At 31.4% G+C, this 131,222-nt stretch overlaps 11 protein-coding genes across 13 annotated transcripts; 6 read left to right on the forward strand and 5 right to left on the reverse strand.

The window, feature by feature from the left end:
* The first annotated feature begins 8,911 nt into the window (after window positions 1-8,911).
* On the forward strand, window positions 8,912-12,866 carry LOC137811868 (ABC transporter G family member 1-like). Its single transcript, XM_068613725.1, has 8 exons — window positions 8,912-9,338; window positions 10,433-10,512; window positions 10,618-11,088; window positions 11,181-11,267; window positions 11,376-11,507; window positions 11,588-11,782; window positions 11,882-11,968; window positions 12,054-12,866. The coding sequence occupies exons 1-8, from the start codon at window positions 9,065-9,067 to the stop codon at window positions 12,720-12,722; spliced, it is 1,995 nt and encodes a 664-aa protein (XP_068469826.1). The 5' UTR covers window positions 8,912-9,064; the 3' UTR covers window positions 12,723-12,866.
* An 8,448-nt stretch (window positions 12,867-21,314) lies between these two features.
* LOC137811869 (uncharacterized) lies at window positions 21,315-23,793 on the reverse strand. Its single transcript, XM_068613726.1, has 4 exons — window positions 23,502-23,793; window positions 22,332-22,758; window positions 22,141-22,242; window positions 21,315-22,062 (listed from the first exon to the last, which is right to left on the reverse strand). Exons 2-4 carry the CDS (start codon window positions 22,743-22,745, stop codon window positions 21,649-21,651), a joined length of 930 nt encoding a protein of 309 aa, XP_068469827.1. The 5' UTR covers window positions 22,746-22,758; window positions 23,502-23,793; the 3' UTR covers window positions 21,315-21,648.
* A 3,159-nt stretch (window positions 23,794-26,952) lies between these two features.
* On the forward strand, window positions 26,953-27,615 carry LOC137809449 (uncharacterized). The gene has a single exon (XM_068610558.1). The coding sequence runs from the start codon at window positions 26,953-26,955 to the stop codon at window positions 27,613-27,615; it is 663 nt and encodes a 220-aa protein (XP_068466659.1).
* A 4,570-nt stretch (window positions 27,616-32,185) lies between these two features.
* On the reverse strand, window positions 32,186-44,634 carry LOC137809451 (uncharacterized). The gene is made up of 17 exons (XM_068610559.1): window positions 44,415-44,634; window positions 42,170-42,391; window positions 41,897-41,976; window positions 41,329-41,799; window positions 41,150-41,236; window positions 40,742-40,867; window positions 40,440-40,631; window positions 40,270-40,359; window positions 39,434-40,052; window positions 34,945-35,160; window positions 34,759-34,838; window positions 34,172-34,642; window positions 34,014-34,100; window positions 33,783-33,896; window positions 33,385-33,579; window positions 33,114-33,203; window positions 32,186-33,021 (listed from the first exon to the last, which is right to left on the reverse strand). Exons 1-17 carry the CDS (start codon window positions 44,512-44,514, stop codon window positions 32,347-32,349), a joined length of 3,915 nt encoding a protein of 1,304 aa, XP_068466660.1. The 5' UTR covers window positions 44,515-44,634; the 3' UTR covers window positions 32,186-32,346.
* A 23,176-nt stretch (window positions 44,635-67,810) lies between these two features.
* On the forward strand, window positions 67,811-71,181 carry LOC137811871 (2-carboxy-1,4-naphthoquinone phytyltransferase, chloroplastic). Of its 2 annotated transcripts, none has more exons than XM_068613727.1 (11): window positions 67,811-68,127; window positions 68,203-68,440; window positions 68,920-69,023; window positions 69,399-69,470; window positions 69,579-69,717; window positions 69,810-69,916; window positions 69,994-70,093; window positions 70,178-70,216; window positions 70,312-70,422; window positions 70,554-70,619; window positions 70,701-71,181. In XM_068613727.1, the coding sequence occupies exons 1-11, from the start codon at window positions 68,039-68,041 to the stop codon at window positions 70,827-70,829; spliced, it is 1,194 nt and encodes a 397-aa protein (XP_068469828.1). In that variant the 5' UTR covers window positions 67,811-68,038; the 3' UTR covers window positions 70,830-71,181. The 2 variants fall into 2 exon arrangements, with proteins under 2 accessions (XP_068469828.1, XP_068469829.1); XM_068613728.1 differs by having other exon boundaries at window positions 67,841-68,127; window positions 70,178-70,195.
* Window positions 71,182-72,289: 1,108 nt separating this feature from the next.
* On the forward strand, window positions 72,290-78,697 carry LOC137811872 (uncharacterized). Its single transcript, XM_068613729.1, has 14 exons — window positions 72,290-72,457; window positions 72,745-72,821; window positions 73,200-73,361; window positions 73,547-73,760; window positions 74,139-74,225; window positions 74,304-74,443; window positions 74,905-74,985; window positions 75,259-75,323; window positions 75,649-75,824; window positions 76,274-76,404; window positions 76,507-76,594; window positions 77,434-77,647; window positions 77,733-77,836; window positions 78,081-78,697. The coding sequence occupies exons 1-14, from the start codon at window positions 72,290-72,292 to the stop codon at window positions 78,474-78,476; spliced, it is 2,103 nt and encodes a 700-aa protein (XP_068469830.1). The 3' UTR covers window positions 78,477-78,697.
* A 456-nt stretch (window positions 78,698-79,153) lies between these two features.
* On the forward strand, window positions 79,154-83,682 carry LOC137811873 (bifunctional riboflavin biosynthesis protein RIBA 1, chloroplastic-like). Its single transcript, XM_068613730.1, has 7 exons — window positions 79,154-79,673; window positions 80,060-80,396; window positions 80,507-80,728; window positions 80,850-81,172; window positions 81,608-81,737; window positions 82,470-82,766; window positions 83,145-83,682. Exons 1-7 carry the CDS (start codon window positions 79,630-79,632, stop codon window positions 83,388-83,390), a joined length of 1,599 nt encoding a protein of 532 aa, XP_068469831.1. The 5' UTR covers window positions 79,154-79,629; the 3' UTR covers window positions 83,391-83,682.
* A 9,474-nt stretch (window positions 83,683-93,156) lies between these two features.
* On the reverse strand, window positions 93,157-94,837 carry LOC137809746 (uncharacterized). Its single transcript, XM_068610832.1, has 5 exons — window positions 94,532-94,837; window positions 94,368-94,442; window positions 93,862-93,944; window positions 93,561-93,763; window positions 93,157-93,433 (listed from the first exon to the last, which is right to left on the reverse strand). The coding sequence occupies exons 1-5, from the start codon at window positions 94,738-94,740 to the stop codon at window positions 93,356-93,358; spliced, it is 648 nt and encodes a 215-aa protein (XP_068466933.1). The 5' UTR covers window positions 94,741-94,837; the 3' UTR covers window positions 93,157-93,355.
* A 10,432-nt stretch (window positions 94,838-105,269) lies between these two features.
* LOC137811874 (transcription factor bHLH143-like) lies at window positions 105,270-109,068 on the forward strand. The gene is made up of 4 exons (XM_068613731.1): window positions 105,270-105,500; window positions 106,146-106,699; window positions 106,914-107,071; window positions 107,158-109,068. The coding sequence occupies exon 4, from the start codon at window positions 107,175-107,177 to the stop codon at window positions 108,171-108,173; it is 999 nt and encodes a 332-aa protein (XP_068469832.1). The 5' UTR covers window positions 105,270-105,500; window positions 106,146-106,699; window positions 106,914-107,071; window positions 107,158-107,174; the 3' UTR covers window positions 108,174-109,068.
* Window positions 109,069-111,169: 2,101 nt separating this feature from the next.
* LOC137811875 (root phototropism protein 3) lies at window positions 111,170-114,620 on the reverse strand. 2 transcript variants are annotated; one of them, XM_068613733.1, is made up of 5 exons: window positions 114,231-114,618; window positions 113,933-114,075; window positions 113,734-113,803; window positions 112,283-113,563; window positions 111,170-111,960 (listed from the first exon to the last, which is right to left on the reverse strand). In XM_068613733.1, the coding sequence occupies exons 2-5, from the start codon at window positions 114,046-114,048 to the stop codon at window positions 111,409-111,411; spliced, it is 2,019 nt and encodes a 672-aa protein (XP_068469834.1). In that variant the 5' UTR covers window positions 114,049-114,075; window positions 114,231-114,618; the 3' UTR covers window positions 111,170-111,408. The 2 variants fall into 2 exon arrangements, with proteins under 2 accessions (XP_068469834.1, XP_068469833.1); XM_068613732.1 differs by having other exon boundaries at window positions 113,933-114,620.
* A 10,956-nt stretch (window positions 114,621-125,576) lies between these two features.
* On the reverse strand, window positions 125,577-127,728 carry LOC137811877 (2-oxoglutarate-dependent dioxygenase 19-like). The gene is made up of 3 exons (XM_068613734.1): window positions 126,982-127,728; window positions 126,225-126,552; window positions 125,577-125,959 (listed from the first exon to the last, which is right to left on the reverse strand). Exons 1-3 carry the CDS (start codon window positions 127,491-127,493, stop codon window positions 125,714-125,716), a joined length of 1,086 nt encoding a protein of 361 aa, XP_068469835.1. The 5' UTR covers window positions 127,494-127,728; the 3' UTR covers window positions 125,577-125,713.
* Window positions 127,729-131,222: the final 3,494 nt, after the last annotated feature.

Here is a 131,222-nt window from a genome sequence, read left to right on the forward strand (position 1 = left end):
ATGCTGCTATAATGTCTTTGAAGGAAAGTGATCAACTTCCATACTTAAAAATTTATTTTGATATATCAATTTTTCTAAATGGTTTTTTCAATACCTTTTTCTTCCACTGTTCCGACAGTGTATTCATGAATCTATGCAGATCTGATATAAATGATCTTTTCCAACCATACACTTCAGATCAGACTAGATATTCTTAATGTATGGCTTAAATTTTAACTCACCCTAATCACATTTATTGTTTATTGGATAATTCTTTCAAATTTGTTCTTATTTTTTTTCCTTGTATGCTTCAACCTCCTTGTCTAAACATTATCCTCATGTTATCCATTAGCTTCTTTTTTTTTATAATTTAAGTTTTTTTTTATCAGCTTATAATTTAAGTTATTGTTTAAGTTGTTTATATTTATACACACACAAAAAGTTATATATAAATTTATTGATTAACAAATCTAATTGCAAAATAATTTGTAAGTTTTGAATACTTATTCACAACTTCTAACCAAACACATTGAAAATGGAATGGTTTGGTCCGAATTTGTTTATAAGATATAGGAAGGTATAGTTATATTGTTCATATTGGTAGTAGAAGGCTTGGCAGGTCTTGTGAGACAAGCTACTAAGGCGAATCTTCTATCAGGCCTTAAGATTGGGAGGAAGAAGGTTGAGGTGAGTATCTTGCAGTTCGCAGATGACACCATGTTCTTCTGTGAGGATTCCTACTCTAATGTGGTGACGTTGAAGGCAATACTCAGGGGTTTTGAGTTAGCTTCAGGTCTGAAGATAAATTTTCACAAGTCAAAACTAGCAGGCATCAATGTCCAAAGAAACATCTTAGATTGCTATGCTAAGACCCTCAACTGTGCTCAAATGGGGATACCTTTCAAGTATTTGGGCCTTGAAGTAGGAGGGAATCCCAGGACAAGAAAGTTTTGGGAGCCTATGCTAAACAAGTTAAAAGACCGACTCAATGTGTGGAAGGGCAGATTCCTATCCATGGCAGGGAGGGTGTGCTTAATCAAATCGGTTCTCTCCTCTGTCCCGCTCTACTACTTATCTATGTATAAAGCACCGGCGTCGATCTGCAAGAGTATCACCAGAATCCAAAGGAGGTTTCTTTGGGGTTGGGGGAAGGAGAAGACGTCTATCTCTTGGGTAAGGTGGGAAGTTGTGTGCAAAAATAGAGAGGAGGGTGGTCTGGGTGTGAGAGAGATTCGAAAGTTTAATGCAGCTCTTCTGGCTAAATGGAGGTGGAGATACATTTCGGAAGAGAAAGGGAGATGGAAGGAATTACTAGATTCGAAGTATGGCTCGGAAGTGCAGACTCCGGTCAAACTTCAATCATGGTGGTGGAGAGACTTAAACAAAGTATGTAGGGAGGGTGAAGGTGAAGGGTGGTTTCATAAAGAAATTGGATGGAAGTTAGGATGTGGAGATAAAATTAGGTTCTGGGAGGATGTGTGGATTGGTAACGGTAATCTCAAAACTTTGTTCCCCAGATTATTCTCGTTGTCTTTAAATCAGGGGCACAAGGTGGGAGAGGTAGGGGTGTGGGAAGAGTCGGGGTGGTGTTGGCAGTTAAGGTGGAGACGGGAAAGATTTGAGTGGGAATCCGCCCTAGTACAAGAATTGGAAGTGCTCATAACTACGACAACCATTCTCAAAGAAGAGAAGGACGTCCAGGTATGGGGGAACGAGGAGAAAGGGCGCTTCTCAGTCAATAATGCTTACGTGTGTCTATCTAAACAAGGAAGAGGGCCTCAACTTAATGTCTTTAAGTCGCTGTGGGAAGCTAAGGCGTTCCCAAGTGCGGTGACTGTAGCGTGGAGAATTATGTTGGATAGACTTCCTACCAGAATATGTTTGAGAAGGAGAGGGGTGTTGATGGAAACAACCTTATGTGCTCTTTGCCAGACGAAAGATGAATCGTGTCAGCACCTATTTCTGGATTGTAAATATGCTAATCAAGTGTGGTCTATGTGCTTCAATTGGATTGGTATGTTGTTCGTTCAACACAATGATTTAATGACGCACTTCGAGAGTTTCAACCTGTTTCAGGTTAGTCATAGTCAAAACCTGGTTTGGAAAGGGGTGTGGGTAGTGGTAGTCAGGTGTATTTGGGATCAGAGGAACTTGGTAGTGTTCAAACAAGGCGTTGTAGATGCAGAAGAAATTTTCCAGCAAGCACAAATTAAATCTTGGCAATGGCTGAAACATAGGTCAATTTCCTTTAACTATTCCTTAGTGGATTGGATCTTAAATCCAATGTGCTGCATAAAAAGCTGCAAATAACCAGATCTTGGTGATATGCTCAGTGGAGGAAAGGTGGAGATGCTGCTAGAGTGGGAATAAGGCATTGGTAGTGTGATGGTTGCAGGGTTTAGAGGCTGCTGATTAAAGGTTTAGTTTCCATTGGTCTTGTTTTGTTCTGCAGGTACCGACTGAACTGGCCACCTCAGACAGATCAGTGGTGAACTGCCCCTGCCAAGCTCATTGGTTGGAAGCTGTTGTCACAGCCATTCTTGCGGGATGGTGCACTTAATTAACCTATGGAAGGTTGCAATGCAACTAGCTACAGTGGGCGGACCTGAGCAAGGAGTTCCTCAGTTGTTGGTGTAAGTGGTTGAAGGCAAAGGCTCTGGCTCTGGAGCACCTGAAGGTCTGTTATGTGGAAGGAGTTAAGGAGGTGTAAGCAGTACCCTAAGAAGATATGGTCAACTGCAAGAATCAAATTGCCTAAAGTGTAAAGTGGTATGGTGAAATCAATATGGTTGCGTGGTAGACATGTTTTGGCACGGCCTAAGGGAGCCCTATTCAACTGGTTTTTACTGGTTTGGGGTTCTAGGCCAACCGTCCATTGGGACGACCTCCCATCAACTGCAGTACCAAAGGACTTGGTCCTAGAGCAATTTATTATAAAGGGTGTAGGAAGGACGGTGGTATGGAGGTGCTGATGGTGGATTCGCAAGAGTAGAGAGCAGGTAGAATTAGAGCTAAGCCCCCTAAGGTACAAGGTAGTAAGGAGCTGCTGGAGTACGGTGGCTGTAGTATCTGAGGTGTGCTGATGGACTGGAGAAGGGGTTTCGGTCTTTTAACCACGTAGTTTACTGCCTTTGTAGTACGGGCCTATATTACCTCTGTGGGATAATTTTGTCTGTCAGTCAAGAGAACTTGCTACACTGCGAGGAAGAATGCTCATATAGTGGGGATGGAAGGGCTGTGTGATATGCTACATGCTAGATGAACTCAAGTTTTTGGGAACTGATTCATTTGAGGAACAGGAGCAGGTTGTGGGTTGAAATGGTTGGGTCACCTTAAAAGTCAGTTCAGGCTGCATGTTGAAATTGGTTTGACCACAAAGAGTAAAAGGCTAGCAGCGTAGGACTTGAAAGAAGAGAAGTTGGTTCTGGTTTTGCTGATTGGGGTTGTTGGGGTATGAAGAGGTCTCTTTAAGGGTTCTAAAGTTGTTGAGGAGCCTTGATTTGATAATGGTGGAGTGCTGGTTGACGTGAGGAAATTGTGAGGCAGGGTTATATTACAGCTGGGATGCTATGATGCTTCATAGGGAGGTGCATCTCCTATGAAGATTGAATTGGAGAAAAGCTCCACTGGAAAATCATGTAGATTAAGAGCAGGATGTTATCTCTTCGTGTATGTTTGTTATGTTTTTTGTTAGGAACAAAGCTCATGGCTTTGGTTGAGCAATAGAAACCTTCTCTATGTTTTTATTCCTTTGGTTGTAATTGTGCAATTGAGTTTTGTATAAGGATTGGGACACCCCTTAAGTGCCCCCTTTTATTCATTCATTCATTGCTGATAAAAAATAAATAAATAAAAAATGTAAGATTTACTTAATGAAAACTTTAGAGTCGGTTGAATTGCAAGAATGTTTTTTTAATTTATTAATAAAAATTATATTAAAGGAGAATGTTTGGAATACTCTAATATTTTTTATAAAATAAAACTATATACATATAAATTTAAAATCAATACGTATTAGTGAATTTAAAATTAAAAAATGTAAACTCTTAAAATGTATTTTCTTCACATATTTTTTGAGGTCGAGAGAGAGTAGAGCAGCTTTTATTGAGTCTTCGTTTAAATGAAATCTGTGATATATAATAGTCAATAGAAACTAGTTTTCGTTGACAACTGAATGTTTGGGAAACAAACAAAGCAACGTTTGTTGTGCAACTGCTTCTGCTTTCTCTGCGTGGTTGAACTCAAGCCACACATATCACAATAATGACACATATATGGTACTCGTGTCCATTAATTGTCGATCTTCACGGTTTAAAACCGGATCATGTATGGCATCATATGGTGGTAGGACCTGTAGTACCTTCTCTAATTTATGGTGAGTTTCATATGCAAAAAAATCTTTCTAAGGTGGGGACAGGTAAATGATTAGATATTGACACATACGTATAACACTCGTATGATATGTATTGGTGAAATGTCTAATTCAAAAATATTTTTTGGATTTCTGACCATTCTAACACGATTCCAACATAATTTTAAAAAGAACAAATACATTAATTTTCCAAAAACTCAAACTTATTGTATAATTTTTTATTATAATTATGAAAATAAGAAATAAATCCTTTAGAAGCATCTTTTTATCACACAAAAATAACTTTAACATACTTGTGCACATAAATCTTTATTATCAATTTATATAATTTATAATTATATAATATATAGATTCGTGTTCCTGTATCCTACATTTTTGACAAAGTGTTTGTGTCCATTTGATACCAGTATTCGTGTTAGTGTCTGTGTGTGCATAGCTGAAAACTTAACAAATGGAGTAAGAGGTTCGGGTTTGTAAGGATTTACGACATTTGAAATGCTACAAGAATAGAGAAGTAGCTTGACAACATTAGAATTGAGAATCTGAAGTTGCATGTCAATATTCCAAGGTATAGAAGGTACGAAAATCAAAATTGCCAAAGATCTCAGAATTGGGTTACCCACAGTTATAAACAACAAAAAACTAAGGAAAGTTTGATATCGGCAAATTCAAAACAAAATATGCATTTCGTCTCGAAGGAAAAAAAAGAAGAAAGGAAGAAACACACATATGCTGAAGCATCAAAGAGGGTGACATTATCTTCTTCCACGTTGAACTCTTGTATTGGAGATCCAACATCGACCATCGATTAGAGACAAAGATTTTTTTATAGTACATAAGTGAATACAAACCTCATCTTATAAGTTCATTTTATAAGGTTGAGTTAGACTTAAAGTTCACTACCTAATTTGGTATCAGATTCATTTAGTGTCTATCCTAGCAAGAGTTTGTTGGACTTATCAGACCCTATCAGATCACTCGTAAATATATAATCTCACACACGAGTTGGAGGATCTCGACGTGAGGCAGGCGCGGTAGACCCTACATCGAGTAAAGATAATTTTTTTTATTGTATATAAGTGAGGTGCAAACCTCACCTTATAAACTGGTTTTGTAAAGTTGAGTTAGGCTTAAAGTTCACCTCTTAATATCTTAAAAAATATCAACTATACAAGCTAAGAAGGAAGTTCTACCGTGGTTGGAAAGTAACTATGTGAGACGCATGGAAAGAGTTCTTCAAAGGGGGAAAGAGTATAATCAAAAGGAGATAATATGTGATCATTGTGTGGAGGAAGTGGTTGAACTTAATAGAGGATGGTTTGAGAATTTTCTTTTAATCTATTGTGCCATGGTCAGAGCAGGAGATGGCAAAACATCATCAAGTATGGGTAAGATGCACTCGGGTGCCTCTATCTGTATGGAATAAAGTTTGCTTCAACAAGGTTGTCGATCACATTGCGACACTTATAGGTGTTGATGAAGCAACGCTTGCCTGGGAAAATATTGAATATGCGAGACTCAAGATTAGGATACCATTGGGTGATAGTGCCTTGTTAAATCATAATATGTTGATCAGTGGCCAAATCTATGCAATGGGTGTGGAAGAGGACATGTTATTTAATGCCAATAACGAGTGCCAGAAGGTGGGAACGTGTCAGATCAACCTTTCTAACATGTAAACCTACTTAAATTTGGCTAATAATAACAGCCACACAAACAAAATTAAATCCAACTACACACTTACATGGTTATAAAATGGAATAAATACAATCACCTTGTCCACACATTATTTAAATAAAAAAAATACAACATGTGAAACATCTAAACTCTGCTTGATTCCCAATATCATGGTAGAGAAATAAGGGCATGGAAACGAAAAGAGTGATAGACGGGTATGTTCACACTTTAAAGCTTTACTAATAGATTTTCGGACTACAATAATGAATAAATCCACAATTTTAATTAAGATTCATCTAATTGAGTTTATTTTGGCCTTAACTACTATTTATGCTAATCTTGTATTTTAGTCGTAGTAGATGATCTAATATTAATATGAATGAAGTGTCTACCACTACAAGTGGATCAAATCACATGAAAGTTCAAGTTGCTTCTTTGAATAATTATGGAAAACGAAATCCATGAAGTCAGGACCAATTGGGTTGGGCTAACTAAACACCATGGTGGTGTGCAACATGACATAAATGAAAATGTAATAGTTGGCCACCGAACCAAACGTTAAATCTTGTGTTGTTTATTTTCTGCAATTGATTCGTGATTATGTGTGTTGCTTCCGCGTGCGTTTTTTTTCCATCAAGTGACATCAGAGCTTGGTTCGTTTAATCAACGAGACGTGAAAATTGCGGCTCCAGCGACGTCCCAAAGCTAGGGTTTCGCAGGAGCGGCAGCGGCGTCCCAAATCTAGGGTTTTGCAGGGGCGGCAACAACATCCAAAAGCTAGGGTCTCGTAGGGACGACAACAGCGTCCCGAAGCTAGGGTTATGTGTGCGTTCGGTAGGTGTACTGGTCTGAGACGGCACAGAGTGCAATGCGACGGTGGTGACCAGCAACGGTGGTGGTGCGGAGCGCGCCAGTGCGGTGCGAAGCACGAATAGCGGCGGTGCGCGTCGCGTGTCCTGGCAGCTGCGGTCCAGTGCGGCTGAGCGCCAGTGCAGTGGGGAATGTGACTAGGTCTGTTGGTGAGTGATTTTGGGTGGTGCAATATTTGTGTTCTTGATTTAAACAAAAAAAAAAGATTGCCAAGATCTAAAATTAGTTATACCGAGTATCTCGACTAGTCGTTTGAGATGGCAAAAGATGAGAGGTTTCGAATTGAAAAATTCGATGGTACAGATTTCCGTTGTTGCTGAAAAATGCAAATTGAGGATTTCCTAGTTCAAAAAGATTTGAACGTGGTTTTGGGTGACAAGCCAGAAAAGATGTCTAATTAGCACAACTTGCTATGTGATGAATATGGTTCTAATTAGACCTATTTTGAAGAAAACTACTTATGAATTGTTTAATGGAAGAAAACCCAACATTGGTCACTTGAAAGTGTTTGGCGGCAAGTGTTACATTTTGAACAATGGAAAAGAAAACCTTGACAAGTTTGATGAAAAAGCAGACGAGGGAATCTTTCTTGGTTATTCATGCATATAGTGTGGATAATAAGAGACTTATGACTGTAGAAGAATCTGTTCATATTGTATTTGATCAGACTAACCATGCAGAACAGAAATCTGTGAAGAATCGTACAAAGGAAGATGATCAGAACATAACTCTGCCGAAACTGGAGTTATGCATTATAGCTTGTGATCAAGAAGGTTTCATTTTCAGGATCCTCGTAGTAGTTTGGAAAGGATGCGGGTGGGGGGTTTTTATCCTGTGATTCAGACCTATCAGATCTAGAACCCAATCTGTTGGTTTTGGTTTGGTCCATGGAACCCAAATCTGGTTTTGGCTTTGCCATACTCTGGAATCCAAGTTTGATTAAATCAGGGCAGTTGTGATGATATTGCAGGATCACTAGGTTTTATGGAGATTTTTTCTGGTTTTTAGCAGTTTTATCTGCTGTAAATGGTGAGGGTTTTGCTGGTTCTGAGGCATGTTACCATGCCACATCCAAAGTGTTTCAAAACAGTAGGGAGCAGTCTATTCCTTGGTTTTATGCAAGATTGTGAGTGCATGGAAAGACACTTGTGGAACATAAAGGAAACCAAACCCTTTACCAACTAAGCTTCTGGAATTGCTTGCGGAACAAGCCAGGGAGTAAGCATGGCAGCAAGGGCTTTTGATTCAGAAAATGCCGACACATGATGTGGAAACTTCAGAGCTTCATAATGATGTTGCATAATTGTAGTACAATTGATGCATAGTATTGAGGTACTAGGTGGTTCATAAGCAATGGTATACGATAATGGTTATGTAAGCCAAGAAAAGGGGGTCAAGGTTGATGCAGGTGTAGGGCTAGTCTGACCAGAGCCTATGCAGATTTTTAAAGCTGCAGGTTCATTATGTTCTGTTTTTGCTAGTGCTTTTTTTGCAGTCAATTATGCAACATTCATCTAGTTATGCAGCTGATGTAAATGTTGTAGAGGGTTAGTTTTAGCTTTTTGTGTGTGGCAGGAAGTTTAAAAAAATTATTTCTATAGAGGTCAGACCCTCTTATTACGTGTATATCCTATATTTATTATATTCTTCGTCGATAAAATAAATAAATAAAAGATATAAAAGAAATGAGTGTTTATTGTTAAAAATAATAGAAGTTCCTTAATATAAAGTGAAATATTAATTCAACCAACAAAAAAAAGACTCATTTAAGTAAGCTATATATATATATATATATATATTATAAACGCTCGAAGGCCACAAAAAAAACCATGTACTAGACTTTTTGGTTCACATTTGTGTCCAGGTGTCTATCAATCATGAAAAATCAACAAGATACATCATATGTTCGGTGCGACATCATATCAAAGGGCTCCACCGTAGAAGTATATTTTGTGGTTCAAAAATAGCCTCTCTTCCCCCTCATTTATTATTTGACCTAATCTCCAAAATCTTGGAGGAAAAATATCAATATGAAGCAGTGTTTAAATGTGAAACTCGTATTTAAATATGAAACATGTGTTAAATTAGCACACAGTAAATCCATGCATCTTTATTATGTCTATATATGAGTTCACAGACCCTCCATTGCAGCTGTGACATTTTAAAATGGATAGCATTGGTGATGAATCTGTTTCACCTGCTGCTAGACGTGTGATGAACATTGAAGCCTCCACTCTAGAAGTGGAAGCAACAAAGATGAATGGTGGAAGTGAGGGTGTCTGCTTGACATGGAAGGATGTGTGGGTGACTGCTTCCAACAGAAACAATGGAAGCAAATCAATTCTTGAGGGTCTCACTGGTTATGCTAAACCAGGGCAACTCTTGGCAATAATGGGTCCCTCTGGCTGTGGTAAATCTACTCTGCTTGATACTTTAGCAGGTAAACTTCTAATTAATCTCCATCACTTTTCATCCCTTATATATTTTACTAAATACTTTGTCTAAAGTTTTTTGGAAGTTTTCTATATGTCCTAGATTCTTTTACCAAATACATAAGTAATATACCAATAACAACCTTTTTATATGACAAGTTTATTAACTTATATTAATATAACTACTTTAAAATTTATACCAAGAATAATTCTTTTGTTAAATGCTCTAAAGTAAAACTTTTTTTTACTCACCACGTTTATTGAATTAAAAACAAATTCAATGTCTGGATAGTCACCAATTACTACTTTTTCTATTTTTAAAACATAGCTCCATGTTATGATTCTCTTAAACCTTAACGTAAAAATATTGATAGTCGCTTAAAACTTAAGAGTAAAATCATAATTATATACTATTTTGCCTCCTTTAACGTGTTTTTTTCACTTTAAAGAGAAAATTAAAGAATTTTAACTATTGAAGAAAAAATATTTAATAATACATACATAAAAGAAATAAATTTATTAAGTTTTAACTGGTGGAATTCCATACTTTATAATATATATATATATATATATATATATATATATGTGTGTGTGTGTGTGTGTGTGTGAAGTATTATGCACTTTTCAAACGTTAGATTTGAAAATAGACTAGTAAGGACTAAAATACAAGTACTAGAAATTTCTATATTCCAACAAATGGTTCTGTGGAGGAAAATAATCAAGGGTCTTCGGCCATCCCTTTTTCCAAAATAGACTACATTAATAATATTAGTACAATATTAGTGATAATAATAATGATGATAATAATAATAATTAATATACAAAAATTTACATACAAAATGTGTGTATTATGTAATAACTAAGATTATTATTTATAGTTACAATCAGTATATAATGACTAGATATATTATTATTATTTTTTATTATTTCAAAATCATACATGATAAAAAAAATAGTTTTAATTCTCCTGTTTACAAAATTAAACCAATATTAATTGGGAGATCAGAGGGAGAATTAAAGGAATATAAAACACTTTTCCTACTCTTCTTTGTCACTATAGAGGTTTGAACAAATTAAATGATGGTATAAATTCTTATTTCAGGGAGATTAGGTTCAAAGATGAGGCAAACCGGGGAGATTCTGATCAATGGACACAAACAAATATTGACTTATGGAACCTCAGTATGTACAAAATCTTACTTTCATCATCAAGATCACTAATAACTACTTAATTTCAAGATACACATGATGAATTAAACATTCTTTGAATCCATGTTGTGAACACAGGCATATGTGACACAAGATGATACCTTGTTGACAACCTTAACGGTTGGAGAAGCAGTGCACTATTCTGCTCAACTCCAGTTACCTGACACCATGTCAAAACAAGAGAAGAAAGAGAGAGCAGACTTTACAATAAGAGAAATGGGTCTTCAAGATGCCATTAACACAAGAATTGGAGGATGGGGTTGTAAAGGGATCAGTGGGGGTCAGAAAAGGAGAGTTAGCATCTGCATTGAGATCCTAACACGCCCTAAACTTCTCTTTCTTGATGAACCAACTAGTGGACTTGATAGTGCAGCTTCCTATTATGTTATGAAAAGAATCGCTTCCCTTGCTCAAAATGACCACATTAAGAGGACTGTTATTGCTTCAATCCATCAACCCAGTAGTGAAGTTTTTCAACTCTTCAATAACCTTTGTCTTTTGTCTTCGGGTAAAACAGTTTACTTTGGACCTGCTTCTGCTGCAACTGAGGTAATAAAAAAAACTACCGTTTTTTATACTCCATTATTCTCAAATTACTGTTCTCTTTCTTTCTTTCTCATCATGCTTTTATTTCAATGTAGTTCTTTGCTTCATATGGCTTTCCTAGTCCTTCTCTCATGAATCCGTCTGATCATTTACTGAAAACTATAAACAAGGATTTCGATCAGGTAACTAAAATGACCATGTTTCCATGATTCAATTCTTCTTTAGTGCAAGATAAACAACAAGTGTAGTCAACAAAAATCCAATTAAAATGGGTGTTTCGATTTCATTAGGACATTGAAGTGGGTATATCTGGATCTAGAAACTTACCCACAGAAGAAGTAATTGACATCCTTGTGAGCTCATACAAAAACTCTGAAAGGAATCAAGAAGTTCAAAGTGAAGTAGCCCTACTGTCTAAGAAGGTAACCACCTCAATGCTTCTACTCTAGTAGATGCTCATATTGCAAATACCTAAGTTAACACGAACAATAATTGGTTTCAGGTTACAAGTTCATTGGATGTGAAGAGAAGGCATGCTGGCTTCCTTAATCAGTGCTTTTCTCTTACCCAAAGATCGTCCATTAACATGTATCGTGATCTCGGCTATTATTGGTTACGCATGGCCATATATGTTGTATTGGCTATAAGTTTAGCAACTGTTTTCTATAATTTGGGCACAAGTTATGACTCTATTAAGGTACAGAATGTGCTATAACTCACATACAAAAACTAAATCACAGTGGCTTTGAATTTTTCTATCGTCCTCTAATCGTGCAGCTACTTTTGATTATTTCAGGATCGAGGTTCGCTTATTGCATTCATCAATGGATTCCTCACTTTCATGACCATTGGTGGATTCCCTTCCTTCGTGGAAGTCATGAAGGTAAAAAATCTTAGTTGGGGTTAAGAATTGTATGAGTAGTCTAAAAAGAATTTAACATTTACTATTTACTATTACTTGGTTGCAGGTATTTCAGCGAGAAAGAGAAAACGGACATTATGGTGTGAGTGCATTTGTGATTGGGAACACGTTATCATCTATCCCGTTCTTGGTATTGGTTACATTAATTCCTGGAGTTATAGCTTACTTCCTTCCGGGTCTTCAGAATGGATGCGAGCACATAGTGTATTTCATTTGTGTTTTATTTTCTAGTCTGATGTTAGTGGAGAGCCTTATGATGATAGTTGCAAGCATTGTTCCCAACTATCTAATGGGAATCATAACTGGTGCTGGAATTCAAGGAATCATGCTTTTACTCAGTGGCTTCTTTAAATTGCCAAACGATATTCCCAAACCAGTTTGGAAATACCCTTTGCACTACATTGCTTTTCATACCTTTGCCAACCAAGGAATGTTCAAGAACGAGTATGAAGGACTGAGATTTGCTACCAACCATGGAGGAGCCTCACACACTTACACCACTGGTGAAGAGGTTTTGAGAAATATATGGCAAGTTGACATGAGTTACTCAAAGTGGGTTGATCTTGCAATCTTGTTGGGGATGATTGTTCTATATCGACTTTTATTTTTGGTTATCATCAAGATTCAAGAGAAGTTGAAGACCTTTGTTTTATCACTATCTTCCAAGAGATCATCACAAATCATGGCAAACCCCAACGCCACTCCTTCACGTTGACACAATGCTTACTTTTAAATTCTACTCTTCATCCTTCTACCGTTATTACTATTCCCACAACTTTTGATTCTAATGAACTAATTAGATAAACATGTGTGTGTGGTGTAACATGTCGTAATTATAATTAGTTATCATTTTTAAATATGTTTTGGATTTGGCTTTCATCACCTACATCTAGTTGTATGGGTACATGCAACCCTTTAAATTCATACACCTTGATTTTATGATTAGAGTTTTACATCACGTTTCGGAGGTAAAAGAATAATCTTGTTTCGAAATTATCTAGTCCGTGGTATCTTTGATGATATTACCAGATTCTGACTACAGAAAGTGCAAAAGATTTCACTTTTGAATAAAGATAACTAATTTAATTATAGAAGTACATGTAACTTTTTGTATGTGAAAAAGTAAACCATCATATATAAACTACAACGACCAAAATCTTTAGATAAATCTATATTATTCACTTCGGTAATTTACCTACGAAGAGTGTTCTTGATAATGGAAACCGTACTTACCAACCAACTTTACTCCGTGGATAAATATTTTATTTATAAATTTTTAATAATTATTTGAAATTTTTATTATTTATAATTATTCACTACAAGAAAATCATGAAATAAAAACCAAATTTTAGAGACCAAAATAATTAGTTACAATAGAAACTAAAATAGAGACCAATTTAGAAACTAAAAAAAAAATTGGTTTTTAAATTAGTTTCTATTATTTTTTATTATTGTTAAATAGTTTCTAAATTGGTATCTAATTAGCAACTAAGGTTTTAGATACCAATTATTTAGTTTCTAAATTTGGTCTCTAAAATCTTGGTTGCTAATTAGATACCAATTTAGATAGAAAATAATAGAAACTAATTTAGAAACAAAATTTCTTTTTAGTTTCTAAAATGGTCTCTAATTTAATTACTATTGCAACTAATTATTTTAGTTTCTAGAAATTGGTTTCTATTTCATGACTTTCTTGTAGTGATTGTTTACCAATATTACTAATGTGTATCTTTAAGATTATTATTAACAATTATTACATATTCTATTACACATATTATGTACTAGCGGGAATTGGTGCAAGAGTCAGGTCAATTCAAGTAAGTCCAAACCTAGATCGAGTTGAGTCAGCCTGAGTGATCGAACTAAGTTGACCCAGACTTAGGTTGAGCCAAGTTGATTCGAGTTCAAAGTCTAGTTGGAACCAATGAAATTGAGACAAATCAAATCAGGTTTCTCAATTATGAACTTCTTTTGATTTTACTCTATGAGTTCTAAATAAATAAACGTAAGGAATAGTTTTAAAATAAAACTATGGTAAAATTATTTATGAAGTTGATGCAGAAAATAATACTTAACTTACTTCTTGTTGTGATTTAAAATATATATATATATATATATATATATATATATATATATATATAACTATTCAACAACAAGTCAATTTCTTCTTGCAACTTATGCTTTCTTTTTCACTTTCATAGGATAATTAAATTACAATTTTACTCTCTTTTTTTTTGTCATCTTTTTTTATTGAGCACTCTACCCTCAACTTCCACCGTTATAGTAGCTCCCCACCTCCAATGCCACTGCTACAGTAGCCCCGTCTCCAACATCAACTTAGCACCTCCCATGTCCAGCGTCACTACCATAACAGTCCCATTACATTCATAGTCTAAAAAAATTGTAGTATGAATTCCAAAATTTTAAATCAAGAATACATGTATTCTGTATTCTATATTGTATAATTCATAATATAAAATTATATTCTAAAATTTTGAACCTAAAATGCAAAATTTGTATTAATTCAAAATAATGTATTTTAAATTCTACAATGTAGAATACATTATATTTTAAATTGTATAATTTGAAATACAAATTTGTATTCCAATTATAGAATTCGAAAAACAAAATTTATATTTGAAATAGTATTTCAGAGATTGTACAATTTAAAATTAAAATTTTTCATTTCGAAATATAAAATTCAAAAACACAAAATTTGTATTCCAAAATGTAAAACTCAGAAGGATAATTTTGGCTTTTTTGAAAATATAGGAGTGCGAGAAGAATCTATTGAGGTGCATGAAGAATTTGAGACCTGACAATTGATTTCCAATATCCAATCTTCAAACAAAAATTGAGCCTATTTCAATTGACTGTTTCTTCCTGCACCTCCATATCTTCTTCTGGCACCTCCATACACAACATGAAAATACATTTTTATCCTTCTTGTGCCACCCCCATAGAATAACTTTCGGATTATGTAATCCAGAAATGCATTTGAAAAAAGACTTCCGGATTACATAATCTGGAAGTTAAAAAAGACTTTCGGATTATATAATCCGGAAGCTAATTACAAATTTGAAAAATAACTTCCGAATTATGTAATCCAGAATATTACAGAGGGACATTTTTGGAAATATGAAAATTTGGAGGTGAGAGAAGAAGGTATGGAGGTGCAGGAAGAAGCAGCCATTTCAATTCTTGGCTGAATTTGACCCAAATTACACTGGGCTAATTTCATTTATCTAAAGGCTGCTTCTTCCTGCACCTCCATACCTTCTTCTCTCACCTCCATAGATTTTCGAATTTCCAAAAATGTCCCTCTGTAATATTCCGGATTATATAATCCGGAAGTCATTTTTCAAATTTGTAATTAGCTTCCGGATTATATAATCCAGAAGTCTTTTTTCAGATGCATGATTATTTTCCGGATTACCAAATCTAGAAGTCTTTTTTAACTTCCGGATTATGTAATCTGGAAGTCTTTTTTCAAATGCATTTTCGAATTACATAATCCGGAAGTTATTCTATGGGGTGGCATAAGAAGGATAAAAATGTATTTTCATGTTGTGTATGGAGGTGCCAGAAGAAGATACGGAGGTGCAGGAAGAAACAGTCTTATCTAAAATAACACATAATATTAGGGTTTTTACTTGCCGAAATCCCATAATTACTATATACATCCCGTAGTTAAAGTCAAAAGACAAGAGTAGCCTTGAATTACAATTTAACTTCAAACGAATTCTGTACTTTTTGGCTTTCTATGGTGCACAATGAGTCTGCTTTGACATCGTTATGGCTGTTGGATCAATACTTTCATTATTGTTATTGGAAAGAATAGGTTAATGATCATTTTTCTTTATGTTTTGAAATAGTTTTTCTCGAATTTTTCGATTAGTTATTCTATTACTTAGATGAGTGTATTGCTTCTATTTATTTATTTTCCCCATTATTGCATTTCTTTCTTGCTCTTCACATGTTAAATTATAATGTGCATAAACTATTTTCTATTTATGTTAAATTACTTTTATATAGTTAATTAACCAGTAGTTACATCAATTTAAATTTAATATTTCATGTAATACAATTATATCATAACGAATTAAATATAAAATTAATTAACTTAGATTCTGTACTAAGAAAACAACTTATTTTAATTTCTTCTTCTGTGCTATAACTTTTACTTCCACTGACATTCTAATGTTTTCTTCTATGCTATAATTTTTACTTCTACTGACATTTCATGATGATTTTTTTTTTTTCATTTTAGTTAGTTGTAATTTTATTTCAAATTTAAATTACATTCTTTTAAATTATTTTCTATATTATTATATATACATATAAAATAATTGACGATTATTTAATAAATGAATATTTCTAAATAATAAAGAGAAACAATTTGACCCAACACAAATAGTAGATGTTAAAACATTTTTAAATATTCAATCCAATTTCGTTTTTAACACAAGATAATTTAATTATTTTATAAATATATGGATTAATTTTTTTATTGTATTAATAAAATAATTTCTAAATTTTCACTTATTTTCCTTTAATTTTTTTAATTCAAATAATTCCGTTTTTCATTATTTTTTCTTTATTTCCTCTTAATCCAAACTAAACAAAACAATTATTTCAGGTGAATTTTCTAGTTAGCCAAATATTTTTTTTCTTTTAAGTAGATTATACTGCACCTGTACATTTCAACTGGTTCCCAACAAATTGGTTGTAAAACACAAATTTCCACATATTGTCGAACTTTTTAAACATCCATTTTTTTATAAAAAAATAAACTAGCAGGATGAAAAATTTAAACTTCAAACTACAAAAAAACTCCATCTTTTCTGATCTCTAAGTGAAAAGTTTTGGTAAAAATAGAGTGGTTCTATTGAAAAACGGTAAAAAATATAATGTGTGAACAAACCAGAAGGCGCAAAAACAGAGGTGCTTTCAATGTGTTGATGTTGTGAGAGTAATGTGTTTGTGAAGACCGTCTAGTAATATATGGAGAACGTTTAGTGATCTACAATTGTTTAGTGGTGTTTAGTCATTCGTAAACATAGTTTAGTGGTTTGTGGAGACCGTCTACAAGTTTCTACTGATCGTCTAAAGTAACCGTGTAGTAGATCTTGGTGATTGTAGCAATTTCTGGTGACGGTTTAAGAGTTTCATTTTGTTCTATCTTAAAAACTCTCAGATTCTTTATATATATGATCAATGATGTTTCCTGCATTTTTTTTACCTTATTTTCTCAGAAACGACATTCTAATTTTTATGCATGTACATGAAATGATTTTTTTTTAACTATGTGGATTTCAACTACGTCGATTGATTTTATTTTTAAGATGAAAAACTATATTTAATGTAGGCAAATTCTTCCTGCACCTTACTTCCCAGAAAAATAAATCTAGAATAGATTTTTATGTTTTGAAAATAATTTTTTTTAATAGAATTATGAAATAAAAAATGAATTAAAAAATAATAATTTCAGAATATAAAAAATTATATTCTGAAAAAAAAATTAAAAACAAAATCTAAAAATGTTTATTCTACTTTTGATTCGGGTAAGGTAGGTGGGAAGAGCAAACAAGCTTCTTCCTACAGTAACATATATGCACGGCGCAAGCTTCTTCATACAATAATATATTATAATATCTTCTCAAAAGTGAAAAATAAAAATACTATTTTCTGGGAAAAAAAAATAGAGAGACTGCCTTTGATAATTATACTGAAATAAAAATTCTCTACTTTACATAAATCTTAATGAAAAAAAAAAATCATTTTTTAAAATTCTTAAAGTCATTCTTATAAAAGGCATAAAGAGAAAACACCTTTTACCTAATATGAATACTTATATAATTAAGAAAGATAACAAAAATATATAAATGACATTGAAATTAAAATAATAGTTTTAGGTGAATGAAAAATGTTTAATAAACTACTTACTTTTAGAGTATATTTACTTTCAACTATAGAAAGTACAAGAGTAAAAACAACAAGGCCTAAGAATATTAAAAACTATAAAAAAATACGTATATGTTATACTTGTCGCACAAACACTTAGAAATTTGAATGAAAAAATTATATATAATCAATCATGGTACTAAAATATAATCAATTATATTATTAATATTTATATACTTTATTATAATAAACTAATAATTAGAAAATAATAAATAAATGTATTTAACTTTTTCATTAATTTCTATTTATATAACTTCTTTTATTTTTATTTTTTACTTTCCATCTTTCTATCATAATAAAATATTGAAAAAGTCTATTAAGTATAAAAAATATTTTTTAATAAAATAAGACAAAAGGTATAAATTAAATACACCAAAAGTACCATGATAAGTAATGAATGATACCTAAGATCATAACGAAGTATAAATGATCTTGAATACTGCAACTTAGTAGTAGATGAAGTAATAAATATCTTTATAAACATTAGATTCAAATTGCATCATATCAACTCCTCGTGAGTGTGTGCCCAACAATTAGGTTGAGTTTGGCAAGATCGAGTCTACACTAGGTTTAGATCCAATATTAAATCTATATTAGATTTTAATCCATAATAAAAAAAATTATCTTAACTTCTAGGTGTTTGTTGGAGTTGCATTATTATTTTTTGCGAAAAAAAGTATTGTTCTTGCTAGGGAGATGGGACCTAGAGAACTATTGAAGTCTTCTTCTCCTTCCTTTGGTCGGTCAGGTGACTGGGTGATGAGCTGGGACTCTTCTCGTCCTCCTGCTCCTCCTTCGTCACTCGGTCTCGGGTGAACACCGGATGGTGGGGGTACCTGCAAAGACACTCCGACGCTCAAGTCAGTAAAGCGGGTGGTCAGCTCTCAGGTAGGTGAACAGTAATAAATGACATACCTTACTCCTTGGGATACGTGCTATTTATATTATTCTAATGGGCCTACTTTGTTGGATCCGTTTATCGAGGTGGATACCGCTTAGGGTTGCATTACCTAATTCTTAATGATGGATTAGCTTTACTGATCTTGGTTTGAGCGTTAACGGTGTCAGGGGTCGACCCTCGGCCAAGCTAACCTGATGTGTGTCGGCCCTCGGCCAAGTTCTCATGGTCTTGGCCATCTTGACTAGGCTTTCTAAGGTTTCGACCATGTAGGTGGTTGGCCTCGTCATCTCGGTCAAGCCTCTCAGGTCTCGGCCGGCTTTCTTTTGATTTCGGTCAGGTTGACCAGGTCTCGGACAAGGAGGCCAAGGGTCGACCTCGTCCATACCGGTACAAGTACATTGTTTTAAAAACATTGTTTCAAGAGCAAGAGGAAAACAAAAAATAGTGAGAAAATGTCTTTTTAAAATTAATTATGATTTTTAATATTTCATGACAAGATTCCAAATTAAAGTATTAATCTTTCTAAATGGTATGTAATTATGGTGTATGATTGAATTTTATTAGTATTTTTTTCTTGAAATTTAATAGGGTAGGATTAATTAAAATTTAGAATGAAAAAAACCATTTTTTATAGACTTCTTATGACATTTAGAAAATCACATGTTATTTTTAATATATTGACATAGACATATTTACGGTATCAACGTTGTTGAATTGTCTTAAATTATTTATGAATAATTGATTTGTTTAATATTTTTTCATTAAAGATGGACATTTTATCATTTGGAAATTTTCATAAACGATTTGCAGTTGTGCGAGCGAATTGGCATATGAATATCTTGAATTATTTATTTTTAATTAATCATAAGATGATAGAATTATTATTTTTATTAATATTAAATTGTATTAGGAGTCATTAGTCATTGAAATTTCATGGGATGATTTTCGATGAATTGGTTATAAACTTTTGATTTTTGAGTAAAAACTATATGAAGTGGTATTACTTAATGATAATGAATTATTGTACTATTTATGAATGTAAGTATGATTGTTTGATTAGAATTGAGTAAGAATATGATGAGAACGTGAACAAGTTGATTAGTGAACTATGATGATGAAGTGTTCAATTGAAATTAAGTAGAACATATATAATTAGTGGATTTTACGGCCTATTCTCTATGCTATGTTTGTGCATCTTTTAAAGCACATGACATAATTTGAGAGAAAAAGAAAAGATAGAAAATAAAAACTTTTATAATTGGTTAATGTGAGACAATGTCATTTGAGGCGATATGAGTGTGTAATGATAGAGGGATTAATATTTAATATGATTATCCAATGTTGAGCCTAAATACTTGTTAAATTAAGTATTAGTTTGAATGTTTGTGGATTAAGAGATGATAAAATTGATTAGTCATTTATAATAATGAATAAGTGATATTAAGTGATGGAGGAATTTGGTTGTGAGATGACAAACTTTAAACAAATCATGCAATATAATGTGAAATATACTTGATTAGTGGTTAATAAGCAAAACAAAACAGATATATAGTCATTTTTTTTCTTAAAAAAAAGCTATCACATTAGATATCAATATGAAACTTGACATCTCTACTAGGATAACACCTTAGATTTCAACAATCATCTGTCGTCACATGCAAAATAGTATTATTAAAAAAATAAAAAGGAAAGGAAATACAAACAAATATAGGAGACTAAGCAAAAACCCATAAAAAACAACCTAAGAAAAACAATACTTAGTTAATTAACCCCAATAAAAAATTCAAGGCATTTATTCTCATCCTTTAAGAAAGAACCCCAAAGAAAGAAAGGACTCTCATTTCTTCTTAGCAGACATCTTATAACTTTTCCTAGGACGTCCAAGCCTCCTAGTAGTTTGAACAACATCATATTCATTCTCACTAAGAAATAGTCTCGTATCACCCTCACCCTTCAAATACTTAGCAACAAATTTACATTCTTTCAAGAACAAAACAACAACTGAAGAGGGGACAACATTAAGCTTCAGAGCAACATCTACATCAAACACAATAGAAGAGGAACAACATTTGCATCAGACACAACAAGAACAACAAAATCAAAAGACACCTATGTTTTGGGACTAGTAGCAACAACTAGTGTAATTGATCACTGCCACTACATTTTCCAAACCTGAAAGTGATTCAAAACAATTTTGTAATGTCAACATTAGAGTCAATTTTAGAAGGAACTCATTTGTCAGCAATAGGCAAAGGGTCATTTTCTTGTAGCAAATCTTCTGATTCATGAACACTCTCCAATGAAGGCATATCAACAAAAATATCATCTTAAGATCTGGATCCAGTCCATATATCATTAATCACTAGTGCAAACAATACAGTTTACACTTATTTTAGAAAATTTATTACATTGATTTCATCACCAATATAGATGCCAACAGTGTAGAAAGTCCATTACATTTTACATTAGTATTATAACCGATGAAATAAGGGACATATTACATTGATTACAGACAAGAATCAATGGAACCGATGTAATAACTAGTGTAATAAGGGATATATTACATCAGTTCTATGGAAAAGTAGTATAAAAAGTAAATGTAAACTATATTACGTAAGTCAAAGTATTGTAAATAAATGAAAACACTCAAATCTATTACAAAATACAACATTGAACTTATCTTCTTATGTCCTATCATCTGTAATGTTGTATCTTTTATGTTGTCCACTAGCACAGTAGGATCTGAAAGACCTGTTATCAAAATATTCATTTGAATCTATTGTAAGATGAGTTTCATCTTCTCACCTTGTTGGCGGATGTTTTCACCTTGTTGGCGAATGCGTTCACTATGTTTTTGTTGATCTTTCATTAATTGCTCCATCTTTTCTTCCAGTATCCGCTCCTTAGCATTCTTTTCCATAAGGTTGTCATTTAACTTTTGAATAGCCTCACGCATTTCTTCTATTTGATGAACTATTGTAGCTTGACTTGGAGTAGAGTGAACACTTGTGGAAGTATTACACCTTTTGCTCAATACATTAAGGTCATATACATTTCTTTTTTTATTTCCACATTCAACAACATTAAAGTATGTTTCGTTGTCATCAATGGAAGTAACAGGAGAGTTTTGCGAAGATGATCCTTCAAGCATTAGATGTTGTTCAACTTCTTGACATTTCTTATATTTCTCCTAAAAATGAAGTCAAATTAACTATTGTAAAGAAAACATATAATAAATAGTAAAGTATAACTTCAAGTTTAAACATACCGCAAGCTCAGAAGTCTTATCATTAACCCATTGTTCAGTTCTTAATTTCTTTGTTCTCTCTACAACTTTCCAAGTAGTTGGTTGTCGTTCAAACTCCTTACTCTACATAAATTTAATGGAAATATATAATAGAATATCTAAGTCTAATATATTGTATTTAAATTAAATATATAAAAACATAAAAATATTACCATTTTCTCACAGTGAGATGCAGTAGATATGGAACCTACACAGTAGACTGATTCTCCCTTATCAATAACTCGATTTGCCTTGGCAATGACACTTTTGTTTTGAAATTCTATAGAACTCCAATATTGGTCCAAGGTTGATTGAACAGGTTGATCTTCACCATGATTTGTCCACAAGTAATAATTAGGCATGAATCCCTTTTGATAGAGATCCCACACAACTTGATCCACGTACTTAAAAACTTTACAATTACATTTAACACAAGGACATCTTAATACTTCACCTTGTTCTTGAAACTTTTCTTGACCAATAACATATTGTAAAAACTCATACAATCCTTCTCTAAATTCTTCTGTCAAATGTTTATTAGCATCCAATCTTTGATACATCCATTCTCTACCTTTGGGAATTTCCATTAATGCAAACTTACTACAAGAAATTCCATATAATAAGGTTCCATATCTTTTAAATTATGTAGAAAAGCATTCCACCAAATATAACAGTTACATTAGGTAAGTACCAAAATAAAGCTAACAATTTTTTAAAAAAAAGAGATGGAAGGAATCATGGATCACACAATTACATGGTTTGGAGCATAATCAGAGTTTCAATTTAGAGAGAGGATTGAAGATGAAGTGGTTGGATTTTAATTTTTGTTTCTCTTCTCATTTGATTCACAGAATTTTGTTACTTCAATAAGGCTTGAAAATTAGAAATAAAAAAACAGAACTAGAAAGTAATATATTAGATAGAAACATTAAAATAACACAAATTGTAGGGAAGATGGTAAAGAACTCCGACCTAAGTGATTTGAATATATGTGAAATCAGAAGAAGCTTTATCAAATTCTTAGTAAGAACAATAAACCAATAGAAGTGTAAAATAATTTCCTAAAGGTAAATTAAACGGGGGGAAAATACTACAAGAAAAATAATCGATGATTTATCCATATAGTTAAGTCAATGCAGTAAACCAATTTATCCAGTATTAAGGGAATTTTGAGTGATGCGCTGAAGAAAAGATTACTCCAGTTTCAGATTTGCAGTCTAGAACAAGTATGAGCTTGAGAAACATTCATTTATGAGAAGAGATATATTTATGAACGAATACAGTGTTGCAGAAAGATTTTTTGGTTTGTTGAAAAGAAAATGCAACAAGAAATCAAAGCTTACCGAGTTTTAACTTCTAAAGCTCGAAATCTCCCTCTCCGCGGAAACAGATATGAACGCTGATATTCACTTCCCCATTGAAAGCCGCTTCCTATATCACAAAGACCAGGGCTCAAATTGGGACAGGTTCCGGCGGTATAACTTCTTCAGACCTAATTTAGGTTAAAGGATTTGGAAGAGGCAAAGTGAAAATATCTCATTTTGGGGAAAATCGAAAACCCATCAGCGACCGAAACATACTGGTTCGCCAAAAATCCATTAAACTCGGTGGCTAATCGAAAACCCATCAGCGACCGAAACATACTGGTTAGCCAAATATCCATTAAAATCGGTGGCTGAAATTTTAATTTACCATTTCATCTAGTGAAAATCAGTTGCTGAAAAATGGAAAATAATCATATTTATTGTATTCAATAGAATGATCCAACATTTTGTTACTTCCATTTTCACTGACTAAATCTGTTTGTTGATTAACACTTAGATAACGACTATTTCGATGACAAATTTTATGAATAAATGATTATTACTTAGTCTCTTTTAAGTCTTGTGTGATTTTTTATTTGACACTAATTTTATGTAAGGGTTAAAATATTTTATTTTATTTATTTATTTGAATAAAAAAAATAGGTTTTAAGTTATAGGGAAACCTCTCAACTATCTTCTTTGGTTTTTTAGTCTTTTTCTAAATAAATTTGTTATGCATTATTGATAATTGACGTATAGAGGAAAATTTACTAGACAAACTATTAAGAAAATAGAATAAAGTTTTTTCAACATTGCATTCCATAGTTAGGCAATTCACTAATGCTTTGTGTAGTTTGGAGCTTTGTGTAGATTGGAGAGTGAAAAATTGAAGGTGTGAGAGAATGAAAGTGTGAACATTTGAGAAGAAAATTAAAGACGTTTAAATTAGAATATGTTAGATTAGATGTGTAAAAAAAGTTTATTGATATTTGTGAGTAATGTGATAGGTGTAAAATTTTTGTTTTAGATGTGTAAAATGTAAGTTTACAAATATATCTTTATCTTTAAAATATTTAAATAATAAAATATAAAATATTTTGTAAAATTTAATTTAACTAAAATTTTATATAAAAAATACAAGTCTCTTATATTTTAGAACATAATTTTTTTTTATAAAAAAATTATAAATAATATGATGATTGTGATTGAATTTTTTTTACAAATTTATTTAATATATAAAAAAATTAATTGAATATTTTATATAATTAATATTATTTATTAACATATAAATTAATTTTTATATAAATAATTATATTTATATTTATTATTAATAACATTATTAATATTCAATATTAAATTCAATTAAAATAATTAACAATAATATTATTATTTATTAAAATTATTTTATTTACATTTATTATCATTATTTTAAAATTTTATTTTAATTCATATTATTCTTTATAATTTTTATTATTTTATAAATTAATTTTAAATATTATTATTATTTTAATATATATATTATTAGTATTAATAATAATTTATATTATTATTATTATTTATTTTATTATTATGTTATAAAATAATATTATATACATTAGGTCAAAATATATATATATATATATATATATAAAATAATGATGATATAAAATTTATATACATAATCGATTATATATGAAATGTAATGGATTATATATATAAATTTATAATATAATTAATTATGTTTATACTATTTTTATTAATGAATATAGGCTTTTTTATTATAAATATATTTATAGGCATTTTTATTTTATTAGAAATATATTTAATATTTATTTATCTATTTTTATTATAAATATATTAAACTTTTTTTTATGTACAGTTTATTTGAAATAAAATTTAAAAAGTTTGAATGATTTTACTTATTTTTTATTATATATTAAGGATAAAAATGTAAGTGTTTAGGAGTTTATGTGGTTTTTTCTTCTCTCATTGAACTTTATTTTTACTAATGAGAGACACAAAAAATCACTCTAATGCAACTTGGCAAGTAAGACTGGAATGGGTGGTGAACTCAATTTTTTTCTTTATCCATATCAAGACACTACAACTGGTTTTGTTATATTTGGGTGAACTCTGTCAATCCTCTCTCTGTTCTGTCTTTGTTTCTCTCAATTCCAATTTCTGATCTCTCTTTCCGTCCTTGCCTCCCCAAGAGACTATGTCAGTTCTCTCTTTGTTCTGTCTTTGCTTCTCTCAATTTTGATCTCTCTCCGTCCTTGCCTTCCCAAGACACTCTGTCAGTCCTCTCTCTATTTGTGCGATGGTTGTGGTGGTCGCGGGTTGCAGGTGATATGAAGTTATTTATTATTTTTTTTTAATATAAAAATAAACTCTTACTAGTTTACGAGCTGTTTTTATGTATCTCCTTTGTTTTCATATGATTTTGTATTGATCAACCTGTCATGCTTCAGATTGTGTAACATTTTACACTCCTTTCAACACTCACAATACTCAAATAGATAACTCAGACCCAACTGACATTGTAAGTCGCGATACAGTGAGTACGTTCAAGACAATCATAACAAACAATTCAATAAATTTTTATTTTATTTTGCACTTCCTTTATATTATGCATAGTTTTTAATATTTTATTCAATCCTAATAGTTTTAACCTTTTAATCATTCACTATATAGTCTGAAATTTTAATAATCTTTCCTTTTTCGCACCACTTCTCCCTCACACATTCGTTGAAACAAACACGGGATATAGTCTGATATCCGTCTACATGAACATTGCACCCCTTAATCCCAAACCACTGTAACTGAAAAGGGAATTATATATTTTATAAGATTGAAGTTACCAGAAGAGGGTTTGAATTCGTTGAGAGGATGTAAATTCCCTAAATGGAAATGAATTTGGTAAGAAAAAAATTCTTAAATTTTAGGTGTTTTCTTTTTTTTTTGCATAATTTCCTTGAGTGAAATCTATTTCATTGGATGAGTTTGGTGCATAGGAAAAATCATTAAATCTTTGTCCCCAAGTTTGATGAGTGAAAACTATTTGTTGAATAATTTGGCACAGAGATGAAATGCCCAACTATTTATTTTAAATTGTTGAGGGAAACAAGTGGATTGATTGTGTTCATAAAAGGTCATAGAAACTTTTTTGGATGTTACATCAATCAATGGTCGAGAAAATCTTATGGTGTCTGTTCAAGGAATATTTGTCTATAGGGAAGGGTTACCCCGCAAATAAAATAGTAGATGAGGACACTTCAAAAGTGAAATACGATCTTTCAAAAACATATGAGAAGTAATTCATTTATTAGCTCATAGTTACAAGATTAAATAATAATAATTGTATTATAAATTTTTGTGTACGCTCACATTATATATTAAAAAATATATTTAATTATGTCACAGATTTGATTATGTTATAAACAATTTTTCTTTTTTTTTTCATATTTTCCATTTTATGAGATTTTACAGCCTAGGTCCACATCGAACATATATGGATAGTGGAATTTACGTCTTCAAAGAAAAGTTGAAAAAGCTTAAAGCAGAGTTGAAAATCTGGAACAAAGAAGTGTTTGGAGATGTGAACCTTGCTAGTGAGGAGTTACAAAGGAGAATTAATGAGTTAGACGCACGAGATGATGATAATGGTTTAGAAGAGTCAGAAAGGGAGGAGAGAAGGTCACTCTTGGCTGATCTGAACAAAACCATGTTTAAACAAGAGGCGGTTGCATTTCAAAAAGCAAGACATAAATGGTTGAAACAGGGGGATCTTAACACAAATTTTTTTCACTCATCTGTGAAATGGAGAAGGTCGAGGAATGAATTGCACGGGTTGTTTGTTGAAGGTAGGTGGTGTGAGGATAAGGGGGTAATTATGGACAAGGTCCGTGACTTCTTCAAGGATAGATTCGACAGGAACGATGTTCGTCAGGTTAGGTTATATAACGTAAGGTTCAATTCTATATCGGAAGCAGACAACGAGTTGTTGGTAGGGGAGTTCTCTGAAGAAGAGATTAGGACTGCGGTTTGGAATTGTGAAAGTTCTAAGAGCCCTGGCCCTGTTGGTTTTAATTTTGGTTTCATAAAGTTTTGTTGGGAAATTTTAAGGATGGATGTGATGTCAGCGGTGAAGGATTTTGCGACAAAGAGCCATTGACCTAGAGGTTCAAACGCTTATTTCCTTTGTCTTGTTCCAAAAGTTGAAAATCCTTTGCAACTTGATGAGTTTAGGCCTATTTCTTTGGTTGGATGTTTGTATAAAATTATCTCAAAAGTGTTGTCTCTACACTTGAAAAAGGTGATTAGCAAAGTGATTGATGTTAGACAGTCTGCTTTTCTTGAAGGTAGGGATTTGTTGGACAGTGTGCTAGTAGCAAATGAGGTGCTGGAAGAATATAGAAGGAAAAAGAAGAGTTGTGTGTTCTTTAAAGTTGACTATGAAAAAGCATATGACTCGGTTAGTTGGGAGTTCCTATATTATATGTTGGGAAGGTTGGGTTTTTGCGCTCAATGGATTCGATGAATAAAGTGTTGTTTAGAATCTGCTTCAGTCTCTGTATTAGTGAATGGCAGCCCAATTGGGGAATTTACTCCTCGGAGTGGACTTCGTTAAGATAACCCGCTTGCTCCGTTCTTCTTCCTTATAGTTGCAGAAGGGCTGGCTGGGGTGTCTAGGATGGCTGAAGAGAAGAATTTGATTGACAGTCTGGAGGTTGGAAGAGATAAGGTGAAGGTTAGTATGTTACAATATGCTGACGATACTTTATTCCTTTGCGAAGCGAATACCAAAAGTGTTTTTAATATTAAGGCTATTTTGCTTTGCTTTGAGCTCGCTTCTGGGCTTAAGGTGAATTTTTAAAAAAACAGTATTGGCAGGATGGGGTTGGATCAATGTTCGCTTCAGCGTTTTGCAGCTACTCTTAACTATAAGGTGATGGTAACTCCTTTTGTCTATTTAGGGTTACCGGTAGGAGGGTGCCATAAGCGTAGTGTTTTTTGGAACGTGGTGATAGAGAGAGTTCAGGGAAAGCTGTCAAGGTGGAAAGGTAGGTGTTTGTCGATGGCTGGGAGGATCTGTTTGATTAATTCGGTCCTCTCCTCAGTTCCGTTATTCTTTATGTCCCTGTTTAAACTGCCATCTGGGGTGGCTGACAAGTTAGTTCGGATCCAAAGGAATTTCCTTTGGGGGTGGGGTTCTGACAGAAGGAAGATTGCTTGGACCTCTTGGAATAAGGTTTGTGAGCCTCGGGACTACGGGGGTCTTGGAATCATTGACTTAAGGACATTTAACCTGGCCCTGCTAGGCAAGTGGATTTGGAGGTGGGGTTCGGCCAATGGAGGTTTGTGGAAAGAGATTATTGACTCTAAATATGGTGGATGAAGGAATTTGAGAGCAGAAGGTAAACCCTGCAGGGGTTCCCTTTGGTGGAGAGACTTGAAGGAGGTTTAGGCTTTAGAGGGCTGGGGCAGAAGTTTTGAAGATGGGGTTGAGTGGAAAGTTGGTGATGGAGGAAATATTTCATTATGGGAGGACAACTGGTTGAATTGTGGTGCTCTGAAGGGAATGTTTCCGAGATTATATCCGCTTAGCACGGCTAAAGCTGCTAAGGTGACCGAGTTCGGGAACTGGTCTAATGGTGTTTGGATTTGGCATCTATGCTGGCGTAGATCCCTCTTTGACTGGGAGAAGTTCTTGGAGGAGCAGTTGAGTCAGTTGTTGCAAGGGGGTGAAGATGGATGTGGGAGGGGTGGATAGCTGGGTCTGGAAAGGCTGAGGGGTCTCAAAGTTTTACTGTTAACTCAACTTATAGTAAGGTAAGGAGGGTTAGTGACGGAAAGTCCTCTCCGATTTACTGTAGGTTGTGGAGGTGTAAAGCCTTGCCTTCTGCTGTACTCCTGGCCTGGAGGGTATTGGAAAATAGGATTGCAACTAGGGTTAATTTGGTAAGGCGTGGGGTGGTGGTTGAAAACCCTGTATGCTGCTTGTGTGGGAAGGTCGACGAGTCGTCGAGTCACTTGTTCGCCGTTTGTGACTTTGCTTGGAGGGTTTGGAGTCTTTACTTTGAGTGGCTTGGAGTGTCGTTCGTAATCCATTTGGATCCTATGCAAAATTTTATCCAATTCAGGTTGAGTCAGGCATCTGTTGTTAATGATGTTTGGGGGGCAATTTGGGTTGGAATTGTAAGTGAAATTTGGAAGCATAGGAACTCGGTCATCTTTAATGGAGGAGTGACAAATGTGTTAGAAGTTTTTGCCTCGGTGCAAGTAAAGGTGTGGTCTTGGATTGCTGCAAAGTACCGCGAAGTTTATTTTTCCTACCCCTGTTGGGTTCTGGATCCTTTGGCCTGTATACGGCTGATTCGGTAAAGCTAGTTAGCGCTTGGTTTGGTTGGTCATTTGTTCGGCAGTTTTGGGTGTCGAGATAGGAGTTAAATTTTATGTGAGCTTGTAAAAGGGTTGGAACACCCCTGAAGTGGTTCCCATTTATTGATTTTTTATTGCTGATAAAAAAAAATGGATCAGTCCAAATTATGATAAGACCTGTGATGAAGTAAGTAAAGATGGAATTCTGGATATAATTGTAATTATTTCTTAAACCGGAATCTCCAATAAGTTAATAAGATATATGATAATCGTATTAATAAATTTTATGTAATTATCTATAATCAATTTTATTAACGCACAATTAATATAATATAATATAATATTATTTGATTTTAGGATACATTATCCTAATTTTATACCAACGTTATTTTATCATACAATGATTCTTTATTATATTACTGAGTACTCAAATTATATTACATAATATTCTAATTATATTAGACTATACTCTAATTTTGTTATATTATCTTCGGATTTTGTGACATGGTACAATCATTAAAACTAAATATACCTTATAAAAGCGATGAAAATACTAATATCAATGGTTTAGGCCTACATAGGGTTATAAAGAGATTGCCACTCACAAGGAGTAAACTCAACTCACTCAACTAATATTTTACATTATCTCACTATACACACTAAATTTTATACTTTTATTAATTTGAGCGTTCGGGAATTTTTTGCAGGTGAAACCCTCTCATTCCCTTGGAGTCAATTCACAAAGTTTGTAGGGATAGGATCAAGTGACCATCTTGGGATTCAACCGATTTCATCTCGATGAAAACAAAAATCAATAAAGAATTATCACAACTAGAAAATCATTACATAGAAACCAATAGAGACAAAAAATATTAGTGCTTATGTTAACTAGATTAGATATTATTGTAGAGACTAAAATAATTATTGGTACATAAATTATTTTCTATTATTATTAAATAGTTTCTAAATTGATATCTAATTAATTATCTAAATTTTAGTTACCAATTATTTAAATTTGGTCTCTAAAACTTTGGTAGCTAAAACTTAGGTAGTTAATTAGATACTAATTTAAAAATAATTTATCAAAAATTAATTTAGATATAAAGAATTTTATTCTCTAATATTGTATCTAATTTAGTGAATATAATAAGTAATTATTTTTAGTTTTTAAACTTAGTTTTTATTTAATGATTTTCTTGTAATAAAATATTTTTGAAATGGAAATTGTAACTTTTGTTGACATTGATCATCATAGTTATAGGATGGACGTCGATTTTTCAGATTCAAAGATTTTCAAAGCGCAAAGAATATCCTAAAAGAAAATTACTAAATTAACTCTTATATTGTGTTTGCATCCGAGTGAACAGTGTTCACTCGGATTGAAATGGACGAATTTATTTTGTTTGCTTCTATTCAATTGCACAAATTTAAGGGTGTTGATTTGCGGGAGAGAGATAAAAGCCATCTTCTCTGTCAAGCGAAGAAAGGTAACTAAACATTAAAAAAAAATACATCACACCATTAAAAAAGTCCAAATTACCCTTAATTTTTAAAATTTAAAATAGAAATAATATATAAAAAAATAATAAAATTGTAAATAATAATAGTAATGCTGTGTTTGCATCCGAGTGAACATTGAAATAGACGGATTTATTTTGTTTGTTTCTATTCAATTGCACAGATTTAAGGGCGCTGATTTGTAGGAGAGAGATAAAAGCCATCTTTTCTGTCAAGCGAAGAAAGGCAACGAAACATTCAAAAAAATACATCACACCATTGAAAATGTCCAAATTACCCTTAATTTTTAAAATTTAAAATGGAAATAATATATAAAAAATAAAAAATTATAATAATAATAGTAAATAAAATAATAATAATAAATATAAATATAAATTAATACTTAATAATAATTAAAATAAATTTATTAAATAATAATATTAACAATAATAAAAATTAATTTTAATTTTAATTTGATTTGATTTTATGAAAATATTTTTATATGTATTTATAAAATTTTAATTAATTAAAATTAACACAAAAAATATCTCATATTTTATTATTTAAATATTTTTAAAAAAATGGTAAATTTGTAAACTTACATTTTAAACATTTAAAAAAATAAAAATTCTCTTACAACCATCATATCACTCACAAACTTCAATAAATTTTCCTCACAAATCCACTATAATATACCCTAATCCAAACAACCTCACTTTCTTTACACTTTCCTCTCAAATTACTACAAATCCACTCCCTCAAATCCTCTCCCCAATCCAAACACAACCTTAATGTTTTTCATTTCATTAAGTTTTTTTTTTTCTTAAAAGAAAAGAGCTTTAACAATTCTAACAGACAATGCATGTAATATTTCAACACCGATCATTTTCAAATACTAAATTGACATTTATGATTTCACATTTTCCCGTCTCTATCAATATTATTATACTTGTACAACAATTTCTCTTGTACAACAATTTCTATCAATATTATTATACTTAACATTTAGGATGTGTTAGTACTACTTTCATATCAATTGGTTATCTCGTTCAGTGATGTGAGTTCTTGAGAAAACTTTTGCTTGAGGAGCATTAGTGCCAACATGAACATGTTTCAACTTCTCCTTGCATTTAGTGATGATCAAGAATAGAACTCTATAGAGGACAATCATACCAAACATGATAGCAAGATCAACCCCCTTTGAGTGACCCATTTGCACATGCCATGTCTCAACCAGTATATCTCTACCACTAACACTTTTGGCACCTCCACCCTCATCCGAAGAAAATATCAAGCCTTCAAATTCATTCTTTAACAATCCTTGGAGAGCATAGGTGAGGAAGGAAACATGGTAAAAAGGGTATTTCCATAATGGTTTGGGAAGATCATTTGGAAGTCTATAGAATCCACTTGTCAAAATCATGAGTCCTTCAACCCCACCAGCAGTGATCACACCCATCACAAAATTTGGAAAAATGCTCCCAACAACCATCATAAGGCTCTCAACCCACATCACAATAGCAAATAGGACAGAGGCAAAGTACAGAAAGTTTTCTACTCCTTTGTGTAGTCCAGAAAGATAAGTAACAATAGCTCCAGGAATCAAAGATATCATCAGTGTGTAAGGAACAGCAGAAAATGTGCTCCCTACCACAAAAGCTGTTATACCATAATGTCCATTCAATCTCTCTCGGTTAAACACCTGACACAGTAAAAGGAAACAATCTTTGCTATGAAAAAGTGTTGGATACAAAGTCAAGATCAGGAAAATTTCAAAATTATGGATCAACTAACCTTCATTTCCTCAATTAATGGAGAGAATCCACCGACAAGTGTCATGAAACTCAGAACTGAAACGAAAAAACAAAGAAGCGATCCTCTTTCCTGAACCATGCATAAGGATATTATTAGTTAAAGTTTTACATGTTATGGTATCTTTTATCACTTTAAAAATTCTTTTGAAGTTGATATTAAACTTAAATAAATTGATTCATAAAAACAAGTAATCACCTTAGGGTTAGATAAATAATGTTAGAAAACAAGATTTTGGTCTCTATAGTTTTACCTGAATTGATCTCATACTTGGGCCAATGTGATAGAAGATAGAGCCCATGCTTACAGATACTGCGATAAAGACAATTAGACGTAACCAGTAATTGCTTATATCACGATAGATTTGCTTCGAAGATCTTTTCAGAAGAACCAGACACTGAGTAAGGAATGCACCGTGGATCTTCTTCCTTCCAACTGCACCGGAATCCTAGACGCATGCATGCAAAATTAACTAAATGCTAAGTCACATCACTAATTATGGAGTTTCCAAAATAATATTTGACGTATATAATATGAATTAATAATTGATAACTTCAATAAAATTGTCATATTTCATTTAGTTATATGTTTAGATGTGATTCTCTATCTATCCTCTCTATATATATTCAAAATGAAAGGAACGTGACTTACTTTTTCACTTCTTTGTGCTATTTCATTCTGAACGTGATTTCTATATTCAGACGATTTATATGAACTGACAAGGATATTAGTTGCTTCTTCAGTGGTAATACCTTCGTCAATATACTGAAAACAAATCAAGAAAGTCAAACTTTCATCTGCACTTAATAAATAAATATCTAAGTGCCTGAAGTATCCAAATAAAAACTAGGGGACAGACTCAAGGTTTGGCCACACATATACCTGATTGAAATCTTTGTTTATGATCCTTAGGTAATGATCGGAAGGATTGTAGAGGGGTGGGCAGGGAAAACCATTTGAAGCAAAAAACTGCATAGAAGGAAAAGTGTTACTATAAACCTCAAGTGAATACGTCTCTGTAAGGGATTTTAGTTTCTAACCTGATTTGCATCAGAGGCAGATCCAAAATATACTGTCTCTCCTGAAGACAGAAGACAAAGATCATGAAAAAGTTGGAAAACCTCACTGCTTGGCTGGTGGATGGAGGCAACAATAGTTCTTTGAATTCCATCCTTTAGATTGAGACCTGCAATCCCACTCATAACATAATAGGAAGCTGCACTATCAAGTCCACTAGTTGGTTCATCAAGGAAGAGGAGTCTTGGATGTGTTAGAATCTCAACAGATATGCTAAGTCTCCGCTTCTGTCCCCCACTCAGACCCTTACAACTCCACCCTCCAACCCTTGTGTTGATGGCATCTTGCAGACCCATTTCTCTGAGCGTAGCATCTGCTCGTTCCTTCTTCTCAGCTGCAGACATGGTGTTTGGAAATTGCAGCTGAGCTGAGTAGTACAAAGTTTCCCCAGCTGTTAAACATGACAGCATCGCATCATCTTGTGTCACATAGCCCTGATTTCACATTATGTAAGAGAAGAAGTTAATAAAACTCGGTTTTCACCATTATTATTGTTTGTTTTCCTACTACCATAAAGTTGCTAGTTATTTCCAGGATGAGTCGCTCTTACTGATGTTCCGTACGCCAGTTCTTGTTTGTGGCCATTGATTAGAATCTTTCCCGTTTGCTTCATGTTCGATCCCAGTCTTCCTGCATCGTTGTTTGAATCATATGACCACAACAACTGTTATATACAGAAACAATAGAATTTACAAAGGTTTGAGGAAATTAACATAACATGCAAAGAATATGTTACCTGCTAAAGCATCAAGAAGTGTTGATTTGCCACAGCCTGAAGGACCGATAATAGCCAAAAGCTTCCCTGGTTGGGCATAACCTGTAAGACCATTCAGAATTATTTTTCTACTCTTTCCACCTGTAACACTAGCCTCCAAATTCTCCCATGTCAAAGTTATTTCCTTCTCTTCTTCCATCTGCACTCTACAAATTTTTATTACATCCTCATCTGGAGCTGATTATTTATAGAGAAGCAAGCAATTGAAATTCAGTTAAAATAATATTTTTTAATTATAAAATTTAATGTTCATTTCTATTAGGATTTATTAACTATTTCAAAGGATTAGGCAATAGTTAATGTGGTACAGCACTTGAATTTAAGACAAATGATACTTTCACAACATTTTACAAACTTTTTTGAATAATTTTTGATGTGATAGATTTAAAAATAAATATATATAAAAAATAATTATAATTAAATGATATAAAACGAACAGATCTGACAACTAATTCGTATTCATTATTAATGCGGTCTTCTCTTATGTTAAGGAGCAAAGATCTGACAACTAACTCCCATTCTTCATTAATGCGATCTTTTCTTAGGTTAAAACTCTTATGTTAAAAATACGGGAGAGACTCTTCAAAATAACTTAATTTAATATTTTATTATTATATGTAGTTGTTAAATAGATTTAAGAAAAAAATATAGTGTTAAACTATTTTTTTTCTAAAAATATCGAATATAGAATTGTGATATGGGTACTTCAATCTAATAAACTTCCACAGGATTGACATATAATTTTAGTACGTCTTAGAAAGAAGAAAAATAATAAAAATTGTAATTTTAACTTTAAAAATAAAAAATAAATATTGTTTTAAAATTCAAGTTACATTAGTTTAATTAATTTTTAATTTTTAGAATAATATTTTGATATATAAATTATAATACATGTGTAGATTTTAATAAATAATATTATTTTTAATTTTTTAAAACATATATTTATTATTTGAATGTGCATACCCATCTATAATTCTGTAGCTGAAGTTAATATAAGTCCATGCTCGTATTTAATTCCCCATTTATGGTGTAACATTTTATTGATGGAAGTAACAGAAGCGCATTCAGACTCTTGGAACTTGATTTCTAGCTTTAAAATAAACTGAAACCTAACTGATTGGAACTGAAATCTGTCTTCTCATTTTTTTTCTCAAAATTTTTTTAGAAAGAAGAAAAAAACATAATTAATAGAAAGTTCAAATATAACTTAAATTATAAATTTGTGGATAGTCAAATATTAATAGAAACTTTAAATATAATTTAAATTATAATTTTTTTGAATAAAAAAATAAATAATATAACAAAGGGAAATTGATGAAAAAAATATTAAAAATAAAAGGGTGATAATTAATTTGAAATCATTATTAAGAAAATAATTTTATGTTATAAAATTTAGTGATAAAAGTAAAAACTGATTAATAATAGAGATGCAAATTGAATTTTAGATTTGTAAAATAAGAAAATTATAAACTGGTATGAAATAGTTATTTTACATAGAATTTGTTTTATATATTTATAATAATAAATTTATGTAAGTATATTTGAGAAAAAAATAATTAAATATATGAAATTATATTTAATAAAGAAGTATTTTAATATTTAATTAAGAATAATTAAATTTTCGTTATTTGAGAGTTAAAGGTACATGGAAAAAGTACATTAAATTGAAAGAATATAAATATAATTGAAATAAAATGGATAGACATTGAATCAAGGATAGATATTATATGTTGTGTTAGTAAATTATAGATAACTTATTCAAGGGATATCCTAAGTAAATTTTTAGTTTGAACAAAAGGTTTAATATAGACCCATGATTCTTCATATTGTAAGAAGTTTGATTTTTTTTAGCAGTTTGGCATTAGTGTTAATTTTGATTTTTACTAAGTGATAACAACTTGAACTTGAACCATATGTTAATAATTTGATTTTCACGATATGTTTACATTTTATGTATTGTATTACATTCATTGTCCTGTGAAATAGTTGATCGAAAGACCAGTTGTGTTGGATTGTCATTTTTCTGTGGTTTCAACATTTGCAGGTTAGTTTGTAACCATTTTAACTTTTCATTATGGTGGCTCGTTGGATAAGTCATCTGAAGTGAAGTATTGCTTTGATGAAAGTGATGAAGTTAAAATTGTGGAAGAGGTTGTAGTAGGTGGGTTTATAAGCATCATAATTTCTTGTAGATCCTCTAAACTTAATGTATAATTCAATGATTGTATTAAAAAGAAATAGAAACTTAAAATATATTAATTAGAACTTGATCTATGAGTTGATGTTTTCTTTAATGTTGTGTCATTAGAAAGACCCAAAACAATGCACATTTTTTCCTTTAGATGATTGAAGGTGCAATTGTATCAGATCTGAAATAAATTAGGAGACGCACATTGAAATAATTGAAATAATTGATCATCTACAAATACAAGAACAACATAAGAATTGAAATAATTTTGTGTTTTTTATGCAAAATTGGTCGTGGATAGAAAGGAAATTCTCTCAATTGCGACTGGCGACTGATGGTGCGTTTTGACTCAATGATTTTAATTTGGTAAATGGTTCAATTTATAAAATAGTACAAAAATTAAAATTAATGACAATTTAATGTAATGAGTCTAATCCACTTGTCAAAAATTTCGTAGTGACAATATAGTAAATAAGATAAGATTTACTATGTTGGTTATTATTATAGGTGAGATAATAAACATGTACTATGTCAATTGGTAGTTTAAATGACATAAAAAGTGTTTCCTATGTGGATTATAATTAAAAGTAACATAATAAATCTTCTAATCTTTGTCCTACTTAATGTTTTGTTTGAATGAGGGAAAAGTGAGTGAAAAATTATATTGTTTAGATGTAGGAAAAGTGAATTGAAAGTTAATGAATTTGAGTAGAAAGACTCTAGAAGGATATAATTGATGTGACTTTATTGAAAAAAAATTGTTTTATTTAATCATTTACAAAAATACATTTGCCTTGAAATTATTAATGAGTTCGACTAAAATAAAGATATATATATATATATATATATATAAAAAGATTGAAACATATATTTATATATTTGTATAGAAAATTATAAATAATAAAAAATAAATTTTAAACAATATTCGTAATTTTAAATTAAATTATAAAAATTTAGATTTAATGTGGAATGCATTATGGTTTGATAAATCTCTAATTGATACAAGGAAACACTTAAAAAAAATTAAATTTTTAGACATATGAACACTAAAGGCCAAAAATACCTCAAAAATACTTAAAAATACTAAAAAAAGTCATATTAAAGGGTTAATTTTAAAAAAATCGATCCTCATCGATTGGATATATTATTTATCCATACAAATATTATAATTAAAAAATAAAAAATATATTTTTGCAAAGATCATAATTAAATTTTGTAAATCAAATGTAAAATGTATTTTGAAAAATTAATAAATGTAAGGATCTAGAAAATTACCTTAAATTAAAAGTGGTATATATATTTTTTTAATGAAACCTGAATATTTTATTATTAATATGAAAATAATATTAAGTTATAACTTATTTAAATAATACAATTGTATTTACTCATTTTGTGTATATATTTCATATTTATATTATTATTATATATATATATATATATATATATATATATATTAAAAGCTTTCATGTTAGATATCACTATACAACTTGACATCTCACTTAGGCTGATACCTCAAGTAACAACAATAATCTGACATCACATTAAAAAAATATTATTAAAATATATATATATGAGGTCAAATAGGACGAACAACTTTACCATTTATATTATTATATTTTAAAATTACAATATTTTAAATATCATAATTATCTTACGGATATGCACTAAAGAGAATAAAAAACTATTTTACTTTTTTTTTTCTTTCATCTTTGTTTTAATATATTAATAAAGAGGAAAGAGAATTACAATACTTAGAGACACATTTTTACAGATTATCTTTTGGTATGAGCCATAAAAAAAATTAACAAATATACCTATAACTCAGTAACCTCAGCTGTTACTGTAAAATAAAATGGATGATTATCTTTGTATAAAAGTAATTGAATAAATTAGAATTAATTATTTGAGAATAATTAAACATATTTAATAAGTTGAAATTACAAGCATGCATTTATCTAGTTAAACTAAGACAGTAAATTTAAGTTTCATGGTAGGTTTACAATCCAATTTTTTACACAACCACATTATAATTTCTAATATTATTATTTTTATATTTTTATATTATTTAATTGAAATTTTATTTTTTATTATATATATTTGTTTTTAAACACATCGTATACAAATTGTGAAAACATTGTTTTCCTAAATTTAAAAGACAGACATATAAAAGTCATATAAAAGAAAGAGTAGCAAAGTTAGTAAGGTATATTGAGCATGATTGTATCTAGTGTCTATAAGTGATTGTAGTGAAAACTCATGGTCGAAGAGTAATGGATGCAAGAAAAGGCTTGAACTTCTCCTTGAACTTGGTGATGACCAAGAACAGAACTCGATAGAGAACAATCATTCCAAACATGATTGCAAGATCAACCCACTTAGAGTGATTCATTTCCACGTGCCATGTGTGAGCTAGAACTTCTCTACCACTCATGCTTGCAGTGCCTCCTCCATCAGGGTTTACTGAAAATGTTAGTCCATCAAAGTCATTCTTGAAGGATCCTTGGAGTGCATACTTGAGGAAGGAAACATAGTAGAAAGGGTACTTCCATAATGGCTTGGGAAGATCATTTGGCAGTCTATAGAATCCACCTGTTACGATCATGAGTCCTTCAACTCCACCAGCAAGGAACATGCCTATTACATAGTTCGGGGAGATGCTCCCAATCACCAACATAAGGCTCTCAACCCACATCACTATGCCAAATAGCAAACAAGTGAAGTAGAAGAAACGATCTAATCCTTTGTGCAACCCACAAAGGTGATAAGCTATTCCTCCAGGAATAAGAGAGATCATTACCATGTAAGGAACAGCAGAGAATGTGTGGCCTATGAGAAATGCTGTGATACCATAGTGCCCATTTAATCTCTCTCGTTCAAATACCTGACATCATACAACCAAACATTTTCATTACAAATTACACTAAATTGCCATTTTAGTTATTCTCTGAAATTGAAAAAATTCAGTCTTTGAAAGAGCAATATTTCTAGTTTAAGGACAAAGTGTTAGTACTTACATTTACATATGTCTAAGAACCAAAATTATAACTTCTTTAGTTTCTTAAACAAGTTGTTTACTCTAGAAATGACAGAAAGTTTACCTTCATTTCCTCCAAGAGTGGAGAAAATCCACCAACAAGGGTCATGAAAGTCAGAACTGAAACAAAAAATATGAGCAGCGAACCTCTCCCCTGAAAAAAGCATGAGGATATTGTATTACTTTGTTAAGTTTGTTTGTTAAAGCTAAGCATTGATCTTATTATCTTCTTACCTGAATAGATCCATTGTCTGTGCCTATGTTATAGAAGATAGATCCAATGCTTATAGCTATTACAATAAAGACAATTAAACGTAGCCAGTAATTGCTTATGTCACGAAAGAACTGCAATGAAGATCTTCTGATAAGAACAAAGCATTGAGTAGGAAATGCAGCATGAATCCTCTTCCTTTTTTCACAAGAATCCTGAAGTCATGCAGAAGTAAGTATTTCGTGTGTATAGTAAGTCTTTGGGTTTGTGAAAATATTCTTTTTTATTTTGTAATCTTGGTAGGTAGATGCAACATGAAACTTACACATTCAACTATTTTTTGCATTTCCCTTTTAACTTGTTTTCGTACTTGAGACAGCCTGTAAGACTTTACAAGGGTATCAATTGCTTTTTCTGTACTTACTCCCTTACCAAAGCCTTCTTCAGCATCCTGGAAGCAATGAGAACAATGAGATGAATCAATTTAATTTGAGTATTTTGACTGCATTTTCTTAAAGACTGGCTGGCAAAAAGTTAAACAATAATATAATCCCTGACTATTGATAACTGCTAATCAATTCAGTCTCTCAAATGGACATCATTAATCAATAATTAATTCCGCCTCTGACATTAGCAAATCAACCAGTCCTAAAACTTAAACAATTTAGGATCAATGTTGGGAGATAAATTGATTCTTTTCCTCCAAAATAATAAAAGTTGAGAATATGTGTACCTGTTCGAAATCTTTATTTATCATCCTTAAGTAGTGATCAGAAGGATTGTGGAGAGTTGGGCATGGGAAACCATTTGAAGCAAAAAACTGCAATGAATTAAAAAGTTACTATGTGTTTTGCCAAGTTCAAATCAATAGGTGTTTATTTACGAGGAATGTAGGATTTTTTAGTTCTTAACCTGATTTGCATCAGAGGCTGGACCAAAATATACAGTTTCACCTGAAGACAAAAGACAGAGGTCATGAAAAAGTTCGAAAACTTCACTGCTAGGCTGATGGATGGAAGCAACAATGGTCCTTCGAATTCCATCTCTTAGATTTAGAGTTGCAATTCTACTCATAACATAATAGGAAGCTGCACTATCAAGTCCACTTGTTGGTTCATCAAGGAAGAGGAGTCTTGGCCTTGTTAGAATCTCAATGCAAATGCTAAGTCTCCTCTTTTGTCCCCCACTCAGGCCTTTAGAACCCCACCCTCCAACCCTTGTATTAATGGCACCTTGCAGACCCATTTCTCTGAGTGTGATATCTGCTTGTTCCTTCTTCTCTGCTGTGGACATGGAATCTGGAAACTGGAGCTGAGCAGAGTAGTATAAAGTTTCCCCAGCTGTTAAAGTTGACAGCATAGCATCTTCTTGTGTTACATAGCCCTGGTTTCACATGATGGTTAAAACAAATACTTCTTTCCAACAAAAAAAATACTACTTTTTCTTTTGAAGGTATTGTAGATTTTGGGAAATTTCTTACTGATGTCCCATAGGCCAGTGTTTGTTTCTGGCCATTGATTAGAATCTTCCCTGTATGCTTCATTTTTGAGCTCAATCTTCCTGCATCGTTGTTTGAATCATAAGATTTTACGTTTATATAACTAGATACAGGTAATATACAGAAAAGGAATCAACACAATAGCAAGTTGGTGAATACTATGGAACTCATCATAATCACAATAGCACATGTGTAAATGGCATTAACGCTATCCCAGTAAACAAATTATAGACAATAGAGTGTGTCACTAATCACCTGCTAAACTATCAAGAAGTGTAGATTTTCCACATCCTGAAGGGCCCATTATGGCCAGAATCCTCCCTGGGCTTGCATAACCTGTGAGACCCTGCAGAATTGGCTTCTTTTTCTTTCCACTTGAAACAGTGACCCACAAATTGTCCCATGTCACTGTTATGTCCTCCTTCTCTCCCTGAACTCTTACACTCATTTCTATTGACTTGGTGTCATCACCTTCAGCTGTGGTTAAAACTTGTGGGTTAGTTTGCAAAAGCTCATGTTGTGGACGAACAAAGGTAGACCATTAGGATGAAAATAAGAGTGATTAAGCAATGAATAATGAGTGGTACGGTAGTATTTGCATTCATTAATCTGAAGTGTTACATTTGCACAGAAACATAGAGAACAAGGGACTCTGTTAATTACGGCAACTCATGTTTTGATTTTATTTTAGAAAACATAAACCAACACAGAACATGATATGAGGTTACAGCAGATTCTAAGGCGATTTAAACAACCAGACCTTCGAAAAGTACAAAGTACATTCATTGTTGATACTTTGGCAGTTCTTGGCGCTTTTACGAGACACTCAACAATGGGAATATACATTCCAACTCAAACAAGTTGAGATGGTTGAAAGAACAAGGACAATCTTAGCCGACACATTTATTCCCTAACACATCTGTAATGTTGTAACCATAATGTCACAAAAAAGTTAAAAGTGGTCTTATCTTTAAGGTGTGTTATTATTATTATTATTTAACCTAAAAGATAATAATAAATAGGAAATATAAAGTATAGTAAACAAAAATTATAATAGAAATAGCAATGGTGTAAAAGAAATAAATAAAAGTGCAGAAATAAAAAAAACATATAATATAATCAGTTCTTAAGAGTTATATAATCAGTTGACTATGCTAACTTTCACAACAATAGCAGTTTAAGATAAATGCTCCCGCATAGAAGTTTTCAAACTTTTTTATAAGCACTTTTGCTAAGAAAAGAAAATTTTAAGTTGAAATTAATTTGTTAAAAATTTCATATATAATTTATGTATAAAAAAAATGTTTTTAGTTCTTTTTCAATTTTTTTATGTAGAAGTGTTTTAAGATAAATTTTTCCAAGAATATCCATAATATTAGGATAAGGGATGAGAGAATGGAGAAAAACACAAAAATATCATGTAAACTAGAGATGGAGTAAAAATAAATATATCCATAACAAAAAGAAATTCTACCAAATCATTAGAAAAATCACCTTCCTTATTATTCAAATGCTAATTATGTACAGTAGCTGTCTGAATTTGATTTATTTAAATTTTTGTGTGAAGTTGATGGATAAAAGTGAATTATTAAGGCATTATTAGAAGGAGATTGTTTGGCACAGAAAAGTAAGTCCATGCAACCTCAACTTGCAGAACTGGACAACCTTGAACAGATAATAATGCAGATTACATGATCAATCAATCTCTTCCTTTGAACCTCTTGTAAGAGAGGCACCGTGATTGCCTCAACATCAATTGCTCCAATAGTTTGAAAAACTGGTAAAATATTTCATATCCACTAAAATTTATGGTGAAAGAGGAATAAAAACCCTGTCAACATCATTCCTCAATATCACAACAATGACAGAAAAAGAGAGGCGTAGGTGATGAAGAGAAATGAAAAGAAGAAGAAATATTGTAGTTTCTTTATTAGAACAATTAATCTCATATGAGACTTGCAGCTATACTCATATCATAAATTTAAGATTAGGTTAAAACATACTCACATTTTATAAGATTCGCTGGTTAAAACATATAAGCAAAATTTTAAAATTTTAATTAAGCTAGAAATTAGACGTCTACTTATAGAAAATAAAAAATATTTCTTTAGTCTTAAAATTAACTTTTTCCCTTGCAAATTCAAAGAAAACATTATTAAAGTGGAAACTTTATAAAATTATGATAAAATTTTAAAAATGATACGTAATACAAATAGATCAGTACTTTAAAAAAAGACCTGGTGATAAAAATCTTATTAGTTTAACAAATTACTCTCAGTGTTCTTTATATCTTTGTAGGCAAATAAGAGTTTGCTATGCATGGCATTTTCATCATGATTTCCAATTGATGGAAGAAGATGTAAGTATAGGAAAGCTGAGGTACAAAAAATTAAACAATAATAACAAATCTCTATATCCATGCCAAACAAGCATATGAAATGAATAAATTAATCAGTGAAATGATTGAAAAGAAACAAAGGAAACTTGTTTGGAAAAACACCTTCTTCTGCCATGAGCATATGTAGAGTAGTTTCTGTTTTCGTCCCCTCTAAAATATTATCTTCTTGTATGAGAAAATCACTGTGAACGGAACTCATCATGCTAAGCTCTCTTTTCTCTTCCTTCTTTTTTATCTGTTGCTAAACTACCGTGTCTTTGTTTGGTATGAAGATATAAAAAGGTTAAGCATGGTCCAATGTTTTCTACATGAAGTGAAAACATGAAACTATGGAGAATGGCAAAGCCAAGACACTACATATATAGGGCACGTAATACAAGCCAGCTCTTATAAACCTACACCAAATCTTTCATCCTCCACGTGTACCTTGAACTTTTCAAATGGTGCTTTGGAAGTTATTTATTTTTCATTGCATTATGGAACAGTGAAATCAGTTGTAGGGGACAAGATATATGAATGTATATTGATATAACACCTTGAATTCAAGACCTCCTCGATATTCAAAAACATAATGATATTACTGATAGATGAGAAGGATAAGAACATGGTTGTAAACGTGTCATGCCGAGACTGAGAGAGAGCTTGTGTGAAACAACATATTATGAATGGTCCGATAACAAGTGACACGATAGTTCAACAAACACTCGTTAGTATGGACTTTGAATGACTTTGATATCATATTATGGAGTGAACTTTAAACCTAACTCAACCCCATAAAATTAACTCATGAGTTGAGGTTTGTATCCATTTATATACAATTTGTATCCATTTATATACAATTAATTGTGCTCATCTCATCTTTAATGTGTGTAATTAAATTTGAATGTGATCGGTTGATCGAATAGAAATCATAACTTGTTGCAGTCTGCTGTTCTGTACAACCTCGAAGCTGATTGGGAAAATGTGCTCTTGCCTGAAATTGTGACACATAGTAGAGAAAATTTAAGAGTGGGAATAAGAATTTTGCATGAAAGAGAATGAAACTGAGGACTCATGTGGGTGCCTTCAATGTAGAATGTTTATGTCTGATAAAGTTATCTTTTTGTAAGTGAAGTTGTATAGTTCTAAATATTGTTCATGTCGATCAAAACCGTTTTAAGAAGTCCCTGGTTTGATGGAATCAATGAGTTCTTGCTTTGATGACACTGTAAATGATAAACTGATGATTACTGCACTTGCATTCCCTTCAATTTAAATAGCATACCACACTCCTCTTGTCTTTGCACTAGTCTTAGTTGGTTAAAAAAAACATACTTTAGGCTAACACTTTTTATAAATAGCACTAACTTTTTAAGTCATGAAAGCAAACACTGAAAAGGTAAAGAGAAAACACGAAAAATAAATAATTAATAAGCATAAAAAAAAAGCTTTCTGCATAAATGTAAAGAGATTTTTTTATATTAAACTTTCCTCACAAATGTGAAAATAGAGAAGTTGGCATAAAAAAATTATATAATCAATTGTATTTTAATATATATATAGTTTACTAAATTAAATAAGTAGTTAATTATGTGGGTTAAATATGTTTTTTTGTCTTTGTATTATAATTTAAAATTGATTTTATTATTAATCAAAATTTTAAACATAAATGTTTGTAAGAAATATGAAAATGATTGGAATGAGTCACTCTGTATCACATACAAAAGGACCAACTCTAATCATTTATATATTCTGGATGGTTTAAAGTTTAGATCAAAAATGAAAATCAAATTCTTATTATAATACAATACAAGGAAGAAAAACATATTTATTCTTAATTATATTATAAATATTTTATTTATATTTATATTTATGTTAATTATGTAAAAGACATAATATTATATTTCTATAGGTTATATAATTAGGTTAAAAATATAATGAATTGTGGACTTTCAATATAAACATTCTGCACTTATATTTATTTTTATTTTATAATAATCACGTTGAAATTAAACATTATAAGTTTATGGATATTATTCAAATCATTCAACATTCATTAGTTGGCTATAGACTAGTTAACAGTAGATTTAATATTTGCTTTTAGTTCTATTATAAATTAGTTCGAAATTGTTTTCTTTAAATGAGTCTATATAATTTTTTCTATTAAATTAATGATAACAACATTATAATAATAACATATTATACATGGATAATAAAGTAAAAAGTTTACTTATTAACACAAAGCAACACGTGATTTAAGCAATGAATTTTATATGTCATTGTAATAATAATAATATCGTACTATAAATTTATTATAAGAGATTACATATACATGTTTTTTTAAAGAAAATAAAACTAAATTGAAAATATTAAAAATAAAAGAAAAATCGAAACAGGTCTACAAAGACAAAAAAAACTAATTTCGCACCTGTTACCTTCTTTTTGGACATAAGTTAGAACTTGTTTGGAGCCGTGATATAAAGAGGCACGTATACGTAATTGCTTTACTTGTTAGATTTGTGTTTTTGCACCAAAACAATATATAATTTAACTTTGTAATTTAAAAAAAATATATAAAAATAGATAAATCATGACAACATAACATAATTTTAAATTAAATTAAATAATTAAAATTATGTATTAATGACACAATTATTTTCAGTTAACATTAAATTCTTATCATTCATTTAATATTGAATGAATGATAGCAATTTGGGTTGGTATAGTGAGTGAAATTTGAAAATATAGGAACTCGGTCATGTTCAGTATAGATGTGGCAGATGTGTTTGAAGTGTTCGTTTCGATGCAAGTAAATGTTTGGTCTTTGATTTTTGCAAAATCTCGTTCTACTTATTTCTCTTATCCTAGTTGGATTTTAGATTCTTTGATTTGTATGAGATTGATTCTTTGAAGGTTGTTAGTGTTGGTTTGGTTGTTCTTTCAAGTTGGTAGGCACGCTAGTAGGAATTTGTTATCATGTGTTTTTTTAAGGATTGAATCACCCTGAAGTGATTACTATTTATTTATTTTTTATTACCGATAAAAAAATCATTTAATATTGAAGTTCTATCATATTCATACATAATTTTAATATAATTATTTAATCAAAATCATTTTATAATAACACAAATATAAATTAAAATTTGACTTCAATTACAACTTTATTTTAAACAAAGTCATATTTTGATGAAATTTAATAATAATTTTTTTACTTATTTTCGTAATTACGAAATAAAATTGGAACATGTTAATGCAAAAAAATCATTAGATTGGTCTAAACCAATTCATGCATGCATCGATAGATAAGCTGTTCATGTTTGAAAAACCTATAGACTCTATGCATAGTTATAAATACAGTCCCATCACTTGTTCAATCAAGTTCACATCAACATAAACTAGCTAAATTTTATGGCGCAATTGATGTTGTCAAAATACTTGTTCGGACTCTATTAACGAGGTGCCATCGTGATTCACGTCTCAAACCTATCATATAATTCACATGTTTTTTCGGATACGTAATTAAAATCTGGCTGAAATTTTAAGGTGAGATTCATATTTTGTTTATATTAATTTTTATTAAAATAATATAATATTTATTATTAAAATAGATTGTAAGGTGGAATTTGAAAAAAAAAACTAGAGTAAAATAAACCTTTTTTCATTAAATTTGTGAATGTTGAGAGAAGTTTTTAGTTGATTGAAAAGTCACATATTGCAAAAAAAAAAACCCTAGAATAATGAGATGAAATGGTAGGTGCAATCCTTACTACTATTATGTTCAAAGAGAATTGTTGAGATTTGGTTCATAAGCGTCGAAGTCAAGTTCCGTTAGCAGTTTGATGGTCTCCGACGTGACGTTGTTAGGCTTTATTGAAAGCCACCGAGATGAGATGAGAACACGGTTCACGTTTTATAAATAAATTCAATTCAATTAGATTAGAGTTTTTAAATTTCATTTTCTCAAAAGTAATAATTGAAAAAAAAAATGTATTATAATGATTTCACAGTCTTTTAATCTATAAGTTAAAAGACTCACTTGAATGACGTATCAGTGTTGGACACACATATCAGTGTCGACATTCGAAAGACATTTATCAATGAAGTGTTTAATTCAAAAAATATTTTTAAAAATTCTAGCACGGTTCTAACACAATTTTAAAAGATATAAATACAATAATTTTCTAAAAACTCAAATTTATTGTATAAATTTTTATTATGATTATAAAAATAAGGAACAATTTTTTTTGAACTAGTCATGAAAAATATATTCCTGCTCCCAAAAGAATTTGAAACATAATTTTGCACATAAATATTTATGTTTAATTTATATAATTCAAAATTATATAATATATAAATTTGTGTCTCCGTGTCCTACATTTTAGAGATTATACCTATCTCCGTGTCTGTATCCATATCATGCCAGTGTCCGTATCCATATTTATGCTATATAGCTTTTAACACGAGAGATGGTGCTGTATTTTACAGTAAATATATTGTGGCTAATAGGTTATATACAAAAATCTCTTAAATATTTTCTTATTTATCTTTACTCACTTAGGCAGTACTTTTAGTTTCACTCTACTTTTATTTAATTAATAAAATATTCATTTCTAATAAAAAAATTATCAAATAGAAACTAATTTTTAGTAAAAAAAATAATTAGTTGTTAAAGAAACTAAATTGAAGATCATTTAGAAACTACAAAAAATTTAATTTATAAATTAGTTTCTATTATTGTTAAATGGTTTCTAAATTGGTATGTAATTAGCGATCAAGATTTTTTATACCAAATTTAGAAACTAAATAATTGGTAATGAAAACCTTGGTTGTTAATTAGATACCAATTTAAAAATCATTTAATAATAATATAGATTAATATTTAAAAATTAATTTTTTTTAGTTTCTAAAATGGTCTAATTAGTATAATAACTAATTATTATTTTTCTTAGTTTTTATTTTTTTTAATGATAATTGACATTTGAACGTACACAATTTCAGTACATGCATCTTCAATCAAATTATTATTTTTTCGTTGGGATAAGAAATTTTAATAGTTTTTTTAACAAAAAAATTACAAGACCATTTGTTGTTTATCTCTTACGATATTATTTTATATATTAAGCTAATATAACATAAAGAAACAGAACTTATTGATAAATAATATACTATATAAGTAAAAAAAAAATAACCTCCATTACAATAAATATAAATTTTTGTGACAAAACCAATAATAAATATAAATTATTTATCATTATTTATATATTATTTGTGACTATTTTTTATTTGTCACAAATATTATTTATAATATAATAAAAAAATGTCACAATGTTTATATTTAAAAAATACATAAATTATAATAATTATTAAAAAAGTTATATATTATATGATCATTATTAATTTATAAACATTCAAATAAATTTTTATTAATTATATTCTTATTAAAAGAAAAATAAATTTATGATATGATAATTTATATTAATGAATAATTATTTGTGACAAATGTTTTATAATAATATGTTTTATAATAATCACAGCTAATACATAAATAAAAACAAATAATTATTGTGGGTTATAACTCATCTTTTCAGTTTTCTTGCAATAATGAGGAGGTTACTTACCATTGACAATTAATTAAAATTATTGGAAGGTTTCTTACTACAATTAATTGTTATCAAAGGAGGTTAATTACCATTAATTGCTTTTATTATTGTTGTCTCAACCACTATAGTGTGACTTCCTTCTATCAATATAACACAACAAAAACAGCAACACACACTTGTTCCCTTTCTCTTTTCTTATACTCTCCATTCCTTCTCTTGGTGTAAGTGTTTAACCCTATAGAGAGAATTTGTGTTCGGGTTATTTATCTATTAGCCTGAGAGGAATTCATTGTACTCCCAATACCATTATAGTATAAGTTTGGGCTCTCTCGCCGGTGGTTTTTTACCTCTATTTAAAGGGGTTTTCCACCTAAAACTGGTATCATTCTAATTTTTCTTGTTACTTTAATTTCTCATAATCTTTGGTTGAAATTATTACGCTTACGCACACGATATCCTACGATTGTCTTATCGCAAAATGAAAATAATGTTGATTTATGATAAGGAGATTATAAATTTAAATATATTATTATTGACACTAAATTATATAATTTTAAAGTGACACGGTAAAAATAAAAAGTTGTCTCAGTTTAAATTTAAAGTAAAATAAATTTAATAATTTTTTAACAATTACATGTGATATAATAATAATAATTAATATTATATGATAATTATTATTTTATAAATATTCAATAAAATTTGTCTTAGTTATATTCTTGTCAAATAAAAAAGTTATTTTATATTTTATATTAATGAATAATTATTTGTGGCATATATATTTTGTTATTTTTTATGAACTTTTTCTGAGAAATTAAAAATTAGTCACCAATAATACATAAACAATGACAAATTTTATATTTATCACTACTAACTGTATTATCACAAAATAAATTTATCACTGCTAGTTGTATTATCACAAAATAAAAATAATGTAGACTTATTTAAAATAATCATAAATTTAAATTTAAAATAACATAAATTTAATATTTTTTTATAAATAGTGATAAGTTTTATATTTATCACTCCAAATTGTATTATTAAAATATTATTGATTTATGAAAAAAATCACAAATTTAAATTCATAATAACATAAATTTAATAAATAAATAAAATTGTAAGGATCTAGAAAATAACCTTAAAGTATAAGTAGTATAATCTAAATGACACATTAATATTTTATTATTAAAATAAAATGAGTTATAAATAGAAAAAACAAAATAAATATAAATGAGTTATTAATATTAATGTTTCATTTTAAAAAAATCTAATATTCTATTTTCCTTTTCTCTCCCTTCTCTATAATATTCTAGCTTTCTTGCTCAGTAGTTTGATGATCAGAATTCGTTATTAGACTCCTGACCGTGAATTCTACAAGATTGTCCAATGAGAATCTTTGATAGGGTAAGTTCATTATCTTCTCTTTGAGTCAAAATTTGAACTTGTTAGGTTTGTCTTTGGCTAGGCTTTACTCTTTTAGCTTTTGGTTAATTTTTTTTATTAGGACTCTATGGTGTAGGTTAAACTACCTTTGAGCTTTTGATAGATTTGGAACTCTTAGTGAGCATCTGCTCAAGTTAAAGGAAGCTAATTTTAAATTTCTAATAGAACCCTAGACTAGAAGATCTAGATGTAGGGGTGACGTGGTCAGTAGTCTCAAAATTTCTTGTAGGATTGTTTGTTTTAAGTATATTACAAGTTGATTGATATTAGATTGTGAAATTTTATATATGGTAGATGTTATAAAATTATATTATTTTTTTATTCGAAGGAGTAAATGAATGTATTTAAATAGTTTGATGAATCACTTAGAGGATAATGTTTTCTTTGGCTCAGTTGAAAGTTTGATCTTGGATTACTTCTAAAATCCTCTATGCATGTTTCTTTTATTCTAATTGGTGTCTTGATCATTTGACTTGCCTTTTCTTGATTTAGTTTGTTTGCGTTTGTGTTAGTTGGACGAGGTTTGGTGTGAAGTTGTTTGGAAGGTGTTGTAATGTTTAGTAGATTTAGTCTTTTGTACATGAGTTAGATAATCTCTGAAGTGGTTCATATGTATATATGATTTCTTGTTGATAAAAAACAGAACTTAAAGGATAATTGTTCTCGCTGACTCAAGGTCGGTCAAAATCTGGATGAACTCCTAGTGGTCTCCCTTCAAGCTCTAGTGATTCAACATTGTGGGAATGAGGGGGCTCCTTCTGTGATGACACTCCAACTCTCAAATCAGTAAGAACATAAAATATAATGAGTATAATATAAAATATGAGTTGAGAGTACTCCTCGTGTTGTCCATTGTGAGTTGTTTTCTTTCCCTTATATAGAGTAGTGTTCCCCCCTTCTCTTTATATTTGGTCTTATTATTGTCTTAATTCAGTAATAAATATCGTCTCCTCCTATTTAAGGTTGATTATCTAAAATCCCCTGATTTGCGCTTATACGACATTAATGTCCTTAAATATGAATAACAGTAGGCGACTTGTTCATACGCAATATCGAGTTCGAATCATGATGCTACAACCTCTAGCCTCAGACATAAGCTAGTGAGGCTAAAACCCAAGTTTACTTTGACAATCTTCAATCAACCTACATATCTCTTAACATCGGGCTCGACCCATAATGCTACAATCCCCTAGCCTCAGGCATAAGCCAATGAGGCTAAAAGCTGTTTTTATTTTGCTCATTTGAATACATATAAATTTCTACAAAATTTGAAATGACTCATACAAGCAACTCATGGATAATATGCTTTTATGAAGTATTTGCACCTTTACTTGTAGATCGAGGTCATGTTCAACGCCATGGAGGGTTAGGATCCTAGCATAGTCTTGGTACTGAACCGAGACAATTGCTCAGTGCCATGTGGGGTTAAGACTCTGACATGGTCTGGTTTTTGGACCAAGACAATCGCTTGGCGTCATGCGGGGTTAAGACCCTGGCATGGTCTTGTTATTGGACCGAGACAAACATTCGGCACCATGCAAGGTTAAAACCCTCGCATGGTCTTGTTATTGGATTGAGACAAACATTCAGCACCATGCGGGGTTAAGACCCTGACATGGTCTTGTTGCTGGACTGAGACAAACGCTAGGCGCCATGCGGGGTTAAGACCCTGACATGGTCTTGTTACTGGACCGAGACAAACGATCGACGTCATGCAGGGTTAATACCCTGGCATGGTCTTGTTACTGGATCGAGACAAACGTTCGGCGCCATGCGGGGTTAAGACCCTAGCATGATCTTGTTATTGGACTGATACAAACGCTCGGCGTTATGTCAGGTTAAGACCCTAACATGGTCTTGTTTTGGATAGAGACAATCGCTCGGCGTCATGCAGGGTTAAAATCCTGGCATGGTCTTGTTATTGAACCAAGACAAACACTCGGTGCCATGCGGGGTTTAGACCCTGGCATGGTCTTTTCTTCAAAATGGACTGAAGTTAGTCTCCTACAAATTTCAAACGTGTACCCCATGTAGTATACTGAATAAAAAATCTTATTTTCAATCAACATCAATTTTAAATAAATCAAATTGTACCAAATACAAATTAAACAAATCAGCGAAAATTTCACAAATATTTAATTAATTGTAATAAAAATGTAAATTAGTCACATTTCATGTTCTTAGTATAAGTATTAGTCACATTACATGTTCTTGGTATAAGTCTCCCATCAAATAATTTAGAAACAACTAAATAAACACTTTCTAACGGAATGGTCACCGTAAGAGAAAATGTTAAAAACATAAATATTTTATATCCTTTTGTAACTGCTATTTATTCGTATTCAAGAAACTTTTTTAATTTAATAAAATTTCTATCAAATGGATTTTCAAAATTTATGATATTCATTATTATCTTTTGTTTGTCAAAATATATTTAATAATGAAACATCATAATCAATCACTAGTGCAATGTGCCAACCTATTCTTTTAATTTTGGTATGTAAAATAAAGTGAATAAATAGTGTATGTATTCTCACTCAAGATAAAGAAAATATTAAAAGAAGTAAACTAGACCAGTGTTATAACATCATATTTTTCTTATATACGTTATTATAATTATCTGTTAAAAATCATGTATTATAAAAATATATTTATTAAATAAAATGTGATGTCGCAAATTTGGTGATAACAATTTTGAACCAATAGTGTTTAAAAAATGTATATTAGAGAATGTTACTAATTTTTTATTTATTTGTGTTTATATACATGATTGTGTATAATTAACTAAAATTAGATTGAGATTTACGCACTCACAAAAAATATTTGAAAAATATCCATAGACAGTTCTTTAGTCAACTAGCGCAATTGATGCTATATTCATAAAAATTCTGACAAGTATACAGAGAAATAAATTCACAACATTTCTTCTAAAGAATCTTTCTTCAATATCCAACCAACTATAATGCTAGCTAGCAAGAAGAAGAAAAAAAGTTGATAGAATTTAGTTAGGATTTAGCTTAGAACTAGTTATTGGATGAGTCAAATGGAAGAAACCACTGTTCCATTATTAAGACTCAATGTAGAACACCAACTTTTTTCAACATTTGAAGAAAAATAATATATCAATGCTGTACATAGTAATAAATTTATCTCATTATATATATATATATATATATATATATATATATATAAAGTTATACTAGTTCACATCTATGGAAAAAAAAGAAAAAAAAATTAATGGCTTTCGATCTAAAATTATCTTTGAAAACTTTGTACATAGAAATTATAAACACAAGTTTAGAGTGTGCGGAATAACTTGTTTAAATTGAACAAATTTTTATTACAAAAATTAAAAAACTAAACCACTTTATAATTGCATTAAACCAAACAGGTTTAGAATTGAACTACTTAAAAGAATAATCATACCATTTTAAATTAGGTTGCATTCAAATTGAATTGATTTTTTTTATTAAACAATGGTGATTATAATGTTTGAATTAATTAAATTATTTCATAAAATTTGGGAATTTTTAATTGAATTGATATTAATTTTTTTTTGTTTTCTTAAGTAATACTTTTAATTTTCATCAAGTACAATGTTATGTAATTTATTGTTAAAAGAATGACTTAATCCTTATTTTTATTTTGTTGTTTTCAAACTTCGTGTTTTTCTTTCGCGAGTTGATGATTAAGTTAAAGAAGAATTTAGGAAAAATATGAGAATTGATGAATGACTTAAAGACAAAAGTAACAACTTTTTTATCTTATTGATAACAAAGATAGTCATTTAGATAAAAATAAAAGGATATTTTAAACATTTAATAAAATGTAAATTTTTAGTAGGAATTCAATTAAAAAAATTTAAATTTGTAAGACAGTTAAAACTTAATTAAGTTTTTATATTTTAATTTTTTTAAGTTCTATGATGTAGTCATCATTAATTTATGGTATCTTTTAAGTTATAAAAATGTATTTTTTATTTATTTTTTTATTATCAGGAAAGGATATCAATATTTTTCTTTTAGCCTTAAAGTTTTGAACTTAAAAATCATTATTCAAAATATAGTAAATTCAAGTGAGACATTTCTTCATAAGCTATTTGTATTATAAGAAGGTAAATTACGCACTTGAAAATTTTGAATCATCCGATTTTTTTTTATATAAAATGATAAAAATATCCTTAAATAAAAGGGTACATATCAAAATACGTTATTAATTTCTTTTTTTAACACGTTTCTAAATTTAGATTTCTTTTCTGCAATGTATTTTTTTATTCCAAAATTAATTTTTCAAAATAAAATTTTTATTTTTCAATTTTATTCTGGAATTTTACTTCCAAAACACAAAAATATATTCCAAAATTATTTTTCTAAAATATATTTTTTAATTATAGATTTTTAATTTCAGAATGAAGAGCAATTTTAGAAATTTCTAAATACATCGGATGCAGATCAGAATTTGTAAGGTGCACGGAAAATTTGCCTATGAAGAAAAGGAAATTAATAGGCCTTTTTAGGCTACTTCTTTTTGCACCTTCGTACCTTTTTGCACCTTCGTACCTTCTTGTGCCACCTCCATAAATTTTTCGTATTCCAAAAATACTCTTTTCAATATTCTGGATTACATAATTCGGAAGTCTTTTTCTAGATTCAAAATTAGCTTCCGGATTATGTAATCTGGAAGTCTTTTGGGATTAGCTTCCAGATTACATAATTTGAAAGTTTTTTCTATACATAAGATTAGCTTTTTGATCATGTAATCCGAAAGCCCTTTTTTCAGATGTGTTATTAGCTTCCGGATTACATAATCCAGAAGTCTTTTCTAAATATGAAATTGACTTTTGGATTATGTAATCCAGAATAGACTTATTATTTCAAATCCAAGGGGTGAAAAAAGAGAGGATAAAATGATATTTTCATATTTAGTACGGGGTGACACAAGAAGATATGGAGGTGTAGGAAGAAAGAGGCGCCTTTTTAAATTACATAAAGTCCAATAGTCAAGACATTTTTAGGTCCACTGGATCTCAGATATTGGAAAATATCTATTTTTAATTTTGGTAGGACGCATGTAGCAGGATACGTTATGCGAATACATGCTTCCTCATACACCTTCCTCAACCAACTTAGATGCACATGTCCACCCCGACAATGACGAGTCTCAGCAACTGCTACTCCCCGATCTACGTGAAGTGAATCGACAAGCAAATCGGTCGTTGCAACTACATCTAAGCTCGGGTACGTGTAAAATTGTCCGATAATAGGGAGGTGCAATAAATTTGACGCATCATTCAATGTGATGGTCAACTCACCTACAGGCAGATGAAAGGAATTTGTCTATGTGTACCACCTTTTTACAAAGGCACACAACAATCCTTTGTCTATCGTGTATAACTTGCCCAACAAACCCAACTAAACCAGACAACTCCACTGCAGGTAGTATCCCAGGGTGAGGAGCACCCATTTTATTCATTTTTGACCATGAGACACCAATTTTAACTCTTCTCAATCCTAATTTAACCAACCAAAATCATATAAAATATACAATTTAATCAACCCAAATCATATAAAATTAACAATGAACAAATATCATATTACAACATATTTACTTTTCACACCATTTCATAATTACATCGTCATAGGGTCTTCATAACCTATCAATAGTGTCTCATCCAATGGACCTCTATGATAACTTTCACCTTGTACTTGAGGTGCACCTTCATCCTCCACCTCCATTTGGGTTCGACTTCTCAGGTTCAACATGTTTTGCATCTTCATGTTCTGGGATGACAAAATCCTCTACCAGCACCTGAGATGAATGAAGAAGATGAATAGTGGCAAAGAAACTCTACCTCGATGCTCCTTTTCAAATAATAGATCAAGGTCAATTTTAGAATTTTCAAAATATTGGAGGTGCAGAAAGAAAAAGGTAGAGGTACAGGAATAAAAAGCGGTTAATTTTTACTATTAAACGTACATACGTCCGGGTTCATTCACATTATAATTCTAAAAAAAATAATGAATATGAGTTTTTGAATTTATTTAATAATTAAAAAGTTATGATTGATTGATTGATTATTATGTTAAGTTTCAGACTTGATAATTAACATTTTTAATTGTATAACAAAATTTTGAAGATTATTAGTATCATAAGTCTGATATTTATTTTGTAATTAATTTTTTAATATAAAAAATATGTATTTAAAAAATTTAAAAATATAAAGCAATTTCACGATCCAAAATAAAGGAACCATATAATATTGATATTTTATTGTAAATAAAATATATAAAAGTACTGCAAATTTATTAGATCAAACTAAATATTTTATAATTAAATTTTCTTTAAAAAATTACGTTTTGATTTTCAATTGTAAATGAAAATAATAGGAGAATTATTAATCCTTATTGACTCAAACAAATATTTTTAAATTAAATCATTAAGAAATAGTTTAATTTTGTTTGATTTAAGGATGTACTGATAGGGTAAAACCGAGAGGTTCATGCCGAGAACTACATAGTATAACAATTAAGATGATTAAGTTAAAACCGAGAGGTTTTGACCGAAAGCAATGAAGACAAGAATAAAACAAAAATATAAAAGTTGTAAAAGCCCAATTAGATAAAAACTTGCAAGAGGGGTGCACAAATAATAAAAAAAGGTGCAGAAAGAAGGCCCAAGAGTAAAGGGAAAGCCCATTAAAGAAACTCTATAAATAGGAGTTCAGAGATAGAAAGAGGTAAGAGTGATTTTATCTGATGAATATTAAACCTTTTCTGACTTTGGCATCGGAGCGACTTGCAGGTACCCCCCACCTGTCGTGAGGAGAAGCCGAGAGCACCAGCCTAGAAGAGTAGCCGAGAGCACCAGCCTAGAAGAGAAGCCGAGAGCACCTGCCTAGAAGAGAAGCCGATAACACCAGCCTAGAGGAGAAGCCGAGAGTGTCAGCCGAGAGCATTAACCGAGAGTACCAGCCAAGAGAAGAAGTCAGGAGTTCCCACCAAGGAAAGAAATTAAGTCTTGTTAACCTTTTTCGAGTATTCTTGGTCCTTGTTGTAAGAACATTTTGGCGCCCACTGTGGGGCCGAGGGTTAATTGAGAAGGGTTAAAGACAAGATGAGTCAAGGAGGAGAACAAGGTGGAGACCGGGAAGATAGTGCTAACATGCCAATGGCAATGTTGGTCCAATTACAAAAAGAATTCGAGACATTAAAGAAGAATAATGAAGAAGAATTGAGTATGTTGAGAGCTGAAAATGCACGCATGAGGAGAAAGTTATAAGAGGAAACGGTTTTGAATTCATCTTTCGAAACTGTTCAGCCCAGGATACAAGTGAATGAGAGGTTGTATCACAACGAAAGTTCCCAAACCTGAAGAAGATGGCTTGAAAACTCTGGGGTTTGTGCAGGGACATCTTCTAGAAAACATCCGTTTTATGATGTTATAATCGATACTCCGTTGCCTGACAATTGGAAGAACTTGACCATTGACAAATACGACGGGAGTACGGATCCTGATGAGCATATTGCAATATATACTACTCAAATCAGCTTGTATACATGGAATGATGCTGTTATGTGCAGAGTATTTCCAACAACTCTGAAAGGGGCAGCATTGAGTTGGTTTACGCGCCTCCAACCTTTGAGTATAGATTGCTTTGATACGTTGATAGAAAAGTTCGGCGCTCAATTTGCAACTAGTCGTCCTCATCATTTAACGTCAATCGCCTTAGTGAACATAAGACAAGAAAAAGGAGAATCCTTAAGAGTGTTCATTGAACGTTTTGGAAAGGTTGCTTTGGGAATCCGAAATCTTAGCCCAGAAGTCACTATGCATCATATGATCACGGCATTAAAACCGGGACCGTTTGCCGATAGTCTCTGCAAGAAACCTGCAATCAATTTGGATGAACTAAGACAACGAGCGTCAAAATTTATGCAAATGGAAGAATTAAGGGAGTTTCGAAACCAAGTAAGGGTTGATGGCGGTGAAAAGAAGATGATAGAAAGAGAACACCCACCTGCTGCAAGAAGAGCCCGAGAAGAATTCAGAAGCCGAAAATTCCAACAATACACACCTTTGAATGCAAACAGAGGCATTGAAGCAAACCCTGACAAGTGCGAAGCAATAATGAAGATGGGAAGCCCAAAGAATTTGAAGGAGGTACAAAGACTAGTGGGAAAACTCAACTCATTATCAAGATTTCTACCAATTCTTGCCGAAAAAACCAAACCAATAGTAAACTTGCTAAAAAAATCCGAAACCTTTGAGTGGGATGAGCGGTGTGAGCAAGCCTTTTCTCAAATCAAAACTATAGTGGCCGAACCACCAATCTTCGTTAAACCAGTGTCAACCCAACCCATCATAGTCTACCTAGCCACCTCAGCTGAAGCCATAGGAGCAGCCTTGATACAAGAAACCCCAGAGCAAAAACCAATATATTTTGTGAGTAGATCCCTACAGAGTGCCGAAACTAGATATCCCAAAATTGAAAAAGTAGCCTTAACCCTGGTGTATGCTGCGAGACGTCTTCGGCCATATTTTCAGAATCATCAGATAATTGTGAGAACAGATTATCCAATATCCAAAATTTTGAGAAAACCAGAACTTGCAGGTAGGATGGTGACGTGGTCGATGGAGCTATCAGAATATGGAATCAAGTACGAGCCAAGAGGACCTATCAAAGCCCAATCCCTTGCGGATTTCATTATTCAAATGCCGACAGCAACACAGCAGGAGCAATGGACATTGTATGTAGATGGAGCATCAAGCAAAAGAGGCAGCGGAGCAGGAATAGTGCTTGAAGGACCGGATAACTTCCAGGTGGAGATGGCGCTAAGATTTGAGTTCAGAACATCCAACAACCAAGCCGAATATGAAGCTCTTGTTGCAGGGTTACTATTAGCCAGAGACATGGGAGTTGAAAATGTCATTTGCAAAAGTGACTCTCAACTTTCGGTGGGACAGGTGTAGGGACAATATCAGGTAAAAGATCCATTACTGATGAAATATTGTCATAAAGTGTTAAATATTATGCAATGTTTTAATAAGGCCGAAATGAAATATATCCCAAGAGAACTAAACATGAAAGCAGACTCATTATCCAAGCTAGCAAGCCAACAACGACAGGGCCAACACAACTCCATCATACAGCAAACTCTTAGTCAGCCAACAGTGAGTATGGAAGAATGCTTGAATATCACAACCTCAAAAGATGAATGGATGAAGACTTACATAGAAGTAATAAAGAGCCAAGAACAAGGAGTTGAACCGGATGCAAGAATGGCAAAGAAAGCAGCTAGTTTTGTGTTGATTGGTGATGAATTATACAAAAGAGGATACTCTATGCCTTTGTTAAAATGTCTTTCAAATGAACAAGCTGAATACGTAATTAAAGAACTCCATGAAGGAATTTGTGGGCTACATTGCGGAGCTCGAACAATGGCAACAAAGATTTGTAGAGCCGGTTACTATTGGCCAACAATCCGAGAAGATTGTGAATTTTATGTCAGAGCATGCAAAAAATGTCAAGAATTCGGAAGTCTAAATCACATACCAGCACAAGAGTTGCACGAAATTGTTTCCCCATGGCCATTTGCAAAATGGGGAATGGATATACTTGGACCATTCCCACTTGGACGAGGACAAACCAAGTTTATGATAGTAGCTGTCGACTACTTTACAAAGTGGATAGAAGCAGAAGCGTTAACTAAGATAACAGCTCAACAGGTCCAATCGTTTGTATGGAAAAATATAATATGTCGATTCGGAATCCCACACACCATTATAACTGACAGTGGCAGACAATTCATTGACAAAAAACTTATGGAATTTTATGCAGATTTGGGGATCAAAGCAACAAGCACGTCAGTTGAGCATCCACAAACAAATGGACAAGCTGAAGCCGCAAACAAAGTTATTCTCGGACAGTTAAAGAAGAGATTAGGAAGTGCTAAAGGACTATGGGCCGAGAAGTTACCAGAAATATTATGGGCATACAGATGCACACCACAAACATCAACAGGAGAAACACCATTCAATCTCACATATGGAACATATGCAATGTTACCAGTAGAAGTTACCGAATCAACACTACGAAGGCAAATGGAAGATTGGAATATTAATAATGAATGCTTAAGAACTGACCTTGATCTTATTGAAGAACTCAGAGAACGAGCAAAAATAAAGGAAGCAACAGTAAAAAGAAGAGCAATGAAAAGGTTTAATGCGAAAGTGAAGTTCAGGGATTTTAAGGAAGGGGATTTGGTATGGAGAATGCGTACTGATGCTCAAAAAGATCCGCGACATGGAAAGTTGGCAGCCAATTGGGAGGGACCATTCAGGATAATGGAAAACTTACACAACGGAGCTTATAGATTAGAAACCTTAGAAGAAAAAGTGATACCGAATACATGGAATGCGAGTCATTTAAAGTTCTATTTTAGTTGAAACAGAAGATGTAAGCCAGAAACTTGTATACATACTAGTTATCTAATCAAGAAGAATTATCCAGTAACATCATCTTATTAGACTCATGCTTTTTCTTTTCGGTCTTGGATGTTGTCACTACAAGTGAAATCCCTTCCGAAACAATACTACCTTTCGGTCTTGGATGCTTTTCACTTCAGGTGAAATCCCTCCCGAAAAAATTTACATCATTCTTTTCGGGCTTGGATGATTTCACTACAGGTGAAATCCCTCCCGAAAAAATTATTGACATAATTCTTTTCGGTCCTGGATGCTTTCACTCCAGGTGAAATCCTTCCCGAAAAGTAGTCTTCGATTCTTTCTTCAATTAGTTCACGAGACATCTCCAAGCAATAGATATAAAACCGAGAGAATCATAGCGTTTAATTCAAACATTGGCAACTAAAGACAAGAGTTAGATCTACCCACGCAGGTCTACGTTTTTGGTTACTCTAAAAATAGTACAAACCGAAAAATAAACTTGATGATTAATGATAATACTCATGTCACGTTTCTAAATTAACATTTAAAAGTGTTTAACTAAAATAATTGAAGGTACAATCCTCACAGCGTTCGACCGAAACGTTTATCATATAACCGAGAAGACAAAACCGAAAAGTTCTCAACAATTAGCACAGCCGAAAGTAAGAGTCCACAAATAATACCAAGTGAATAACATAAAAACTAGAGCAATAATATTCTTTAGTTTCTGATAAGATCCCAAGGAGACATTACAAAAAGGATTCAAAACTTACACATAAGTCCAACATTTCAAAACCAAAACAGCCTCCTCGTGTAAACTAAAACTATAAACAAAACATTAACATCTACATCTTCCTAATTTTCGATATTGATATCTTCGGCATCATTGTCCGGAATTTCATTAACAGGAATTAGTTCACCATTATAAAAATCCTTTTTAACATCAAAATTCCCTTCATCAATAGGAATCTTATAGAAATATTTTGCTTGTTGAAGAGCCTTCTCGAAACCCAGCTTATGTTGTTCAAAAATAAAGCTTTCGGCTTCAAAAACATTAGTCCTCAGCTGATGTATCTCCTCATCCATAGCTTTGATGGTGTTTTTGTCGGAATCATTCGCAGAAGATAATGCCGATACCTTTTCGTTCAAGCCTTGATTTTCTTTACACAGTCGAACATTCTCTTCGACAGATTTCAAGTTTTCGTTCTCCAAATCAGAAATTTTCTTCCCAAGACCTTCTATTTCAACTTCTCGTTCCTTTCTCTGCTTTTTAATATCTTCTAACTGCACCGATAAAGAGCTCATTTTTTCTTTATACTCAGCAAAGTCATTCTTCAATTTGTCAAACTCAGATAACGCCACACAGTTTCCATTCTTCTCCTTCAGCATCTTTCCAATCAAAAGATTTCTGCTTGATAATTCAATAACAGAATCTGCCAAAGAAGCAGCATCCATAGTCTTCAGCATGTTATAAGACGATTCACCAAAAGATGTCTGAACAAACTTCGCATATTTCGTTGTAGCACTAAATATCATTTCCGAGAGAGGTTCGGAAGAAACATTTTCACTCTGACGATGCCGCCGAGAGGACGAATGCGACCTCTTGCTATTCCTATCATGCTTTTTTGATTTCTTTGAAGGACCGGCAGCCTCAACATTACTTACTGGTTCAACCACTTCCACATTCACAATGGGTTCCACAGCTTCTTCCACCACAGGGTTCACCACATTTTCACGACGGGGAGTTACATCACCCACCTTGTTCAGCAATTTCGAAAAATACGAGCGAGCTTTCGGATTAGTGCTCGCCATCAAAGCTGAAAATCAATAAAACATTTAGCTAAGTTAAATATTTTATCCTATAAAAAACAAAAATGTGGAACAACCACGTACCAATCAGATCTTCTCGAGGATTTGGTGAAGTATACAGTTGTAGCAAGGCGCGAGTGGGAACCTGGTACGAGAGCCGACTAAAAACTTCGATAACATGACGATCGGTCACACCCATTGAATGAAATGAAATAGAGTTAAACTTCACAGGATCTTTTGTCCAGTACAGAGGAAACCTTGGAGAATCTCCATCAAAAAAATACTCTCTTCCTACAGGCTCTATTAGAATCTTAAAAAAACTCCCCTTAAAATCTTTGTATGACGATGTAAAAGGTTTAAGGAAACAAACATTGGATTTACTAATAAGGGATAACCATCCTGGCCGCTTCCCAGGCCGAGAACTATAATAATACAAGAAGGAAGTAGGACTAGGAGAAAGCAATAACAATTTACACAAAATGCTAAATGCTTGCATCGCAGCCCAACCATTCGGATGAAGCTGAGTAGGTGCGACATTAAGGAATTTAAGGACACCTATTTGAAAGTTGTTCAAAGGCAACCGAATATGAAGATCTCTAAAAAAACAAGCATAAAAATAAAAAAAACTCATAACTATCACCCTCTCGACCATGACAAACATTGTCGGCATCTCCAACACGCCGAAAATAAATAATATCATTTTCAATGTCAGAATAATAAATTTGAGAATGGGAAAGGAAACTACGAAGTTCGATAGCAGAACGATATTTGGACAAATACTCTCGGACTTTAGGATTAACCCATTGGTAACCTGGACGAAGATTTCTCTGAGGCAATACAATGCCGAATTCTTGAGGAGCATCAACAGCCGGTGCTCCATTTGAATCATTCATACAAGAAGGGGCAGCAGATGAAGACTTCGAGTCTTGACGATCCTCTTCTCGCACCACTCGCCCAGTTGATTCACCACCCACGCTTGAAAAATCATCAGAAGCAGAAAAACTTGAAAGAGACATTACCTTTTTGCACGAACTGGTTACAGATTGAAAGAAAGCTGCTTTTCTCAATACACAACGAAACACATTCGTAAAAATTTAGAAGAAGACCCTATTTATAACCCAAAGTTACACCCTAGAATTTGAAACGTTGCAAGCAATCTTAAACCGTTCAAAAAGGTATAATCTAACGGTTGCAACAAGAAGTTCACGTCAAATCAACTTAACTCAGCAAGTTAAGGCACAAAAACCGAGGCATTCAATATCAAATCAAATCAAATGTCAAATATACTATAATTTATTAAGACATGAATATTTTACAAGACCTTAAAATATTTCTGTCTTGGGGGCTAGTGTACTGATAGGGTAAAACCGAGAGGTTCATGCCGAGAACTACATAGTATAACAATTAAGATGATTAAGTTAAAACCGAGAGGTTTTGACCGAAAGCAATGAAGACAAAAGAATAAAACAAAAATATAAAAGTTGTAAAAGCCCAATTAGATAAAAACGTGCAAGAGGGGTGCACAAATAATAAAAAAGGTGCAGAAAGAAGGCCCAAGAGTAAAGGGAAAGCCCATTAAAGAAACTCTATAAATAGGAGCTCAGAGATAGAAAGAGGTAAGAGTGATTTTATCTGATGAATATTAAACCTTTTCTGACTTTGGCATCGGAGCGACTTGCAGGTACCCCCCACCTGTCGTGAGGAGAAGCCGAGAGCACCAGCCTAGAAGAGTAGCCGAGAGCACCAGCCTAGAAGAGAAGCCGAGAGCACCTGCCTAGAAGAGAAGCCGATAACACTAGCCTAGAGGAGAAGCCGAGAGTGTCAGCCGAGAGCATTAACCGAGAGTACCAGCCAAGAGAAGAAGTCAGGAGTTCCCACCAAGGAAAGAAATTAAGTCTTGTTAACTTTTTTCGAGTATTCTTGGTCCTTGTTGTAAGAACAAAGGAGAAAATAAATATTATAAAATTGTATTAACTTTTGCATATTTAATTGAAAGATGGAAGTGTAAAGTACTAGCATCTTCTCTATGCTAATTTGACTCCCAAACAAAGAACATATATTTTTAAAAATATTTTTATGTAGTTTTTCTTATTAAACTATAATGGTAACATTTATATTTTTTTCATAATTTGTTGTCATCTCATAATGATCCAATACTCTAAATTCTAAATTTTGTTGTTGTTAAATCAAACCATTATTATTAGACTCTTGAACAAAGGTTATATATATTTTTTTAAAATTGTTTTCTGTATAATTTTCTTTAATAAATTATATGATAATTTCTCTAATTTTTTCACAAATTTTCGTAACCTCATCTTGACCTAGGTTATAACTTTAATTTTTTTTTTTTTAAATCAAATGTTTATCACTAGTCCAAAAACTATATATAATGGTTTGGGTGTAACTCTTTATACTTAAGTGTGTGTTTGGATTGGGGAGTGGATGTGTGAGGATGTGAGAAGAAAGTGTGAAGAAAGTGAGGTTGTTTGGATTGAGGTATGTTAGAGTGGATGTGTGAGGAAAGTTTATGGGAGTTTGTGACTGATGTAATTGTTGTGAGTAATTTTTTTTAAAAGTGTAAAATATAAGTTTACAAATTTATCCTTGTATTTATAAATTATTTTCTGTACAATTGAATAATTTATTTCGATACTATTAAATAATTATTTTTAAAAAATACGAGTTATTTAATATTATCAAAACATGAAAAAAATCATAAAAATAATATTATTTATGCATATACAAATTTATTGTTATATTTATTTATACATTTTGAAAGTTTTTTATATTCATTGATTTTGATTTAGATTGTATGTAGATACATAACCATGTAGATATTTTAGAGGATATTTTATAATAAAAAAATATTATATATAGAGTGAATTGTACAACAAAATAATTTATAAAGAAGAAAAAATATATATAATAAAGTATGAAATATCATAATATGATAATTATGATAGAAAAATAATAAAAATAAAAGGTATTATTATATATATTATTACATTAATGACAAAGAAAAAAAAAGGCCAAAAAGAGAAAACATCACTATCTTAGGTGACTTTCCCCCCAAATCTCTGCATATGAGAAGGATGAGAAAAATCACTGTTCATGGATATCCATTCTCTCATTTTCCTACACATCCCTTGATCCAAACCATGGATATCCACTCACATCCTTCCTCTTGAACAGTACAACCCTTGAAACAAACAAAGCCTAAAAGTGTAACAATCTAAGTATCATGATTTGATGGTAACTTGATCTACCTGACTTTGCATACATTCAATGTCACCTACAAAAATCTTTCCCTTGACATCTTAGTGAGAATCGAACTCATGACATTGATTCTAATATCAATATTTGAATTGAAGTAAAAAACTATAACTAATAGTCATACAACTCTTTTTACTTAACAATATAAAAGCCAAAACATCATGATTCGATTCTAACTTGACCCACCTAACTTTCATCATAAGATAATTGATGTTATGTACAACACAAATAAAATACAAAAATTAATTCAATTTGAAAAAATATCCAATATATACACTTACCTTTAGTTATCTCAAATTTATAACATTAAAGGCAACATTATTTAACTTTGACTTACTTTTAACATTGTCCACACCACCAATCATTAGTAAATTATTTTGAACAAACATCTACTTAAGGCAATAAAATACAATTTATACCTACCAATAGAGATATCACCAAAATCATTTTCAATAATTATTTCCTTTATACTTTTAAGGTTGTATACTTTCATAGACACATTAACAATTTCTTGAGTTTTTATACCAATTATACCAATAAACAATAAATTACAGAGTGCTCACATTAAAATTTATGATATCTTTAACTATTTAGTATAGAGTAAAAACCTAAAAAATAAATATAATAAATTTAATTAATATGAAACATAAAAAACATATTACACATAACATTATAATTCCTATAAAATATATAAACTATTAACTGTGTTAAATATATAATAGGGTGGTGTGATAGATTGACACCGGAAATAATAAAAATATTCATTTTAACAATTTAATTAATTAATATTTTAATCATATTTTTTTTATAATTTAAAATATTATTATATTATTATAATTGTTGTCAACTAGATCTTATTTACTTTTTCGTTTTCCTAAATAGTGAGACATGACACAGTAATGTTTTATTTTGCTTGAATAATTAATATGTTGTGAGTGTTGTCATCAGAATATGGCCACACCTTTAAGCTTAATCTTAGATGGCAGCATTCTAGTGGTCCATGGAGGGATAACAATATGTAAGGAGATAGGATTCTGCAGTGGAAAAAGATTGAGAAAAGTGTTACCACTTTGAGTTTCAGTTATCTATCACTTCTCTTCTGCTCCTTTTCTCAAACTCAAGTAACTCACTTACCTCTCTCTGAGAGACCCTACTAGATATGATAATGCAGTAATCTAAATGGCTGCTACGTGCTGCAACTTCACCCAAGTTTCTTCTGGTTTCAACAAACTCCCTGAGTACATTCAGCTGCAGAGCTACTTCACAAGGTAACTTCCTTCTTCTCTATCTGTCCAACTGAATTGTTTCTGTAATGCTGTGTTGAAGAGAACGTTGATTCGCAGGTCCCAGCAGAGATCAACATGTAGTGTTGTAAAAGTCTTCCATAGGAGATATGGACGAAGGTTGCAAGTTGAAAGATGGAAACAGTATCAACATGTGTTATGCGCAAGAGGAGTGGAGTTATCCCTTTCTGTCATTGGAGACTCTGGAGAGGAAACTGAGGAGGATATTTCAAAGGAAACATTGATTTGGAGAGCCATCAAGTTGCCAATTTACTCTGTTGCATTCGTTCCTCTCACTGTGAGTATCTGAACTTGTAAGTCGAAATTGCTGTGTGCATGAGTTTGGAATAAGATGCCACACTTAGTATTCATACGAGAAATTGCTGGGTAGTTTGAGTCCATGATGATTTCAATTTAGCTCTGCATGACATAACATAATCAAGTGTTATAATTTTTTTCTCGTGGATTGAAAAAAGTTCAATATATGACATAGTTAAATCTCTGTGCACTAGGTCATCCTGTTTTGGCAGAGTAACCTGAGCTTTTTGCTTACCTCTGGGAGAAGGCTAACATTAGTTATATAGACAGAAGGAAGTATATTTTGAAGCATATTAAGTTTCTGCAGAAGATTTTCCTCTGGAGATTATTATATTTTTCACTGGGAGTTCATGTCATTTTAAGCAATGCCCCAATCTTCAGCTTTGTTTTATATCATTATCCTACATGTGGATGCTGTGTGAGAGAATTTCTAATTTATTTCTTGGTTTCTCTCGATAGGTAGGCAGTGCAGCAGCGTATTTGGCGACAGGGATCTTCTCAGCTAGATGTTATTTTGTTCTCCTGGCTTCCTCAGTTCTTGTTATTACCTGGCTCAATTTAAGGTATGTTTCAATACTGTCTTGAGACTGAGGGATGAAATGAGTGAATTTAAAATAGAAGTAAATGATTGTTCAACACAACAAAATCTCCCTATTTATAAATTATTTTGTTAAATGTATAATAAAAATGGATTCTGGTAGCAACATCATTCGAATTTCTGGAAGCCATAACTTTCAGTCAAATATAAAATAAACTGCTAGTACCCAAATCACAGGCTTGGAACATGGACACTAACAAAATGTCCTCTGTAGTTCTGGAACCATTTTATCAACTTCTTGTGCTTAAGACAGTGATGGGAATGCTGTCTATCAACACAAAATTATCAACTCAAAATTAAAGGAATATACTAATATTTCTTAGATGCCTGGCCATGACAGCAATGATGTTCATGATTTTGACACTGGAGTTGACAAGAACAAAAGGGAATCAGTTGTAAACCTGGTTGGTAGGTGAGTTTTTCTCAGACTAGGTTTTGGTGTTTTCTGTCTTCTTTTGCTTTTGTATTTGATACAGAGAAATAACTCAGCTTGATTATTCCTTATGTTGAATTTGGAAAGTCGTAAAGGAACCTTCATTGCTGCGTACTTGTGTCTTGCTCTTGGCTTCATTGGGTTGGCTTGGATTGCTGTTGCAGAAAAAAACATGCGTTCAATGTTGTTTCTTGTTTGTGCAATTATTTGTGGCTATATATATCAGGTATAAGTTTCTTCTGACATGAGAATAGTGTTGGAAAGTTGTGCAGTAGTCATTAACTTTCAATTTCTCTGCTTGGCCCTTTTATGTTGCAGTGCCCACCATTTCGGTTAAGCTACCAGGGGCTGGGAGAGCCCTTATGCTTTGCAGCATTTGGTCCTTTTGCTACTAGTGCTTTTTATTTACTACATGGCAGTGCAAGGTTACCTCAGCTACCTAATTAGAATGTCAGTTACACTATTTGATTTTCATGGTTTTGATTCTGAATGTTTTGGACAGTGTGATGAACCATGTCCCTTTAAGTGGAACAGTTCTTTCTGCATCAATTCTTGTTGGCCTCACAACATCTCTTATATTGTTTTGCAGTCATTTCCATCAGGTACTTTCATTTCTGTAATTGAACTCTCTATTTTATGGTTTTGAGTAACTTTGATTAGGTGGCATGTTTTTATGCACTCCACAGGTGGAAGGAGATAAAGAGGTTGGGAAAATGTCACCTTTGGTACATGCACTTTGTTTAATTTAACATTTTTCTTCTTCACCTTAACAATGTAAATCTGCCCGTGTTACTTATTTTATTTTCCATTTCTCTTTCAGGTTAGACTTGGCACTAAGAAAGGTGCAGAGGTAGTGAAAGGGGCAGTCTTGATGCTTTATGCTCTTTTGGCTGTTTTTGGTCTAAGCAAGGCACTTCCTCTCACTTGTATAGTATGTACTTCTAAACACAGTCCTTTTTTGCATCTCATTTTGGATAGTTTCCTTTTTTTATAGTTGTTATTTTGTTAATTTGGACCATGCACTTATGGTTGTTCTTTTGGTTATGAAAATGATTGTACTAGTTCCTTTGTGCATTGACGTTGCCGATGGGAAACCTGGTCATTAGATTTGTCGAAGACAATCACAAGGCAAGTGAAAGACTGGTGCTGAGTCTTTGTTCCCCTGGTGTATTTCCTGTAGTTTGCTAAACTTAAGTTGTATTCTTTCAGGACAAAAATAAGATTTTCATGGCTAAGTACTTCTGTGTAAGGCTGCATGCTTTGTTCGGAGTTGCACTGGCTTTAGGCTTAGTACTGGCAAGAAATACAACATTTACATCATGGCCAATATTGAGTTGAAGATTGGCTTATGCAAAGAGGAAATAATGTGCACTATGGGGTGCAACAGCCATAAGATTCGGGTCATGAACACTTTCTTCATGCATATGGTTTCGAAACAATTCTCAGTTTCTTCCCCTTCTTGTGGCCAAATGAGTTTGAAGAAATTGAATGACACATTGATAGCAATCAAGAGTTGTGCAGAAAGCAGAAGATGGTTCCACTAAGCACCTCTAACTTTCACTGTTAGCCCTTAGTTGATTAGAAGCACAACAGTCGGTGCTAAGAATTTCTGTGTGAAATCAGATCACATGTTGATTCTTTCATATTTGACAAGAAACTTTACAGATTACAATAAAAATTGGATTTACCACATTTGGTTTGAAGTTTAAAAAAAAAAACTTGCAGTTGTCATGGGCACGGAGTTACAGAGCGAAATGCTTCTAGCTTTACAAATTAATTAAATGAACTGTTGTGTAAAAATTCTCAAAGTGTATAAGCTTCTATTATTCATGATAAAGTAAGAAGTTGGAAAGAATAACTAATTATGTTTTAGTAACTAGATGTTGTATGACTGAACTATATTTAGTTTATATTTTTTCATGGATTAAATTGTTATCGATTTACACATACAGAGACTAAAATTACCATTTGTCCTATTAGATCTTAATTAGTGCAATTAAAAATACCTATAAAATTCTCACAACATAATTATTGTGTTGTTAAAAGATCCTAAATATTTTTTATTTTCAAGATGAAACTGAAATATGTAAAACTTTTTTATTTATTATTATATATTTATTGACTTGTGATTAAAACAGAGTTAGATTTCCTAAATTTATGTTATGTGCCAAAACAAGTAGGTTCAACAACTATCACAAAGTAGGACTAGCCTTTAATCCCATGAAAATATAGAAACCAATCATCTTCCAAAAGGGTCCTGTTAAAGAAAACATAGAAAATTATATTAAAACACACTTGAGTACATTCGATCATATAATTATATTTATTATAAAATATTAAAACATGAAATAAAATTAAAAAATAGAAAATTATATTAAAACAGACTTAAATTTAAAAATGGTATAGGTATGAGTGGGATAAAGTTGTATTTGGATTCAATATTTAAACTCATATAATGAAGTTTGCAATATAGAAATCCAAACCAAAGAAACTTATATAGTTTGAATCTGAAGTTTTACCTTGGTTGGATCCAAACTTTTCCATGTAACATTTAGAAAGAGATGACAAATGGGGGAAGTAGCATGCTAAATGAGGTAGTGAAGAGGAAAAAAGGGGTTCTCTTGACCGGTTCTCCTTCTTCTTCAACTTAGGTCCTAAGATAAAATCCTTTTTTTCAATTTCCCATCTTCTGTGTATTGTTTTCCAGATTAGAAAAGGAGAGGAAACTGATGTACATACAAAAAAAAGGGACATGCATGCATGTATAACGTGAAACATAAGACAAGTGTAACATTAAAATGTGGGTGTTCTATATGTTCTCATTGCCCGTGGCTATTGGCATGGTCATTATTACTTTGAAATATTTCTCTGGGCCTGATGTACCCAAATATGTGTTCTTCACCGTTGCATACACCTGGTTCTGCTCCGTCTCCATCATCATCCTTGTCCCTGCAGATATTTGGACGGTATTTCTATTTCTATACTAATTTCTCAATGCATACACATATATTTCAGTTTTCTGTGGTTTTTATTGTTTTGCACATATTACACGAGACAAGAAATAGAGTTAAACATTCAAGGGAAAATGGCTTTCTAGTTGAGTATAGTTTGTTCTCAAAATTTGCGTTCTTGAGAGGAGTAATTAATGAAGAAATAGAATGAAATTAGAGTTTATTTCTTTCATTAACCGATATTTTACTTTGTGGTATTTGATTCACTGCAACATGGTCAAGTCATTTCCCTTCATTGATAGGCACTAAATAATGATGAAAATGGAGCAATATCTTTCTTATGGAGTTTGTCATATTGGAGTACCTTCTTACTTACATGGTAAGCTGTTTCCCTGTAATCTGGTTCCACTTAACTAATTCCTTTGAAATTTAATAGCTTTATATGATGTTTACATATGCTTCCATCAAGTCTTCTACACAAATTCAAATTGTTTTTAAGCTACCCTTTTGTTTCCTTGTTAGTTATAATATGTTAAATGTACAAATAAACTCACATGTAGAGGAAATAAGCAGCAGCAGCAGCTAGAAAACCGAGCATGAGAATATTTCCATTACTTTTCTAATTGACAGCATTTTGATTTGTTCTTGACTTATCCTAGTTGATATGAAACTGTCTGCAATATTTAGGATGTTTATGGCAGCTAGGTGAATAGAAATACACACTCATAGTTCTGTATTAAATTATTTCTCTAAACAGGGCTGTGGTTCCCACTATTCAGGGTTATGAAGATGCTGGAGACTTTACAGTGAAAGCAAGATTGAGGACCAGCTTACACCGAAACCTTGTTTTCTATCTGTCTCTCGGTTCTGTGGCACTCTTTGGAGTGATCTTACTAATTTCTCTACACAAAAATTATTGGTCTGCTTCTTTCTTTTATATTTCTATTATCTTTCATTTATTTACTTGAATCATTGGATGTGAACCATTCTTCTAGTTATCTGCAAATTAATTTTATATCCAACTTTCAATTTTTCTGTACACTGTCAAACTTTTAAATCATTGCAAGCTAAACCTCTACTAATTTTACGTTGCATAATTTTCAGGAGAGGTAATATTTCGGGTTTTGCCATGGCTTGCTCCAATACATTTGGACTGGTTACTGGTGCATTTCTACTTGGATTTGGTTTGAGTGAAATTCCAAAGGGTATTTGGTTAAAAGCAGATTGGAGCATTGAGCAAAAAGTTCTTTCACATAAAGTTGCAAAAATGGCAGTCAAATTAGATGATGCTCATCGTAATTTTTCAAATGCTATTGTTGTAAGCCATTCATACCATTGTCTACAATGATCCTCTAACAATTAAATTTTCATTTTGTGTAAAGTCTTCTGAGTTTGCATTCATTGTCTCTTTTCATGAAAGAGGGATGGTTGTCATGTAATTTTAAGTATCCTGCCCTGCAATATTAATCATTGCTCTTGTTTGTTATTCATCCAATTTCAATTTGAGGACTACAATAAAACTGCAGAAAATTTTCCATTCTTTCATCTTGATGAGCAACATTCACTTGATTGAAATATTTGGTGTGCATATATTAGTGGATCAAACTAAATCTGCATTGCAATGATAAAAAGAAATGCTTTCTTTTTTATCCTTTATTCTTTGCAGATATGATTTTTCATGGTGTGCCATTGTCAGATCACACAGGCAACATCAAAGCAAATGTCCAAGCGGGATTCTTTGAGACCCTACATGAATATAATTGACAAAATGTTGCTTCAGATGGTAAAGTCTTTTTATAAATGCTGGTATTTTAATTCAAAATGTTCTATTGATATATACATGTATAACTGGCTTTTCCAGTTGAAGGAAGACCCCTCCTTTAAACCACAAGGAGGAAGACTAGGAGAAAGTGACATGGATTACGACATAGATGACAAATCTATGGCATCACTAAGACGTCGTCTTAAGAGAGCTTGTGAACAGTACTACCGATATAGAAGGTAGCCACTAATTTTCTGGGTTTAGAAGTTTGTCTAGGGTTATGCAAGACTCTGGTAAGAGTATTAAGAATTGGATCTTATAGAAACCAACTTATAAGGTGAGATTTTATATACTATAAAATGTCCTAATCTCTAGTTAATGTGAAATTTCTAACCAGAGGTGATTTTGCTCCTTTAGAAATATCCCTTGCCTCATTGAAATAGCTTGACACTACGTGAAATCTTGACAATTGAATGCAACATGACTAGGAAAATATAGGCTAATGAGTTTAACTTTTGTATATGTATGTCCTCTTGTGCTATGCACATTTCTGTTTACATGATGATGTGATGTCTTTGTTTCTGAAATGCCATTTGATACAACATACCATAATACTTCACTGAATTACTCTTATTTTCAATAAATACATATTCTCTGCATGTCCTAAGAAAATCTGTGTTATGAATTTATCTTTTTGCAGTGAATATACAAAATTTGTCATAGAAGCCCTTGAGCTGGAGGATACCATAAAGAATTATGAGCGTCGTGAGACTACAGGATGGTTTGTCTTAACCTACAGTTTTTCTCAATTTTTCAGTCTCTTCATCGTTGCTCTTTTGACAGTGAACAAATTATGCCTCTATAGTAAGCAAACTTTGTGAGCTTATATGATTCCAATAGTTGGTTCTTGAATATACGTAAAATAATCAGACATATCTTAGACAAAAGGGTTCTTATAGCCAACAAATTTGAAAGCAACATAGGGAGAGAATTTCTATGCTATTTATTTTGAGATTAAAGATATATTTAAAAGGTATTTTTTTCACTGTTGCAGGAAATATACTTCATGCTTGAGGCCTGAACGCACAGGCAAAGTAGGTGCATTTTTGGAAATAATTGGTACTTGCCACTTATTAAATTTATGTGCTCTTTCTACTCTTTTTCTGATAAATTTATGCATTGTTTTCTCCATGCATGGAAGAAAAAGTAGGATGTCACCTATAGACTGACTAGTTATACTTTATGGTATTAAAACTGATCTCTTTAAATCTATGTCCCCAAATATAAAAGCTATGTAGATGATAATTTTGTGTGACAAAATCATCACCATAAAGTCATTTTCTTTTCTTTTACAGAAGTATTAGAGTTTGGATCTTCACAAAGAATTTCTTATTAGGTACTAAAGAGAACCATTATATCTTACTGAATTGTAAATTTACCACAGAGTTTCTATGGAGATGTATATTATGGAAACATATTGAGAAATCATTGGCTGTTATATTGGGCTGCATGTCATTTGCAATTCTATTAGCAGAGGCTACCATACTAACCAGTGGAGTTGATTTATCCCTTTTCTCTATCCTAGTACACGTTTCTGGAAAGCAAGAGGTGTTTGTGCAGGTAATTTTTGTAGACTTGTTCCAATATACTTTTATTTGAAATAAATTAATTTTCCTCTGAAGTTTTTTTTTTCTGTCAAGGGTATAGTTTTTCCTTAGATCTGATAATCAAGATTGTTTCACTTAGCAATTAACACCATAATCCAATGGAGGCTTGCTGCTTCCATTGGACTTTTGTGAGTTCAAATTATTGATATTCATTGCAGAAGGGTTTTCTTAAATATTTTAAAAAAATGGTTTGTCCATAAATTAAAAATTAATAATAAAATAGTTCCTACAAATCATTTCTGCATGAGAGTTTGTTTAGAAAAGACACAATTTTTCCAGTGAGAAAGATGAAACATTCCTAGAAAGATAAATAATTTCTGCAGCTTAAGTAGACTGATGCATGAAACTAATAGTTTTCTTTGTTCATTTTCCTGATAAATGACTGTTTGAATTTTTTTCCAGTTAGCTGCTTTCATCCCCTTGATGTATATGTGTATTTGTACATATTATTCCTTGTTTAAAATGGGAACGATGATGATTTACTCCCTGACTCCAAAGCAAACAAGCTCAGTAAGCTTGCTTATGATATGCTCGTAAGTCACTTTCTTTAAATATACTATTTTTTTATCATTTGTGTGAAGTGTTGAATTTTTATTCTAAATTCTTTGCCTCTGCATGTAATTTTTTTTGTGTAGGATGATTGCAAGATATGCCGCACCCATTTCATACAACTTTCTCAATCTCATAAATATTGGAGGGCATAGAAAAACCATTTTTGAGAAAGTATTTTACTATTTACTGGTGCTTAATTTGTTGTTCTAAAATTATGATGTTGTCTTTAATCATTGGTGTTCTTAGGTAGCATGTGTGCCTACTATTACTATGAGTTAGGTTTTATTGAAAAAAGTTAAAATAAATTACTTTTTCATTTTATATTTCAGTAAAAACCTTTAAACTTCTGTGTTCTTAACATCTGCCCTTAGGGCCTATGCCAACAAAACCATAATTTTTATGTATGGTTCCTTTAAAATAATATTGTCTCTACTGTAGAGTAAGTGAACTTCAATCCTTAAAATTTACTAAGTTAAGATCATAGTATACACTTTAAAATAATTTCACTTGTTCACTTGAAGCCTTATTTACCTCATAAGACCTTGTCTAATAATTTCCTCCAAATTTGGGGTAATAAAGGAATGGATTGGTTGAATATTTTATGTTTATAATAAATGAATAAAAATGGTTAAAGTAATCTTTTGATCTCTGTACTTATTCTAACTTTTCTTTTTAATTCATATACCTACAGAAACTATGTATTCTATAGCTCTTATAAAAACAATTTTTTTTCTCTGTTTTAATCCTTGTTTTGTGATGGTTTTATATGGTAAAAAATTAATAACAAAGATTGACAAGGAGGACACACTTTGGGGGCAAACAACCATAGTAAGAAGTTTAGGAAAGTGTTTCCATCAAACAAACAAAAGAATGATAACATGAAATTTTATGCAATGAATTAACATCCAATTTGTCACTGCATGTTGTTTAAAATAGCTTCACCTGATCACTGTTAATTAGATTCCTGACCTCTTCCCTAATATTGTTGTAATAGTGTATTTGTTGTGCAGAAAATGGGAAGAATCAATGACGCTGTTCCCTTTTTTGGAAGAGGATTCAACAAAATTTACCCCCTGATAATGGTTATATACACTTCACTAATAGCAGGAAATATTTTTGACCGGGTCATCAAGTATTGTGGGAATTGCAAAATATTTAAGTTGAATGATGATGCAGAAGATATGGATGGATTTGACCCATCAGGGGTAATAATCTTGCAGAGAGGTGAGTTCAAACCTTTTTAGTTACTACAAAATCCTTATTTTTGGAGGAGTAACTCCATTACATCAAATTTATTACCTTTCCTCAGAACGTTCTCTACTCCAGCAAGGCCACAAAGTTGGTGAACTTGTTTTCCCTCTGGCAAGGAATTTCAGCATAACTATGGATGTTGAGTCTACCAGCAAGGCCACGGTATGCATCTAAAACCACTAGGCATGATCATTTTTCTTCTTAAAATCTTAGAATGTGTGCCAATTTGAAAACTGGCTCAAATTCTTAAGCTTATATATGTCTTACTGAACCAAGAAAATTTTATCAGCAACTGAACAAAGATTTGTAGAAGAAACCTCAAATGCATTATCTTGAGGCTAGTCTTGTGCTACTAATTAACTATTGTAACCAAACTCTCTCTCCCCTCCGTGTATTTTTTCTTCAGGATCTGAATGAGAGTGCCACTACCAGCACAGTGGAAGAGGAAAATGAAGGCAATGACTTGAGTAGAAAATTTGGCAGCAGAAAATATGCAGCCTTGAGGACAAACTTCAACGAGGAAGTGTCTAGAAAAGATTTGACCCAAGAAGGAGTTTCTTCCTCCTTTACAAGTAATGACACTGATTCTCAGAACACAAGTTCAGCACCCTCATCATCAGTGTCGGCCTCAAGATGGGAATCAATGATGCATGGATTTAAAAGTTTAAGATCTAACATTGATTCCAAGAGATTCCTTCCTATAGCTAATGCTCACGAGTCAATTATAAACACAAAATCTTCATCTGATTCCCTTGATGAGATATTTGAGAGATTGAAACATCCTCCTCCTGAATACAGATGATCATGAGTAGACTTCTGGGAATTGGTATTTGCAAGACAAACTGTGTATCTCTTATATAGGGAGAATTAGTAAGTAAGCAAAATTTTCTCCTCTGAAAGATGTGTTTATGCTGAACTTCAAGTGCAGATCTCTCCACATGGTACTTGTTGGTTCTGCAAAACAAGAACACGTAGAATGTGGACATAGTTTGAAGAAATGCTATAGGGATACTCTTAGCATGTAATAGTAACTCTTTACACCTTCACATTTTTCATGAATTATCTCTGTCAATCTTTTATTATTGGAATTGAGTAGAAAGATTTAGAGTATTAATATTTTAATGGTAATAAAGATTTTTTAATTTCACATCTGCTAAATATTATGTACAAAAATGTTACTTTTCACCTGCATGCCAAAAGGACGTAATTAATCTAACAATTGAAATTAATACTCTCTTTTTCACTGTGAAGAAAGGAAATTATGTTTGAGATTTAAATTCTTTTTCTTATTTTCACTTTACAATATTTTTTTAATAATAAAATATTATATTTAACTAATAAAAATAAACAAAATTAAATTTTGAAATAAAATGATAGTATTTTTGTTTGTTAATCATTACTGTTTCACTAATTTCCTTAGTTGTTGGAATGGTGGAATTCAATGTTACACGGATGAAGATTAAATAAATAAATTAGGAAGAAAAACAGAAATTTCCACACATGTAATTATTGAGGTCCATCGTTACAGTTACAGTGGCCACTCCACGTTTGTGTTCATTGAAGTCGGTAGGTAAACGGGTTCGGATCCGCGTACCTTTTGCGGACCCATTTTTAAAACCTGCCGATTTCAGCGCGAGGAGACAGCGACGTCGCCGGTGCAAACACGCGGTGGCGCCTCCGCGAAGAAGATCCGCTGTTTGAAAATAATATTTTACCTATATTTATTAGAACCGGCGAAGCGGTGCTATCTGAGAGCTTTTGCCAGAAAAAATCCGTTTATTTCGTGGTTAGGACTTATCCGTCCGTTTAAAAGCGGACTTAAACGGGTCGGAGCGTCCACTTATCCAGGCTTAGAGTTGATGAATTGACGAAAGAGACAAGGTAAGAAGGGTGTGATTTTTTGGAATATTCAAATTACGCAACGCAAACAAGTTCGCTAAAACCCTTCAACACAAATGGCCTCTTCTATCAGTCTCTCCACTCCTTTCTACCGCCCTAGGTTTGTTTCCATCTCCCCATTCCATCACTTCATACACCATTTCCCCTCTCTCTTTTTCTTTTTTGAAGTTTACTTTACGAATGTATGGTTCTCGTTTGGGTTAGTTTAGCCCGTGTTCTTCATAATTTTGATATTTCAATACAACACTAGTTTAGCATCTCGCTTGAAACGAAATTAAGATTGGCATAGTTTTCATTTCTGAATTATGGATGTCCATTTTGTGAATTTAATTGGGCATATTAGTGTGTGGATTCAATCAAGCATGTTTAATTTCAGGAGCTGGGGTTTTTATATATCATTATGTGCACATGTTGTGTCTGTGATATCACATTTTGGATGTCAAAATTGCTAATTGTATCTTTTGGCTGCTCTCCTGTGTGATGTAGTGTATGCAAACAATTGAAATTGTTCACTGGGTTGCACAAGTTCTCACTCAGTGGACATGGGTCGGATTTGGCCTTTGTCCAACTCAACTCCAGTGCTACTTTTAGAATTAAAGCTACATTGACCTCTGGACGAGGAGTCTTGGGATCTTATCCAAACAGTAATGGTGTCGGAGCTGAGGGGCAACGTGATGTCGCGGCATTTGGAACTCCGGGAATAGACACAGCAGTGCCAGCAGGCAGTGGTTTTTCTGATGATGATGACGAGTATGACTTCGATAGTCCAACAGAAGGTTTTGCGTCCGTACCGGAGGCCATTGAAGACATTAGGAACGGAAAGGTTGTTGCTTTCTCTGTTTATGGGATCTGTCTTTTTCTGTTTAGTGAAGGGGAGGTTTATAGTGTCAAAGGTTTTGGTTTTGCATTTATGAACTAAATTTGTGCTTTCAGATGGTAGTGGTTGTAGATGACGAGGATAGGGAAAATGAAGGAGACCTGATAATGGCTGCGGAGTTGGCTACACCTGAGGCCATGGCTTTTATTGTGAAGCATGGAACTGGGATAGTGTGTATAAGCATGAAGGAGGAAGATTTGGAGAGATTGGACCTTCCTTTGATGGTAAACAGTCAGTATAATGACGAGAAACTTCGCACAGCGTTCACTGTAACAGTGGTATGTACAATTTGGTGCATGCATTACACGTATGTAGTTGTTCTATGTCTCTATGATAATGGTCCTCCTTTGTCAATGTTAGCTAAAAGCACTACACTTCATTTTTACCTTGTACTTGTAGGATGCTAAACACGGTACTACCACAGGGGTGTCAGCTCGTGATAGGGCTACAACAGTCCTTGCCCTTGCATCCAAAGATTCAAAACCAAGTGATTTCAACCGTCCGGGCCATATTTTCCCACTAAAATACAGGGAGGGTGGTGTGCTGAAGAGAGCTGGACATACAGAAGCTTCAGTTGATCTTGCCATACTTGCTGGTCTGAATCCTGCAGCAGTTCTGTGTGAGATTGTGGATGATGATGGTTCAATGGCTAGATTACCTAAGCTTCGACAGTTTGCAGAGCGTGAAAATTTAAAAATTGTTTCTATTGCTGACTTAATAAGGTAAGTCTTTATATTTCTTGAAACATGCACTATATGCATGTTTATGATATCCTTTAAGTTTCAACTCCTGAAATTATAATTTAAATACCCAAAGTTGTCTTTCTGTGATACTTTTGACTTTTGAGGTCACTACCAAATAACTACAATAATTGCTTATGAAGTATATTTGATTTAATTTTATTTACTATCGATGGATTTTTCAAATAACATTATACAAAGAGGAATTCTATTTTGTTTTTATTCCATTATATGTACCACAATTAGAGTGCCATTGAACAAGAAAAATCTATATGAACAGTTAGAATTTTCTCAATGCTTATTCGATTTTGTGCTTTTATTTCTGTTTTTCCTTACATTATTGTCCTTTCCCTGGTTTTTGCTTCCTGGATACTTTTCTTTGAATACTCGAGAGATGGACAATTGTTTTTATTGCAGATATAGAAGGAAGAGAGATAAACTAGTAGAGCCTGCTGGTTCTGCAGTAATACCAACAACGTGGGGGCCATTTACAGCTAACTGCTATAGATCACTTTTAGATGGCATTGAGCATATTACAATGGTTAAGGTGAGCAATACCTGTGTTTATGTTGGACTATTATTTGTAGCAACACGTGTGAACAGTGTTCATAGTTGGACTGAATATTTTAAATAAATAACAACGGGAAAATGTGAAAATAGAAAGGATGCCAGTATCGTAGAACAACATGAATTAAAATCACCCGGCAGCTTCGTCTATGTTAACCATACTGCACTGCATTATATCCTTATTTGCTATGCTTAAATCCAACCTTTTTATTGATATTTCCAAATTTCTTTGTCTGAAAATTAAAATGACTTACGACTCATAAGTTTTTTTAAGCTTATTTCAATTAGTGTCTTTGTGAGAATTATGAAAATACACCCTTTTAAGCATATAAGTTTCATGGTTGAATTCATGACATAAGATCTCATGTGATGAAAACTTATTAAATAAGTGATTAATTTAGCTAATTATCTTAACTATTGGGATTAAGGCCAAACTCTTAAAGTATAGGGGTGATACTCGAGGTAAACTTAAGGAATTACAAATGTATGTAAGCCTATTATCATATAAACTAACGTTGTCATAGTATTTTTTTTATATGGGGATAAATTGATGTTCAGCCTTTTTTTTCATTATTTTGCCTTTAAGGTGTTTGCTGGTATGTTTATAAGCCTGAAGCCTTTATGTTGAACTTGTTTCCATGTTAGAAAATTAATTTGCTTAATAGTAAACTTTTAGCCAATGTCGTGGTTTTGACTGTTTATAGCTTGACAGGGTGACATTAGTGATGGACATGATGTACTTGTGAGGGTACACTCAGAGTGTCTCACAGGAGACATATTTGGATCTGCCAGATGTGACTGTGGAAATCAGCTTTCTATTGCAATGCAACAGATTGAGACTGCTGGTAGAGGTGTATTGGTCTATCTTCGTGGACATGAAGGAAGGGGCATTGGGTTGGGCCACAAACTTCGTGCCTATAACCTACAGGATGATGGACGGGACACTGTAGAGGCTAATGAAGAGTTGGGATTGCCTGTTGACTCAAGGGAGTATGGAATTGGTGCACAGGTAATTATAGTAAAAATACTTAATAAGTGGAATATTGAATGTGATTCTTTTAAGTCTCACTTCTTCGTTCATGGTGATTTACAATGGAGTTTAATTTCTTTGCACCGAGGGTAAAAAGTTGGAATTTGAAATTATGGTAGATCTGACTTTTAGAAAATGTGGTAAAAATGTTAACTAATTAGAAATTTTATGGTAGATCTGACCTTTCAAATAGTTATTACAATAAATTTACTGTGTATATCATTTTGTGATTGGAATGTAAAAGTTTACGACGAGATGAAAGTTCATTGGCATGCTATATCTGGTGCAACATATAATTTCATGCTATTTATTTTTGGTATTGAGTCAAAAGGTTGGAATTTGAAATTGCATTTGCAGATTTTGAGGGACTTGGGTGTTCGTTCTATGAAGCTAATGACAAACAATCCAGCAAAATACGTGGGGCTCAAAGGTTATGGTTTGACAATTTCCGGTAGGATACCATTGTTATCACTTGTCACAAAAGAGAACAAGAGATACTTAGAGACCAAACGTGTGAAAATGGGTCACGTATATGGCTTGCCAGAGAGTGGCAATGGTAAAGCCGGCAGTGGTGATGATTCTAATGCTGCTCCTGGCTTATAGCCTGCTTTTTTTGCCAGATACACAATTTTATGTCATAAACAGCAAAGAGGAAGTGGTTTTCCATGGGAGCTCTTGATTTATTTTTTCTGATTCATTTGCCTGATTTTTCTTCTGGCAGACTATATAATTAGGCTTCGTCAAACATTTGTCACTCTTAAACTTTATCAAGTGCCATGTAATTTATATCGTAGTCTCGTAGATGATATATAGGGCATTGTCTACACAAATTTGAGGTTCACTTTCTAGCTTTCTTGTGTTCATGATATACATGTAAAGGTGCGTCTTTTCTGTAGTTTCATTTTACAGTATTGTGTGCTTTTGTAGAGGTTCGTTATCTGAAAGGTACAACGTTTACACTGAGCTTTTTGTTACCCAAACCCATCACCACCCAATCCAATCCCGACCTCCAAACACAATCCCTTTTTCTTAAACCCTTTCCAAAGTCTTCCATTATTGGAATAACGTTCAATCTTATCCTCGGCTATCACTCCCATTGTTCTTTGAACATGAATCTACAACTAAGATAATGGGATCTACATTTAGTTTTATAAGTATAAAATGCAATCTGATAGAGTCAATATCCTTGAGTTTGGCATTTCTTCTAAAACATGGCCATAGACCTTCAATGATGCCTCCAAATTGTTTGATAAAATGCATCGGCTAGCCAAGAAGTTGAGGCCCTGAGATTGCATTCTGCACCCATGGAATAAAATGACAAACTTGTCCTAGAAAAAATATATTTTAGATTACAGAGTCTAATATGTATTTTTGGATATGGAGAATATCATTTAGAATGGACAATCTAAAATGTATTAATATATTAATATATTTGGATTTTGCACAATTTGATATACTTATATTTTTTTCTGGAATCGGAAATACCTTCTAGAATGTATAATTTGTAATGTATTGATGTATTATGGATGAACAAGAGAGTGGGTGACAACAAGGGAGTGGCGCCAACAACACAACCCATGGAGGTGCAGGGGGAAATTATTTTATTTGTATTGATTGAAAGGATATATTTTTGTTTGAAAGGGTAGGGCGCAAGGTTTTTTATGTTGCTCCAGCCACAAACCCCAGCTCTATCAACGTTACCTATAAATGGATTTTAAATTCTGACTTGTATAATTTACAAGTGTCATTTTCCATCTGTTTAATTTGTTGTGCTGCATTTTTTTATTTTATTTTTATCAGCTTGTTGTGCTGCATGTGATGTTGTTAGCCTTCTAAGTTTATTCAAAGGCTTGTCTAGCTTCTAGAAGTTGGCCTCTCTCCTTCTTCTGTCTTTTAGTACTAAAAACCTTCACAATCTCCAATCACTACTGTTTTAAAGACAATGTCTTCTATTACAACCTAAAATAAAATAAGATTTCCTTTCAAATTTATAGTTAATAGCATTTTTCTATCACAAAAAAGTTTAAGTAAATTGAGTTTTAGGAATCCTTGAGATCCAAACATGTCTTGAAATTCGAAGAGCATTTGTAGAACTGCTTAAAGATAGTTCACTAATAAATACTTCACTCATAAAGAGAAAAACCTATGTCATTAAACGATATGAATTAATTTATATTTAAAAATAATACTAATTATGATAATCTAAAATAAAACGTGATTTATATTGACATGACATGATCGTAAAAATAATAATTTTAATTTAAAAGATGTAAATCTTAAAAAAGCCTGTAATTTTGTGTGAATATCACTATTTTAATAAGTGAGGAGTATGAACCACGTTAAAAAATAGTAGGTATATATATATATAATAAAAAAAAGTTAGAATAAGAAGTTTGATTAAAGTTAGGAATGAAAAATATCTTTTTTTTTATATTAGATAAGAATTGTGACATGGCATCATTTGAAGGTGTTGCAAAGGATAATATCATGGTATTTAAGTTTTTTGTTTTCTAAATTTTATTGTCAAGTCACAAGCTGATTTCATTCTATCAACATAATTATACAGTATTACAAACACTATATTAACTAACAACCCAACATTAATTACCATAAATCATCAAATAAAAACCACAAATAAAGAATTTTTTTCATATGTACTTAACTAATATAGTGTTGAAGATGTGATTACTTAAATTGATATATAGTCATTTAAGTTTTTGTTTAGCTGAGTATTAATTATGTTGTTACTCATTAGCTAGTTAGTCATATAATTTCGGTGACACAACCATTATCAAATCGTTTAAATTGAAAAACTAAAGGAGAGTGCGGATAGAGAAACCCTGAACAATGAAATAAAAAACAATCCTTATGGAACAAACCCAATTTTAAATTTTTTTTGTATAAAAATCTTGATTTTTTTTAAATCATGCAAATCCCATGACTCATTAAAAAAGTTATTTTTATTCATATTAAATATTGTCGAAGAGAAAGAGTTTGCCGATATTGTCAATATATCGGTACTCTATTAACTTGACATTAAAAAGATGAAAAGAATATTTTATTACACCGTCTTCTTTATCTACATCTATTTTGATAATTGTTATTTATAATAAATATTATATTATATAAATAAAAATAAATTAAATATTATAGTACAATAATAATTATGAAATCATAATCTGGATGTTAGAGAGTAATAGAAATGTCAAAGTATGGTAACTCTACAAAATTTACCTCAAAAGAGGCTAACTTAATCATTATATATAAAGACGTTTTTGCCTTCTTTTATTTCGCAATGATAATGGAAAACCTAAGAAACTTTGTATTTCATGCATTATTCAACTTCATTTAGCTTAATAAAACATATAAAAATTGAAGCTAAAATATTGGAGTTACTAATTGAACTGTCTTCTATATATATAATCTGGTTGGACAGCATCATTTCAACACAAAAATGAAAAGAAAGCTTTTTCCTAATTTCATAATAGTTTATGAAGACTTGCTTCACGCTCTGCTGTGAGTATTCATATATGATTTCTACAACAGGGTCCAACCTAGCATATACCAAACATGCTGCTCCAACTTTTTAGTTTCAAATATTTACATTACATATATGGTTCACTTAACTTTTTTGAATCACCATAATAGGACTCATTTTAAAACTATAATCTCTTTCATCACTTGGTATATATGATGTTGATGTAAATAAGAGGAGAAGAGTTTAGATGATTTTGTAGCATCAGCTAACAAATAGATTTACTTGAAGAGTTGGAAAACAGAATTTGTGTACTGAGTTTCCGTTGAAGATGGTGTGAGAAGAAACTAGAGAGACATTTGTCGATAACAAACGAGGTGGTCCCTGCCAGTTTTAGAACCGACTCCAACTTTATCGAAAGACCACACCACAAAATTCACATGAAAACTTTCTGCACTTCCTTTACTTCTTTCGACCGTTACCACTTTCCGTAACTAGCTTCCATCCAACGTTCACCGATTCATCTCATCCTTCAAACTTTTCATTTCACCACGTGTACGCTCCTGATTCAAAGACACCTATATATTCACTCTCTCGCGTGCCCTGTCTACCCTTCAACCCACTCAAACCCAAAATCCCTTTTTTTTCAATTTTTATTTCACTTTTTTTTTTTAAATAAAATGCAGTTTGTATAGTTTTTTTATTGATTAAAACTATTGAAAAAAAAAATTATTATTATTGTTTCCCTTGTGTACTGGCAGAAGGAATAAGTGCCGCGTGTTCAACCCGATAATGATTTCAACGCATCAATGGCTGCTAACGACTCACTTCAAAGCGATTACGCTTCTATAAATACCCTGCAACCCTCTGTTTCTCTTCACTGCACACGCGTTCTCACTCTTCAAAATATTTTCTCTGATTCAATTAACACTTCATAATCCTTTTGTTTATCACTCTCTCTCTACAATGGCTAACTCCACCGTTGTGTTCACGCTAGTTGCTGCATTGTTAGTCGCCTCCGCCCTGGCTCAGTTTCCGGCGTCCTCGCCAGCTCTCTCTCCAAAGAGAACTCCCGTGGCCACGCCGCGTAGCTCTCCGTCACCGGCGCTCTCTCCTTCCGCCAAGTCGCCGTCATCGTCTCCGCCTGTTCCGTCTCTGAACGGTCCGTCTCCTTCGCCGACCGGCATCGACTCTCCTCCGTCGCCTCCCTCCGACTCTCCGGCCGGTACTCCTTCCGTCACTCCTTCAGCAATCTCCGCTCCGCCGACCGAAGCACCGACTCCCTTGCAAAACGGCGCCGCTTTGAACAGATTCACCCTCGCCGGATCTGCCGCTGCGGTGGTTCTCGCTGCGGTTTTGTGTATGTAGAGATAGTTTCGTGGAGTTTATCTTTTTTTTTATGTCGTTGCGAATTCGCACGGATCGCGAATTCCTCTTGTACTTCATTTTTTGGTTTTTTTCTCTTTGGTGTGTGAGAGTTCATTCTTTGGATTAATTCGTGTATTGTATTTATGACTACGATGGTTACTATTGAGACACTTTTATTGGTCTTAACTTTTCTATTCTCATTCCGCTGCTATTCATAATTTGTTTGCCTTAATGTTTAATTGGTTGAAGGAAAAACGAGAAGTCTTACAAGCCAAATACACCAATTTGAATTCTACGAATATTGTGTCTTCTAATTTCAGTCTTGACGGTGTTCACGGTTCGGTTGGAGTGGTATTTTAGTTATAAAGTAATGTAGTCATTACATCTATTTATATGACATGAATGTAGCTGTACGAATAATGATCTATGTCTAAAGCCCGGGCAAAACATTTTTAATTAGTGCTAAACATTTATAATCATGGTTTTGTTTTTCATTTGGATCGTATTACAGGTTAAAAAGAATAATTAGGTGATGATTCAAGTTAAATAGAATATCGTTTACAAGTTAAATAGAATAATTAGGTGATAATTCTAAGTTTTACTAATTAATACCACATGTCTTTCATCTCTCACATCGACATACACTCGTATGAAAAGAAAAGGGGATTACACTCATGAAAATATATTGAAGTTCGGAATCTTGAGAGGTCGTTTTCGAAATGTTATAATTCAACTTGAGGTGGTTTTCGAAATGTTCTAATGCAACTTTTGGATGTCCAAAAGTTAAGATTAGTGATTAGGAGAGTTAAAATTCGGAATCTTGGAGGTGGTTTTCGACAAGATTAACGATTAGGAGAGTTGAAGTTCGAAATTTTGGAGGTGGTCTTTTGAAACGTTCTAATTCAGTTCTTGGATATCTGAAAGTCAAGATCAGAGTTTATTTTTTGTTTTTGAATGTCTGAAAGTCAAGATTAAGGGGCTTCATTCGTTGAGAATTAAATCAGTGAAACCGTAAAATTTGTCATTGTAAAATTTATTGGTCATTTTTTTTTGGCTCATTTCCTTTCATTTATCTTTTATCATACAAAATCATAATATACTAAAATAATACTAATAATATTTTTTTAATTTTCCTGAATAATTATAAGGAATAAAAATCATCACATCACTTTGAATAAAACATCTTATCAATCAATATGATTTTATTAGTTTTTCAATGTAAGTAAAAAATAACAATCCTGATATTTTGACAAAATTCTAGGAAGTAAATACGGAGTAAAAATTTATTTATCTGTCAAAAATATATCCAGTTAAATGTAACAACCATTTTCTCAATTACTTTACATCGAGTTTATATCCAATTAAAATCATATTAGTCATATAACCGATATAACTCGAACGATATAAAAGAATATACATTATATGAAAAAAAAAAGAATAATGTGTGAAATTCACATTGTCTATTTATAGGTAGTGAAACAAAAAAAACCCAAAAAAATTGATTCTTCAACCAATAGATGTAAAGCAAAAGGAATTTCAAACAACATGACCATTTTAACAGTGAAATTCACATACTAGTAAAAGAAATCTCAAACAAAGTAGGTTATTAACGTGCACATTCATCAAGGTGTTAGTCTACACCTATTCGATCTTGAGGAACCAGTAGGTTGTACAACCTGGATATATGTCAGATGATCCAGTAAACATCGTTAAAGAAATAATTTTTTTCTTTTAAAGATTTGTCATTATCATTTAAGTTAAGTGGTATGTCAATTTAGACTGACCGAAATTTCAATTTACTAACATGTTGATATGTATCTGAGATATCATCTTGACTCTCTATATTAACGTTTAACTAATCAGTTAACGCTTAACATTATAATCTAATTATTTTATTTAACACTAATCACATGTAAAATAATCCTAAGACATCCTAAGCTAAGGTTATGATTAAGAATGTTTGAGGCTACCTAAGTCTATGCATATGTGCTATTATAAAAAGTAATGATTCTTTGATAATTAAAATATCATTACTTTCCATTAATGACTTGAGCATGTATCTACATCTTCAAGACTAAACACTTAACATCGTAGATATTCACAAGTGAAGGTTGAAAAACGAAAAGAGATACAAGAAGTAAAATTCAAATAAGTTTATTTGGTTTTGGAAGAACAAGAAGAAGAAAAATAGTTGTGTTTAAACTTGTGCGAATTTTTTAAACATAACATAACAATCCATTGCTTATATTTGTCGCAGATTAATTAATAAATAGAGTAATGATATTTTGACATCCTAATTTACCTTCCACTCACAACAAAATATTAATATTTATAATATTTTTTTTAAAAAAAAATATGGGTTTAGATGGCAGCATGAATCCAAAGCTTAGAGAGAGAAAGTGATGGTTGGTAAAGTTGTGTGAGGAATGAAATCTAAAGTGGAAATGGGGCCGTTGCGATGAATCATATGCAATGAACTTGGTGGTTCATTTCCTTTACTTTTTTTTGTTTTGTTTTGGCTTGGAGAAATTTGAATGAGACAAATGATGCTTTGGTGTGTAAATTTTGCCTCACTTTGAGGCTCATTGTACGATGAAATAGATGCATTATTGAGGTTTGGTTGGTTACAGTCGAAAACACAACCAGGATAAGGTAACATGTCTAAAGCGAATGTACTACTAACAAAGGACATCAGAAACTCTCTCCATTCATTTTTAATAAGGTAGCCCATGTATCATTATTCATGAACATAGATTCACTTTCCCGTGGATTAACTTTTTATTATATATTTTCAAATATAAATTGAAGTAAAATATATGTTATTTCCATAAATTATTGCTTATATTTAATATATTTTTTCATAAACTATTTTACATCACTCCTTTTATTAACAGGGAATTTTTTTACGTATATTATTTTAGACATTTTATATCAATTATAACTAATATAGAAAGTGGTGCCACATCGATTATAGGTTAATATTTTGACAAAAATAGAAGTAAAATGTATGCTTTCATAAGTTCTAACATAACTAATGTGAAAAGTATTATTCAACATTCATTCATCACATGAATAATTTACTAAAACTAATAATAAAATTGGTGCGTTTATTTATTTTAACAATAGCCAGATACTACATTAATAATTTTAATAAAATTGAATATAGTAAGTGAAAACTCTATTAATTTTGTCTTCCTTTATATACTATAATTTAATCAAATATCTAGTTAATCTAGAGTATATATATGTGCCACACTCATCTATAATAACTGTTTCACAATAATCACTATATAGTTTTAACGACATTGTTTCTCATATTTGCATTAATAGATAGTTATGTTGATTGGTGTACCTGTATGGATGAGGGATCTAGGTAATATTTACCCACTGGTACACAATTTGTTAATGTATTGATAGTCTTCTAATCTTCCGAAGCTTTCCTTCTCGCCATGCGTGCACTCCGCCGGTCGGAGTATCTGCGATTGCACTCCGACGCTCAAGTCAATGCTACTATTTTAGTCTGTTTTCTCATTATATGAAAAACGTACATTTTCCCCCTTCAAAAGTCTTATTTATAGGTTGACTTGGGTCTCCACTAGTGTGGGCCAGATAATCAGTTCGCCAAAACGTATGTAGTGGTCTTCAGGTCGTGTGTAGTGGCTTTCTGATATTACGGGAGCGTATTTCAAAGTGTGTCTTTGACTTGTTCAACTTCAATTATAATTGTTTCTTTAACACGTATTTATTTATGTTATACTCGTTATTAATTAAGTCCTCGATCGTTCGATGTCCGACCTGTACAGATGGTAAAAAAAAATAAAAATAAAAAATCCTATCTTATATCATTAATATGGCTAAATCTTAATCCTAAACCCTCTACCTATTTATCTATTAATAACAGTTTATTTTATATTTAAAGTCAAATAATAAAAAACTAATTTTAGATTAATTATGAAGCACAATGTACTGTGGCCTGTGTAAATTAATGTTGATAATTAGAAAAGTGGCATTGAAGTATGCATATATGTACTAAAATGAGATGAAAAGAGGAAACAAAAAGAGAAAGTTGGGTTGAGGTGGCACTGACATTGTAGCTTTCCTACGCGGCTGCAACGTGAAAAAAGCGATTATATATACTGTGGTGTCCACTACAATCATTTTTTTACCAACTTCAACCAAACAAACACAACCCAACCAACACTCACTTTCCATTAAGAGCTACTTCTCACCAACGCTATCTCTTCCCACTTCACCCATCAAATAATTCTTACACTCTTCACTAACAAATAACATTACTATTCATTCTATTATAACTACATTGCAAAACTCAACTTTATCAATCTTCTACTAAAACAGTCTTAATTACTCAACTATATATAATGATATAACTCAATAATCTTGCCTATACTTACATGTCACATTTCTAACACAATCAAAACTATGAAAAAAATAAATTAAAACACTTTTAAGATAATCAATTACTATAAAAAAAATTATTAAATAACAACTGACACTACGAGCAAATCATCAAATAAAAATCAATTTTTAGAAATCAAAATAATTAGTTGTAATAATAATTAAATTAGAGACCATTTTAGAAACTAAAAAAAATTGATTTCTAAATTAGTTTTTATTATTATGAAATAGTTTCTAAATTAGTATCTAATTAGCTACTAAGATTTTAACTACCAATTATTAAGATTCTAAATTTGGTAGCAAAAATCTTAGTTGCTAATTAGATATCAATTTAGAAACCATTTAACAATAATATTCTATTTCATCATTTCCTTGTAGTGTGAATTTAGATAAAAATAATAATTAGTTATTATATTCACTAAATTATATATTAGTTTAAAGATTAAAAAAATATTTTTATCTAAAATGATTTCTATTATTAATAAAAAATTTATAAAATAATTTTTAAATTAGTATCTAAATTAACTATCTACATTTTAGCTAATATTCTAAATTTTAAATTAGTATCTAAAAGACTAATAAAGATTAATTTAGAATATAAAACAGTAAAATAACTAAAATATTGGTAGCTAATAATTAAATATCAATTTAAAAACTATTTTATGAATTTTTATTAATAATAAAAATTATTTTAAGTATCAATAATTTTTTATATATAATTTAATCAAATAATAACTAATTATTTTAATATCTAAAATTACTTTTTATAATAAATTTAAATATCAGGCTCAAGAATATAACCAAATTTACTACTACGCCAATAGAAATACTATTTTAGGGTCATTAAAGGCTTAAGCAATCCAGTACCATCAGTTAAACAGGTTTGGGATAAAATTAATTTTAAACTTAACTAGTCTGTGTTCCAAGTCAATATCAATATATTGAGTGAGTCTTCATCTATTTGTGTTGTCAAATACCTTATTTGGAAAACAAATGAATATATATTCTGAGACTTCTGCAAATTAAGAATTTTGGTAAAATTTGAAAATCTTTCATCCACTAAAAGTTGGTAATATGATATTTAAAATTGGTTGTTGGTGATTTAAAAAGTTGAAGAAAATTACGATACTTACTCATTACTAATATAAATTATCCTTCAACTTTTATGATATAAAATGAACATACAAATAAATTACAAATAGTATAAATATGGTTAAACAACAAATATAATATGCACATGCAATACATCAATACAGAACACAATAACTACAAGAACAGTAGTATCAATTTGGCATCAATTTTCTTGAGGTTATATCTTCACAATCTTGTCAATTACTGGTTCAACAAAGGCTTCTATATCATTCAGATCATTCTTGAGTTCTTCAACCTATGTTTCAATAATAAAGTTAGGAAAAAGTAATGGGCCAATTCATTTGAATAATTGGTGAAGCCATGTGGTAAAACATCGCAGGTATTAAAAACTACATATACAGTGATTAACAGTATATTAGTACCTTGTGTATGAATTGTTGAGTTAGCTGAGCATCATGTGCTGCTTCTTTTGATGCATGTTCTACCACCAAAGTTGCTTTCCTTAGTTTACCATCCTCGGGAAGCATCTCTGCAACATCTTCAGATACTTTTTCTGCTACGGTTGCCACTTTTTCTACCACTTTTGCCACCGCATCAGCCTCTTCAATCACAAACTCTACCTCTCCTGAATTCACATTTGGTCCCCAAACAATTTTCTGAGTAAATTTGGAAAATTTAAGAAATTAGATTGTTTATTGAGTATTCCATAAGATATTCATCTACCTTCTATTCTTTGTAGTTTCCCCCAATAAGGTTTCCAGAAGGGTACCAAGAGAGAAAGTACCATGCCCAAAACCCATCTTAGCCTGCATGTTCATTAGGAAATGCACATTAATTGTGTTTGCACAAAAACTATTTGCACATCTATATTTTAGGTGCTTTTTTCAATAAAACTTGGATCAATGAGTTAGATTATCCATATTTTGGATTAATATCATCTGCCTGTATTCCACCAATAAAAGATTATCATATCATTTACAAAAGATTGAGTGGTTGATCTTTTCATTTTTGAGTTTGCTGAAAGTTAACCCCAGTCTTTAAATTGACAAAAGAAAAATCTGAAAGTTTAAGTTATTTACATCAGTAAAAAATGATTTTAAAGTGATAATATTCACATACCATTATAGACTAAAATAACAATAGATAATTAAATTTAAGAACTTATTTGAAGACTTAAAAATTGTGGAACCTCTAACCAATAGCAGCAGCAAGGGATTTTAGTTTCATACCAATAAGAGAAGGCAAAACTTTTAGAAGCATGAGCAGATGCAGGAAGTTCAGATTGAACCTTCTCACCCTTTATTCTGCAAGTGAAGGTCATAAGCAAATTTCAGCATGTGATATTTCAACAGTGAGATTAGAATTTGTGGAAGAGGAAGGTTGTGGGGTATACCCTTTTGCATTAGTACTTGTGTTGATGCTATTGGTGGAATAGAATTGCAGATTAGGATGCATCCAATGAACTCTTTCAGGCCTAGCAGCTGACACAATTGGTCTGTTTCTCTGTAATCCAACATAGCTTGATTGGAATTTGGTGGAACAAAGTGCACCAAGAACACCTCTGAATTTCAGAGTTATCCATGATGAGCCTCTAACTGACATATTGAAAGTATTTTTAATTTCTTCACCGAAGTTGGAATGAGAAAAGATGATAGATTCTTGCTAGAGGTTAAAATAAGCAATTCAATTATGGGGATGCTTAGCTTTTCCATTGGTATATCTTGTGAGATTGGTTAGTCTTGCAGGCTAAAAACACTAAAAGTGATAACAAACTAATAATTTGAATGTGAATGGTTACTTGAAGCAAAGTTGTGGCCTAAGAAAGGGAAACGTACGTAAGTGTTGCTGCATGCGTCATGTGTGTTCCCTTGTAAGTCAGTTCAACCTTCACGTTTTTTAAAGTAAAGTCTGATAATTTATTGAAAAACTATTGGTTAGTCTGATACATTTTAATAATATAAAATTTTAATCAAGAAGTACCTCTACCATTTTAAACTATTGGGTAATATTAATATATCTATTACCCACCAAAAAAATACAAAGTATTTTAATAATATATTATATTTTAAGTTAAAAACAAAATAAATCTAATTAAAATATTAATATTTTTACTTTATTTTAACAAAAAGGAAGCCAAAAGTTAAGATTAACGAAATTGAAAACCATCTCAAAGTAATAATGAGAAATTTGTCTATAAAAGACATAACATACCATTCAAATGGAAGGCAACACAAATTGAGAAACTCAGAAGTAGGGTGCATAAAGTCTGTTAGAGAAGTGGGTGACAAAATTTGAAGTATCAAGTTTTTTCTTTTTTAACTTTCGTTTACATTAACTATTTAAACAGGGGAATGAAATAATTATTTTAGATTCTAAAAGTTAATAGATAAAATTTTGATAGCTAATTTATAAACTAGTTTGTGAATTTTTATTAAAAAATATAAATTATTTTATATATTAATAATTTTTTAATTTATAAATTAATATTTAATTTAATTATTATAATATTTTTTAAAAAAAATTAGTTTTTATTTAATATTTTTTTTTAGTGTGAGATGATATTAACTTTAAAGTTTATTGTAATTTTTAATTTATTATATAATGATGGTTGTTAATACATGTAAAAAATAACGAGATGTAATTTGTAATTGAAGATTTGACTTTGAGAATTTAAATGATTAATTAATCAATAATGAAATAAATATTTCTAAAAATCCTAATAATTTTTTTTATCTAATTGGTCGCTGCAAAAAATAACTCAAATAATCCATGGAGTAAAATTAAAAATATGTGAATAGTATGCACCTATATATACATACGTATGTGTATGGATATATATATATATATATATATATATATATATATATATATATATATGTGTCTACATATGGATTTTTTCTTTAATTATCCAATATATTTATATAAAATATACTGATATTTATTTTCTCACTCTTTCTTTTTCTTGTCCCTTGTATGAAATAGGATTGGATTACAAATTTAAATAAATGAATGCATTAAACTTTTTGAGTTCTTTTCCTATAGTCATTTCAACAATATTCCCAAACACAAGTTGGAATACATGTTGCAAATTTTCTTATGATGAAAATACACATTCTTATCATCTTTAACATACACCATTTGTATTTGAAGGATCAATTAGTGTCAATAACAGTTACTTTTCACATTCCTTCCACCATAGATACCAATTTCTTAATAAATATATATTTTCATCGATCATATAAATAATAATGAATGGGGATTGTAAATAGATTTGAGTATTTTAAATTGAGTTCCTATTATTTTTTTTTTCTTTCTGTTGAATTCTAAAAAAAATTATATTCTTCAATTGAATCTCTATTAAATTTTCTTCTCTGTATTGAATATTAACAAAATTTATATTGTTCAATTGAGTCTTATGTTATTTTGTATTAATATTAAACGATGCAGTTTTATGATTAATATAACATGTAGATTTTATTGTTAGAACTTCACTTTTCCATATCACATTACACAATATTTTTAAAAGAACAAATCCAAATAAGATATCTTACCAAGAACAATAGAACTAAATGATAAGGTACTTCATCCTATGATCCTATAAGATGTAAGACAAAACCCAAATATTCAAATCCAGGAACTTCGTAAACTTCATTTTGGGCCCGAGCCCCTTTTTCTTTTGGCACATTCTTCCTGCACCCAACACATTCTAACTGGCACCCAATCACTTAATAGTAAAAGACGAATATACCCTTAATGAAATTCTGAAAAATATAATTGTGATATGCACCCAATCACCTGCACCAACCCTATTCTTCTCTTCTTCCATTCCATTGTGCCTGCCGCAGCCACCGTAAGCCACCGTGTTGTGCAGCCACCGTGAGCAAGCTTGTTGTCCAACCATCGTGAGCGACGTTCTTCTCCATTCTTCTGCACCCACTGTGACCTCCATTATCGTAGGCAGAGCACCAGATTCGAAGGTACGTCATGCTTCCGGATATTTTTATCCATAAGTGAGTGAGAGTTGCGGATATTTTTATCCGCAAGTGACTTTTGAGAGGTGCGGATATTTTTATCCATAAGGGAGTTTGGGGTCCGGATATTTTTATCCGTAAGTTTGTTTTGACTTACGGATATTTTTATCCGGAATATAGTTGGGTCCGGATATTTTTATCCGTAGGCACAACTGTGGTTGGCTTCTGGATATTTTTATCCGTAGGCACAACTGTGGCTTCCGGATATTTTTATCCATAAGCAACGATCAGTTCTGGATATTTTTATCCGTAAGCAACTAACAATTCCGGATATTTTTATCCGTAAATAAAGAAGACAAGGGCATTTTAGGATTTTTAAAAGTGTGTCGGGTGCCAGTCACAATTGATCGGGTGCAGGAAGCAATTGCCTTTTCTTTTTGCATGGTTTGTTAGTTACATGGGCCTTCTATTTTTGGCCCAATACGGTTTACTTTTTATACCTATATAAAAATACCTAACTAGTCATTCAATACACATCATCAAATTCAGTGTTATTCTTTTCATCTTCTCTGTTTTTACATCACGAAGCTTCTCTTTAGGGTTCTGTTTAATTTTCTCTTCTTGCTTGGTTTTCTCTCACGCAATCCTTTGTTTCTCTTTCGCTTCATTGCAGTTCTTTTGCAATCCTAGGGATTACGTTTTATCATGTTAGAACTTATAACATATCTAACACCATCTTAAAGGAGCAATTACTTCCTAATAACTCATCAACCCATCTCTTAACCACATGATTCAATAACCAACAATATTGAAATATGGATAGAATCAACTACAATGGGTGAGTGAACATCCAAAACCACAATTATCTTATTAACACCAAAAGAGTAAGATATAACATAGTGTAATTTGGGGGAACATGACCAAAACAAATTAAAAGGATCCAAAACTATGGGTCATATAACGCTTTTCTCCGGTCTCCCAACACTATATTTAGGTTTTCGTTTTGCTTTTCTTTATTCATCCAACAATAAAAGTCACCTATTATGTTAACCACAAAATTACGTTATTTAATATTAACGCAAAATAACATGTGGAGACAATTAAGCAAGATAATATTCACATCACCACCCGATTAATATTATACAACATGGACTTAATTGAAAAATATAAAAATTTTAAGTACTCAATAGACCAAGAAAATCAATTGAAAATAAACTAAATTTACTAAGAGCTTAGAACTTATTTAAACCTAGAAAATAAATATGCATTAAAATTAAATAAGATAATTAAAATCAATTATAATATTTTACTTGTTAATTTATAGAGTATAAATAAGGGAACAATTCATTGTATATAAGTGGGTGTAAACCTCAACCTCACGAGCCAGTTTTATAGGGTTGAGTTAGGCTTAAAGTTCACTTCTTAATATGGTATCAGAGCCATTTCGAGTTTATCCTAGCGAGTATTTGTTGGGCTTATCAGGTCACCCGCTATCGGGCCGTTATCGGACCACCCATAATATGTTATCCCACGCATGAGCTGCTGTCACTCTTGGCGTGAGGGGTGTGTTGGAGATCTCACATTGACTAAAGATGATAACAATTCATTGTATATAAGTAAGTGCAAACCTCAATTTTATGAACCGATTTTATGGGGTTGAGTTAAGCTTAAAGTCCACTTTTTAATATAAACTTTGAGAGAAACGTTACATCAAAATCAAAACACGAAAGCAGCATTACATTTAGATGGTATCAAAAGAACATTTCAAGGAAGTGAGCTAACCATGATTTTAATATAATAATCTCTTGTATAATCTTAGGTTACAAATAATATAATAAACAGTGAATTGACAAAAGTTGTATAGCTATCACATACATGTCAATAATTCTATTAAGAAACCAAAACCAAAGACAGAAGGACTCGCTAAATCACAAAGCTTAATTGGATTTAGGAGAAATAGACCTTCACAATTTGTTGGAGGTTAATAATCTAGAAAGGGCTTAAATGTATATTAAGAAAATAGAAATATTTCGAGTCATGAATTGCACTGAAAACAAAAAAGTAAATTATGTCCTGTTTATGTTTGTAGAAGAAGTTGGATATTGGTAGAATAGTATAGGAGATTATTGGAAGGAAAAAGAATAATCACCTAAGAAGTATTTAAAGTGTATAAATTTAGATTAATATTTTCCTAATGATACGAAAAGAGAAAAATAAATAATAAAGTTGCTTATTGAACTAAAGTAAAATTTCTATGATGTTACCCTCTAAATTAGTCGAATTAAAGAAAAAATTGGAACAATTGCTTAAAAAGTCTTTGTATTATTTTAGGGAACTCCTATTTTTTTAGTCAAGAAGGTAGATAAAAAAATTCAAGTTGTGTGTAGATTCATTAGTTAAATATCGTGTTCCCAAGATAGATGATTTGATGGACAAATTAATGGTATCCTTTAAATTAAATTTAAAACTAAGATATCATCAAATTAAAGTAAAAACATAAGATAGACATGAACTACATTTAGAACAAGTTATGATGATAATGAGTATCAAGTAATGCTTTTTAGTGTGACCAATATGCTCCTACAATTTTCATGCATTCTATGAACAAGATTTCTCATTCATTTTTAGATCATTTGTAGTTATTTTTTATAGACTACATTATTTTATATTCTAGGACCCATTAGGAGCATAATAAATAACTTTGTTTCTCAAATTTGAAAAAGACAACAATTATATGTTAAACTATCTAAGTGTGGATTTTTTATTAGAAGAAATAACATGTGATTAAAGAAGGAATATGTGTGGACCCAACATAAGAAAAATTAGCCAACTCATTATCTAAAATTAGTAATCATTATTTTGTCACTCAAAATATAGAGAAATTATTTTGGCACTCATCCAGCCTTAAAAAATTGCATATGCTCCTTTCTGCAAAACAGATTCCAGGACCGCATTCCACCAAACTGTGTAATTTAACTCATTTAGAGACATATTATGTGATGTTAGTTAAATATAAATTTTAGTTTATCAGATTATATAAATATATTAATAATCAACAAAAATAATAAATGTAACTAATGTAATCTATTTCAAATCTCACAAAATACTATGTTACAATCAAATCATTAAATAGCAATTAAATTAATAAATAAAAAATAATTAGTTATCATACTAAAAAATATAAAATAATTTTTAAATTAACTTTCCAAATTTAGCTTCTAATATTTTAATTTTTAAAAATATTAATATAAACTAATTTATAATATAAAGTAGTTAGTGATTAAAATCTTGATAGTTAATGATTAGATATTATTTGATAATTTTTTATTATAATAAAAATTATTTAAATATTAATAATTTTTTTAATTTATAAAATAGTATTTAATTTAGTTAAATAATAATTTATTTATTTTTAAATTTTTAAAATTAATTTTTATTTAATAATTTTCTAGTGATATTATGTTTTTATATTATAAGTGAATAAGTATACTTCTTATGGATGAATTGTGATACTAAGAAACTAGGAAAACGAATACAACAAGTCATAATCTTCTCTTCTTTTTTGATATTGAAAATTGTAAGCTCATTGGAAGAGAGTGATTTTTATTGATTATTTAGCTAATATATATTGCAAATATCATTTAAAGAATAAAGAGTAAGCTAGACCATAGTATATCTCTCAACCAAATAGTTTTGTTCAATAAAAAAATCCCAAAAAAACTAAAATTCAACGAATCTCATTTATTGCCAAAAATAAATCTCTTAAGCACAAGTATGAGAGGAATAAAGTATTAACATTTTGATAAAAATATAAGAAAATAACTAATAAGTTAGAGAGACTAATTGTCCACCCATGACCAAATTTTCAACTTAATGATTCATATTTAGAAGATTTTCAAATTGGTAAACGTGAAACCTCCAAAATTTATGGTGAAAGAAGGTAATAGAGATGTGGCAATGCAATGATGATTAAGGATAACAATCATGAATTTATTTAATGATCACAATTTCTTTTCAATGCCTTCCACAGTTTATCTTAATTATTTTTCTTGATTCAAATCAGGGGAACATTAGCTGTGTTTTCTTCTCTTTTAAAAAGAAAGTTTGACAAATTGAAGTGACGTGACCAATTTATGAGATCTTTATGTTTATTTTTTTTTACTAGCTATATAGCAAGTACCAGTGCAATATATAAAATGTTTAAATTAAATTTTAGATCAATTTTAAAATATGAATTGAAAAAAAAAAATCTTTGAATGTATTTGAAATAAATAGAGAATAAACAAGGCTATATATGTCACATTTCATTTCTTAGAAACGTATATAATTTAATGTATAGTCATACTTTGGTTAAAATATTTGACAATCAATATAACTATCATTTGCATAATATTGCATATGAAAAATTATATTTGTTGTAGGAGAAATAAACGAAAAATAAATATAAATCCAATAAAAAAGAAGGTCCAAGAGATTCCTGTTTTTCTCTCCGTTACCTTTTGTGTTTCCTTCAGCCCACTCAAATTTTTGACATCTTTTTTTATTTCTCATAAAATAAATTATATCTTATAAATAAGCATGACCAATTAATTAATTAAATTTTGAAAATGTACAAAATATTATATATCTATATTAATATAGAAAGGTAATATATAACTGGTTTTTATATTGTTGTGGATTGTGAAAATCGATCTAACTAGTAATCATAATGGGTTGATGGATTAGAAGTTAGACTTCAATTTAATCCGATTTAAGTCAATTTATACAATAAACTTAACTTATTTACCTGAAATTTGAAATAAAATTCTACAATATATAAACTTTATGATTTAATAACTTAAGTTTACTCATAATAAAGATTAATAATATTTTCAAAATCTATCTATATATAATATAATTGGAGATATAATATATTTTAAAGTAATTTTTTTTAACTTATTCCAGTCATCTTTATAAAAATATATCTATAAAGTACCATTCGAGATATAATATGTTTAAAAGTTATTTTTGAACTTATTTCAACGATCTTTTCAAAATCTATCTATGTTCAACATAATTTAAGATCAAGATATTTTTCCGCAAGTAGCAACATTGCATTTAGTTTTTCAACTATCTTTATAAGAAGTCATAATTTGTAATTTTTACTTAAACAAAAAACTTTCTCAATCTAGTCCACAAAATAAATGTTTAGCCCGCTAGGAAAACTAAATATTATTCAGAGAAATAATAAATTAATTTATTCAAAGAAATAATGTAATACAAGTAATGATTTCATCATGACAATAAGAATTAAATAATATTATTATGCCATACTTAAAGAATCTTATTTAATTGTGACATATAATTTTTAGATGACAAACTTTAATTTACATTAACTCTTCTGACGAACAGCAATAATCTAAAAATGAAGAATTGAGTTGAGGCATAACACTTGAGCACAAGAATGATAGTGTAAGAATGTTGGAAGTTCACTTTGCTGACAAAACCAGAAGCATTGATGCTCCTGATAAAGCTCACGGCACACCATTTTCAGAGAAAAAAGTTAAGCCTAAAAGCAATGGTTTTGTGGGTTTAAAAAGAAGAAAAAGTTGAAACCAATCAATAAAGGATAAAAGGGATCCCTTAATTCCAGCATCCACTCTCCCAAATCAAACCACACTTTTGGGTGTGTGTAACCCAAACACTAGACCTCATTATATGATTTTACCTATTTCCTTCTCATTCCCTCCACCACCATCTACATAATTTATTCAATCATACAAAATTATTCTCACACATTTTATCACATTATATTCATTTCATCCCTTTATTAATCACTAATATTTCTTAAACAAATTTAAATAATTAGGTTTATTAAATTTATTTATTTTCCTTAAAATGTGAGTTTTGTCCTAGTCTAACTTATTATATATTTTATTAGAGAGTTAGTCTAAATATTCATGAGAAATTCAATAACAGATTATGTAATAGATTTTATCAAGATAAATTTTGATATTATTTTAAAATATGAATTAGGGCCTAACTCGATTTTATCAAATTTGTTTATAAAAAATGAGATTTTTACCTATTTATATATATATATATATATATATATATATTATTTTAACCATATTTATTTATGAATGGAGACTCTTAAATACTCTTTTAATGACATTGTATATATTATCAGAAAGTTAAAAACTAAAAGTTTTATTTAAGAGATTAGTGTAAATTTACTTTAAACAATGAGGTATTGATGGAGCCTTTAAAATTTGGGGGTCTCTCTTGCTTTCATCAAACGCACGGGTGTAATATATTAGATTGGATTATTTTTGTAGTGGGAAAAATTGGGATTGCACTTGATGGTTTTTGCATTTGTGTAATTCTCTTTTTCTATTATTATTTTATTTTTAATTTTTTTAATGTCATGCTCCTGAATGATTCATCCAATATACTGTGCTGACTTTGGTGGGGGCTATTGGGCCCTTATAATTAGGTTGGTATGTGGTAAGCAATGGATTAATTATTTCATTAGTGAATAAGCATGTTTAGTGTTTATGTCTCTTGTAAACTCTGCTCATTGCCATTCTAATCATAATTATTCAACCGTGTTGTAAGCATGCTCGTGCTTCTCATTATCACTAATCTTTTTAACCTAACTATTCTTTTTAAGTCCTATTGGTCACAAATATCATAACTTAACTTGCTCCAACTTACAAGGTGAAAAACCAAATTGTTGTTAAATTTTCTAGGATCACCAAGATATTTAATACATTTGTTTCTGCTATTTTGAGTTCTCTCCAATTTCAAAACTTTGTGAAAGAAGATTTACATTTTGAATTTCATAATTGAGGTAAGACATATGACTAATTTAAGATTGTTTTAGACTATATAGCTATGATATTTTTTCTATTAGCAAAAAATAAATAAAATAAGACATTTTAGGGGTATTTCAACCCTTATAAAGATACTTCAGCGATAATCCAACCCTTATACAGAAAATAGTTAAAGCCAATCTGTTCAATATCTGACCATTCAGACTTGACAAACCTCCAAACTAAACCTCAAAAGAAAAAAAATGACAAACTACACCAAAAGTCAACTTTTGCTACCCTATCCAGGTTCATACAACCATCTTTAGTGTAAACAATACACACAAAATAAACCATACTACAACCAAAAGACTACAAACACGGTTACAAATCAAAAGCTAATACAAAACAAAATTTCACACCCACAACTAGTCCCACAACATCATGCCAAAAGGAACCCTCTCTTCTTCCATGCTTAAATAACCTTTACCGCCTACCGGCATATCCGGTGTCCGCGAAACCTTCAATACACCAGAATCTAACTCACAACCTGCAACCAACAACAAACCCCTTTGTTGGCCAAAGACCAACATTAGTAGTACCTAAACAATAAACACGATATAACAAAGTTATCTAAGCTTACCTACCGACCCACAAAAGATTCGCCCCACTAGCACCGCCCGACATCATCCGTTTTAAAGACACATTGCCCTAGTAGTCCAAGAGTCTCAACCAAAAAACTAACAAATTCCTAAGTTCTTCCACCCAAAAGGAACAAATTAAAACAATACAGGAAATTGAAACAATAAATTTCAATCCTTCAAAACCCCGAAACCACCTAATGAACCTGCAACACGTACCAAACTCCATTGTTGACCAAAGGCCAACGTTAGTTGCATCCAACTCCAACTCGAAAACAAAACAATAAAATATAAATCATACCATAGACCCAACTCCACCCTTACTTTTTAATTGATTTCAAACAAATCAAAGGGTCAAAACACCATTTATTCTACTCGTGAGTAAACGAAACACCATTTATTCTACTCCTGAGCCAAAACCACACTTTGAGTTGGCCCAAGGTGAAGATCTCCAAAAATCCACTCTACCATTCTTAAAGATGAAGTTCCTTTGTTTCCAAATTTCCCCAGTTACATCAATCACATACACCTCCAATATCTATTAATTTTATGAGAAGGTAAAAATGATTAAATTGGGAACAAGCGTAAATGGTATACGAAGGCCTCCACATTCCAATTACTACATTTACTCCATATCTTCCTCGCTTCCTTACAGGTGAAGAAAAAAATGGTAAAAAATGATGGTAAAAAATACATCGATAATATTCATTAATAAAAAATTCACTGTTAGTTTAACGACTGTAATGAGCAACTGCTAAGAAATTAAGTCTAAAGTCACATTTGGTTGTCTATATAGCAGTGGCATTCACATTCAGCAGTATCTCTTTGGACATTTTCTTGTCGTAGTGAATGCTACCTTCCTCGCTCTTCCCTATTCACTCTCAACCATCCCCTTTTTCTCTTCCCTCTTCTCTCTCTCTCTTACTCTGCTCAATTCAAAACACCCTTCCAATCCATCTGTAAGTATTTCAACATTGATTCCTTGTTATTTTTCCTTTGTGGGTTGTCTGAATTATTTGCTATGGTTAGTGGGTAAGGGGTGGGAAGTAAAAAGCAGAAGCCTTTGGTTGAATTAGGATCTCCTTGATGAAATTTGGTTTTGAAGTCAAATCTTATAAGATAATCTGTCTGTGCCTTTTCTTTGTTGGATCTTACTCTGTTTAACTAACAGGCTTCTGCTGTTGGGAAATTTTAAGATTGTAGTATATTTTGCTATTTTTTATTCTCCTTTATGTTGAAGAAACCTATATGGTTGACAGATTTTGCAACTAGGCTAAGTGTGCTTCATGTCCTTGTATGTTACTCGAGAACAAGTCACATGTGGTGATTATGTTGAATTTCTGTTTATGTTCTCTTATTATGGCTGTTTCCATTTGGACAAGAAAATTAAGAGAAGGATGAGGTTCCTACTGGTTTATTCTGAATGAATGAATGAACGGTTAAGTTAGATTTTACAATGTCTCTGGCCATAGTCATGGTGGTTATTTGTTGATGTTTTCTCATTTAAGGCTTGACTGTAATATTAGGCTATTTGGTTTATTAAATTATGATGTGTGATAAAATGAAATTATGATGTTTATTCTCTGATATAATTTTTGTTTCAGGGATATTGATTTCTTTGAGTGCATAATATCAGCCTGAAGCTCTAAGTAATTCTTGATATCTAAAGGCACACAGAAAAAATCAGCATGCGTTGGTTGGGTCTTTCTGTTGATGTGTTCCGCCAAGTTATACAGTTGAACTTATATTGTAAAGTTATTCTGTAGATTATTATTCCCAAAAGTCGCTATGCTTAGCTACTGCCATGGAAGCTAATTGTTTGATCGTTTCTTCTGATAAGTATAGAATAGGCTAAAAGATAGGAAGTGAAGGAATATTTTGTATTATGTTTTCATCTCTTGTTATTCTTCAGTTCTAGCTGATTCTGATTGTGTTTATATTGGGGTATCTTCATTGTGATTTCTATTGGGCTTCTCTTCTCTGTGTACAATAACATTAGATTGATTGAGTATTGTGGTGAGAAACAAAAGAAGTTATGGTGTGCCAAGCAGCGAGCCAAACAAGATTCCGAGCATTAAAACATGAGTATGGCATTAACGGTGAAGCAACAATTATTGTTAGAGTGATAGCATGCTTTCAACCTTTGCATTTTTGTCAGGTTAGTACATATTTCTGATTGATGTTTGCCAGTTGCAGTTTTTTTTTTAAACTATACCCTTGGTTATGAAGCTTGTTGGATGGAAATTTCCTTATCTCAGCGTAAGACATGAACATTATAACCATTGAATATAAAAAAAGCCACTCTTATCAGTTATTAGATTTATGAATATGAGCTCAATGAGTGACATATTCTATGTTCTGATTCTTTGCAGGCCGAGTACTTCCGTCATTTGCTTAAGCCTGTCACGTAGATTAAGTCATAATTCTTTCTCTTTAAGCTGGAGTTTGTAGTTTCCCTTTTTCCCCTTTTGTTCCTTAGAAAATCAGCAAGTAAACAAAGATCTCTTACAGGAGCACCATACATCTACTGGTACTTTTTCCAATGTGGTTTTTTCATCTTTACAACCCAAAGGGTTTCATATTTAACATTGGCTGATTGATTGTATTGTCCTGTAGGTCATTTGTTTTGTTAGATGGTTAAGGCTGACGGCTCCTTGCCTTGGCCACACCATGTGGCTTGGCAATCACCTTCTTTGAATTACTTAAGTATGCTGCCTAAGCCAGGCTCACTCGGTCTCCCAACATATCTGCACTCAGGCACTTCCATCTTACCTCATGGGCTTGCAGCTCCTTCTATCCGAAGTTTGAAGACTGAGCTAACAAATGAAGTGCTCAATGTAAACACAAATCAGAAAGAAATGCATCTTGGAGGAGCTTTACAAAATGCAAATCCTTCTTTGCAGAAGAGGTTACTTATCTTCGACCGGTCTGATAATAAAACAAGGTTGTTTTATGCTCCTGTCCCTCCTCTTGTTCAGAGTCCAACTGTCACTGCTACCAAGTTTGCTCAAAGTTATGACGTAAATGGGGAGGAACAGGCTAGTATGATGGGTCAAAAGCATCTTGCCAGTTACGGTTTTCTGGAAGAGTCTATTAAGGATAATGCAGTTATTGAAGAAAGTGAAAAGCACGAAGATACGGAAGAAATAAATGCATTGCTTTATTCCGATTATGAAAGCAGTGAATATGATGAGGATAATTGTGATGAGGTAACAAGTACAGATCGATCTCCTTTGGAAACTAAAAGGACTTATGCGATACAAGAACAATTTGAAGACTTGAAGGAGGAGGTTGCTAGCTCTTATTGGCCTAAGAAAAGGCTGAAGTTAAGTGATGGTGATGACAATAGATCATCCCCACGTGAGGATAAACCTACTTTGGTACAACCAAATGAAACCTGTGATTATGTTAGTGATGCTGAATCAAAGAACTCTAGTGGCTGGACATATTCTGTTGATAAAACTAAAGTAGAAGATTCAGTGGTGTGTGATGTCAAATTAAAAAAGGATAAGATCCGAGAATCTTTGAGAGTTCTGGAGAATTTAATTCCTGGTGCAAAAGGAAAGGAGCCAATGTTAGTCATTGATGGAACTATTGAGTACTTGAAAATTTTGATGTCCCAAAATCACTAAGTAGTACTCACAGTCAATCACAGCCACTGAGGTTTTAGTATGTTGGTTGAAGGACACATCCATGGTGAAAAGATGTAGTTCTTTGAATTATTAGCTTTGTTGGTTGATATATATGTCTATCTTAGCATGTTTGCATTTTGTCTTGTTTAATCCTCTTTCTTGAGGTGTACATATATGGTTGGGAAATAAAGGTACTGATGTTGAAATAGATAGTATTGCACTTTGGCACTTCAGTTGGAAAAGAATGCAGGATATGGGGTTTCAATTTGTTGACCAACATGATTATCCTGTAGCTTTTTTTTGGAGGATTAAAGGTCACAGGTTGAAGTGATGGAGATGGTAGTGGGGGGCTTTGCTGTAAATGAGGACACTTTTTATCTCTCAAGTGTTGCACTCTCTTGGTGATTGAATGCATGCGCATTAGGCAACTGGGGTCCCACTCTCCACCCTCCACCTCCCTTTTCATTCTTGGGTTCGTGCTTTTGTCCTCTCTTTCAAGGTTGCACGCATATCATGCTGGCATATACTCTAAAGTAACAAGAAAGTTTCCTGATGTTTGGCAGAGTGAGGCCAGTGTTTCATGATGAGTTGCTGGGGCCCTTTGTTTGGATATATAGCATTTTGTGGTAAAGGTTACTTTGTTTTACATGTTGATGGAGTGCGGAATGATGACAAGCAATTCTAGTTTCTGCTTTGAATTCATATTTGGTGGTCTAAGTCTCTTTTTGATGATGTTATTATGAAGCTGTCAGGTGTGATTGTATGAATAATTGGAGTGTGAATGGTTATGGAAGTGGTGTATGCAAGTTAGAGTGTATCATGGACATAGTTAGCTGATGTTGTATCATGTTTGTAAATATAATTTTCTATCAATGTGATTCTTCATTGCCTGTTACTCCTGTCTTTTTGCATGCAACTTTACATGTAAATATGTTCTTTAAGGAAACAAAGGGTCAGGCAAGGGTTTTATATTTCTTTTAAGTCGGTTTTACTAAAGCAAAGATTGTAACTTTGGCTTGATTATTGGTCCCAACTGAGCCAGACGTCCCTCCATGATCACTTCTACTTCTCTTACGACTTGTTTTTTCAGTGTGGCAGCCTGCAGAGCTAGAGGAGAATGGGATGGTTTTCTAGATTGATCAGTGAATGTCTTTGTAATTGGATCTGATCCAAATCTAGAGTTGTTATGCATAAGTGTTGAATTTTGTTGTACTGATTTTTTAACCATTTCATTCGATTCAAGTAATGATTATAGATTCCAGGAAAACTAGTTCTTACTAAGAGACTCATTAGTTTTACGCTATCATTTTTTTATAACTTCCTCCAAGAGGTTAACTCATTCGTATGAAAGAATCAATTAATTGAAATCCAAGACAGTTGATAGAAACAATTTAAAACTTATAAATCCTATCTATGAGGCAGGACTATGCATTCGAGTCCTTTTAATGACCAAGGAAGCATTAACCACTATACTAGACAAGTTATTTGGTTATATTATCATTTTTATTATACTTATTATTAATATAATTTATACATATTATTATTATTATTATTATTATAAATTATATTCATATTATTAATATTATTATTAATATTATAAATTCGTATGTAATTACATACGAATTTTGATCCGTATATAATTTGTGTTTTTTTCTTGTAGTGACCAATGAAGGGTGGAAGAATACTAATCTTGTTATTACGTTGCTTTACACGGCATAACTATGCAGTTTTGCCATTACATGTTGTTGTATAAGTGTAGGGAACAATTCTATGTTTTGGATGCTTGTAGTGATTATGTGGTTGTTAGTTAGATGGAGAGGTAGAAGACTTTTGTATAAGGATTGGGACACCTTTTGTATAAGGATTGGGACACCTCTGAAATTTTTCCATTTAATTTAATTAATTTATTTTTTGCTAAAAAAATAAACCAAAAATGCATGTATTTTTGTTGAACCAATTTTGGACACGAGAAGTAGTGTTTGGTTTTAAATTTAGTTATTATTGATGTGTTTGGTTTTATATGAAGAAAACAATCTTAGATTTATAATTGAAGTAATTTCGGATAACTTTTGCTTAGATAAATATACTAATTTTTTAGAATAAAAAGAAATCAAATTTAAACATAAATTTCTCTAAAAAACAATGTAAATCAAAATTAATTATCAATGTAAAATATGTTGATCCAAACTGGCACTAACTACAAACTATGATGTCACATGAAATTGAGAAGAAAAAGTTAAACCAGATTAAAATTAGGAACACAGTGGCCAAAACGTTGATTATGTCATGTGTGTTCCTCTATTTCTAAATAACCATATTAAAATCCTTCCATATGCTTTTTCTTTGCTTTAATCTTTCATCATCCTCTTTTTCTATATTGCTTACCAAGAAAAATTATATCCTTGACCTGAAACAACACCAAAGAATTATTGGTCTGATGCACACTTTGGGCAAAATCAAGTGGTATGAGGTCATCATAGTCATTCTTTTAGGAGCATGATTGAGGTTTAACTCTATAAGAGACAATTTTTGTTAGAATGGTCTTTAGGCATAAATAGTTAATAAATAAATAAAAGGTGGATAAAGGAAAAAGGTTTTGTCCAACTGTAACACCCAGTGCATACTGAGTAAGAAACTGGCCCATTTTTGTTTCTGCATTATAGCCAATATGTTTAACTTTCTAAGGCGCGTCATAAACCAATATACCCCAAAAGTTTGCCATAAACAAACTATTTCAAAAGCTTAAACAATTGTGAAAATATGAATCAATGGTTTTATATCTGTACTGTAATGTATATCATATTTTTTGCTGATATGTTGCTGTTTTCCGTAGTTGAAAGAGAGAGAGAAATTGTAAACTTGTGACATTAGTGTCTCTGTAAGTCCTAAATATTTGTATTGGTCTAATGCAATGCAAGTCGGTGGTTGTGGTTTTTCTTAAACTCTAGCAGGAAATTTAATGCATAAGGTGGAAAAGTTAAGCAGTGGCTCTAGAATTTGTAAAGGAAAACTATGATTGGATATGGTGACAAATTACAATGTAGTTTGAATTTCATAGCAATTTCTATAAAAGAAGGAAAAAAGAATTAAACGAAGAGAAGCCACAAATTCTTGCTGTCTAAGTAAAAAAAAAGGAATGAAATATGGTAAAAAAAAAGAGAACAAAGTCTGGAACACAAATTGATACATGAGAGGTATAAGTTCCAATCCAATGCAGTTGAGAGCTTCTTATCTCTCAGGATATTGAGTTTCTCCACTTTCTAGTTGTTGTCTTTCTGTTCTGTTCCTCTGAAGTTGGAAGGTGAGGTGAAATATCATGATTTTCCACGTTTGTCATTTTTGTAAGTTTGCTTAGTTTCTTCCACCCACTGGTCCATGCTGATGTGTGCTTCTGCTTTAGCAACCTATCAAACTGTTTCTGCAGATTTTCCATATCATTTTGAAGCTCCAAGTACTTGGTTTTTACAGTCTCAAGCTCAAATTTGAGTGTGTTAATGTCTTTCTTAGCTGCTGCCCACCCTTCTTGAAATGATTGTGGTGTCCCTTCTAGAAGTGTTTTCCGGTTTGGAACCATTGGCTGGTAGTGAGACTCAACACCTTCTTTCAGAGAACTGTTGGATAGTGCATTGCTTATCTTCACCTGTTCAGAGAATAGAACTTGCACCACTACCCTCAATGGAAGCCTTTCATTTTGGGCAGCATGCATGCAAGCATCAATGGAGAGTTTCTGACAATCCATTACACGGCAGAGCCGTTTTCTTTCATGCTCAGTTAGAGTTGGATGTGCCTGTTAATTTTGTTCAAGGGTATAAGAAGTGCATGAGTAAACATCTACAGGAACATGTGAATCTAAACTACTCAACATGTTTACTTGTACTTCTAATTTTCCAGATGCATATTACCAAACCAATGTGTATGCATACTGCTACCTATTGCCACTGATGGAAATAGTAAGCATATTTAGTATGACACTCTCAAGTTCCAATTCAAATTTACCTTGCAGTTTTACACAAAAGTGGTGCATCCTAGGTAGTTCAAAATCACACATTAGTTAATTACGAAAAATGGAAAACTTGCTCTATTTTCCTCTTGGAGAAGGAATCGATTACCTTAAGATAGGAATCAATTGCTCTGTAGAGTCCATCGTCAGAGGTCCTAGCTGACTCAGGCAAAGCTTCTGCAAGAACCTGAAACTTTGTGAGGGAAAGGTTTCTATCTCTGGAAACCTCAGTAAGATAACTGTCCACAAGTCTCGCCACTCTTGTCTTGGCATTGATGTTACTGCTGGCATGCTTATCAGGAAAGGGTGGTCTGCTTGGGCTAGAACTTTCAGTCTGCTCTTGAACAAGAAAATGTTCTAGCAGCCTCTGAACAAGATCTACATCATAAACAGTATCATTTTTGTTATAACATGGGATTAGAAGATCAGCCAGTGTAGCTTGCTCAAATTGCATTCCCACCCTTTTCTCCAATTCAGTAATCAATGCAAGTGCAACCTTTAACATGTTTGCCATTCTCAGTAGCTTAAGCAAGAAGCTGCATGAGACACTGTCCTTCTGCGGGGGAATTATGCTGATGAGGCTCTCAATGATCATCCTTTGATCTTTAGCTTGAAGAGTTGAAGTGCCATCTCTAGGTCCAGACACAATCATTTGAAGTCCACCTTTCCAGCTACCAACACCACCACTACTAGAGCTACTGTTACCACTGTTGCTTCCTTCATCTCCTGCGATTGCTGTGTCATTCATCAAACCAGGTAGCCACTTAGTTGCATAGTGCATTATTCCAGTACCAATCAACTCATACCTCATGCCCTTTACCTTAATAGCAGTAATGACTCTTACAAAATGATCAATCCTAAGGATTGAAACATCCTCAAACCACCAATCAGGGGGAACCTGCTGATTCCTACTAGGGCTTGAGTCCTTCATGTCATTCCATTTTGGGCTGGAAACTTGCGGTGCCCTTCTTCCAGTGTATGACCACCTTATTCCCTTTGGATTTGCACAGGCTTTCCATGCTATGGACTCACTGCATCTTCTCACAATTTGCAGATTTTCTGCCCATGGCGACAGATTCTCACAGCTTTTTAACACTAGTATAGAGTCTCTCCATGAAGACAAAACCACATAGCTAAGAAAGGCTTCTGTCTTGAATATAAGATTGCCTTCTTCTAAGTCCTCTGTCATTTCAAGGTACTCTGCAGTGCATCTCAGGCCAGAGATATTGCCTGCTGTTAAATCAATTGCAATTCCATAGCAAAACTTGGCTGCAAGTTCAAAAGCTTCAGGCCCTCCAGGAAGATCGTCCATAACTATCTTATTCAAATCAGGGTCGCGAGAATCATATATGATTCTGTTCAGCTTTCCACTTCGTGACAGCAAAGGATACTTTCACAGCAAAGCACCAGAAACAGTTTGTGAAATTCACCACAGTACAAGTCAGAAGCATCTCACCTCTTTATAAAAAAAATGCCATACTTTTTCACAGGATAAATAAAAGACTTTCAGGTAGGAAATTATCTATTTGTTTATTTATTCTATAGCAAGATAATAGCTACCTTGTGCAAATAGAAGTTTGCTTCTCCAATTTGAACTAGAAGATCACTTGGAATATCAGCTGAAACATACCTGCATGTGAACATGAAATGGATATACCAACACTCTCAACTGTTTTCCAAAGCAATTTTATCACAAATTTTGATCTCTACTTTGAACCATGTGATGAAAACAGTTATAACAACAGTGCATTGAACATACCAAGAGTTGCCTCTTTGCTGAAATCCCTCAGTCTTGACACTGTGCTTGGTTGAAGTGAGAAGTCCAGTCCCATATTCCCTCCCTGCAGCACCAGACTCACTCTCTGATTCCCACATGCTGAAAACCAGACTCACAAGGGAAGACTGCTTTTGCAAGAAAAGTGGCTTTTAAGTGAGAGTGAGAAGAGGAAGAGGAAGAAGAAGAAGAAGGGAGGAGGGGGGAAGTGAAGAAGGGGTGAACTAAAGAGCAAAGTGAATGAGGAGACAACAAAGTTGATGAAAAGGAAGGAGGAACCCACATGGGGTGCTTGGACTTATCTCAAACTTGTCGCTTTCTTCAGAGAACATGTCAAGGAAATCTCACAGGCTGTGCCGTAATGGGCACTCAGGAGCTGTGTTGTGAGTTGTGAATCATTCATCATCATCATCATCTGGGTTTCTGTTTCTGTGTTTGTTTCTTTCATATATGAATTATGAAATTAGATTGATAAAATTGATAGATAGAAAGATACCCTTCATCATTCATGTGTGCAAGACATGCAGTTCCAAATTCTTTATGCCCACCTGACCATACATGTCTCTTCCTTTTCAGCCCATTTTTATTTTATTTTCTTATTCTTTTCTGTGTTACTGTGTTTTCTGCAATCCCAAAAACATTCCTTTTGACTATGAGAAAGGATCAAAGGTGCATTTCCAATTTCCATAGCTGCACTTTACTTTGGGCTTCTGATGCATGGAAGGGGCTAATTACGACACTGCCATTGGATTCATTCTCACTCAAGGTTCAACGAACTACTTGCCATTTATAGCCATTAATTGAGAAAGACTAATCACATTCTTACACAGTCTTTTCACTATACTTCTTATAACATTGGAGAGAGAGATGGAAAAGGAAGAGAGAAAACTCACTTAAGTTGTAAAAAAACGTTGTGGAAAAAATGGGTATAAACAACACTACTTAATGAGAAATGCATGCAAAAGAATTATCATTCTATTATGATTTTGTTTTTGGTACAACAAGAAAGGAAAAAAAAAATACAGATTTCTAAATTGTAAAGAACAATGATATGTTAACAATTAGTAAAATTATACCATTATCCCACCATAACCACTTTTATTAATTTTTATTTAATAATTTGATTTACACTTTAGTTAAATAACTTAATTTAATATTTTATTATTATTTAGAACCGTTGTTATGTTAAAAATCATTGTCATAATAGTTTTTTTTCTTAATAGAAAGAAAAATATAAAATAAAATATTGAATGAGGTGTTACTGTTTTTATGTCGTTATAATAACACTAGGGTAGGCCTATTTTTACAAAGCAAACAAATCATTGATAAATCGAAATTGCCTCCTGTTAAATCAAAATACCTAAATCATGATATATGGGTAGGTAGGGAATTAGGCAATTATCTTGGAAGAGTGTGACATAGTAAATGTGTGAGCTCTATTATCTAAGAAATTGATTAGATCAATAATAGTGTTGGTATCTATAAATAAAAGATAAATGGTAACGCCAGTAAAATTGTTCTTACTTCTATAAATTCAATTAATAAGGAATCGAAAATTTGGCACCCAATTGGAGGCGATAGCAAAACTCCCACCTTGCAGCAGGTGAATGAGTTGAGACGATAGAAGGAAGAAGCAAAACAAAGGGTGGAGGCAGCCCAAGAAGCATAAGAAATAGTAGTAGAGGAAGAAGCATAACAAAAACGCGTTCTTCCACACTATGACATACGTAGATGTATGACTATAATTCTTGAATTTGCTTGTAAATCTAAGTATTGAATTGTATCAAATACTAATTCGTGGTCATACATATTTAATATGAGTTTTCTAAAAGACGTCACTCGATATTTAATTTGTTGAATATCCTTGATTGTATAGATCCATATGTGGTTTATATTGTTATTGCACTATTGATATTTGAAAGAAATTGAATGATGATGATATCACTACAAGAAAATCATTAAGTAAAAACTAATTTTAGAAAAAAAAACTAATTATTATATTAACTAGATAATATTAAAGTAGTTTTATTATTAAAAAAATAAGTTTTTAATTTATATCTAATTAGTTATCGAAGTTATGAGGATAATATCTAATTTAACGATTTTCTTGTATAGTATGTTGACTAAATTAATTTTTTTATAAACTCTTTTTTATGTTAAAATTTATTTCAATAGTTTACCATTACTTTTCTCTTCTTTGTATTGTAAATTGTGATGAATGGATTATGGACGTATAAAGTACATAGCAACATCTGAATATATATATATATATATATATAATTAAATATAAATGATTTTTTTTTTAAGAAGAACAAAAGGAATAAAATTAATATTCTAAAGATTTGACAAAAAAAACAACGAAAGAACTGCAATATGATGCGAGGTGAAGTGACTGAGTTGTATACATTGGACTTGCACTCACTTCTAAACAATTGTGGATTCAAAGGCCTTATACCAAACTCCACACGTGCAGTTTATAAGATTTTTTGTTGTTGCAGGATTTTAATAAGATTAAGAATCGTGTTGCTAGAAGATCATCCAAGATTCATGATTTGGCAACTATCTAGTAAGAACTATTTTTCACAAAATTTACTACCAGAACAAATAATATGTGCAATAAAAGAAAGTAACTTATGAATTAAATTACACGTTCATCTCTAATTATATAAAAACTGTCTTTCACTCTATTTTCTCTCTTTGTTTTCATTCTGACGTTTTTTTTTATTAAAATTTGGGTTGCTTTTACAGTGAACAGGTTCAATGTTCTAGTTACTCATGCACTGAACCCATTACATGTTCATGATCAACCCAAAAGAAAAACCCTATTACCTATGTTCGTACCATTATTATGAAAAACTTTACCTGAAAATAAGGATATCCATAATGCGTACTTGAAAACACTTAATAATAAGGAAATGTTTTAATTTTAAATGTTATTTTTTAATGCTTAAAATAAGCTACTGTAGAAACAGTTAGTAAAGAGATCAAGAAGTAGCTGAGAATGAAAATAAATAAAAAATATATATTAAATACTCTCTTGATTTTACTTTGTGTATTGTTTATACTTTATGATAATTTTACAAATTAACTCTCATTTATCTCTTTCGATGCAATAATTACAATTTTATTCAAATATTATCATAAATCAATGTTCAAATTAATTAAAATTATTTCATTATTAGCCCTAAATAAATAGGTAAGAAGAATAGATAAGAATATTGTTCAACCATCATTGATAAATTGCAAATTACAAATTAACAAGGTGGGAAAAGAAATTAGTATATGCTATTTATATCTTTATTATTTTTAGTACAATTTTTGTTATTATTTATTATTATTTTGTTGTATGAAAATATGAAACGGAAGGAGAATAATTTTTTTTGTGAAAAATAGCAAAAGAAAAGGGTAAAAAATTATCCATTTGGAAAGGAACATAAAGGTTTAGTATAGTGTAGAATCTGACTAATATATTTCATCCAACCCTTTTGTGATGTGTCCCAGCCGATGACTAATATGAAAACAGAGATAGAGATTATTCCTTATACACTAATATCATAAACTCAACTAATCTTATTATAATAAATTCTAAATAACTTTTAAATCATCTTAAATTAGTATATTAATTTAATTCAATCTCAATATAGTTTAATTATAACTATAAGTAAAGTATCACGATCATTTTCATTTACAGATTTTATAATCTACATAACCTAAATATAAAGATTTATATCTACCTTTTTCTATTTAATCTAAAGTTAATATTAACCTGAATCCTTTATTTTTTGTTTTGGTATGGTTATTAATCTATTTTGGTTGTCATAGTCGTTGATGTAATGAGAAGTTAAATACATTAATAGAATGGTTTTCCAAAAGCTAAAATAAGTTAATTTAAATTAGGTTGATGTGATTGATGAGATAAGTCAAACTAATAAACAAGTTTGTAGGAAATTCAGATTAAACAGACCTGATGCGTTTGACAATTCTATATCCATCATCTCCATCACAAAACAAATGCAACTACTTATGATATCATAATTTATTTTCCACTTACGAAAAAAATATTAATAATAAACTACTTTTGCATTTTTCATAACACACATTTTATTAATAAATAAATTTACGTGGATATTCACTTTTTATTAACTTTATATTTAGTATATTTTGCATAAATTTAATTTAGTAATATAAATTTGTAAAAAATTAATTAATTTTTATTTAATAATTTTTGTAGTGATATAATACATGATAGTTTTTTTAAAATAATATTATATTACTTAAAAAAAGATTAAAGTTTTAGTCTCATAAATTTTAATAATTCATTTTTGCTTCCTCTTCTTTTTTTCTCTTTAAATTTTTTTAAAATTTGTTCTTACCATTAAATTTCTTAATTTAACTTAATATTAATAATATCATCATGATATCATATACACAATAAAAAAAATTAACAAATCAATAATATTGACGCCATTAAAAATCACCCTAATATATGATATTAATTAAAATAAAAAAATTGATCTGTTTATAAGGATTAAAATAAATAGTAACATTACAGTTCTTAAGAACAAAAAATAATATATTTATGAATTAAAATTAAAAATAACATATTTATACGGATAAAAAAAAAATAGATTTACAAAAATTAAGAACAAAAGGTAATGAAATTTAAGAACTACGTTAAAAAAATGGCATATTTATAAACTAATATCTAATAATTTTTCTATAATAAACATCCAATAACTTAAAATTTAGGCTAACGGCAAATCTTTTTTAAGGATATAATTTATTGTTTTAAAAAATGTTTCTTAATTAAATATTTTTTTAATGTTCGTTTAAACTGTTCATTTTAAAAATAAGTAATTTTCAACTTTTATAAGAAGCAAATATTATATGCTTTTTAAATAAGATTTTTTAAAGTAATTATTTATTTAAAATAGCTTATTTTAAATTTAAACAAATTGGTTCAAATAAAACTCAGAATCACAAACAATTTTTAATAACAGTTTTTAAAGTAGAAGAAAATTGGATTAGATTTTCAATGATAAATAAACATTATGATTGTTAGATGGGATGAAAAGATGGGTAAATTATATATGTTAATGCTGGAATATTGATTTAACAATTTTTTAATTATGGTGAAAGCAAATATACTTAAAATGTTCACGCAATCCATCTAAAAAAAGTTAAAAAGTTAGAATATAAAATCTCATACAAACATTTAAACAGAAAAGCAGTGTTGAAATTTAAAAAAGAAATAAAAATGTTGATATTTAATATATGTGTGATAAAGAAGATTAGAAAATTGTTGCAATCGTGGGAGATGAAATTATTGTAATGTGTGAGTGAGACATTAAAAAATTGAGTAAAGAAGAAGACGTCTAACATAACATCTTATACATGCTTCCTAACAACCATGAGGATAGGAATGGCATTGGGCCCAACTGCCAATTACCTTATCCAATATCTTTCAATCTCTTCATAATACCATTTATATAATATGTCTCTAAAAAATTCATTATTTTTGTCCTTGATTTTATCAATTATAACATATAAATGAAAGTTTAGTGTAGATGAAAGGTTACAAATTTAAATGTGAAATTGAATTTCAGGTTGAGTAAAAATGAAAAACTTGAACAACTTATAAAAAATTATCTACAAATTTATTGTCTTATAATTTTGAATTAAAAGTAATATTATACTCTTTTATATGGATTTACTTATAACTCACTAATCTTTCTCTTGACATTTAATAAGATTATTTTTAATATTTAATGATTATTTTTAGTTGTAAAATTTGTGTGTTAGGAGTGAGTATTTGATAATGTAAGTTTTGTTTGAGAAATACCCATTCCAAAAGTGAAATAAAGTGACCAATGTTTTGATAGGGTGAAAGAAAGAAATAATTATTGTTTTAAATTTAACCTAACCCTACTCTAGCTTGGGCAATAGGGTTGAATTGGTTGAAGGTAACTTAGCTTAAAAGGCACCGCAAGACTTGTGAGAGACTTATGTGAGGTTCCAACTCTAAACAAGTTAAGGGTTGAAGCTTCCGAAGAAGAATTTCATAAGATGAGGATGAATAAAATTATGTGCATATATAGATTAATTGCTTAAAAAACAATGTAGAGATTATAAATGTACACATAGATTAATGATAGTTTGTGAAAATATGTGAAAGGGAGAGATTCAATGTAAGCAGTGGGAGTTGAGCCTCGTAGGCTCCAATTCTAGCCCCCACATGCCTCTGCCCATTTGGTATAGGCCATTCATCCCTTCACTAAATCTACACACACAAGCTCTCACCATTTCTAGTTTTGATTTTTCTGTCTTCATTTCTTCATCCAATCCCATGCCAATAATAATGCATTTCCCTTCCTATATAATGCACATTGTGTACCCTCCAAGTTTTATGAATTCTGCTGAAGTTTGAACCATTTTGCAGCAATCATTTAGTCCACAATGTAGAATTATTGGGGTACATCTAGTTGTGTTTATTGGGGTTAACAATGTACAGTGTTATACATTTCAATGCTTTGAAGTCACTTTTCTTTCTCTTGCATTTAGTCTTTGCCATATAGAATAAGAAAAAAATGTAAGCATATTGGACAATGATTCCTATCGACATCAGAAACATGCATTCTGCTTTAATGGAAGCCCACTTGGCCAGCTTTCACCACCACTGAAATCAATTTTGAAAATGGTGCTTTGCCACATACATAGTAAAATAGGCTATGATACAACAAGTTATTCACGAGACTTTACTCCAACTGAAAGAAACCAAGTCCTTTTTTATTGAGAATTCACTGCATAAAGACTTTATGCAACAAACATTCTCTTTCTCTCTGGTTTGATCAAATCTGAAATGTTCAACCACATCACAAGTATAACTCAAATCTTACATGAGATACTCTAATTAGGTAAAAACTTTGTTTTATAAATTATCATTATAAAGTTGAGTTATATTTAAAATTTGTTTTATAATATATTATTATAGTCATGTATACTCATATCAGAGAAAAAGACAAAAGAAAATATGATATATTGTATATTCTGAATTTGCAGTTAAGTAAAATATAAGTGTTATGTTACAGCAATCTGTTAGTGATCCCTACCTACAATTACCTTTTTCTGAACAACAGTTATGTGTTAATAATGTAACTGTTTCAAAATTTTTACTTTTTTTGGTATATATAATGTTAGAGAAATTTTAATTTTATTAGGTTTGAATCATAAAGTGACGTGGATGACACAATAATTAGTTGCACGTTCATTTGCGGGCTTGGCAACAAAATGAACCCAGAAACCAACAACCAACAACGTAAACAATGCCAGAGGATATTGCAATTGCATTATTGGTATGGAATTGATTTTGTTAACATTCCCAAATATGGTTTTGATTTTTTACAATGTACCATGCATCGACTTAATTGAACCAGTGGTTGCTTTCTGTGACAAAGAGCACTAAAGGAAGATGAAATTGTGCCTAACTGATTAAGGAAAAGGTAAATTAGAATAGACTGCAAGTGCTGCATGGTGCATTGACATCATAGCAGAAATTCCATTCCATTGACTGAAATTGAAGAATCCCTGACTTCATTATACCCATTCCATTTCAATAATCGATTCATATTTGTCTCATTGCAATAATCATTCTGTGGGATCCACCTATTGTTTGGTGGATCCTGAAAGATCACACTTATAGACATGTTGGGCCAAAACCATTCAAAATTTCCTTCTTTTGGTCTAGTTTTTCTTGAAGATTTTCACACTACATCTAATGATCACTGATTTCCATTACTGTCATAGCAAAACATTTGTAGCTCACTCTAAACAATGGGTTCATGGTGTCCAATTCTACCATTGTTGAATATAGATATGCATCTCTGGTCATCTTCTGAATATGGAGAGACAGTCATCTGCACTTGGGTCCCTCCAGATTCTTGATGTTTCATAGCTACCAAATGGTAAACATATTGGCCAACACCAGCAAGTTTCAGCCAACCTTTGGGAAAGAATTCCATGACACTGCTGTTTCTTTCCATGAGAAACATGTTGGCCAACTGAGCACCATGTGGAGATTTCAAAATACTTGTTCTCTCTCTTTTCATGTAGTGATGGACCTTTTCTGAATGTGAATGTCACTATGACTGTTTATTTTATGGTGGTTCTTTTGCTTGATAGATGAATATTTGGGGGGCATATATAAATATAATACATAATATCACAAATTTTGTAGTGGAAAGATTTTGGATCTCATTCTGTGCTTAAAATGAGTATGCATGTATTCAAATTCAAACTCATTTCTTTGTTCCCAAATCAATCTAATCTTCAAATAAAATTCCCCCAAGTGCCAACTAAAACCATTACATCTCTCTTTGATCAAAAGGAGACATAGAATTTGAATCCTGCATGTATATTGCTAATAAATAGATTGATGAGCTTAATAGCCATTTACCTGCTCATAAAAGGATAAATTATTGGTATCAGTTACCATAAATCAACAACCTTGCATCTTAGCACATTCCTTTTGAAATAACTTTGCCATAATGAATTCATTATTAAAAGATCTTGGCCCTGTCCTAGAAAGCAAATTCATTTCATATAATTGATTACTACATCACTCCCCTTTAAGCTCACATCATTAGTGATAGGTTCGGTAAAGTGTATAAAAGAAGGAAAGGACAGGGTAGTTAAAACGAATATATGTATTAGAACTATTATAAATCACTTAAAAAAAATTGTTATCATCTATTGATAATTATATATTAATTTCAATTTATATATAAAATTTTCTGTATACAATAAGAAAGTAGTTTGATAAAAAGAATTTGTATGTAGTTCCACTATATTGGAATCGAAAACTATTATTATTATTTATGAATTTTTATTTATGGATATTATTCATAAATTTATTTGTAGGTGATTAACATTTGTAGTTGATTACATTAGTATTAGTAATATTAATATTATTAAACTTATTATTAATTTTACTATTAATATTGTTGTTTTTGTTATTAATAATATTGTAAATGTTATTGTTCCTATTAATAATCATAAGAATAATTATAATAATAATAATAATTATTATAATAATAATAATAATAATAATAATATAATTAAAATGTTTGTGTGATGTAGTGGTTAAATGTTCTATGTATCATGGGACTTAGGTTTGATTCTCTCTTGAAATAAATAATGTCATAGATTATGGTATTTTTTTTAGTTCATCATATTATTAATTTGCACTTGTAAATATAATACTTAAACAAAACTACACAACAATGCTACAATTATCACTTAAAGGTTTGAACTTGGATTTCTTCTAAAGTTTCTTCAGATGCTTCTCCTTTTTCTGATTGGTGTCTTGAACTCTTGATATATATGTTTTTGATTAAAATGTGACTGGTTTTGGGTCTTCCATGTGTTGTTGAGGGGGGCTTGGCAGTAGGTGTTCAAGTTCTATTTTTCTATCTGTGTGGTTGAGGTTGATTGTTTGGTAGGTAAGTGTTGACACTCTTTTGGGGGTGCTTAGGTAGGGTGTGCGGTATGCCCTCTACTATGCTATGTATATGGGTTGATTTACTTCTAAAGTGAGTTATATTTATTTATTTATTTTTGTGGATAAAAAAAAACTTAATAATATACAATTGTAACTTTACAAACATGTAATTAATAATTACAACCTAACAATTCCACTTTAACATACTCATTAAAAAATAATATAACTTCAAAAACAAAAGTACAAAAATATTTAACAATAAAAAAAACTTTACTAACCTAGTGGTGGTGGGTAGCGACAATGCGGAGGAACAAGGCGAAAGAGACCAAAATGGAGTAAAAAATTGTGTTCGTAGACACTAGAGAACCCGAAAACAACAAATGTGAGTGAGGGAGCACAAAAACTTACAAACAATGGAGTAATGGAAGAGAGCAAAGATGACAATGCATGCAGGGAAGCATAAGGAGAATGAAAGTGAAAGTATAAAGTGAGACGCACCTAGAGTATGGTAAAAAAAAATAGACAACGATTTTTATAAATAATTGTTGCCTATGTTGAAATTTAAAACATATGTTATGATTATCTTAAAATCGCAGTTTATGTCAAGCTCATAAACAACAGTTATTTAAAGGATCTCTATATTTCATTCAAGATTATAGATGTCTGTTGTACCATGAACCAATATTTATACATTCGTAATAATCAATAAAAATGCTATCGTATTTTAATAAACAACATTTTGCTATGAATCAACGTTGGAAGGCTATCGTTAAAAAATGTTTTTGCCCTAGTGCATGCTTCTTTCCCTTGACATGCCACCTTCGTTGTTCCTTATAACTACAACCACCCATCTTCATCACCTCCAACAAGGCAATTGTTTCATTCTTGTTTCATGCACCCAATGATTTTGAACTTGCACCTAATCAACTGTTGAAATTCCAAAATTGCCTTCCAAAAGAAATTCAAAATAGATTTTTGTGTTCTAGAAATAATGAAATTTTGGAATAGAATTAGAAAACCAAAATCCCATTCCGAAAAAGAAATTTCAAAATACAAAAATACATTCTGAAAAAAAATTATGAAAAACAAAATCTATAAACATATTCTAAACTAGAGATTCCAAAATCTAAAAAGGTATTCTGAAAACCCAAATTCAGAAATATATTCCAAAATACCAAATCAAGAATACATTTGACATCACCCACTCCTACTTAAAAACTATACAAAAGACGTTGGGCGTAGGAACCAATTGCTTTCCAATAAATCTTTAAGACTCTTTCTTTCTGCAACTCCATATCTCACCTTCATACACAACATGAAAATACATTTTTATCATTCTTGTGTCACCCCATAAACTAGTTTCTGGATTATATAATCCAGAACACATTTAAAAAAAGACTTCCGAATTACATAATCCAGAAGCTAAATAAGACTTCCAGATTATATAATTCAGAAAGTAATCATGCATATGAAAAAAGCTTCCGATTACCTAATTCAGAAACTAATTATAAATTTGAAAAATAACTTCCAAATTACGTAATTCGGAATATGGAATATTATAGAGGAACATTTTTGGAAATTCGAAAATATATGGAGGTGAGAGAAGACAATATGGAGGTGCAGGAAGAAACAAGAAGGATAAGCTTGGTGTCGTTGGTGGATGTAGTTGTAAGTAGTGTTGAAGATGGAACTTTCCTATGATGGTGGAGTTTGAAGGTAGAACTGGATGTGCAATGCAATGAAGTATCTGAGACAAGACAACTGATGACTATAACATGAACTTGATAAGGATAAGCTTGATCAGCCAAGGCTAGGAAAAGTAGCATGATCTAAGCCGTAAGTTCTTTTCACCGTACTGATATGTTCATATATTGAAACCAAAAAAAGTAGAAATATTTTCTATTAACTCTTTCCTACCATAAGATATTTGTCTGGCATTGCCACTTCCTTTTTGAACTACTATTAACAAATGGTAAAAGGCTTCGAATAAATAGAAACATAACAAATTTTCTTTTAATACTCACTGCATTTTATATACAAAAAGAAAAAAAGTAGGAAAATTTTGATTTAATTAAGCAGGTAAAATTAATCTTTCACTTTAGAAATGGATCCAATTTGCATAGTCTGGGCATGTAAAATCAAATCAAGGTGTCCTCATCTGATTCATCATAGAAAACTTGATCCCTTTGGCTGGCTTATTATACTTTACAAAACATTGGCCTCAAACACTAACTTTTGAGCCTATTGCCTATGGTAACTATGATTCAAATTCAGATTTTAACTTTGTCTAGCACAGACTTCCCATTAAGCCGATTGCTGCTCTGAAGTTGCATATAGTCTCTATGTTTCATCCCAATGTACGCTGCAGGATTGCTTTGATTGTCTAGCAGCTCTTTAGCCGGTTCCACCACAGTCTCCAAGGAGGGGGCAATTACTACTGCTAAAGAAATTCTTGTAGCTTTGTTGCTCACTACTGCTCGATGCACTACACTCTTGTACTTGCCATTGCTCACAACCTATTGCAAAACCAAAAGGGTACGAGGATATCACAATTAAATTGCTGTTAGAAAAGAAACAAAATCTTTAGCTGTTGTTGGTAATCAGAGGATGAGAGGGTTAGATATCATAAGCATAGGCCAAGTAGAGAAAATAAGTCTCTCGAAGTAACATATTGCTTGATAAAAGATGATAAAAATGAATTACACATAACTCATATTTATAGATCATATTGGGATAACCATATGTACCTAACAATTTTAACCAGGATTTGTTATTGTGTACCTCAAGATGATCAGACACAAAGACTAGCAAGCAGCTTGAAGTGGAACTGACATTGATCCACTTGCCATTGTGAAGAAGTTGAAGGCCACTAACCCCGTTCTGCATGAGGAGGTTCAAGAGGCCATGATCAGAATGGGGAGGTATTCCCATTGCAAGCTCAGGTTGTGGACAAGGTGGATATAGATTTGCAGCTATCATTTGAAAACCAGAATCTAGGTTCATTGTGTCCTCTATGTAATTGACTTCCAATCCCAAGCTTTCCGATATTCCTTTGAGTAGGTCCTTTCCCAGTTTCCAGCTTCTTCTACTGTACTCTGTTAATGCTTCCCTTCACAGCAAAACATTCCATATTTAGCATACAGAGTATCTTAGTTACTACTTAATACACATTCTTCTTCATTTAACATCAACAATAATCTAACTAGCACATATATATAGATTTGAAGTATGTTTTAATTTGGATTTGCAGAATTACAATTATATTTATGATTTCTTTAGAAATACTAAATATGTATCTTAGACTTATCGTATCTTACATATCTTTAGCATGCGACATCTATGTAGCATATCTTATATTATAATCTTAAGGATTGTTGATTATATAATAAGCAACTGTCAGCAATTATTCTTATATAAGACTGATCCTATGATGTTAAGAGTTGGTTCTTAAATTTAAGAATCTTCCAAGTTATAAGTAACTGTCATCAAAGAGGCTCTTAATAGTTGAGAGAAAATGTGGAAGAGACTGAGGTAGAACCTGAACCCAGGTGGTTTGTCAGGAGAGTGAAACTCTGGGTGGACTACGATTTTAAGGAAATCCCTCCAGAATAAGACTTTGTCCATTGAAACATTGGAGCTGGTGCCATACCTTATAGGGTCCATCACATCCTTACCTGCATACTCTTGCTTCTCTTCCTCTCTAAGATTGAAGAAAGCAAAAACTTCATCAACCATTTTCTCCATGATGCTCTTTGACACAGAGTAATTGATGAGCATGAAGAACCCCCACTCCTCACAAGCCTTGCCCAAGTCCTGGATGGTTTTGGCCCGTTGATCAGGAGTGCCAGCGACCAAGAGAGAATAATCAATGACAGGAATTGGATCATCTTCATCTGGGTCTGCCACTATCTCGTCATCTGAATTGGTGGTGTAAGTGTATGAAGGTGGGAGGGAAGTGAGTTCTGGTGATTCAGTGAGTGCTTTCACGCTTGTGAAACTTTTTCTATTATTGGATTGTACTTTGCCAACCTCAGAAGCTGTTGTAGCCATTATAGAAATTAAATCAGTGATAATGAAGAGAAAGTTGGAAAGTGACCAATATGAGTAAGCCTTGCCACTTCAAGTTCAAGGAAATGGGGTTAAATTGTTATCATTACTCAGTTCATAGCTATCTGAAACGTGTCTAACATTAAATTAGCCACCATTCATGTGTCCATTTGTGGCTGCGTAACTATCACATATGTCACAAATTAGACTTTGGAAGAGGTTTGATGAAAACCAAAGGGACCCGGGTTGGCATATTTTCTTCCTAACATAAGCTTATTTTCTTCCTATCTTTTTATTAGGTTAGGTTCACAATGAATTTGACATTTATAACAATGACTTTTGTTATGAATGCTTGTTTAATATTTATTTTATTTAAATTAATTTTTAGAAAATATTTTTCAGAAATATATTTTTATTTACTATTTATATTTAAGAAATTAAGATTGTGATATTGTAAATATTAATATTTTGGAACATTTTGATATATATATATATATTTAAAATACATAAATAAAATAAATAATAAGTTCATCTATATAACATATCCAAAGTATATTTTGAAATTTGATCCCAACAATAGTATCAAGAGTTATCATTAAATTTGTCGAATGAAAGGAGAAATAAATTTTTCACAAGTCATTATTATATTTTTTTATGGCAAAAGTTATGATTTATGGATTTTAAGAATACAAACTGATTTAAAGGGGCTAGATTTATTAGAAGTTGTGGAATATGATTATATGTTAAATTCTTTACGTGAAAATCTCTCATCCAAATCAAAATGTAAAAGCAAAGAAAGACAAAGAAGGTAAAGGGGAAGTCATTTCACAAATGATCCTTACTAGAATCATGACCTTAAAGTCAACCAAAGAAATTTTAGATTATTTTGAAAGGAGAATATGAAGAAAACAAGAAGATCTAAGGTATAAAAGTTCTAAATTTGATAAGGGATTTTGAGCTATAATTAAGAAATACTCAAACAATTTGTTGGATATTGCTAACAACATAAAATTATTGAGTAAGGAGTTTTTCGATTCCAAACCAGTTGAGAAAATGTCGGTAACAATGTTTGGGAGATATGAAACATTTATTAAAAAGAGGTTTGTCTACAATTACTTTGATAGAAGTAATACATGCCTTGCAAGCACATGAATAACAAAGACTAATGAGAGAATATCGTATGATTAAAGGTGTTTTACTTTGTACTGTCAAAGGTGCTTTCGAAGTTAAAAGATAAAGATACAAAAAGAGAAAATGCAACCAACACAACAACACACCTATTATTCCATCTTACAAGAAAAATAATCACTAACACAGCAAGTTTTGATGGAGGCCAGATGCAAAATGCCACAAATGTGGTCAATTGGGACATGTAGAAAATATATGCAAATCTTAACATTTCCAATAAGATGTCAAGATTGTAGAGGATGAATCAAAAGAGAAACTACTTTTTGCAACATCATGTGTTACAACCAACAAATCTACAAAAGGTTGGGTTATAGACAATGGTTATACAAACCACACGACTCATGATCATGAATTTTTGAAACAGCTCAACAAATCAGATATTTCTAAAGTTGTGAAAGGTATAAAAACAATTGCAAATAAAATTCATTCTTTTATGTCTTATATATTCCTGAAATTAATCAAAATTTGTTAAGTGTTGCTCAATTGTTAGAGAAAAGTTATTAGGTGTCTTTTGAAAATAAACTTTGTGTGATCAAAGATGCAAACAACCTAAAAGTATTTAAGTTGATATGAAATACAAAAGTTTTTCTTTAGAAGAAAGGATAGTTTGCTGAAGAAAAATTAAAATCAAAAGATGGATATCTCTTAAAGAATTTGATGTCCAAGAAGAGATAAGATCCATCATCCAATGTCATATCATGGAATTCACAATAGAGAGAAAAAGGAGGTTGATAAAAGAAAAAATATAATAAGAAAAATGTCCATAAATGAAGACGTGATCTCATGAAAAAAAAAAGCAAAAATTATAATTAAAAATGAAAAGTGAAATCAAACATTAAAAAAAGAAGAATCAAATTTAAAATTTGAAATTCAAATAAATAGATATTAAGGTAAAGATGAATGCTGAGAATATTTGTTTAATGTATATTTTTATTTAAATTAATTGTTTTAAAATCTCTCATTTTTTTAGAAATGTCTTTTGCATAAATATAAATTATATTTATTTGTTATTTAGATTTAAAAAATTAAGATTAAAATATGATAAATGTAATATTTTGTTATACTACTTGGAGTATATTTATTACATGAATAAAAAAACATGCTCTACCATATAACATTCAAAATATATTTCCAAGATCAACCATTTTATTTGTTTGTATAATATTTAGATGGGTTTCAACTTTATATAAATTGCAGTATTTATATTTATTTACCATATTAAATAATCTTTTCTAATTTAGGGAAAAAATTTAAATTGTTATTTTTTATATTCTTGAATATGATTTTCTCAAGCTTAATTTTTCCCAACTAAATTATAATATAATACTCTAATAAATAAATATACAACAATTTAAATATTATCAATCTAAATATACTTAATAAACTTAAAGAAGATTAATATTACACTCAATATACAATAGTTTAAAAAAAATTAAGTGTAAATGATTTAAAGAAAATAAAATGTTATCAATATGTATCTGCATCATATTCTCATAAACTCATAGTTTACAGATATATTTACAAGTCTTTGAGTTAAAATTTATATAACAATAAATGTATCTCGAACATCATAATAACTAGACAATTAGCATACATAAGTAGAATTATCTCTTTTTATCTTAGTAAAGTGGTTGATCTTAGTAAAGTGATTTATCTTAGTAAAATATGAAATTTGTGCCTAGGTTAATAATCTTCCCTTCTCTCTACCAACCATCTATCAACTGCCTTTTCAAACTTCACCACAAATTCTTAGAGGGAATAAAACATTAATATTTTATTTCTTTAAGTATTATTCATCCAACAAAAAAAGTACTTCTGTTGTAAATAGATAATTATGATTATCTGATGATATATTGTCCTTATTCATTTCATTCCAAATTATACTTAATTATTAAATGATTCCATTTTTCATTCGATCCAATAAATAATACAAATATTCTCCTTTACTTATTGGTTTTATATATTACATTAAAAATTATAGCGCATTAAATATTATAGCGCATCTCTAGTTGATAAGCTATTCATGATCTAGGATCCATCCAAAAATAAATTTACCCATGTAAGACTTTTCATGAGATGGGATTGAAAAAAGGAAAAAGAGAATAAAAGTAAGATGGTTAAATAAAACGGTAATATCTTTAGTATTTACCTTATAATTTCTTCAAAAGTAAGTCACAAATAAAATACACTTGTTAAATTGTTGCATCCGACTCTTTCTAAAACTTGATCTATGGGTATAAACTACACTTGTTAAATGGTATAAAACTTGATTCAACATAATGGACTATATAAATATATATATATATATATTAACATGTTTAAAAAACTAATATTACCTTGAATTTTTTAAATATAATTATTTTATAAAACAAGTCATTCTATAAGTCTATGAAATATTTAAAAACTAAATTGATTAAGATATGTCTAAATAGATTGTCTAAAAAATAATTTAGTTCAATTTAATTTTTTTGGGTGGATTAAAAGTAAGAGAGGATATTGTTTGTTGTCTCATGTCATGGTTTTATTACATGACCAAGTTGTATT

Source organism: Phaseolus vulgaris, chromosome 2 (genome assembly GCF_000499845.2).
Source record: "Phaseolus vulgaris cultivar G19833 chromosome 2, P. vulgaris v2.0, whole genome shotgun sequence".
NCBI classification, from domain to species: domain Eukaryota; kingdom Viridiplantae; phylum Streptophyta; class Magnoliopsida; order Fabales; family Fabaceae; genus Phaseolus; species Phaseolus vulgaris.

What these genes read in the sequence shown, in the direction of transcription:
- LOC137811868 (XM_068613725.1), top strand. Translation starts at nt 9,065, where the DNA reads ATGGATAGCATTGGTGATGAATCTGTTTCACCTGCTGCTAGACGTGTG. An exon ending in TAGCCCTACTGTCTAAGAAG is followed by an intron (nt 11,508 to 11,587) that starts GTAACCACCTCA and finishes AATTGGTTTCAG; the next exon opens with GTTACAAGTTCATTGGATGT. An exon ending in CCTTCGTGGAAGTCATGAAG is followed by an intron (nt 11,969 to 12,053) that starts GTAAAAAATCTT and finishes ACTTGGTTGCAG; the next exon opens with GTATTTCAGCGAGAAAGAGA.
- LOC137811869 (XM_068613726.1), bottom strand. Translation starts at nt 22,745, where the DNA reads ATGGAAATTCCCAAAGGTAGAGAATGGATGTATCAAAGATTGGATGCT. An exon ending in CATCTCACTGTGAGAAAATG is followed by an intron (nt 22,243 to 22,331) that starts GTAATATTTTTA and finishes AAATTTATGTAG; the next exon opens with AGTAAGGAGTTTGAACGACA. An exon ending in ATAAGACTTCTGAGCTTGCG is followed by an intron (nt 22,063 to 22,140) that starts GTATGTTTAAAC and finishes CTTCATTTTTAG; the next exon opens with GAGAAATATAAGAAATGTCA.
- LOC137809449 (XM_068610558.1), top strand. Translation starts at nt 26,953, where the DNA reads ATGGATAGTGGAATTTACGTCTTCAAAGAAAAGTTGAAAAAGCTTAAA.
- LOC137809451 (XM_068610559.1), bottom strand. Translation starts at nt 44,514, where the DNA reads ATGATGAGTTCCGTTCACAGTGATTTTCTCATACAAGAAGATAATATT. An exon ending in CACTGGCCTATGGGACATCA is followed by an intron (nt 41,800 to 41,896) that starts GTAAGAAATTTC and finishes ATGTGAAACCAG; the next exon opens with GGCTATGTAACACAAGAAGA. An exon ending in TGCAAAAAATAGTTGAATGT is followed by an intron (nt 40,632 to 40,741) that starts GTAAGTTTCATG and finishes GCATGACTTCAG; the next exon opens with GATTCTTGTGAAAAAAGGAA.
- LOC137811871 (XM_068613727.1), top strand. Translation starts at nt 68,039, where the DNA reads ATGGCTGCTACGTGCTGCAACTTCACCCAAGTTTCTTCTGGTTTCAAC. An exon ending in TTGCATTCGTTCCTCTCACT is followed by an intron (nt 68,441 to 68,919) that starts GTGAGTATCTGA and finishes TTCTCTCGATAG; the next exon opens with GTAGGCAGTGCAGCAGCGTA. An exon ending in TTGTCGAAGACAATCACAAG is followed by an intron (nt 70,620 to 70,700) that starts GCAAGTGAAAGA and finishes GTATTCTTTCAG; the next exon opens with GACAAAAATAAGATTTTCAT.
- LOC137811872 (XM_068613729.1), top strand. Translation starts at nt 72,290, where the DNA reads ATGTGGGTGTTCTATATGTTCTCATTGCCCGTGGCTATTGGCATGGTC. An exon ending in TCCCTGCAGATATTTGGACG is followed by an intron (nt 72,458 to 72,744) that starts GTATTTCTATTT and finishes CTTCATTGATAG; the next exon opens with GCACTAAATAATGATGAAAA. An exon ending in CAGTACTACCGATATAGAAG is followed by an intron (nt 74,444 to 74,904) that starts GTAGCCACTAAT and finishes ATCTTTTTGCAG; the next exon opens with TGAATATACAAAATTTGTCA.
- LOC137811873 (XM_068613730.1), top strand. Translation starts at nt 79,630, where the DNA reads ATGGCCTCTTCTATCAGTCTCTCCACTCCTTTCTACCGCCCTAG. An exon ending in AAGACATTAGGAACGGAAAG is followed by an intron (nt 80,397 to 80,506) that starts GTTGTTGCTTTC and finishes TTGTGCTTTCAG; the next exon opens with ATGGTAGTGGTTGTAGATGA. An exon ending in CAGCGTTCACTGTAACAGTG is followed by an intron (nt 80,729 to 80,849) that starts GTATGTACAATT and finishes TTGTACTTGTAG; the next exon opens with GATGCTAAACACGGTACTAC.
- LOC137809746 (XM_068610832.1), bottom strand. Translation starts at nt 94,740, where the DNA reads ATGTCAGTTAGAGGCTCATCATGGATAACTCTGAAATTCAGAGGTGTT. An exon ending in ACAAGTACTAATGCAAAAGG is followed by an intron (nt 94,443 to 94,531) that starts GTATACCCCACA and finishes CTTCACTTGCAG; the next exon opens with AATAAAGGGTGAGAAGGTTC. An exon ending in CTCAACAATTCATACACAAG is followed by an intron (nt 93,434 to 93,560) that starts GTACTAATATAC and finishes ATTGAAACATAG; the next exon opens with GTTGAAGAACTCAAGAATGA.
- LOC137811874 (XM_068613731.1), top strand. Translation starts at nt 107,175, where the DNA reads ATGGTTAAGGCTGACGGCTCCTTGCCTTGGCCACACCATGTGGCTTGG.
- LOC137811875 (XM_068613732.1), bottom strand. Translation starts at nt 114,048, where the DNA reads ATGTGGGAATCAGAGAGTGAGTCTGGTGCTGCAGGGAGGGAATATGGG. An exon ending in CAGCAAAGAGGCAACTCTTG is followed by an intron (nt 113,804 to 113,932) that starts GTATGTTCAATG and finishes GTTCACATGCAG; the next exon opens with GTATGTTTCAGCTGATATTC. An exon ending in CAATTGATTCCTATCTTAAG is followed by an intron (nt 111,961 to 112,282) that starts GTAATCGATTCC and finishes CAAAATTAACAG; the next exon opens with GCACATCCAACTCTAACTGA.
- LOC137811877 (XM_068613734.1), bottom strand. Translation starts at nt 127,493, where the DNA reads ATGGCTACAACAGCTTCTGAGGTTGGCAAAGTACAATCCAATAATAGA. An exon ending in GACAAACCACCTGGGTTCAG is followed by an intron (nt 126,553 to 126,981) that starts GTTCTACCTCAG and finishes TTTGCTGTGAAG; the next exon opens with GGAAGCATTAACAGAGTACA. An exon ending in TTGTGTCTGATCATCTTGAG is followed by an intron (nt 125,960 to 126,224) that starts GTACACAATAAC and finishes GTTTTGCAATAG; the next exon opens with GTTGTGAGCAATGGCAAGTA.